The 144179-nt window shown below is 41.4% G+C and overlaps 1 protein-coding gene across 1 annotated transcript; it reads right to left on the bottom strand.

Moving 5' to 3' along the window:
* Positions 1 to 37345: 37345 nt before the first annotated feature.
* On the bottom strand, positions 37346 to 117130 carry NUP210 (nucleoporin 210). The gene is made up of 22 exons (XM_048487337.1): positions 116907 to 117130; positions 110949 to 111085; positions 110055 to 110186; positions 106477 to 106573; positions 101556 to 101706; positions 95189 to 95321; positions 91967 to 92125; positions 90630 to 90698; positions 88790 to 88896; positions 87657 to 87797; positions 84432 to 84569; positions 76904 to 77059; positions 58245 to 58443; positions 54403 to 54548; positions 52356 to 52577; positions 48666 to 48839; positions 47711 to 47903; positions 45216 to 45322; positions 42630 to 42921; positions 41327 to 41422; positions 41137 to 41217; positions 37346 to 39570 (listed from the first exon to the last, which is right to left on the bottom strand). The coding sequence occupies exons 1-22, from the start codon at positions 117065 to 117067 to the stop codon at positions 39464 to 39466; spliced, it is 3198 nt and encodes a 1065-aa protein (XP_048343294.1). The 5' UTR covers positions 117068 to 117130; the 3' UTR covers positions 37346 to 39463.
* Positions 117131 to 144179: the final 27049 nt, after the last annotated feature.

Below are 144179 nucleotides of genomic sequence, written 5' to 3'. Positions count from 1 at the left end.
GAACTAAGCAGGGTCGGCCCTGGTTAGTATTGGGATGGGAGGCCTCCATAGACTACTATGGTCATTATGTGGAGGCAGACAATGGCAAACCACCTCTGAACCTCTCTTGTTTTGAAAGTCCAACCTGGTTTCCATAACTTAGCTGTGCCCTGAGATCAAACAAACAAGCTTGTATATCAATAAAGTAAACATTAATTTTAGAAAATTTTCAAATCAACCTGGAATGAAGGAGGAATAGAAAACAGCACAGAGAGTAATTCTACAACAATGGATGAATGGAAGACGGAAAATCTCATGCCTGGCAGCAGCAAACTCCTTCTTGGGCAACTGTATCACAGATCAAGTCCAAAGAGTGCGATAGAGCCTCTCTAATAGCCCTATTTTCTCCCTTCTGTCTTTCTCCTCCTTTCTAATCATTACTGAGCAGCGAGAATCAATTGCCATCACTTTTGTAGTAATTCATTGGCAGCTGCCAATGTAGATAAACCCTGGGAAGTTATCAGTTTTTGCAAATTCTATTGTTTCCCTTGATGTTTGTATTTTTTAGTGTTCAAATAAAATATATTGTGGAATGCAAAAGATAATGTGTGTAAATGACAGATAATTGGAGCAACAAAAGGAAGTAAGACAATAGTGCCCCAGATGATAAGGAACCAACAAATTGGTCAGGTTTTGTTGCTGTATTCTGCAGTGCCAGCTTCCAAACATGTGCTAATTGTATTAGAGTAGACATTGGTGTAATTATTATACAGAACGATATTTTTCCCACTATATAGTAGTTCCCTTCATCTAAGAAAATATATGGAAGTCAGTTTTAAGAAACAGCTTCCTCTAGCTAATGTTGAAACCGCTGGGGCCTGGCAATTCCCTGAAGAGTTTGCATGTGTAGGTTTTGCAGACAGAAGAGATTCTGTTGTAAGAAATCCTGCAGTTTGTGGTTTCCTGCAAAGTACAGGTGTGGTATAATTTTAACTTAACCTGTACATTGTGAAGGAATAAAGAAAATAAATCAAAGAATAGCTGTGATTCAGTCTTCTTCATTTTTTTAAAGTGTTGACACTGCAAACTGCCAAATTTTGCTGTTTTCTGCTGCTTCCGAGCGACTTTGTAAAGTTAAGCATATGCTTGAGTGCCTTGCTGAATTTTGCTGAGTTTTGCACATCAATTTTAAGTTTCAAAGACCTGTAATCCAGATGTATGTAACCAAGTTGTTTCTGTGATATGTTATGGATACTAACATACCAATTTTGTATGTGTATTTATTACATGTTATTATCGTAATTACAGTGTTTTCTTTGATGAGCTCTTCTTTATAGTTTCTTTTTGTTGAACACAGAAGATTTGTGGGCCAATTAAATGAGATGCTGGGCATAAGCAAAGTCACAAGGGTAACTTCTTTTATTGAGCCATCTGAGTCACATTTAAATCAAGATTTTAACTGCAAACTCTGAGGCCCTTTCTGCACGGGCAAAAACGCCGTCCCCAGGGAGCCGTTCGCACAGGCGGCGCTGCTGAAACGCAGCAGTGCCGACCTGGCTCCCCTCCACCTCCCCCAGAGTGGCATCAGGCCGCCTCCAAAAACCTCTTTCCTGGAGGGAGGTTTTTGGAAAACAGCGTGTTCCCCTCCGGCGCGGTGCGAACGGCACCGCTGGGAACATGCTGTTTTCCCCGTCCCCTCCCCACTCACCTCATCGTCCTGCGTTGCTCTACTGGACTGCTGAGACCCTCCCTCACTGTCCTCCGACCCCTGGAGGTCGGAGGGCAGTGTGGGCGGGTCTTAGGAGTCCAGCAGGGCAACGCAGGACAACGAGGTGAGTGGGGGGACGGGGAAGAGGCGGCTCCGTGCGGAGCTGCCTCTCCCATGCCGGCCTCTGCGGGGGCCGCTCGCATGCTCCCGTGCGAATGGCCCCCCCCTCCACTGGCAGAATTCCTGCCGGTGCAGGGGTGCCCTTTCCGCAGTGCGGAAAGGGCCTGAGAGTCATGCTTTAAACTACATAAAAGGTGACATAAAACTTAAAGATTCCAATCTTAATACTCTAACACATAAATCAATGAAATTGCTTTCTCATTAAACATGTTTAGGATTGAGTCATAAGATAATAATTCTGTTCCTTCTGCTGCATCTGTTCAGTAGATTCCAAAATATGCCCAGTTCCCATGAGAAAAGATGAAAATGTGCAAATATTAGAGCATTTCAGAACTGAAGAGAACCATTTGCTCCTGCTCCCTTGCTCGGTCAAAACATTCTTGCATGTATAATTTTTCTCATTTATGTAACCTTCTGTCAGCATTTAACATCGCTGGTGTCATCAGATTGTTTCTGATGCTAAACAACACTGTGTTTCCAAAAGAGTTTTAAAGGGGAAAATGTAATATATTTCCTGTCATTTATCATGACATATATATTTCATTCCTATGAAGAAAAAATTTCCTCAATTTATATGAAAGTGGCATTTTTGATATATGATTAAATAATGGCTTTCTTCAATAATTTTTTTTCTTTTTTCACTGTATTATAGATTAAACTGTCTATTTTAGTGAAGTATTTCAAAATGTGGAAACAGGGTATAAGGATATTTTTGTGTGTATTTTGATGCCATTCATTATGTTCACAAAAATTTAGTATGTGTGTATCCTGCATGTCAAGTGATACTCTAAAAAGAAGACAAAACTAACACATTTGAATAAGTTATCTGACATTCCTCAATACATGGCCAAGGACAAAGTTTACCATACCTAAAAAAGATAGCATGCCAGATTTTCATCAAATGCCGTATTTTCTATAACCAGGTAAAGCTTTGAGTAAGAAAATATCAGTAGTGTCTTAAAGGTCTACATTACAATAACATTACTACATTACATTACAATAAAAATGTAAAGTTTGTTTGTCATGATACAAATAAAGAAAAATTAAGATATGTTCTTAATTAGTAAAACAACTGAAAAGCGCCACCTCTCAGCAGCTCCACCTATCAGCAGCCTCAGCAGCCCCACCTATCAGCAGCCTCAGCAGTTCCACCTATTAGCAGCCCCAGGACAAAGAGAAAAAAGAGAAAACCCCTGTTAACCACTATTAAAAATACACTGTTTAAAAGATGTGGCTTTGAGAAAAGCCCTTTAAAACGAAAAAGAAAACCAGAGCTCACTCAGTCCTTTCTGACCCAGTCCTCTTCTCCACTGCTACTTTTCTCTGCTGGTTCCAGAGACTAATGAGGAGAATGTTCACACTGACCAGATGCAATTCCTTGCCCTCTCATGTATTGGAGGGTAGGTATAAGAAAATTCCATATGATATGAGGCTATATTCCTGCTCCCTGAAGGAAGTTGACTTGGGCAGATTCAACATGGGTCAAAAACAGAAGTGTGAAAACAGTGTGAAAATGTTGTAAATCCTTTTACACCATTTTAAATCATTTTACACCATTTTCACACCTCTGTTTTTGGCCCATGAGGAATCCGCTTAAGTTGAGCATATGTTTTTTAAATGTGCTATCTTTAAGAAGATATATAATGAAACTATCGATTCTGTGCTGGCCAGCTTGTATGGAAGAATGACAAAAGCAAACTAGAATATTTGTTATTGGGCAGGGACCACCAATTACCAGCACTGTAGCTTGTACTCTACTAGGCAACTCAGGAAAAACTGGGAGACAGCTGGACCTTAAGAGGTTGGGGCATTTTGGAAGAGTATAGTACAGAACTAAAAGCGGGCAAGGTTCTCATATTTTTATTCTGAAATTGTGATTTACAAAAGTGGTTGTTTTATTTTTGTTTGTACATTGCTCTGGTCGTCGACCGTAAATAAATAATTATAATAATTATAGTTTATTTTTGAAAATATTGGTTCTTTTCTTGGACCTCAAACCAGGGATGTGATCATGTGCAAGAGAACCATGAGAGCAGCTGAAGCTTTGGCATTGCAGAAGAAGCAAGCTCCTTTTAATCTGAACAATGGTTTGTTTCTTCAGCAGTGAGTAGTGCTGTGGTACAGTGGAAGCATCAGGCAGTATGTTTTTTTCCACCAAGTTTTTAGAATTTCAGATCCTAGACTAAATCCATCTAATGTTAATTGTGACTAGGAATGCAACCCTAGATTATTTTATTGCCCCACAATTGCCCCACAATTCACTATACCTTGCTTCCAAATGAAGTCAGTAGCCTTTACAACGAAAATGTAAGCTGTACAGAAACAAACCAATGGAACATTTATTTATTTTCTTGCTGACTTAAAGTAAATTGCACAATATAAAACAATGCAATGAAATAGCACAAGACACCCAATAAATAATGTAACAGAACAGACATTCCAATCCTTTTTGATCCTGTGTGCACCTCTGGAATTTTGAGAGGGGTCGGTGAGCATTTTTGCAAAATAGCTACCTCGTGAGGCAGAGGCAAACATACTATTTCCTGCCTCCCTTTGCAAAAGAATAGCATAGCAAACATTCTGAACACATGAAAGTGCTTTATTTAGAGTCCAGTTCAATATTATCTGTACTTTGGAAGCATGGTGAGCTACTGGGAGGAGAGTAAGCTTGGAGAAGGAGAGAGTGGCCTTCTACTTCTGAAGGCTTATCTCCCTTCATGCAACCAACCAGTTCCCTGGACTGGAACATTTTTTCTGCTTTGCAAAAGAAGCTCATGGAAAGTCAGTCAGGTCACAAATTCCATTTCATCATTCTATCTCTCTCTACCTCATTTTATTCCAGAATGAATGCATGAAGGTGCCTTGCACTGAAAAAGACTATTGATTGGTCTATCAAGGTCTTAATTTTCTCTACTCTGAATGGCAAACATTCTTGAGCAGAATCAATATATTTACTTACACATTTTATATGCAGCCTTTCTGCCCTCATCAGGGCCACCAAAGCAGTTAGATTAAAAACATGCATAATAAAACAACTTTAAAATCATTAAAACCAAACAAAAACACACCATTAAAACCATGCTAAAATTAACAAATAAAAACATAAAAACAATTAAAAACAGGTAAGGAAGCAGAGATCACTGAGTGTATTCCCCACAAAACAAAGGAATCTTGACATAGAATATGATAACAGAAAGGAACAGGTGAAACTTTCTAGGGAGAGAATTCCAGAGGTTTGGTGTCTTGACCAAGAAAGGCCTCACCCAGGTAGCCATCTGCCTAATCTCAGAAGGTGGGATCACCTTGGAAAATGGCCATAGAGGTTGGAAAGTTTGTAAGAGTTACAGTGAATACACATACAATCTGCCTGTTCATATGCACATCTGTTTGTAACAAAAACCTATCAGGTGTTCGATATGCAAATGAAATTGGGGACCACTTCCTGGTTAAATAGGAGGCTTGTGTGACACACTGAGCTTTAAACATGTGTTCATTATAATATGAATTATTCAGCTCTCACTTAAAGAAAAAACAAGTATCCACTGTGCATGGATTGTACATGCATTCACTGTGATTTGTGAACTACTACTTTGGAAGTACCCTCAAAATTTGCCATCAAACAGGGCCCAAGAGACTTACATAAGAACATCCTATATTTTATACTTTATTGAAATTGATTAAATAATTTTTGATATGGAAATTAATTGCATTTTCCCAGGAGCAGAGTTTATGAACTAAATACAAAGAAAATATGATATTCCTTCAATGGACGTGGTACCTTGAGGAAAGGTGTCTAGCTTCACATATCAGATAAGTAACAACTATGCATTGTGGTCCTTCAGGTATGCTGGTCCGAACCTTTAAAGATCAATTCATTACCTTGATATGGCCCTGGAAGAAAATTGGGAGCTAGTGTAGATGGGTCAAGACTGCAGTGCTATGATCCCTGAAAACCACTTCAATCAACATTCTGGATCCAGCATTTCACACCAGTTGAAGTTTCTAATACTTTTCAAGGGCAGCTCCATGCAGATAATTGATTGCAATAATCTAATCTAACTGTAACCAGGGCATACACCACAGTGGCCAGATGTTTTTATCCTAAAAGGCTATTGCTGTCTAAGCAGTTGAAGCTGGTAAAAGGTATTCCATAGTTGCAAACTGCTTATCTAGTGGTAAGCTTGGGTCTAAGAACATCCCTAAACTATGAACCCATGGGGAGTACAGGGGGAGGACAATCCTTTCCACTAGTGGTGAAACCTTAGGTCTCAGGTCAGGCCTTCTGCTCACCAGTAGCACTTCCATTTTTTTTAATTACCTCACATCCCCTCCAAAGCATTTTTTCTAAGGAAACCGATCTCTGCAGTCTGGATATGAGCTGTAATTCTGGGGGATCCCAAGGTCTCTCTGGGAGGCTGGCATCCCTATAAATGAATAATAAATATATCTGAATATGAGAGACATATAAAAGGTTGGTTGATGAATGGCTGAGAATGAAAATGAGAGAATGAGACAGGGAAAGGGGAGAGGATATAGGGAGTTGCCAGGAAGAGAGAAACTGCAACTAACGGGGGGGGGGAGGGGTGCATGAGAAAGTAATGTGCTTCTCACCATTCCTTGAGGGTATCCTACCTGGTGCAGTGGCTGGCACATACATTTAGGCCATTGTTTTCCTAGGTTGTATGGCTGGCACCATACATTTAGGCCATTGTTTTCCTAGATTCTGCCATTGGGGACAGAAGTAAGGGACCAGTTAGCTATGTGGGAGGGAGAGACAGAAGCAGGAAAAGGAGACCAAGGAGATTTTCAGAGAAGGGGAAGAGGAAATAGTGGAAGAGGGAGAAAAGAGATGTCCTCCACAAGTGGATTCCAGTCTGTCCATCTTAATTGAAACTCATTTTGAAGAGCCTGAAAACTGTTCTTTAACGACTTCTCTTGGGCCGTTTCCGCACGGCCTCCTTGCGCCCCCATGCCGCCAAGAGTGCGGGCGGCGTGGGGGCGCAGCGAACGGGAGAAGCGGAGGCCGGCAGACGGCAGGCGGCTCCACACGGAGCCACCTCTGCGCCCTCCCCCGCCCCACTCACGGTGTCCTCCTCATCGCCTGCGGGGCGTCGCAGCCCCGCCCACGCTGCCCTCCGACCCCTGGAGGTTGGAGGACAGTGTGGCCGAGGCCTGGCCTTCCCTTGGCTGGCTGGCAATGAAGCAGACAGCGTCTTCCCAGCGTGATTCGCGCACCCAGCGCCCGAGGAGGCTGCTCCTGCTGCTTAACCCTTTAAAGAGATTTGTTGTTGTTTAGAAGCTGACAGCGCCCGCCCTGGGGAGGAGGAAGAAGAGTCAGATGCGCCACTGCTGCGTTGCAACAGCGGCGCCTGTCTTGGCTGGCGGCCTGGGGAAGCTAATTTGCCCCCAGGCGTCATAAATGGGCCGTCTTGAAAGGCTTGGCCTTAGCAACAGTTTTATGCTTCACCAACTAAAGTACATTGTAACCCTTCAAAACCTTCCTGCTACCCTCTTACAGAACCTCTCTATATAAGCAAAACAAATATAACAACCTATATCTTGAAAGTGTTACAAACAGTATTTGTTCTTGTTAGAGAACTTGTTTCTTCTCAGAGCTCTCCTCTATGAATCTGTCTAACCCTTTGTGGTCATCACTGCCTCCCTTGGGAATGAATCACACAGTTTAATTACTTGAGTAAAGAAATGTTTCTCTTATCTGTTCTAAACTTATTTTCCAGCAATTTCATTAGATGTCTCCAATTTCTAGCGTTATGGGAAAGGGAGAAAAAGCTCCCTCTAACCAGTTTCTCTACCCCATGCATATTTAAATTTCTCTCAGGTTCCCCTATATTAGTAAGCCTTTTAATGGCAGGGTCCTTTTTTTTTTAATTCCCATAAAAATTGTAAAAGCTTGTTTCTTAAGGAACAGAAAGGGAATAAAAGAACTGATGGAATGCTGGGGGGTGAGGGAAAGGGAGAAAAAGAAAAAAGAAATGAAGGAAAGTATGAGGATCCAGAAGGGGAAGAGGGGAGAATGAAAAACTGGAGGAGGAGAGAAGGCAAAATGGAAACACAGTGGGCCTTTCTAAACAAGCCAAATAAAAATTTTGAGGTTGGAAATAAAATGTAAATAAAACCTCCATAGAGTTCCACATGGCTTTTAGCTCAAAATATTTATTTTCTGCCTCAAAATGTTTTATTTGGATGCTGTTCCCAAGCGATCTTTTTCTGAAAACAGTTTTCTTGAAGTGTTTCTTTTGTGGAACCATTTTCACTGGCTGTGTGGATCTCTTTAAAACATTTCCTACGCTGCTCTGCATTTCCTGGACTTCTTCGTTAACACCATTTTGTGAACTTGCACCTGCGGTCTTGCCCTGTATCTCCATCATTTAAAAAATATTGCAGGGGGTTGTGTCTATGTAGCTATACTGACACTACCCATGGCCATGATGAATAAAGCATACTTTTTTGCTAAAGACCAGCGTTCTTGTGAACACATGAAGCTGCCTTATGTAAGACAATCGGTCCAATCTAGTTCAGTATAACCTACTGTATATGACAGCACCTTGAGGTTTTCAGGTAAAAAGAGGTCTTTCCTGGCACATCCTGCCAGAGATACGAAGTCCTTTTTGTTGAGATGCTGGGGATTAACCCTGAGACCTCCTGCTTCCAAAGTATGTGCCCCAGACCCAGATGGCAATTAAGCGAAACTGAACTGACAGTATTTTTTAAAGACAACAGCAAAGACGGAGTGCAGTTTTATATCATGAATATTTTTTGCTGCAAAGAGATAATGGTGCCTCACAAGGAACACTTTTTATAGTTTAATCAACAGCAACAATCCTTGCTATGAAATATTTTCTTACTGTTAATGACAAAACGGAAAATGAGAAAAAGGAAGCAATTATGCTCAGTAGTGGGTGGGCTCACAATAACTCTAATAACTCTAAACCTCTAAAAGGGACAGAGATTGAACTTTTGTGGAATTGGCAGATATGTTAAAGAACCAGTTTAACCCAATTTCTGGTGAAATGGCTGAACAATTTAGATTTAGCTCATGGTGGTCAAGTAATGAGGTTTTGTGACAGCACATAAAAGGCTTTTTTTCAGAATTGAAATTAAGATGAAGTGTTGAGGGGCAGGTAGCTGAACTTAGCTATAGCATCAGTGAATAAAATACACAGAATTTACTCCTAGAAACTGGGCAAAAACGAGTCTAATTTACTGTAGGAAATGTATTTGATGAATTGATAAGTAGACAGTTGCACTTCTGAAAAGTTGTTACTATGATGGAGTAAAGCATGCTGCAAAAAGTTGCACATCTAAAAGTCCAAAGATGCCATAGTTACAAGACAAAAGATTAGAAATGCATGCTGAATGAAAATAATTAAAATGTGGAGGGAAAGCAATTTAATGCTTGCATGTTCTTTGCATCATTGGAGGAATTTCTGAAGGTTTAGGTAATGTGGTAGTCTATGCTCTTTATAGAGTAAATAACACCAGCACCCTTAAAGTAGTTTCTGTTCATACTGTATTATGAATGTGGTTGATGAAACATTGGACCAAGTGTGGAAGAGCAATATGTTCCCCAGAGAGCCTTACTCTCAGCTGATAAGAATTTACTGGTGATCCTTGGTCTGAACACTGTCCAGTTGTCTTCAACCACAACCAGGGTCTTCTGGTGAAATGCTCTGTCAAGTGAGACCCAGACCCAGTGAGGTTTAACACAGTTTAGCAGGGACTGTAAAATGGAGCAGTTTCTCCAGGCCTTCAATTAAGGCTGAAGTGGTTTCTGTATCGTACCCTATGCCCTCAAGTGCCCTGGGGATATTTTCTGTGTCCAAAATTTTAACCACTTGTTCCTTCAGGCTCTGAGCAGCCTTTTAACTATGTTCTTTTAGAAAACATAGCATGTGAGTGATTTTATTGTATATTAATACAGTTTTCCCACCCTTTCACCAAAATGCAAATATATAAGAAATGGGCTTCTTGCTCAGAATTCCAGGCATCACCCAGAAAGCAGGAGAGTGTCCCTTGCTTAAGCTACCTTTCCTGGTCACTCAGATAAATAAATTAGGCACAAGAGGCTTTTTAACTGATAAAAAGATGAACTAGTATAAATTTGTTTAATAGTAGTAAAGAGGTTTGGTGAAGTAAAAATAACTCAAAACAGGTAAGTTGGCCATATAAGAAAGATGTTGGTAATTTCGCACTGCTTCAAGTTAGTTCAGTTGTGCAGTCTTTTTAGAAAGAGTTCAAGTTCTTATTAACTTCAGTTAATTCCAGCAGATGTTTTACTTTTTTTAATACTTTAAAGTGTCAGTCAGGTTTTACAGACTTTCAGATATCGTTTCACAGAACACGTTTCTCTGATGAGAGTTCTCTTTTTACCCTCTGGTAAAAGATATTTTTAGCAGATGTTGTTCACACTGACGACAGGACAAACTGACCTCAGATATGTCCCTTCACACTTTGAGATCTGAGTAGGATTTCTTGTTCTGTTTCCTTACAGAATAAATCTACTTCCCCTTCTGGGAATACCACTGACCAATAAGGCTCCTTGCTTATTTTTCTTCAGTGTATTTCCCCAGAGATAAAACAGTAACCAGTGTGTTTTTAGTGTAACACTATTATATTTGGAGACTCAGAAGAGACCACCCTGTCTGCCTGATCTGTCCCCTCATAAAGAGAAAGCTTTTACACATAGAGAAAAGTGCAGTACATGCCACAACTGCCTCTCAGTTTTCTCTGCCTTTCAGCCTTCATAGCATTAACGGAAATTCTTTGCTCCAGTTAACATTCAGCAAAGTCCTAAAACCCGGCACAGTATCCATCTAGTAAACCTCCCCCTTCTCCCTTTTCTTTACCATTCTTTTATTCTCATAATTTCTGGATGTGACTGAATGAGGTTTTGGGGGGTACAATTTAACTAATAACACTATTGGATTTAAGTGCTGAGTCTAGGATAGACATGTTTTATTGACTGTTGCTATTATTCAATATTGAAAGCTGTCCTGAGCTAGAAAGGAGAAGAGCAGCCTATATATTGCACTAACTAACTGAATAATATAAAGTCTATGAAGTACCAACAGTAGCAGTGAAGAAGTTGCACTTCTCTACACCTATGGCATCTGGTGAATTGCTCAATCAGCTCAGTTATTTAGTGAAATTCAACATTTAATGACTCCTAAGTCAGGATCCCAAAAGACTACAGTGTGATACCTTTGCACATCTTTTTCTTGTCCCTTAGATCTACTACAAAGTAGATACAATGTGCAGAATACACTATGCAGAGGAGATGTGGAAGGGTTCTTTTTTAAATTGGCAATGTGTTTAACAGGTTCTTTGAATTCCACTTTCATTTTAAAAAAGAGTAAGTCTTTAGCTTTTTCAGTTTAGCAGCTCTAAGTAGAAAGATATATATCTATTCCACAGAACTGGTTAATGAGATACTTCAAAAATGATAGTTGAGAATACAGAAAACTTGTTGCACAAATTGTTATAGTCGTATATTAAATATGTCATCTGACTGCTGATTTTTAAAACTGAAAACTCCCCAGTGGCTTAGGGGAAGGGAATAGCTACTGCCATGGGATTAGGGGAGAGAAACTGCAATGAAAAGTTTCATATGAAAAGCCCTTTGCACTATATTCGCAGCCAGACCAACAATAGGGAAATCAAACAAACCTGGCCCATGTGAAAACCACATTCATTGCAAAAGCGAAAAATTAAATTGTGCACACATGTAGAAGAGGCTCCTAGGATATTTGGAATCACACAATAACTGATAGAAATTATGGAGATATCTGCCAATGGTAATTATGGCTATAAAGAGTTGGTTAGCTGAATCCTTTATAGAGTGGATGAAAGAAGTGCATTAATCACTCAGGAAATTTTCAAGGAGATGCTATGAAAAATACGATTGAAAAGTTCTTGTTGAATCCAACAATATGCCTTGAGATTTCAAACAAAACATTGAGATGGATTTAAAAAGGAGGCAAAAAGAAGGAATGATTGAACCTGTAAAGTTCGCAGAACAGCCAGCCCCAGTTATACCTGCATTAAAGCCAGATGGCTCTTTGTGCACATATGGTTATTATAATTTCACTGTAAACAGGGTATCACAGCTGGAGCAATAGCCTATTAAAAACGTAGAATCTTTTTTCAGCGTCAGCAAATTTTAAACATGAGTCATGCTGAGAGAAGGTCAGATTAGATATAAAACAAGGATTGCACAAGGACTGGATATGTTTAGATTGCTGTATGTTGCATCAACGGAGCATTTTGATATGATTGCGTAAATTTTAAAGGTTCTTTTGCTCCTGCTGGCTTTTAAAAAGTTTTTTAGGAAGTAGAACCATGGAGGGATTGGTTTTTGGTGACATATTAATCCCAATGGCAGTAAGCTGTAAGTACTAAATTTAGCTAAGGTTTTATTCATAACTGAACAAGGATAGACTACAATTAAATAACCAGGAGGGCTGTTCTTTGACACCATAAATTACAAACTTGGTATACAAAATAGATGTCAGCGGGAGGCGCTTTATAAATAACAAAATAAAAGCATTCAGAATAGAAGTTGAAAGAGTACAGTAAAATCGTGCCTAACTTAAGGACCCTTCTTTGGCCTCTGCATAACTTGCTTAAATTAAGATTGGAGACTTTGGCCCTTTCTGCATGGGTGGATAATGGCGCCCTGGGGACGGCAAAAATGCCGTCCCCAGGGAGCCATTAGCACAGGGGGCACAGCTGCTTCGCAGCCGCGCCGCCCTCGCGCCGCCCAACCGGCGCAAAGCCGCCGTTTTCCGGCCTTGTTCAGGGAGCTAGGTTTTCGAAAAATGGCGGCTTGGAGCTGCTGCCGTGTGAACGGCAGCGGCTCCAAGGCGCCCTTCCCCCTTCCACCCTTCACTTACCTTGTCTCTGGCCGTCCGGCGCGTTGCTGAGGTCTGGGGACACGCCCCCCTGCCCTGCGATGCTGGAGCAGTCGCGCAGGGCCGGGGGGCGTGTCTCCAGGCCTCGGCAACGCGCCGGACAGCCAGAGACACGCCGGGGCGGCTGGTCAACGGCACTCTGCGGCGCCATCTTCCCAGCTGTTTCTGGGACCGTTCGTGCGAACGGTCCCAGGGGGGTTGGGTCGGCGTGGAATGTGCCAACCCAACACCCATTGATGCTGTGCGGAAACAGCCTTAGTAAAAAATAAAATATAATAATAATAAAGGACTCTAAAGAAATTGTTACAGGCAATAAGTACCCTAAAACATTTGAAATAAATAAAATAAAATAAGTTTGATAAAGAATTAGCTTTGACTCGGGGACCTGTTCCATACAGTGGGAATACAGTTAGTTTTGTTACACAAAAATTTAAAGCTAAGTCACAACTGGACTAGGAAGAATTATCTATTATATCTTGGGAGCAGGTATTTCAAAACTACAAATACAGGCAAAGTTTTGCAACAGGCACTAATTCAATTTTTAAAGCAGTGCCACAGATGAAATCACCAAAAATCCCAATGCAAGGCCTTGAGAGCCTATGAATATATTGTATGTACAGCTGGAAAGAAAATACATATTTCCCAGGTCTTGAGTATACTGAAATTGTCAGACTAAACTTCTATGACAATTCAAATTAATATAAGTGTTTCTGAATAGATTGAGTTCATTCTCCACATTGGAATCATTATTAGTCAAAGTTAGATAATTTGTACTGAGGGAAGGACCTCAGTTCTTCATATACAATGAACATGCTGCATATTATCAGTACAGAGACATATGTGTATATGCAGAGGTGGGATCCAACCAGTTCTCACCACTTCTCTAGAAGTGGTTACTAATTTTTTCTGAGTGCCGGGAAAGGGGTTACTAAAGCAACCTCCCTGCCCAATAGGGACTGGAGGTGCGTGTGTGTGGCGGCGCCACTGTTTGAATCCCACCACCATCGAAACCTGTTATTAAAATTTTTGGATCCCACCACTGCTTATGTGGTAGATGTGCATCATAGGTGTTATGTCTTTAGGGAAGGAAGTGATTAATGCTGGAAGCAGTTGTGGTCATAACTCTGTTTATCACAACACAACAGCCAACTAACTTAACAGGTCACAATCAGGTTTTATTAAGTCTAACTCTTTCTCCAATTTCTCGCAAGACCTGAGCCTCCTTTTTCTAGCCAGACTCTAGAAGTTGTCCTTAAGGCAACAGGATGAATTTACCCTAATAGAAAAATGGTATTTCTAAAACAAAGAACAGAAATTAGATTAAATTAAAATAATAGATAATAAGTGTCCTGTTTAAGGTTGTTTACAATTAAAATTATCAATTGTCAATATAAAAATAAACAAGTGATTAAAACAAGCCATTAAAGTACATCAATGGACATAAAATAATCATAAAGCTATCCATAAAACATACACCAATAGAGAACATTCACCAAAAGGGTAAAACCCCTAACAAAAACCCAGGGTAAAAAGTATGGTTGCCAGGCCTGGCATCACATCCTGGAAAATCTGGACATGACATCATAATTCTCCAAAAATTCCTAGAGAAGACTGATGTCACTTCCTGATTTTCCCCAGAATTGATACCATTCTTCTCTAGGGACTATAAAAAACTCTGTGGTTTCACCCAAGAGTTTTTGATGATTCCTAGAGAGATGTGTCACCATCACTGATGGTGATTTTTTAAATATTTGCCTTTGTCATACAGGCTGTTAGAATGCTAGCAGGCACATGGCAACACTAATCTAATGCCCTTCCTGAGCCCACTGCTGAGGAAAATGAAACTAGAGAATGAGAGACACCAGAATAAGTGTATATTAGAAAATTTCTGGCCACTGCTGAAATGCTAGGAAGCACTTGGAGCATTTTATGCATTTGCAAACAGCTTTGTCTTACGTTGCATCTTAGTTAATCAAGTTCCAGCTCCACATCCCTACTCAATGTATATGAACACTTGCGAATAGGATTACTCAGAGTCAATATAAGAAGACATCCCTTCCCCTAACTAAAAATATTCGAATTATGAATGATGCATATACCTGCTGAAATATATTAACACATTAACTAACAGTGCCTATACATAAGCGTGCGAGCGGCCCCCGCAAAGGCCAGCACAGAAGAGGTGGCTCCGCATGGAGCCACCTCTTCTGTGTCCCCCCACTCACCTCGTCCTCCAGCGTCGGTCTGGAGGGCTACAGGGACCCGCCCATGTTGTCATGGTGTCTAATTATTGTGCTGATTTGTTCTTGCTTTCCTGTCTAAAAGATTTCATGTCAAATAGGTGAAAAACAACTCACACATATACATATTCATAACTGGAATATTTAAATGAGTTTTATTTTGGGGATCAAGTTTTATTTTGGGGGTCAAGTTGCAGCCAACGTATTGGTGACCCTTCATAGGGTTTTCAAGACCAGAGACTAATAGAGGTGGTATAATTTTAATTCTCCAGGAGGTTTAGGAGTGCAGTACTGAGACTTGTCTTTATATTCTAAGGGTATCATAGTAGTATGCAGTAACAGCACATTTCACAAATGAAGAACAGTGTATGCATGATTATTTTCAAATCATTTTCTCTTAGTATAAGACAACAGAAAATTGCTCGGCTACTAAAATATATAATCTCAAGTAGTCATTCATTATTTTTGAGGATTAACTTTTGGAACAAGTACAGAAGACCTCAGAATACTTTACAAGCTTGGATCAATACAATCTAGTGATCTATGTGTCTCAAGTTAAGCCAATGTTGATAGCAGCAATAGGGCATAGTTTATAATGCTTGTTGGTAAAGTGGCAGGATCCTACTTAACTGGAAACACTTCTGTTTTACTGCACCAATAATTTTCCACTGTGACATTATACAATGTTCTAGAGCCAGAAAGGTATACCGAAAGGTGGAACTATTGTTCCTGTACACCATGTAGTCTCATTTGAAAGGGAATAGAGAATCAAGCAATATGAGCATAGCAAAAGCAGTAATGCTGATATAGTGGTGTGAAGAGTTTCTGACTGTTGGGCATCTATGGGTAATAATCAATCAGTGATTGACAAGGATTGATCAGGAGGCTGGTATAATTTCTAATATCTGCTTGGACTTGTCACATGTGAAATATGATCTGCTTCAGTAATAGACACAGATACCATGACTTATTGCATTTGCAAAGCACAGTTAAATGCCAGGCAGGGGCCCTTTCCGCAAGGGCGGTATATGGCGCCCTGGGGACGGCAAAAACGCGTCCCCAGGGAGCCATTTGCACAGGGGGCGCAGCTGCTTCGCAGCTGAGCCACCCTCGCGCTGCCCGACTGGCGCGAAGCCGCCGTTTTCTGACCTCGCTCGGGAAATGAGGTTTTTAAAAAACGGGGGCTGGGAGCCACTGCCGTGCAAACAGCAGCGGCTCCAAGGTGCCCTCCCCCTCCCCCCTTCACTTACCTTGTCTCCGGCCGTCCGGCGCGTCGCCGAGGCCTGGGGACACGCACCCCTGCCCTGCGATGCTGGAGCAGTTGCGCAGGGCCGGGAGGCGTGTCTCCAGGCCTCAGCGAAGTGCTGGATGGCCAGAGACACACCGGGTCTGCTGGGCGATGGCACTCCGTGGCGCCATCTTCCCGGCTGTTTCTGGGACCGTTCATGCGAACGGTCCCAGGGGGGTTGGGTCAGCATGGAATGCGCTGACCCAACCCCCATCGACGCCGTGTGGAAACGGCCAGGGACAGGCTATGAAGTTTACTAAATACTAAAGTTTTCTATAGATACTAAAGTGATACTAAATACTAAAGTGATACTAAAGTGATACTAAATACTAAAGTGATACTAGATACTAAAGTGATACTAAAGTTTGCTGTAGATTCTTTCTCTTTCTGTTTTAAACAACAGTAATTTTCCTTTAGGTAGTCTACTAATTTTTTTAACAATGAGAATTTTGCTACTTCTCAATATACTGGCATCTTATGAGACCAGTTATATATAAAACTTGAAAATAACAGGTTATAGATGCAACAGAAAATTCACATTCTGTGACCCTCAAATGCAAGTTCCCAATTGTGTGTTTGGTAGGCTGCCATCTCTGGATTGATATGCTCCTGGAGATTTGAGGCAGAGGACATGAGAACATTAAGGCAGTCCCACTGGATCGGGCAAGTGGTCCATCCAGTCCAGCCATTTTCTCCAGGAGAACTGATCTCTGTGGTCTTTCTGGGAGATGTTCAGGCCAAGGCATAGGGAGGAGAAATGGCACCCCGGGCAACACCTGCCCAAGCTCCCCCCACCCCATGCCCCTACTCCCCACATCTGTGTCCTACTTACCTCAGCTGGCTCAGTTGTTGCTGGCCTCATCGTCCAGCCCAGCAGCGGGAAGAGTGGCGCCCCTCCATCTCACCTCCTGCCCTCCGCCAGCAGGGTCCAGCCGCGGGAGGCGGTTGGTGCAGTGGTGGCGCTTTAGGAGCGGCAATGCCTTGGCACAGCAGGAATGTGGCAGAGCCTGGCTGGTGGGCAGGCAGAGCCATGTGAAATGAGGGAAGGTAGCACTCTGGCTGTCTCCTGCACCTCCCTCATGGGCAGGCTAGAGGAGGCTGACTCCGGCCACCTGACTCGGCTCCCTCTGCTGCCTCCACACCCTCAGCCCACGTGCCTGAGCTCTTGTGGAAGTTGGTTCGGCTGGGTGACAGGAGTCGGCCTCCTCTGGCCTATCCATGAGGAAGATGTGGGAGACAGTCAGAGGCCCTTCCTCCTCGTGCATGCCTCCGCTCACTGGCCTCTTCTGCACTCCTGCTGCGCCTGGCCCAACTTGCCTCAATTTTCTGCCCCCATGACTGATGCCCGGGACACAGCCTCTATGTTCAGGCTCTACCTGGAGGATGGCAAGCCTTGTTTTTTGCAGAAGCTTCCAGAAGTACAACCTATTTTTAATTGTACTTTTAATTAAACTTTTTCCCCTTTAAATATTTTGAAAAGGAAGAAATTATGCACCCCAACAACTAAAAGTTTCCCTTTTTTGGATTAGTGACTCACCTCACAACACTTGCAAGCACTAACTCTTGATATGGCTGTCTCAATTTCTTCCTCTTGCCATTCCTAGTGTTTTATAGTCTGTCCCTGCCTGGCCTTTAACTGTGCTTTGCAAATGCAATAAAAAGGTCTTCTCACATGGATTAATTATTGTGACTGGGAGGGAACAAAATACAATTGTGACCAACATTAGCTCAGCCAAGGGACTGCTTTCTCAGATTTGGCTAGATGCATGTTGCCAACTATACATCATGGCAGCAACGTGCTGGAACAAGTTCAAAGGAGGTGTGCGACAAAGATGGCTGATACCTGAAAAAACAAGTAGTATCAGGAAAGCCTGAAGGAACTGGAAACATTTAGTCTGAAGAAAAAAAATTCAGACATAATCACACATTTCAAATGCTTGTAGGACTGTCATATGGAAAAGGGTGAAGATTTGTTCTTTATCACTCCAGAAGGCAAACTAGATTTAATGGGCATATGTGACAGAAGGGTATATTTCAGTTGAACCGGAAAAACTTCCTAATAAGAAGGATAGAGAGCTCTCTCTTAACTGGCAGTTTTCAAACAGAGGCTAGACACAGCCAAGTATTTATCTTACTGTCAGGGCTATTTCCATACACATCCTGTAGGTGGACTCTATGGCAAAATCTTCAGGCATTTCCCATCCCGGAGCTGGTAACCCTATCCCACACACATGCTAAGGACATGCAACCAATGGGGAAGCTGAGGTTATTGGAAGTTCTGCCCTTTGTACTTGCTCAGAGATAGCCTTACCAGGGTACCCCAAGGCATTGGTTAATGAGAGGCTGTGTTTTACATCTTGGGGTGATGGCATGGAGGGGAAACATGCTTTTACATGCATGCAAATATGCAACATGCATGTGAATACACAAACCCAGAATGGGAATGTGACACATCACCATGGTATGCGACTGTCAGTAAGAAGAAACAGACTCTGAAGTATTACTGATACATATTAAATGGTTTGGCGGAAGGCACTACTGCACAACTGAAAACTGCATCAGATGCATGATACAGGAATACATATGAAAAAGGCAGTGATACAAACCATCAGAAAGATGTAGATGGCTACAGAAAATAATGTACACAGATAAACAGGCAGTGCTGAAGCATGAGAAAGTAAAATGAAATTCCAAATCAGCCAAGAACACACTAGGTAGTGGAGAGATAAACCATAAACCACCAAACCTTGTAAATAAACTTGAAGAAAGTTGCAAACATGAGAACAGGCAGCTTCATCCAAACTTGGACAAATAAGCTAAACAAACAATAGCTCTTAGAAAAGTTATATTACACTGTAATCCTGGCTGCTTTGTTATAGACTAGACTTAAATGCTCTCATGGTGTTTTATAAGCTATGTTACTTTGCTACATAGAAACAAGAAAAATAATGTTTAAATCAATGGAAGATTCCATGTGCGATTTTGTTCATTCAAACTGATATAATACCGTGTGTCACATAATCCATGGAAATTGCTCTCCATTGGACCTGTGAAGAAAGTTCCTGATAGATCATCCTCAAGGTGTTTACTGAATGATAAAGGGATGTCAAAGAAAACATCAGTGGAATTTGGAGAAACAAATCTTGCAGGTAAGGCAAAACCACAAAGCTTGGATTTAAAAATTATTACCTATATTGGATTTTTGCCAGAAAGAAGTAATGCTTCTGAGTTTTCTAAGTTGAAAGTCAGACGCTCTGAATAATTAAACTAGCTGACATTGTCAGCTATCTGAAAGAGAAAAAGTATTGTTGTCAGCAACCATATTGAAAGCAGTGAATAGAGCAATATAAACACTGATGTAAATAAAATAATGACTGTACCATGTTTGCCAGTACTAACAAAGATTAGCTTACTTGGATTCACTTTTGGAGTGTGGTACTCCAGATATTTATAAAAATAAAGTGTGACCCACATTGCCCAGCTCCCTTTGCCTTGATCTTTATTTCTGACTTTAAATTTTCTGTCCCATTTGTTGTTTTGAAAAAAAAAACCCTAAATAGATTTCTTTTGATTAAATAATTATAGAGAAGGCCAAAATCCTCTGGTTTCATTTTGGAGAAGTTTCACTGGTTTCAGACTTTTTATTAGGAGTTCATTGAGCCTTTAGTTCACAGCTTCAGATTTCGGAGGCCCTTTTTCTGTGTTTGCAGAATTCATTTGGCTTCCAGGTTCACAGTCCATACAAAAAGACCGCCTGAACTCACATGGTGCAATGCCATCAATGTGCCATTTTATTGCAGGAGGCCTTTGTGTCAGCACAATGAGCTGACATCTTGGCAATTTAATCCAGAAAATCTCAGTTGTGGTGCAGCAAGACTTAAAACAATCTGTTAGAAACATGAAAGATGCATTCTGGATTCTCTTAAGAATTTGGCAACCTGCTACAGTGATCTACAGGAAAGTAGTAGTGGGCAAACATCCTAATGCTTAACTAGAAGTCATGTGTGTTTTAGTGAGCATCCCTGTTGAACACTTGAAAAATCTTAATATGCAGTTGAATGTGTTTAAAAGGAAGCTACTAAGAGCACTGTGGGCACATACATATGCATGTGTATGCCCAAGTGCTCAGACACAAGCACACAGAAAATGTCTTACTCTTGCCAGTTCCTTCCTCATCATCTTTCTGAAGTGCTTGTATTTATTTTTACTGAGCTGTGTTCTGTGTTATACAATTTGAACGCCAAAAAGATTCAAACTGGGTTGCAGAGGACAAGAACATTGAAATATAGAAGCATTCAAATAGAAGAACAAAGTAAAAAGAGAGCGTCATACATGCACTTCTTTATTTAAATGTATATCCCTAGGTCTACCTCATGCTGCTTCATACCTCATTAATCTTAAGCAGGATACTAAAATATACAAAACTAGACCACATCTGATTGATTGTCAAAATCAAGAAAATTTTGCAACTGAAAGAGTGTTATGTCTGCTATTATCTTATAGTTAAAAAGATGTCTCTGCTTGATTTATATTTTGGAGCAAAGAAAAAAATTAACAGATTTTTTGCCTCAGTAAAATAGTTGCATTCAAAAGTCACGTGATGCAGAATACCTACACTACCTGCACTGCAGTCACATACTCTATCAGAGTCAGGTTCTAGATGGTAAAACATTTAGGCCTGCTAACATAAAAGCACACCTATACTGATATATTTTAAATGTATATATAAATGGATATATTTTAAATGTATATCCTATTCTTCCACATTCAAAGGGTTTATGTAAAAATCATTCCAAATACAATCAGAAGTCCCACAAAATACCAACTGTGATAATCAGAGACCTAAGAATTTGTACGTTTCCCATTAAAAATAATGATCCCTAATTCTGAAACATGGATTGACACTGTCTAGAAATACACAATCACAGTAAAACTTTACTTTGAAACCACATTGACTGAAATGAAGATGAGAATCAGAGGAACTAATTGGTTGTTTCCCCATTAATCCCTTCTTAGTAGTGAGACTCTTGATTCTAATAAGCTAACAGTACAATTCTAAGCAAGTCTGATTTTCCTTACTCCCAGAAAAGTGTTTTTGGAATTTCAACAGTCCAATCCAGAATGGGTTGATGGGCAGGGACAGCATTGCTCTGGAGCCACCCTGCCACCTCCAAAGGGCTTTCCCACAGTGCAGAAAGCTTGAAAAAAGTTTCAAAAACCCTCCCCCTGGAAGCCTCCCATAAGAGAGAACCATGAAAATTGTGGCATTTCTCTGCCAGTGCCTCTGATGGCACACAGGGCCCTGCTGGGCAGCGGTAGCCGATTAAGGTTGGCCTCACCCCCAGCCCATCTTCAGCTATGCTGGCACAGTGTTTTGTGAAACCAGGCCTGGGCAACTGTGGCAGCTTCCAGGTCAGGTACCACGGAGCCACGTGGAACCCGGCTGCCAGAGAACGTTCCCCTTCCACTGGCGCATTTGCCCTTTGTGCCAATGGGATGAGCATCCACCCTGGTACAGAGGTGCATCAGCTTCAGAGGGGGACCCCCCCTGGATTGGGCTGTCTGTCTTCTAGGCAGAGTTCCACACTTCTAAGAAAATTGAAGTAAAATGAATTTCAAAGGGTTTAACTCTGCTTCATTCCCTATGTTTATGCCATTAAAACCTGGGCTCCATTTTCCAAGGTGTCCTCCTTGGCCTTTGCACTGTTCTCTACTCCCAGGTCCCTTCACCCATGCTTCTTCTCAGGCCTCAGTCACCAGGGCTGCCCATGCCTTCCTTGCCTTCTTTGGTATTGTCTTCAGTGAACACCGTCGTCTTTCTTTGCCCTTCCCAAAAGACTTTTTACAACTGTAGCTGGCACAGTGGACAGCTCAGAGCTGCTTCATTTATTCTTCATTTATTCTTTTCTTCCTCAACCAGGCTCTTGAGCATCTCTTGCAATTGTCTATATCCTCCCCCTGGTTTGTTCCTTGTCTCCTTTGCAGTTTGGCTATGTAGGTTCTGCCCCCTCCCCCCCCCCACCCAGTGGCATTTCCTCACCAATGTCAGCCTAGCTGGTTTGTCTTCCAATCAGGCTTTTTGATACTGCTCTGGACATGAGGGCCTGCTAAGACTGCCACACAGTTCTTTTTAGAATATTCTTGTTCTTTCAACATACTGACTCTCTGTTGAAATGAAAATATGGATTGATGTAATAAGTAGTTTTCGTTGTATTTATTATTGTTGTTGTTGTTGCTGTTGGAGTTGCCTACAATGAAGTTCATATTAGCTTCAGCTCAAGCACCTTCCCAAAGGCTCACAAACCAAAAAGATTAAGGAGACATAACGCATATAGGAAAAGAGAAATGAAAGAGAAAAGGATTCTGAAGCATAAATTCTCCTAAGTGGTTCTCCTATTGAGATTATAAAGAGCTCCTTCTGCAGTTTCAGCAGCTAATGAAAAACATTCAGTGTTTTTTTTAAAAAAATTGAAACCATCTCCAGCCTTTATTCTGTGAGGAACAGAGAAGATGAATGTTCAATACAGGTCCTGCAAAGCACCACCATAAACTCCAGCGCTTGATTATGATAGTATGTGGTTGTTCTAGAGAGCAGTCTTTGGATTCATACAATATACAGTAATGTGATACTGAATATTTATCTGCCTGCCACATATCCAGATGGATTCTTTCCATTACAACATACGTGGGCACATATATCATAACTTTCATTGAAATAGGGCAGGTCAACTAAACAGTCTCACATATAATTACAACAGATGATCTGCAGATTGTTGCAGGAGGTTTAATAAACTGAAATCCTCTCAGAGTTTTTGTGCTACTGAATCTGACTAGGAGTCTAGTAAAAAAGTGACATTTTGCTGAGTTGGAGAGTTTAGTTAACTTCTTAAATCTCTTCTGCCTTAAGGTATACTACATTCATTGACTAGTGGAGTAGGGCACACTGCAAATATGTTACCAATGATTTTTTTTTAAAAAAATTGAAAATAACTCCAGTTTAATATCAGAAAATACAAGAACTTTGTGAACTGCAAATCCCAACAACACCATTATTACTGGAATTAAACCAATCCCCCTTTTTAATCATAAAACCCTTTTCAGATTCAAAATGCTCCTTTTACATTTACTATCGTTAAAATAATAAAACCACAAAAGCATAATATTAATTTAAGAATAGATCGATCCATAGCCGAGCTTCAAATATTTGACAACATATTTGTTTTTGTTGAGACTTCTGAAATGTTTTCTTTCTCTCCCTGTTTTTGCAATCATGTGGAATGCAAATGTCTGCAAAACAAACCCTGGTTTAATTGCAGATAACAACCTTAAGGGTGACCCAAAGATGACCCCCCCCCCAATCAATTTGCAAGGAACAGAGGTTTTAAGAGGGTGTGCCCCTAGTCTTTCATCTTCCGATTCATTTCAATGGAAATCAAGTATATCCCTGTAATGTTTGGGTATATTCCATTTAAAAAGAGAAGAAAAACTGGAGAGGACCGGAGTGGGCCACAACTGACCCCCTTATTTTTGAGAAATAAACAAACTTTGAAGTGGTACAGGATTATTTGGGGAGGGGGTCATGGATCAGTGGTAGAGTATCTGCTTGGCACACAGAAAGTCCCAGGTTCAATCCATGACCAGTTAAAAGATCAGAAGAGAGCTGATGTGAAAGACCTCAGTCTGGGAATCTGGTGATCTGTTGCCCATCTGAGTAAATAATACTGACTTGATGGACAAATGGGTCACATTCAGTAAAAAGTGGTTTCATGTGTTCAAGTGTTTTGAAAAGTTTCTTTTTTGTAACTTCCAGAGTAACATACAATCATATTTTTGTCTACTAAACATTTTTCTAAAGCATCATGAAGGGGTCAGTAGGCACACTTCAGGGAACAGTATTTGGTATGGGAGCAGTCAGTTCCTGACTTCTGCATAAAGCACTGCAAATCCTGTTTATTAGGAATGAAACCAGATGGCTTCAGGTAAAATTGACTTTCATGTCAATTGGAATGAGGAACAGCTATATAAACATCTCCAAGTTTGGCTCAGATTGTCTTTGGTTACAGAATTACAATGGTAGCCTGTGAAGCAAGGTTTCTCAGTGCCAATGGACTGGTTTCATCATTTCAGTTTCCTGGGAGACTAAAATAAAATAAAATAAACAGAAACCTAGCTGGAGCCACACATTCCCCAAGGTTACAAGCGAAGACACTCTCTTCCATAAACAATCCTTTTGAATTAAATAAATGCTTGGAAGGAGGAGTTTATCACAGCATTGCTAAAACCTTACTGGCAATGCTCAGCAATCGTCATCAGTGCTGACTCTATAAATATCACAAAGCTGCAAGAATTTTAAAAAGAAACCGCATCCAAAATGACGGTGTCATCAATAAAGCAAGGAAGGGCAACAGATTTGGCTATATTCCTCAAGGATGCCAAAGCACTTTTACATGAATGTTCTCTAGAGAAAAGAATGGGAGCTTCAAATAATTATGTTAGGGCATGATGTGGTCAACATTTCACTCTATCTGTCCTGATTTGATACACATGCTTTAGTGAGCTCATGATGTCCATCCTCCACTGGCATCCTTCCAATGAGTTCAGACTTAGTTGTGAGTGGTAAATTGCACTGGTAAGGGGATTAATTGCATTGTGACCAGGGCTGGTCCAAGGTTTTTTAGTGCCCTACACAAACTATGACTCTCAATGGAGAGAAATGTGTGCAATCTTACATGAATGTTTTACTTGCTGGGCATTCAAAATGAGCAATGTGAAAATGAAAGGCCTCCATGTTTTGTCACGTGGAAAACTTTCTGGGATGAGCTAAACATGTACAAAAAGGTCCCTTGAACCACAAGGGAACCGTGCTGCTGGTGCTTAATATCAAAAAGGTCACAGGACAGCTTTTAAACTAAGCTCTGGGTGAAAGGCAACAGGTGCTGGGGAACCTCCAGTTCACTCAACCCAAAGGGATGATATTGTAAATGCTCACAGTGATATTGGTAGGAACCCAACAGAACTTGGGAGTGAAGGTAAAATGGTGATGAAGGGTCATGTGCAGAGACAAGGGAGCTGGGGAAGGCAAAGACTACTGAAGAGAGAAACATGTCATTGCAAGGAGCCACCAAGCCAAAATGGGGGTGCTAGCATGCTGAGTGCTAAATTATACTTTACATATAGTGGGAGTCTCAGAAATATGGTGGAATGGGGAATAGTACTGGTTTACCTATCTCCTCGAGAGTCAGGACTTATCCTCCAGATTTCCACTTGATAGGATCTAGCATACAAGGACTGTAGCCATGGGACCCAGCGTGTAAATTACCACTGGGACGACCTCGGCTGGTTTGTGCCATAAATACTGAAGCTCGATTTTCAAATCGTGGTATCTAGTGACCTTCTCATGTCCTTTTTCAGTGATCCTGCTGTCAGTGGGGACTGCTATGTCAGTGATGGTCACTTTCTTGTCCTTGATCACAGTGATGTCTGGTGTATTGTGTTTCAACACTTTGTCCGTTTGGATTCGAAAGTCCCACAGGATCTTGACCTTCTCATTTTCCATTACTTTCTCCGGACAATGTTCCCACAAGTTCATAGCTGATCTTATGTTGTAATTCTTGCATACATTCCAGTGGATCATCTTGGCCACTGAGTTGTGCCTCTGTTTGTACTCAGTCTGGGCAATCTTTTTGCAGCAGCTGAGGACATGATCTACAGTTTCATCAGCTACTTTGTACAATCTGCATTTTGCATCATCTGAGAATTTTTCGATTATGGCCTTGATCGAATTTGTTCTAATGGCTTGCTCTTGAGTGGCTAAAATCAGGGATTCAGTTTCCTTTTTCAGACTTCCAGTTACTGTTGTTGTTATTTATTTATTTAATTTGGTATACTGCTCTACCCCAATGGTTCCATCACTGGTACAATTACATAAACTTGATAAATCCATAACACCTTTCCGTTTTAAGGTAGAAATGTCTATTTATTCTATCCCAGAATCTTTTCCTGGTCAGTTTTTTAGTTCTAGATATGACAAAGCAGGAAAATAAACTAAATGTTAAAAGTATAAGGGAAATATCAATAGCTAGTTCCTATTCTTAATGCACATTTTGTCTAATGCTTGTTACCTTGAGTACATTAACATCCTTTAGTTTAGGCTATATATTCTCTGCAACCATTTGTCAAATAGGAAGAATGAAATCCTGTGTTCTGATTTTGCCATGGTATGTACATGAAAAGTACAGAAAATCTGAATATAGTTTTAATTAGGGGGAAAGGATTTAAAAAGCTAATTGATCCCATGTGTATTTGAACTGGGAGGAGGTGGAGACAGATCTTTATTATGTTGATTTATCTAAGGAAATTCTTATGTTATCACTAGTGTTCTTTCTTTGAGATGATTAATTCTAGTCTATCCTCATTCTTGACTGTGTGCCAGCTCTAACTCAGTAAGCAATCTTTATTAGCATGACATTCCCATCCCTTTGAGGAAGGAGTTCATCTGGTAGCAGATGCCACAATTTGACTAGGATTTTATAGGACTCATTTTAAGACGATGGATGCCCATGTCTTTTGTAATCCTTACTAATGCTAAGTACTGAGCAAACACAATGAACACAGAAGGGCTGTTCATACACATGCTGCAACTATCATACTTGAATGTTTTTTTTAAAGCAGCACACAGGGATAGCATTGAAATGCATTAGCACTGTAGGAAAGGGGATTTGTTAAATTAGAATTTACTGCAATCTCTCTGGAGTAAATACACTTTACAGCTGAAGTTCTATAAAGTGGGCATCAGGAAACCTCCTGTAGTAGTCTGAAAGCTCTTAATGCAATACAATTCAAGTGGATACATACTGAAAATATATTGGGTACCATGGATACTTCAGGAAGAACGATTAAAGTCAGCAATGAGTTCTTCAACGGAGAGTCACTAGCAGTATTCTCCTAGAGTCACACTCTTCCAAGTCCATTAGATTCTATGGACTTAAAATGGTGTAATTCTACTTAGAATTGCATTGCAACCACAAGAGAAAAGCATGCAACAACAATCAGAAAGACTATGTCCAAACAGAGAAAGTGGATAGCAAAGTTGTTAATAGATGGATTTCTTCTTTCCCTGAGCCTAACTAGGGAAATTATTTTGGACCAAATAGTCTGCCATATATCCAGGCCTCGATCTGATATAGCACACCAATTAAGAACAAATAAGATGGAAAGAGAGAATCTCACATGAAAATCTTTATTTCTCTAACAAGTTACAAAGCTGTGGGATGCAAGGGAAAACAGAAACACAAAACAACATTGCCCGGCCTACAGTAACACCCTTGGTTATTGCCTAACTGGAGCGAATTCAGGGTGGGAAAAAATACATTGCCTTATTCTGAAGAATCCAAAGTGCTGAGTCTGATCAGAAGGAAGAAAAGTTGGTCCAAACCAAAACCAAGTATGAAACTGAGAATCCAAGTGAGAGGTTCAGTAATTCAGCAAAGAGAGCAAAGTTCTGGGAAATCAACTGACAGCAGGCACAGAGGGTTCACACCTATATGGCCAGCAAGATTATTTAAGCAGGGCAATTGAGTTGCCAGCATGGTGGACCAGCTGGTCTGACAATGGCTGAGGAGATCTTGATGCCATTTCATTGGATCTGGGATTGAATTACAGTACAGTGAATATTAGGGTGGGGTTAATAGTGATGGAAAATACTGTCAAGTCACAGCTGACTTGTGGCAGCCCTATAGATGACCTATGGACTTCCTTGGTGGTCTTCCATCCAAATATTAACCAGGGCTGACCCTCCTTAACTTTCAAGATCTGATGTGATCAGGCTAACCTGGGCCATCTAGGTTAGGACAGGAGAGTTTTAACTTCAGGTTATTGTTCAGGAAACTTCCGTCAGTTACTCCTGGGTCTGAGTCATCTTCTGGAGGCTGAGGATATGCTCAATGTGTCATTTAGAGCATTCCAGCAGGTAGGATACTCCCACATGAGAGCATCCAGGGGATACTCCCACATGAGAGCATCCAGGGGAAATTTTTGCAAGTTCAGGGGGCCCCATTATGACAACATGGATTATTTTATCTAGATCAGTAAGTCAGAAGGACCTTTGAGTGTACAAATATAGGGTTCACTGAGGGAGAGGCTGTTATGCCCCCAGAGAAGCTCTTATTATTTACTCATTAAGTCTTAGTTTCCCTACAGCTAGCATGGGTTTAGTTCCTTGTACAGTGTTCTAAGGGAGGGAATTTTAGACAGACTCTGCCCCTTTAAGAAATTTCTCTAGAGGCAATCTTCCTTTAATTACCCAGCAATGCCCCTGTTTAGCTCAGTCAGTCTAAGGTGCCTAGGGAGCTGGAAGGCTGCAATATCTGTTACATCTATGGTGCATAGACTAAAGTGTATGTAGTCTAGAGAACACAAAGTTAAGGTGTCAATAGAAAATAAAATCCAAATAAAAGATTAAAGGAACCAGGAGGAAGCATAGACAAGAGGATTTTCTTGAAAGGAGTCAAGGAAGAATAAAAGTCTACAGCTTCAAGTTTGTTCACCAGTCAAACAAGTACCTTATCATAGTCAGACCCTGGGAGGAGTTAGGGTCTCAAATCTTCTAAGCAATAAACCTTGGTTTTGAACTGTTACACCTTGCTTATGTGTCTCCCACTTTTTTCCAGGGCACCTTCAGATTGTTTTACTTGGGGAACAGAACAGAGGCAGTCTAATTTGCAGTAAGGAGTGTAATGATGGGCACTCTCCACTACATATGAAGAGTTGAAGAATTTTTAAAATAATGTCCTGATTCTATGCTGAGTCTTTGCTTGAGAGGTAGTGAGTCTTGCCCACAGTTCTCCAACTGCTTGAGAAATAGCATAGGAAGCATGTCCAAGGACAAACATTTGCTTTTAGCAGTTGAAATCCAGATTAATATCTTAGAATATGCACATATTATTGTTAATGCTTCCTAAAATATCCTAACTGAAGACAGGGAAAAATGGATCACAATTGCCAATTCAATTTTTGATGTCATGTATTTTCAAATTTGTTCACTGTGGAAAAATATCCATATAGGAAATGATCTGCTAAAAGAGATTTAACATATCACTATCAATTTCCATCACAAAGACAACATTTACAAATGTGGACTAAAAAGGGCAAGGTTTTAGTCAGAAATGTTACATTACCTGAAATAGATTCTATTTCACATGTTCTATTTCATACTGTTCTATTTTACGCAAGTGAAATAAGCGCAATAGAACAGTGAAATAGAACATTATGCAGTTTGACTCTTAGTCACACACTGATGGTACACACTTTGTAAATATGTTTCTACTGAACATGAATTCTATTTACTACACTGTGATCTCAGGAAAACTGCAGGCAAGAATCTATCAAAGGGAGTGGATTTAATATTTACATGAAACGGGCGTAGAACCAGGAGGCTTGTCCACTTAGACTACTTGGACAGTGTATGTTTGGATGCTCAATATGGTCTATAGGTTTTGAAGGAATGTTTCCTCCCCCATGAACTGTGGGTTCATATTGCATGAGTTCATGTTGCATTTACACATGTGTATTAAATGTGCACTGCAGCTTTGCATTGTCATCTAAGACTATTAGGAGCATTATTGTAGCCTATGGTATTGTTTATAATTCTTTTGGGGGTCTGATTTGACAGCATTCAGACTATTGTTTGCCATCACAGTTGCCAACAAGAAATCATTGTCTTTGGTTGTAGGAATAAATAAACTCCTTTTAATAGACCTTTGTAGGATTCTGAATAGATGAGTTTAGGATGAAATGGTTACTTAAGGTGCTGTATCCCTATTTTCAGGCATCCAATCAGGCCACACAGATTCATTCTTTAGTAAGCTTGTTTCTGCATTACCATAATTTATTAAAAGGCTGCCGTTGAAGAGGATCTAGAAACTTCAGCTGGTACAAAATATGAGCTAATTATCAATATTATATTATTGGTATTCTGAGTTCCCATCACTAGTTGGCTATTTGTTTCTGGATCTAACTGAAGGTGCGTGTCACAGGCTGACTGTCAAGGATGGACAGAAGACAGGGTGCAGCTGATAGATATTTACTGCAGGTTAAACACAGGTCGGAAATGTCTCTTAAGGCACCTGACAAGGCACTGGTTAGAGTTCAGTCTGAGAATCAGTAAGCAAGCTCACCAGTCTACCAGGTCGTCACAATCCAAAACACAAATCCAAAAGCAGGTCCAGGGGGCAAAGTCCAAGGGTCGTTACCAGAAAGCAGACTTTGCTGAGCAATTCACGGAACTGAAGCAGAGTAGCAGTCAAGGTGAGGAATTGCCTTCTGCAAAAACGCACTGGCTGTGAGCTGTCTCTTATCAGTGTGAGGGTGGAAATGATGTAGGAATGTTTCTGCAGGGAGCTGATCCTGCTAGTAACTTTCAAATGCCGAGCAGCCAGTCAAGCTGATCATCTCCGCTCAGCTAATTCAAGGCGTAACAGTTGGTGACGCTGCTCTAAAGGGGTGGGTGAACCGGAAGGACTGTTGATTGGGGTGCTGAGGGTGGACTCTGAGAAAGTCCTAACTTCAAGGGCCCCACAGAGGACTCTGGATCAACAGCTGGTTCATCCTCTTCTGATGAACAGCTGCTCTCATGCCTCCACTCCTGAAACATTCCTTCGCTGTCAGTGGGGGGATTAACAGGGGTGTGTGGCAAGCTGCTTTCATCTTTGCTGTCCGATGCAGAGGGAGAACCGATCATGACAGTGCATGTACTCAGGTTTCAAACCCTTCATGACTTGGGGCCTACATCTCTGCATATCCCAGGCAACAGCTTAGCAGGGTCTGTTTTAGTGGTTGCCTCAGACGTGTAGAATGGCCTCATAGAAAAGGTTGAGGGCTTCTGCCCTCCTGGCTTTTCAGGGAGGCGACAAAACAGAGTTATTCATTAGAACTTTTGAGGCAACTTGAATTTGGACAGAAAACAAAATGGTTTTCTTTCTGTGAATAGATTCCCTCTATTTTGGCTACTTTAATATAGCTCTAGAGCAGTGGTGGCGAACCTTTGGCACTCCAGATGTTATGGACTACAATTCCCATCAGCCCCTGCCAGCATGCCCAATTGGCCATACTGGGAGGGGCTGATGGGAATTGTAGTCCATAACATCTGGAGTGCCAAAGGTTCGCCACCATGGCTCTGGAGTATGACATTTATTGTATTTTGTTACATAATTGAGCCTATCAAAATTTGAAATCACGTGAATAAATGCTCAGTGCTGAAAGAAGCAATGAGTCTATTTTGTATATGGGACATCTTTGGCAGCTAGTTGCATTGGTTCATATCTGCCACACTTTTTGTTGGAAGACTAACACACATTTTGTTGGAAGACTAACACACATTTTTATTTCACTGTGTACCTGAAGCTGCTTCAAAAGTGTTCTTTGTAGAACAGCAGTTCTTCCTCCATTTCTCCTTCCCATGCGTGTCTCCAAATATGCAAGAACAATTTGATACCCTTCTTGACTTATTTAATTGTATGGCAAAATTCCTTAGTTTATATGAACTACTATTAGGCCCTTTCCGCACGGGGCCAAAAACAGCGGCCCAGGGATGGAAAAACACCAGTCCCTGGGCAGCCGTTCGCACAGGCAGTGCTGCCGCAACGCAGCAGCGCCATCCTGTGCGGCCCCGGGTGGAGTGAAGGCGCTGCTTTCCACCTCCCTTCCCAATGGAGGTTTTTGGAAAGTGGCGCCTTCCCATCGGCGCAGTGCGAACCGCACCGCGCCAAAGACGCCGCTTTCCCGTCCCTCCCCACTCACCTCATCCTCCAGCGTCGGTCTGGAGGGGTGCAGGGACCCTCCCATGCTGCCCTCCGACCCGTGCGGAGCTGCCTCTTCTGTGCTGGCCTCTGCGGGGGCCGCTCGCACGCTCCCATGCGAACGGCCCCCTCCCCTCCACCGGCATAATTCCTGCCGGTGGAGGAGCGCCCTTTCCGCTGTGCGGAAAGGACCTTAGTTTCAGATAATCAGAAATGTTATCAATTCTCTGTTTAATGTGGACTCTAACAAAGGTACATTTTGAAAGCACTACTTTATCAAGCATTTCAGTGTGCTGGCAATAGTTTTTCTCCAATTTGCACTGTATTTTATTTCTCTTTGCAAATTGATGTGACACACAAAATGAGATTTAGTATATTTTCTGAGAATATAATGAAAAACAGTTCCCTTGCTGTTTGAAGACTGGTTATGTAATCAACATTTTTTACTGTTTTTTATCAGTTTCTCAAAATCTTAGATAATTTCAAACTTGAATTTGCCATATTTTAGCACATCAGATGTTGACTCAAGTCAGGCACCATGTAAAACCAAGGTTTTATTAAACTATCCATAATTAGTGGGACAGTCTGAATGTAAGCCAATTCACTAATTATGGTTAGTTAGGGCCCGTAAGGCAAGGATGGTTTATTAACCAAAGTTAGCAATGGATTCACATAATATCGAAGTGTAGTCATCCTAGCTTTTTTTTTTTTTTGGAGACACTTTTCCAGGCTAGTGAGAGAAGAAATTGAAACTAGCATTTGTTGAGACAAACCAGTGATTTTCTGTCAGGTGAATCTTGTTGCACAAAGTAGGGTTTTGTATTATATCTGAACTGAGCTGGTGTGGTACTGACAGGCTATTTAAAAAAAACTGAGTAAATCATATTTAATATAAAGTTGATCAGACTAGTGAACACTACTTGCTATTTCTCCTCATTGTTTCCTGGAGTTTCTTCCTTTATCAGGACTTGTTAGGCAAGATGGCATGTCATCACTACAAAAATGTTCCCTCATTATTTAAAGAAAGTTTTTTTAAAATTAAGTTTCCCTTGCTTACTGAAATTTCCTGAACACATTTGCAACCTCTTTCCTGTTACCTTCTTTCCCTACCTCTTGTATACTTTAATATATTTGTATTGTCGAAGGCTTTCACGGCCGGATTCAACTGGTTCTGGTGGGTTTTCCGGGCTGTGTGGCTGTGACCACCAGACCACGGCCACAAAGCCCGGAAAACCCACCAGAACCAGTTTAATATATTTGTTTGTCTCCTATGTTCATTTATTTCCACCCTCTTTCTCAATCACCTTCTGTTTCTGTCCATTGTCTTTGCATTCTTTGTACCTACTCTCACTTGTTTTCAACCTCTACTTCCTTTGTCACATTGCTCACGTCTATGTCTTTTTCCACCTGTCACTTCTTGTTTCCTTTCATTGTCTCTGTCACCTTCCTTTGCTTTCTATTTCTCCCCCCTCCTTTACTTCTCACTCCTGCAACATATATAGAATGTTATATAAGGATGTTTGAAAAAGCAAGGCAGGGTGCAACCACCCCTTATTAGCTCTCAAAAACTAGAAAGTTGTTTTTATGTAGTCTCACACATTGCCCATGCTAGTACTTTATGCATGTTTGCTCAATGTTAAGACCCACTGGATTCAGTGAGATTTACTTCTAAGTTAACTTCTAAGTTAAGATCTCAGATAATTTACTTCTAAGTTAACTTCTAAGTTAAGATCAAACATGTTCAGTGATCCACAGATTGTCACTGATACTTTTTCTTAGCAGCCATTGGTGAAATCTGATTGTACACTTATGCCGTTTTTTAAATAAATATTGGAATATTTAGAGAAGTGGCCTGGTAGAAGTTGAAATCAGGTAACAGGGACAGTTGTGAAAATGGAAAGGTGCTCAGCATTAAACAACAATTTCAACACATTAACATTTCAGAGTTTGGGAATATCATTTATTCTCTGGCTTGATTGGGTTACAGCAGTGGCGTAGGAGTTTAAGAGCTTGTGTATCTAATCTGGAGGAACCGGGTTTGATTCTCCACTCTGCTGCCTGAGCTGTGGAAGCTTATCTGGGGAATTCAGATTAGCCTGCACACTCCCACACACGCCACCTGGGTGACCTTGGGCTAGTCACAGCTTCTCGGAGCTCTCTCAGCCCCACCTACCTCACAGGGTGTTTGTTGTGAGGGGGGAAGGGCAAGGAGATTGTAAGCCCCTTTGAGTCTCCTACAGGAAAGAAAGGGGGGATATAAATCCAAACTCTACCTCAGCCCAAAGAGAGCTTCAATCATCTACTGAGCCATGCTGGCTTCTTTCATCCTTGACCATAAAAATGCTAGTGCAGACTATTGGGGCATTTGCCTTGGCTCAGATGTGGACAGTGACCATTGATAAAGAGCTTTGACTCTTGAAATGTAGTACAGCCAAATGAGGCAGCTTAGCAAGGAAACCATGACAATGTGAGTTGCAGCAGGGCACATAAATTACAATGAACCACAACTAACAAATGCTCATAGTGAAAGCCATCGGTAGTACATATATCCAACAAACATCAAAGTTTCAGGACCTGTGCATGACCACTACTCTTCCTCCAGAAACTCCACCCTGACCATGCTAAAGCCTACTAGCTGTCACTTGCAATACTTGAAGTGATCCCATTAATGGGTGGCTTTTACGATCAAGAGAGAAAGCATGCAGTCACTTGATCTTGGTTGCATATCCATGTGTGGCAAGATACTTATAGATATGGTTACCAGACTTCTAACATTCAATTTCAGGCATTTTCAAAGCATCCAGAATAGCAATGAGACCATTTGGTAGGCTATTCTTAGGCACTTTCTGCTGTACTATGTGTGCTTGATACACAAATCCAGTAGAATAAACTTTAAAAAGAGCCAAAAAGAGCTCCAGCCTCACCTTTCTCTCTTTAATTAAAAAAACTCTCTTGGAAATAGCAAAGAATACCACTTACAGATGTAAACCAACCAAAATTTTACAGGTCCCTTAAAAGACTGAGAGGCAGACCTTTATAAAAGACAATTAGAGCTGCAGAAGTTGTAATGTTGCCATGCATCAGACTCAAGTCATTTAATTTCTTCCCAGGATTCTTAGTATTTCAACCAGAAATTCTAGGAAAGTAAAAACTTTCAATTGACCCCTAGAGAATCTGCAGCTATCTTCTCTCCGATTGTTGTCTAGGTGACAGAATGTGGCTTCAACAAAGCTCTGAGGTAGCTGCATTACTGTCTGCCAAAATAGATTTTTACCTTCTTTACAGTGGAAGCAAGCTAGTAATGTAATGTTGGCCAGCCTTAGAAAGCACAGTGAGTACAGGTCAGGGGACCTGAGAAATAATTGGTGTAATTCTCACCAGAAGAAAAACCTCACCTTTTCTTTGCCTTCCACCATCCCAAATTACTAACATCTAAAACTGGAGGAGAAAGCAGAAAACATTTTAAATAAAAGGAACAAAGCAGAGCACCCTGAACTCCCTTTAGACCTTGCTTTCTGTTCAAATGATAATGCTTCTCCTAGGACAGCAGGGTGTCTCCTGCCATGAAGTCAGTAGGTAATTGTGCCTTCCATCTAAAATACAGGTCTATCAAAACTAGGACGAAGAGGCTTAGAGTCAGCTTCTACTATAGAGCTGTGGCTATGCTAAACTCCGTGGCTTCATGTTGATGTGTTTGGGGCTGTGTAGGGATGGGTGGAGGAAGGGGGAAGTGAGGATGGGGTATGAGTCTGAAATTGTGTGCATCGAGGAATGCTGCTGTAAATTTCGTTGTGCGTGCACAATGACAATAAAATGCTTATGCTTAAAATGCATTTTTATCACCAAGCATGAAGACTAACAGTGCAATCCAGAGCTGTCAGGAGGGTGGAGATGGTGCTGCTTTTGCACCACTCTGCCATTCCAATTGGATTTCCTGTAATCAAGTAAGCTCGAAAAAGTTTTTTAAAAAGACTCACTTAAAACTCTCCCATAGGTTTATATGAAGAATATGCAGGAAAAATGGAAACTGTGGTTTCAATTTATAACACAGCAGAATGACATAGTAGTTACATCAGTAGAATACTAATTAAAATTACTAATATTTCCCTTTCTCTCTATAGAAAATAACATGATTAGATTAATACATTAGAATTTAATAATAACAATGACATTGATATTATATAAGCACTTAAAGATAGTTATAATTGTTTTTTTTTCTTTTACAAATACGGAGAAAGTTACTAATTGTGGAAAGAAATAAGAAGACCAATAACTAATTTAGAGATTAAAGTAACAGGTTATACTAATAAAGTAGTAACAGATATGTAGAATAAATAGTTCGAGATCGGGAATATGTAGAATAAATAGTTCGGGATAGGGTATATGTAGAATAAATAGTTCGGGGGGGTGGTCAGTACAGGGCGTTGTAGTGAGAGGGAGGAGGAAGGTGGGAAGATTATTGCTCCCTGTAAATGTATTGGATGTTTTTAACTATAGCAAACATAAGGATCTCCAATTGTACATTTTAGGGAGGGAAGGGAGTGACAGAGGAGGCAGAAATACCTGGATATTATATATTACTTGTTAAACTATAAGATAATTATACTATTTTTTTCTTCTTTTCTTCCTTTCTTTCCTACTGACCCTTTCCCTCATTTAGATGGAGAAACTATGTATTGCTTCTTTTTTCAACTTATAAACAACTATCTGTATTTTAATAAATTTAAATTGAATTAAAAATATTTTTTTAAAAAAATTCTCCCATAGGGGGAATATACACCATGAAAATCAACAGGGGTCTGGAGACCAAATTGGTCCTGTCCCCTGGAATGCCTCCACCATGCCAACACATCTGGGGGCATCATAGGAGCACTGACGCAATGTTGGGCCCTGCAGCCAGCTGTCACAGGGCACCACAGGAGCTAAGCACCAGCAAATTTGCCCATTCACTAGGGTAAGTGCCCCAGAGAGGGCATTTCTGCCAGCATAAACCCACGTTGCTTCTAAACTGGATTGGGCTGCTTGACAGAAAAACAAAGGCACTTGGAAAGCATTCAAGTAAATGTAAAAGCACTGTCATGCCATAAAGCAAACTATTACTTTCCCTTTTGTGCCTTTTCCCATCTCCTCAAACTTGTAGTTTTATTATGGAAATGCTTTAAACCAAGTTTTTAAAAATTAAATGTTCACATAGACATTCATTCAATTAGTTCCATGCAACTCTGTCAAGTTAAGGCACATCTTTATTTCTAAAAGCTGCACAGATTATCCACATCCAAACACAAACTGCAGTTTTTCAATAATACTTTATGAATACAACTTTATGTCACAGGACTCTGTGCATCATTTAGTCTTCTATTAAATATTATTCTCTTTAAAACATTTTTAAAGAATTCACAGTTTAGCACATTATTCACAGACACAATTCTCACAGTACTTGAACAGAAGACTTCCTGATCTCCCAGACCTGAAACGTTTAGCCTGAAGCCTCAAGAAAATTTGCTTTACTAAAATTCCCATGATAAAGAGCATCTTATAATACAAACGAGACAGCATGTTTATTCCAAAACAAGACTTAAGGATATTCCCTTAGTAAACATCACATTATTTTTCTTTCAGCCTCTTAACCCTCCCCCCCTTTTGTATATGCATTATTATTAACAACCTTGTTTGGTGACCAGTAAGCAAGGTTGCATTTTAATAGTGACCTATTGCTGGGTGCAATAAAAGGTCTTCTGAGATACCTGACGGCTAGGCTTTCATGAAGATGTGAACTAGTGAATCAGAACTTATAAACAATTACTTTAACTGAATCTGAGTTCTGTACTATATCTTCTGAGAATGTTAACAGTTGCTGTCGCCGCTGGGAATAAAAATAATGGAGTAATGGAGGAAAAAATCTGCAAAACAAAATGTGGACAACTCGCATGAAACTGTATCACTTCTAAAAGTAAATTCAGCCCTAAACTTGATCCTACATAAAATATTGGAAAGCATAGTATGGTTTGGTCTGTATATACAAGTAACAGAGCAATAGTCAGAAGTTACACCTTTCAAGGCCATTAAATACCATGGTTTTAGAAGGGTGCAACTCTGCTCAGGATTCCACTGTAAATACCCTTTTAACTACACTAGTAATGCATAATGTCCCTTTACCATTTATATCATGGAAATATATGGGAGCAATGCGATTTCACCTGAGGACAACTTTGTGTTGTCTTGAATACTGCCATGATTTCACACCAGGGGAAGCTGAAGCAATGGCAAGCATTTCAATTCATGCCTATATCCTGGTAAGGTATTAACAGACGAACAGAGTCATACTACAGTAAATACTGAAGAAAGCAGCACTAAGCAATGTACTGCATGATCCAGATTTTGATGGCTGAATGACTCTTCATGAATTTCAAAGCATTGCTTCAAAAATCAGGCTTCCAAATCAATTTATTGTAAAAGGTCAGCAGATGTGCGGGTGGGGGGGGGGGTTTCCACTTCTTTTAAGGTTCAAACTATGCCAATGAAGTTTTCTTCTCCTCCACTTTTGTATTTAAAAAATGTTAAAATAAATTGTTTTCAATTTTTTAAATGGACTTCATAGTTATAAAGTAGGTTTAGGAAAAAAAGTCCTGTGTGCAAAGAAATATTGAATGTTCGTTACATTTGCAGCAGCAACTAGAAGAATTGACTATTTGTGGGGAAAGTCTTACACAGAAGAAACTGCAGTTATTACAGCATAACTGACCAATTAAAAGGATTTGTAAGGCTAAATAGGGAAAAATATATCAATGCAGCACACTTATTCCTGAGTCTCAAATAAAAAAAAAACAACAAAACAAACTAAAATCTTAGTTCTCTAGAAATGTATAATCCTTCACTCCCTGGGCTCATGTTTTAGTTACGTCATTATTCTAATAGCATGAAGTCTCACTGCAAAACAATAAAAATGGTATACTTGAGAAATAAGTGCATAAATGCTCTGCATCTGTAGAGACAATTAAGAAGTAGAACTGAAATTGAATGAAGCATGCAGAAGCCGTGTGTGTGTCTGTGCGCGCACATGCGTGTGTGTGTTGGGAGGGAAAGCAAGGTAGCTAAGCACAGATACTGGTCATCCTCCCAATATCACTGACCATAATGACAGACTGTATAGGAACAGAATCTATAAAACTCAGAGCAACACAAGCATGTTTTATCAGCATGGCGCATTAAAAACCTACAGTGATTATTGTTGTCTTAACAAAAAAATGTGCTAAGGTAAACAAAAATCTGACACAGTTTCATATGGTATTGAAGGCACTGTCTTAAAACCCAAACAAAAATCCTTGTGCAGAAAATATCTTTCTCTATTGTGAAGCATAAGGGGGACTCCATAGCCTCTTAGGTGTGTTGTTTTCTCTGCTGGATGGTATAGGGCTGAAAGGCGTTGAAGATGGAACAGGAAATTCAACACCTATCAACGAATAAAAAAAATGATTATTTCTTCTTCTTCTACTAGCTATTTTCAATAATTACTTACAGGTAATATTGAGTTCTCAATTAAGTGGTGAAGATGTATGGACTTCACTATTTCAGGTTATCAATGGGGAGTCACATAATAAGTCACATAATTTAATCATCTATAATCAATTACTCCTTCATACTGAAAACTAACACATCAGGAAGAAGACCCTTCACTCTAACATCTATAATTCTAAGTAGAAGGATTTTTATATGGAGGAATATTCAATTCATAGGCATACCACCTGCTTACTTCAGGTGGGCTTACTCCCAGCAGTTTGCCCCTACCACCTTTCTTTGCATCCAAGATGGAGGGAGAAATGATGTTGGGTGGCACACTGATATCTCATCCAAATGAAAACTCAAATGTGATTTCAATGTGTCAAACAATATTGGGGAATTTCCATGGACCTCTACAGTCTTACCACAGAGTTCTGGGGGAATTCTAGAGCGTTGCCTATTGCACTGGCTTTACATCCAGGGTTTCACCTGGAAGTGTCATTGTTACGTCAGACATCATTTCTGCCCCTTGCCCCACCTCCAAAGCTACTGAGGGTGCCAGGTGATGGCCTGCAACCCTGGAGTTCCTCCTACTTTAGTACAGCCTAAACACAGATTCACTTCTTCAAGGAGAATTAAGACAAGGATGAGTAACACAGGGTCAAAAAGATGTGACACACGGACACATGTCAGTGGTTGGTTTAATTTTAATGAAAAGCTGCTCTGTAGGCTGTAAGTGGGTGTGAGCAGCAAAGTAAAATAGAGGGGGACCCTGTTCTCACCACCATTCATCTACTCACAACTCCACCCTTAACAGCTGAACTGTGATTTTTTAATGTAAGAAAGGCACAATTGATTGTGTGTCATATTTAATGTAAGAAAGACACAATTGATTGTGTTTCATCGGGTTTATTTTTATTAGAGCCTGTATTAATTGACACTTCCGGATTTTAATCTGATATTGTGCTCTATTTATATCCTGTTCACCGCCCTGAGCCCTCCTGGGGAGGGCGGTCTATAAACCCAATTATTATTATTATTATTATTATTATTATTATTGTATTTATGTTATTATTGTGTGTGTATTATTGTGTGTGTGTGGCTTAATAATAATAATAATAATAATAATAATAATAATATCATCTTGTTTAGCCTGAGATAAAAATGAATACTTGAGCTTCTCCATTTTCTGGATTCAGATTTCTTTTAATAAGAACCAATACTATATTCTATAAGAGAACACAACCTTGTTCTGCAGGAAACTCCTTTTAAAAAAACTGGAATAACTAAATCAAGTACAAAGAGGTGCATGCTTACATGCTTGACAGAAAGGAGTAATAACCTTCCAAGCCCCTAAGTTATCAGCTAGTCAAGCCCAGAGAACTACTGTTTACATTAAAATGAATTAGATAAATAAGGCTACCATTTCATAGTGTGAGAGAAACCCCCTGTCAAGGTACAATATCTGTTCAGCTGCAGTGTTCAAGATTTCATTTTTAACTGATTTATGTCTACTTACCCTTTGGTCTGTGCTGGGGGCTTCCGGGGGTAAAAGCTGGATGTGTTTTCTGTTCTTTTGGTGAAAAAATGGCATAATGAACTGAAAGACAGTGTAAAGTGAAAGACAGCATTGAAACCCATAATTTAAAACCACAGTGAAAAATGCTAAAAAAAGATAAACATATTTTAACAGAATATGACTCTCTTACCTATGATCATAACAGCTGTACCTGCCAGAAGTGCAAAAAGCGTGAAGAACATAATCTGGTAGGAGTCAAGGAAGTGACTGAATAAGCCAGCTCCATCTGTATAATCAATTCAAAAAAAGATATTCTAATACTAATGTTTTAAATATTAATTTATCTCCTTAATTTGTGGCTACTAAAATTGGGTTTGCCCAACATTATTAGTAGTAAATATTTATTTGTGCAAGCTACATATCTGAACAGCATGGCTGTATTTGAGTACAGTAATAATTTTCAATACAAAATATGATTTTTCAATATGATATAAGATTGCATGGTCAAAAATATACTGAATCAACAACATATATTGTTTCCAAACCTTCCCTCCACCAACCAACTGCTCTTGAAAACGTTTAACCATATTCCTTAAATGTAGCTCTAAAGCAACAGTACTATGTTCCCTATTAGAACTGTGATTTTCTTCTGCCTGAAATTCCCCTATATGTACCCAAGCACATGTGTCCATGTTTTCATGCTTAAACAATGGTCTTTTTCAGATGCAGGATAATGTTCTGTATTTGATGTTACTTTGAGGGTCCTCTAACTTTGGAAACCACACTGGGTTGTAGTAGAAGTGGAGGACTTATGATGACCACAGACAAAACCTTTCAATCTCACATTAAATCAAGACCAACACTGATTCTTTGAACTTAAAACAAAAGAAAATGGCAATCTTTGTGCAAACCTATGGTGACAATTAGGGCTGTGCATTTGGATAAAGTTGCCTAGCTATCTGGGCAGAGCCTAACAAAGCTAAAAAGCATTTTGACTTTTGGCTACATTTTCCTGCTGCCAGCTGTGCAGCCAGCACAGCTGCATGCAGGGATCGAGTGAACCAATAGGATGACCTGATTTCTGCTTGCCACTCTCTACCACTGCCTCTCAAGCCCACATGGCTTCAGAAGCAGCGGGGCAGTTAGCAGAGCTGTGTGTGGGGATCGGTTGAGCCAATTCCTGCATTCAGATCTGAAGCTGGGAAATTTTCAGGTTTGGCTTTAAATTCCCCTCCAAATTTTAAAAAGGATGAAAAAGCTGGCATGAGGTTCTGGCTTTTTAGAAAATTTCCAGGACTTTTAAAACCAAAACCTTCTCCCTGAAATGGTGCACCCGCCTAGTAACAATGCTGTGCCAGCATTCCTAAATACTACACATAGTCTTATATAAGAAACTTGTGCCATTCTAGTTCTAAATATATCTACAACAATACTTTGTGTTAAAAGTAGACTTATTACAATATAAATTGTATATACAAAAAAGATAAACTTACATTTCACTGACATAGTTCTGTCAGATGCATAAATCATTTTCACTGGGATAGTGAAAGACTGGTGAGTCACTCTGCTTGTTATAGTGAGCATGGTAGATAAAGAACCTTTGCTTGACAGTCTTGGATCTGATAATCTGACAGTATAAGTTATATAGCTAGGCAAGCCATAAGATCTGTCTTTCTCGGAGATCATTACCATAGGAGAGCCCGATTTCACCTGCAAGGTAAAATGTATTTCCAACAGCAAACTCTCAGTAGTTTTTTTCCAGAACAGGTTCTCAGTAAGCATTGACTACAATATTTATTTGAAAGGAAGAAGAGAATGTAAGAGAACGCCCTAAAAATGTTACACACACACAAAACAAATGGGATACAAGTACACAAATATATGATGATCCTCCCCCTGTTTTTGATAACAGACCTGTGAAAAAACCTGGTCCTGCACTGGAGTACTGCATCTAGTCCACATGTAGTCTGGCTTTTAGTCTCTTGGCAAAGCCAGACCAGATAGTCAAATAATGTCCTCTTTATACATGTAAAGGTAATTTTATCTACCCTCCTGTTATGATAGCACATAGTTTTCATAGCGTGGTGGCCAAGTTTGCAGATGATACCAAATTATGTAGGGTAGTGAGAACCACAAAGGATTGCGAAGAGCTCCAAGCGGACCTTGATAAATTAGGTGAGTGGGCTCAGAAATGGCAAATGCAGTTCAATGTAGCAAAATGTAAAGTGATGCACATAGGGGCAAAAAATCCAAACTTCACATACACGCTACAGGGGTCAGTGCTATCAGTCACAGACCAGGAAAGGGATTTAGGCGTCTTGCCGTTGATAGTTCCATGGGAATGTCCAAACTCAGTGCATGGCCGCTTCAACTGTAAAAAAGCCAAACTCTATGCTGGGGATAATTAGGAAAGGAATTGAGTAATAAAACTGCAAAGATTGTCATGCCCTTATATATAAAGCAGGTGATGCGACCGCACTTGCCAGGTTACTGTGTCCAGTTCTGAATTTACGCCACATCTCAAAAAGGATATTGAGGACATAGAAAAAAGTGCAGAGAAGGGCAACCTTGAGGATGATTGAGGGACTGGAGTACCTTCCCTATGAGGGAGAGGCTGCAGCGTTTGGGACTCTCTTTGAAAAGTTTGGAGGAGGAGGCTGACTGAGGGGGGATATGGTTGGAAGTCTACAAAATTATGCATGCGGGTAGAAAATGTTGACAGAGAGAAATTTTTCTCTCTTTCTCACAATACTAGAACCAGGGGGCATTCATTGAAAATACTGGGGGGAAGAATTAGGACTAATAAAAGGAAACACTTCTTCACACAACGTGTGATTGGTGTTTGGAATATGCTGCCACAGGAGGTGGTGATGGCCACTAACCTGGATAGCTTTAAAGGGGCTTGGACAGATTTATGGAGGAGAAGTCGATTTATGGCTACCAATCTTGATCCTCTTTGATCTGAGATTGCAAATGCCTTAACAGACCAGGTGATCGGGAGCAACAGCCGCAGAAGGCCATTGCGTTCATATCCTACATGTGAGCTCCGAAAGGCACCTGGTGGGCCACTGCGAGTAGCAGAGAGCTGGACTAGATGGACTTTGGTCTGATCCAGCTGGCTTGTTCTTATGTTCTTATGTTCTTATGTTAGTACTAGACAGAATGGCCAATTTATCTGTAAAGGTGAAGAAATTCAGTGAAGGATGCATCTTATTGCTCAGAGATGCAACACAACACTATACCAGGAAGCAATTTCTATACTTTAACTTAGTCGTACAGAAACATAACTCCTTGACGGGCAAAGAACGAATTTGTGTCCTCCCTAAACCAAAAAAAAGGACATTTCAACTAAATTGTGGAGCATTTGTCTTTATCTTGTATTCTGTATGCTTTTAACCCTCCTTTTCCTTTATTTAAAACAGTTCATCTTTTAAATAATTGTGGTAACTTAACCAATGAGAATCAGCTTAAGAAACGCAGGAGATATTGTAATTTGGAATGGATTTTGTTGGGAATGAGGGCTGCTGTTATAAAAATGAGGTAAAAGTCCCAGTGGGCTATCACAGCTCCTTGGATTATGGCCAAAATTGCATTTGGAACTGTACAAGTTGAATTACTTATATTCCTCCACAATATATAACAAATATATAATAAATATAATCCTGTCCAGGGCCAGCTGCAGCAACAATGAAATTTCATATGAAAGACATGTCCATTTTTCTAATACATGAAAGCACAAAACTTCTTTTGCGCCAATTCAGTGTTCAGAGACTTTAAGAGAACCCATATTATTAATTTAGAGGGACCAAGGGCACTTGGGGAGCCCTTTGGGGATCGGGCGGTATAAAAAATAGAATGAATGAATGAATGAATGAATGAATGAATGAATGAATGAATGAATGAATAAATAAATAAATGTATTTGAGTGGTTCTGTATTCAGGAAAGGTCCATAAACGTCTATATTATGATGATTTATTTTTAAAAGCTACTGAAATGTACAGATACATTCTAAGAAAATAACTACAGTAAATATACCTCATTAGGACAATCTAGGGAAAACCAAAGGAAATTGCATTACCAGATTATTTACTTTAGCAGCACTGAGATGAGAATGCTGATATCCATTTGCTGTAGCTGATAGAGTTGTTGTTCCAGATGCACCATGAACTAAAACAGTTTGCAAACCTAAAACAAAACAAAAACTGAAAGAATAGTATGTAATATTTGATAAGTTACCGGCATGAAAATCTCATAAGAGGATGGAACAAGACTGACTTTTAAAGTCAAATCATGCACACTTTTTTTTTCATTTGTAATACTTCTAAGCAGACTTTCTGTGTACTTAAAAGTAGATTTAATTGACTATTACCCCAGCTCCTATAGGTTCTGGACATGGCACAAATGTCATCAAGTATGATCACCTCTAGGCTGGATTACTGTAACTCACTTTACGCAGGGCTACTCTTGGACCTGCTCCAGAAATTCCAATTGGTCCAGAATGCAACAGCAAGAGTCCTAACTGAAGCCTCATGGCAAGAACATATCCAACTTGAGCTCTGCCAACTGTTCTGGCTCCAGGTGGTTCTGAACTATTTATTACAGTCTACTGACCCCAACTAGTAAAAAATAGCTACGTACAAATTGGAAGATGCAATACCAGTTGAGCAGCCAAACAGCAAGTAAAATATTGACCTTACACAGCAGACAAACTATTTAAACAAAACTATTTACACAGTCTCATCATCCGAGGTTCTCTGGCTTTTCAATACCTCTGCCAAAAATGTTGCTCCAATGAAATCCTGCCACTGTTGCCTTCTAACAGAAAGTGAACACAGGAGTGAGCTGAGCTTCCTATCAGGTCTGACAATAGGGGAAAAATCCTTAATTGGTGCTCACGATGGTACAACTTACAGTCCAGGTGGAGTGCTGGGTCAAGCTCAAGGTGTTAGCACTAATGTACAAAGCCTTAAATGGCTTTGGATCAGTGTACCTGTGGGACTGTGTCTCCCATTATGTTCCCTGAAGGATCCTTCAGTCAAGTGAGAATCTACTTGTGGTTCCTGGCCCAAGTGAAGTCCAGCTAGTCCTGATCAGGGCAGGGGCCTTTGCAGCATAGGCCCTAGCCTGGTGGAACACTCTGGTCGTTTCCCCACTTCAGAAGTGAAAGTGGAGGCAGACCGGGCTCGTAAGAACCCGGCGTTGTTGTGTGTGGGTTAATGTTCCCCACTGCAGTTTCTCCATTAGGGGAACTCACCTTTCTGCTGCAGTTTTTTAGACGCAGCACTCCCCACGGCCCCACTTTCTACAGCAATTGGCAGGGCAGGTCTCTGTTACGATTGGTTGGAGTCCCGTTTTGAAGGCTGAACCTTTTAAAATTTTTATTTATTTTTCCTTCCTGGGATCAACGTTGAAACATCCCCACATGCACACGTCATCACAAAGCTGCCCAATGCGATTTCCCTGCTTTTGGTGCTGGTTTTTGATTGGCCAGCACATTGCGGCGGGAAAATTTGCTGAACTACCTGGTTTTTTGCTTGTGGCTTCATGATCACGCTGGGGACAGAAACTGTGGGGGTTCACTGTGGTGTGTTTTGAGTAAACCTAAATCAGCGGGACTGGTGTATCAGAATCACACTGCTTTCAACCCAAACAGAAAAAACTTGTCAGGTCAAAAATCAGCCCCAATTCCTTCATAGACGATTTTTTTCTTAAAAAAAAAAATTAGTCATCCCTAGTGGGATTAGAACAGGTGAGCTTGCACATTGCAGCAGAAGCAGACAGAAGGCTACAAAACCTAGTTAAGCCACAGAGACTCTAATAGCAGATAGGGATAAATACTAGGCTTTCAGTGAGTGCTTCCTTGCATTGCTATATAAATGACCCTACGTTGCAATGTAGGGTCAAATACACGTAGGGTCAAATACATGTTTGTGCACAGCCTACTGCTTCCTTATTGGGCAAAAGGCTCCACATCACTATCAGGGGTGGGAAACTCAAACCCGGAGTCACACCCCCCGGATTTCCCCACTGCCCCATGCTCTGTGCGGGGTTTTCCAAAAGGCGCTGTTCCAAACAGGAACAGAAATGACGGATGCTGAGGGGTCGCGAGAGAGGTAGAATCGGGGCGGCTGCACTGTCGCCACTCCTGTAGTGGGGAGTGCCGCTGGACCCCGCGTTACTTGGAGCGAGTAGCACGCAACAAAAGGTGAGTGGGGAAACGGCCCTTGTCTAATGAGACCAGGGCCCTGAGGGATCTGATGCAGTTCTGCAGGGCCTTTAAAAGAGAGCTATTCCACCAGACGGCAAGGATCACCATCTTGCCCCCAACCCCCCTTTCTTACTCTTCAGCAGATTCTGGTTAAATTTGGGCATTTTATTGTCTTCAAGTATTTGAATGTATATTGTATGGTTCTAATTTGCTGATTTTATTGTGTGTATTGTACATGGAATAATATTGTTATATGACCTGTTGGAAACCAGCCCGAAAGGGGAGGGGCAGTATAGAAAACTAATAAAATAAACCAGTTAAACCAATCTCAAATAAACTGAATCTGTAATTCAATGGAAACTTACCATGCATTTTCTTCTGACCATTTCCATCATCTTTCAAAGACAGCTCCATTGGCATGTTGGATTCTATGCTAGCTAATGAATGTTTTCTTGATTCCCAGATGATATTAAGGGAACTAAAATTATCAAATTTACGTCCCTGATGATCATAAACGTCCAAATCCAATACGGGATTGCGATAATTTGAGACAGGAACCTGAAAGATAAACAGTTTAATTTATAAGCAAAAGAAGAACAGATTCTTGGGAAAATATTTATGCATGAAGTCACCAAAAGTAAGTCTTTTTTGGTGCATTTTAATTCAACTGCCCTTATTTTCCATCAGAGAATTATGTTTGTAAAAAGTAAACAGGAGTTGTTCTTTGTGGGCAAACTACTGAACAGAAAAGACCCAAGAAATTAGATTATTCCCACCTAGCACTGGGCTCTGAGTCAGTACAGAATCACAGAGTGAAGCCATACCCCAGGGCTTACATATCTGTAAGACTTCTTCTCCCAATAAGCTCTGCAGTGACAGCTTTATTCATATAAGCAAAGTCTGCAGAAGGTGCCACCCATCAAATGGGTAAGATCAGCAGATGCCTGAACCTGTGTACCGTCTGAATGGTATCCACTTGGAAGAATGATCTGCCATATAATGCTCCTTTATGTTTACTGTTGCATAGAATGTATAAAATTGCATTGTTCAATGTGTCATATTGGTTTTAAAAAAGTAAATAATCTACTTTGAGTGTGAGACATGTGGACTATAAATGAAATCAATCAATAAGTAATAAATACAGGTGCTTCCTCACGTTAGACACAATTTGGGGCCCCAGACTAGCCCAATTAAATCTTCATGGTTCAACAAAATGTATTTAAAATTAGCAAATTACTCAAATACCTCACAGCTGCTGCAATATAGAAAGGTTTTCATGCCATGGACCAAGGAGGGTATTTTTTCATTCTTGATACTTACCCCTTGTTTGTTCTGATGCAACAAAGGACAAGAGAGACCTAGCTGAGGATTTGCATATACAGGTACCAAACTTAATCGAGAGGGAGTGGCGCAAATCAATTTCATAACAGCAGGTTCAACAACTGGGAAGGGATTAGTAATAGTGGGCTTGTTTCCGACTGTTAATGAAATTACCTGCATTGAAATACGAGACAAAAGTGAAAAAATGAGTACTACCAGTATATTTGGGAGGACTTAATGTATAGTTATATACAATCTAGTGCAATCTTTTTACTACATGGTTTTTAAAGAAGAAACATTCAGCCAACATGACTTTATGCTCCAGTAATAACCTGCACTGCTGATGGATACAGATGTATCACTTTGACAATTATTTTCAGAAGCAGTTCCAGTCCATTACCAAAGCACAAATTTTCACACTTTATTGCAAAACAAAAATTAAGCTTTCAAGATTTTGAAAACAGATGACAGTTATCTTTCTTTTCTCAAGAAAAATGAACCAGTGAGGCAACTGGTAGGCAGACACACTCGTGACTGTTTCAGGAGTCATTAATTCATGTTTAATGCTCAAAACCTTTTCATTTTCTATCAGAAGCAATGTAAGTGATATTCTCATAAAATATTAGCCCACAGCACATTGCAAATGATTGTAGGGTCTATGTACACTATGAAGGTAGCTATCTTTAAAAATACATATTTTTTCAAGTACTGTGATTGTATAGCTTTTGTTAACTTCATAGGATATCAATGTATAACTCACTGGAATGATTTTGTTATCAACAATGTTTGATATCCTACTTGTTATTGCTTAACATACCTCTTACAAAATATTAAGGAAAAGAGGAATTGTGTGCTCCAGTTTGGAACAAGGCTATGTAAATCCTGTATCTATCAGTTACAGAATGTCAATTAAGCAATGCTTTATGAGAGTAAAATCAATCCTAAAAAGATCAGAATTTATTACAAAAACCTATGTTCAAATCTTATGATCTTTGGAAGCCCAGGAATTCTTTTCCGGTGAATATTAAGTATCAACCATTTTATTAATACCAGAAGACAGAAGAAAGCAGAAGGCAGTTATGAGAATCAGAGGCGAAGCTACAAGGGGACCAGGGGGTGCGTGTTGCACCGGCTGTGCACTTGGGGGGCACAAAAATTCATGTTTGTGTTTTTGTATTTTTAGTGTTTCTTCAGTTTTTGGTCTGCAGGGGGTGCAGTTTTTTGGGCTAGCAGCACCAAAATTTTAGGGTATTTTTAGGAGACTCTCCTGATAATAACATCCAGGTGTGGTGAGGTTTGGTTCAGGGGGTCCAAAGTTATGGACTCCCAAAGGGGGGGCCCTCATCCCCCATTGTTTCTAATGGGAGCTAATAGGAGATGAGGGCTACACTTTTGAGGGTCCATAACTTTGGACCCCCTAAACCAAACTTTACCAAACATGGGTAGTATCATCAGGAGAGTCTCCTGAAGATACCCTGAAATTTTGGTGCTGCCAGCCTAAAAAACTGCACTCCCTGCAGGCCAAAAACTGAAAAAACACAAAAAATACAAAAAACACAAGCATGGGGGGGGGGGGCACGTGTGCAAAACTCAGATTTTGCACCAGGCTCCATTTTCCCTAGCTACACCTCTGATGAGACTGCAGTCCTATTATTCTCCTGCACTCCTCAATAGTTTCTCATACCATCAACTGTGATATCTTTCTGTACCAACTGTCTATAGTGGAAGTTGTGTGTATGGAAACTGCAGCTTCCTCTCTGGCAATTGTGAATGAGCAGTTCCAAAAGATGGAGCTAGGGTATGGTTGGCTTCCTCCATGGGATTTATAGCTCAAGAGTCTATCTTTGGAAGTGCTTAGTTAAAAGTCTATATATCATATTGTTTAACAAGTATATATGGTGTTATGAAGAAAATAGTATCATTATGACACCCAGTGCTCTTTTTCCATTATACAAAGTCCACACTGGGTCCACTGACTGTGGACATTCTGAACCAGTATCTGGTGTCAATAATGGGATAGATGAGGGCAAACAGAGCTTTTAAACTGTTGTTGAGATGTTTTATTGCTGCTTGTTAGTCTTTCTAATGAAGCTATATACTACTTTGTGCATTTAAAATTGGAAATGCAGTACACACATTTTAACAAAGAATTTTTAAATTCTCTGAGTTTGGGTACTAGATTACCTTCATATAAATGGATGTGCAAGTGACTACTATTTTAGAGGACAAATTTTGTTAATAGAAAGTTAAGAAATTAGATTTCCCTCTTGAGTTTCTTGAGCAAATGGAATGTACCCCTTTATGTAAACTGATTAAATCTGTGCTGCATTTTGTAAAATGGAGAATGTGCTGCAGAACCTGGAGAGTTTGCTCCTTGTTTTATTTGACTTTTTCAATTATAAGGTCCTAACAGCCGCTAAATATCATTTTTCCCCCCTAAAGCAAGATTAAATGTGCTGCTGATAGGAGAACTATTAGGCAGGTTTGCAAGGGCACTTTTATCTGAGAAGATTTGCAATGATAAAAGTGGAAAACAATACACAATTTTGCATTTCTTTATTGACTGCAACAAATATGCTACCTGCACAAGATAAGTGGATCACAATGTACATTAAAAATGGACCTCAATTCCAGAGGTGGATTGTAGCTACATTGTTAGCTGATGTTGATCCTCATATGACTCTTGCAGTGGCAAAATGTCTCTATGGCATTCAATAATAATAATGTCTCATAATTTACCTGCATCATTTATAATTTATGTACCATGTTTTTTTCCTATATTTGCACATGGCCACTTGGTCTGCGAGCGTAAGTAAGGAAGTGAGTGAGTTTTAAAGGGAACAGAAAAATCTTTACTGTTTCTTAACAATTCTGCATATTCAAACCAAGAACTAAAATACAGAGGAAACTGGGAGCACATGAGCCAGCGGAATACGATCTGGGCTGCACATCTCCCCTCCCATTTTAAAGGTGTTTGAAGCCTGAGTTTGTAAAAAGTACCAACTAAACAATAAGAGCGATGATTCTTGTGCCATAATGGTGGAATCAGCACTAGCTTAGAATAACCTTGAAGTATCTTCAAGAATGTACTAAGGGCCTTTTAAGCTGCAAAACATTTAATTAACGGTGGATTTCTGTTGCACATTTGATTATGGAAGCCAGTTTGAGTCACCAATACAGGAAAAAAGCAGGGTAAAGTAAAAACACACTGGCAAATATTGTCAAACCTTCCAACTTCAATAATCTCAGAAAACTATCAATACATTTGTACTTAGGAAATGAACAAGGAGGACCTTGTGAAGTATTAACAATTTAATCATGCTTGCATCTCAAGAGTTTCAACTGAACATGGAAAGAGCAGGAACTAATTTACTGGCATAGTGGTTAAGAGCAGGCAGACTCTAATCTGGAAAACCGGATTTGATTTCCCACTCATCCACATAAAGTCTGCTGGGTGACCTTTGCCCACAGTCACAGTCCTCTTATAACTGTCTCAGTCCCACCTACCTCACAAAGTGCCTGTTGTGGGGAAGGGGCAGGGAGAGAAGGTGATTGTAAGCTGCTTACAGTAAAATGGTATGAAAAACAAACTATTCTTATTCTTCTAAATTTCATACTATTTATGACACAATGCTTGAGAGGTTTAGTTATAAGCCAAGATGATTTATTGCATTCATCTGTTGTACTCACTTGTTCTCCCAAAGTTTTGCAAGATGCTCTAATCCAGTGCTGGAAGGGAGTCCTAGGTGTTGTTCGTCCTAGTAAGAACACATCTATGCCATTTGAATCTGCAGCACTAACATTCCTGAAGAATTTAGATGGTTCTTGAACCCATGCTCTTGGCCCTCCTTCAAATATTATATCTTTGGAGGAACCCAAAGTTACCAATGCAACAGAAGCAGGATCAATCATCTACAGGAAAAAGATACAGATTAAATACTAGAAGTATAGGACCTTAGTGCAAGGACCTTATGAGAACCATGTAAGAATTGCTGATCCACAGCAAGCGGGGGCAGAAATTGCTCCCTTCTTCCTGTTTTGTTGGTGGGGAGTGATTTTGGCCTCCTTTCCATTGCAGCTTCCCGTCTGAGTGACTATTACTCTACGCAGGTCCCATAGTGAGAATTAAGTTTTCTGTGGTCAAAAAAGTCTAGTGAACACCAGGAAGGCTGGTGATGCTTTCTTCTGATAGATCTGTTGTCTAATGCCAGGCATGATACTGAAATCAATCTCATAAAATATTAACAAACAAAAAACTATTATCCATTCATAACTGTTATGCTTAAACTTATGATGTATACCCATCTCCTTTCAGGAACTGTAAACCAAATGCATTTTAATACCATTTTAAATACATACAATAGTAAAATTGCAGAGCTCAAATCATCATAATTAATTAGCAGTCATTGTGATAGTTGTATCTGTCCCAGCATAAAAAAATTTTTGGCTTACAAGTTTATCTCTTCTCCCATATGTCATATTGAATGAAGTGGAATGAGATTAGAAAGCCCCAGTGGAACACTGGAACAAATTTTACACTGATTAACTTCCTATGTTGCCAGTGAGATATTTTGAAGTCTAAATCAACAAGACAACTGATCCAACATTTTGGTACACATTCTATCAGTCTCCTTCAAGAATATTTAAATTTTAATTTTGTAAATCAGGCATCTAATACATTGTCCTGTTGGTAATCAAGATTTTGTGACTATACTAAAGTTACCTATCCAGGGGGTGGGGGGGGGGGGGCAATATCTATTGGGATCTGGGGCCACCACAGCTTTAAATCTGTTTTGTCCCATGTCAGAAAATCTGGTAGTTTAAATTTTCATTATTTTGTGATCCTAAGATTCTGGATTGCATTTCACTAAAATGAACAAGAGCCATACTAGGTAAATGTATTTAGCACTGTTATGTCAAGCTTATTTTTAGCTGCTTTTGACATGTGGTATTCTGTTTTTTTTTCCAAAGATGGAATCTGGATCACTGTGGAAAATTTAATAATCTGGGCACAGCTTTCTTTGCATGCACAATGGCAATGCAGGTAGCAAATGCTATTAACAGCTCACTCCAGAAGAGGGGAATACTTCTGAGAGCAGTGGAAGGCCATACAAGCATTTTCCCCCCTCCACCCATGTAAGGGGCACCCCTGCTGGTAAAGGGCAAAGACACTGACAACCAGGCACCCACAGCTCTGAAGCAGCAAACCCTGGAAGTGGGCATTGCTGCAGAGATACACTGGCATCCAAGTGGATGCTAGCACAGAGGGTGGGTGGGCTGGGGCACTCCTGAGGGTGGAGATGAATCTAGTCTGCTTCACTCCCCCCGCCCCCCCCCACAAGTTTTGGAGCTGGGAATGTGCACCTGCTTCCCCACTCCGGAACTCAATGAGCTGCAGATCAGAGAAGACATGTTTTAAAACCTCCAAAAGTACAACTTTTTCTTTGTTCGCCCCGCCAACTTCTCCTGCCCACCCAACAGCAGTTCCTACCACTCTTTAGGTAAACAGAGCAGGCCAAAGGGTTTCTTTAAAAAAAATGAATGTCAAAAACAAACAAACAAAAAAGGTGGCAGGAAACACAGGAAGCGTTAGGAAGTGGCTGGATTGGCTGGGATGCCTCATAGTGGGAAAATCCTCAATTCAAACAGACAACCGCAGAAAAAAACCCACTGTGAGAAAAAGAGCTGTGGGGTAAGCACTGCATGCATAAAAGGCCAAAAAGGCCAAAAAACTTACTTTGAGTGGTAGATGTGCAGCTATGGTGATACTAGCATGGAGGTGAATAAGACCATGTGTATAGCTAACAACAAGTGCTGTGTATCCTTGGGATTCAGCCTTTACTCTGACTCCACTGCAGTAGTCCGGAGTTGGATTGAGTTTTCCTAGAAATTTTAAAACAAACCAAACGTAATAGAGTTATCAATATTCCTTTAAGTTTTAAATATGGATTTCCTTGACAGTAAACTTTATTGAAAACACTTGTCTGTCTACCATTTTCCCAGCAACTGGGGCCAAAGCTGGGTAACAGAACAAAAACAATCAGCATAAATAAAAATAAATAATAAGCAGAATAAAATCATATGGGACTGCGCATGCACAGGCCTGCCACAGAGAAGAGTATCAAGCTTTTCTTCAGGCATTCCTGTAGTAACAGTGTACTTCCTCCCCTCCCCTTCCCTCTGTGCTGTAGGTGGGAAGACTCACCATACAAACAAGTTCCCTTGAGAGGTAAGTGTCAGAGGAACCCATAGAGGTAAGCGTCAGAGCGGTGAAGAAACAGTCCACAGAGGGAGAAAGGGTTGTGTGCCTGCACAGAAAACCAGTTGATGAACAACAGTTACAAGTAAATGGAATGTAGTTTTTCATCTTTGTGGTCTTATGTGCAGTCCCACATGGGAGAGTAGCAAGCTAACCAACTTGGAGGTGGGATGAGACTGTGAAAGAAGCCACTCTAAACAGAGAACCCGTTCTGGCATAACAGACAACACTCTTTTTATTACTGTAGTTGCTTAAATAGGCTCTGTACTACTGCTCTCCTATTTAAACAGACCATGTAAGACCTAAAGAAAATATTATAAAATGAAACTCTCCTCATTGAAAATGTACCATGTAGTGTGTCAAGAAACCACAATAGTTTATTATCCTGTTTACTTGAACAGGCTTTGTAATATTGCTCTTCCAGCAGCTGCATTACTTATGGGGTCAGAATTTATGGCGTAATGCCAAATAAATATTGATGGAGTGGACAGCGTCACTGCCCTGAAATGCCTCTGATATCAACGTGTGAAGTGAATGCAGCTGAGGATGCTTGTGCCCGCATGGAACATGCACACATAATGACAGGGCAGTCAATTTGAGGCACGGCATATGCCTTGCAGATTGCCCTGAATACTCAATGTCTGAGTAGAGACTGCATGGCCCTTATATGGGCCAGAAAAACAAACTTTGGTTTATACGAAAATCTTTTGTTTTTCCCCAAATAAAATAGAAGGGCTCTTCACACATCTAAACAGTGCAAAGTGAACTCTACATTTGAGGAAGGATGGGGAAAGAACACAGGAAGGACAATGTCCTGGATTAAATGAAAGCCAGACACCATCTTGGGCAGGTGTTCCAAGCTTGGCCAAAGTACTACCCTATCCAAATGGGTAGTGGTAAAGGGCAGATAGCACATCAATGCCCTCAAGTCTCCCACCCATCTGGCTGATGTGATGGCTATTAGACATGCCACCTTGAACAAAAGGTCAGTCATGTCACAGGGCAACATTGGCTCAAGTGGCTTACTATTCAAGTAGAAAAATATCAGGGACAATCTCCATTGAGCCACTGTGTATTTTTGAGTGGGATATAGGTTAGCCAGGCCCTTGAGAAACCTCTAGCAATAAGGGTAGGAGTCGAAACTCAGGTGGTATGCAGAAATGGATGCTAAATTAATCTTCATGGAAGCATTAGCAAGCCCAGCCATGTAACCAAATAGTCAAAGATCAATGGCAATTTACATGAACAAGGGCAACACCCCATTCCATGGCTATTAGGCATGCCACCTTGAACAAAAGGTCAGCCATGTCACAGGGCAACATTGGCTCAAGTGGCTTACTATTCAAGAAGAAAAATATCAGGGACAATCTCCATTGAGCCACTGTGTATTTCTGAGAGGGATACAGGTTAGCCAGGCCCTTGAGAAACCTCTAGCAATAAGGGTAGGAGTCGAAACTCAGGTGGTATGCAGAAATGGATGCTAAATTAATCTTCATGGAAGCATTAGCAAGCCCAGCCATGTAACCAAATGGTCAACGATCAATGGCAATTTACATGAACAAGGGCAACACCCCATTCCATGGCCCAAGTCGAGAACTGTTTCCATTTTATCCCATACAACATTCCGGTGGAGACTTTACATGAATTTAACAAAATTATTTAAACCTTGTCTGACCTCTTCGCTAGTGGAGCATCAGCCATGCAGCCAGGTGGAGTGATTGAATCTCCTGTCGGCACAGCAGAGGCGGAGCAACCGGGGGGAGGGGAGGGAGCACTCTGTTGCTACAGAAATTTCTTCAGAAATGCCTGAAGAAAACAGGGGTCCACTGAAAGAGCCCATGAACAGGCAGCAACTGATCTCACCTTAATGTGTGTAGGGGGCAAAGAGGTACTGCTGTGCTGAATGTTGTATTGCTGTGCTGAATAGTGTTGCTACATACATTCATACTGAGAAAGATAATCCTTCAAGTATGTTTCTTTAAAAGGAAGCACCAGCTTATTGATTTAGACTTAAAAGAAACTGTAAAATGAGAGTGATAAGCTCCCTACAACTAGCTCCAAATTAATACGCAGACTAACACATTCTCTACCAACTGCAATTTTGAGTAGTGTTCAAAAGAAGCCTCACACAATGTGTGCTACAACAATCAAGTCTCAAGGTTACGATAGTACAGTCAGAGCATGACAAAATGAAAATCCCTAAAAAAATCCCTAAACTGTGTCAGTTTAAGAATGTGATATGTTAAGTTAAAGAGGCCCTACTGCAAAGAAGTTAATTTGGTAATTTGAGGGGGTGTGATCTGAGACTTGAAACTGAAGCTTAACATGTGGCTAGCTCTGAACATATTTCAAAAAAAGTTGGGGCTGATCTAATGTGGGTAGCATAACCGTCTTCAAGAACAGATGTCTTACAACAGCGTCCACTCCATTTTGTCATGATTCAGTTTTAACTTACTCTCTCAGTAACTTAACCATGGTAATCAGGCAATGAACCAAAACAGAGATGGTGGAATTGAGAAGCTTATTTAATGTGATATATAAAGAGAGAACAAGTATCTGCATAGTAGCGACATCCAAATCCAAAGCTTTGGATGCTCTCATTAATATTAATCAGCATGACATTTTTGTGAAGTGGGTGGCAACATGACCAGTGCTACCTTTTTGTCAGCATCTCCTATGTAACACTGATTTCACAGGCAACAGAAGTCCCCAGTGCTCAATAGGGCTTTCTGAACTACCATGAGATGTTTGCTATGCTGTGTTTAAAAGTATCCAGAAAGTGAGGAAGAAAGGAGCATTACCTGGTCCAGTTCCAAGGTGATATGGTGTGATGGAGAGCAAATGAAGAAAAGTGTGGCAGTCTGGGACAGCACCATTGAAGATGGTTGTGCTAAAGCAATACATATTTTTTCTGTACTATTGGATGGGCAAACCTAGCTCTTAAAGTATCTCTGTATAAACTTTATTACTTCTAGCTCTGTCAAAAATAAATGGGGCCTGCATAAATGCAGAGATTTGAAACTGTGATGGTAAAAATACAACAGGATTAAATCAGATAAAAAGCTGTCTCAGATAAAAAGCTGTCCAAAAACAGTGGTAAAGCTCAAATACAGTCTCAAAAGGCTAGTAGAGAAGAAGTGATGCTTTTATGTACTGCAACTCACCTGAAGGGCCTTTTCTATTCAGGCCAGGTGAGCATCCAAAAGGGAAACTGGGACATTAATCTTGTTAACGATCCTGCTAATCATTTACAAACATTTGCTGTTCATTAACAACATTAAAACTATAGTAAGAGAATAATGGATAGAATTTTTTGTTACCTTGAATGGGACTGAACACACCATGGTTTTCAACCTCAACAACTAAATCAAAATGTGAACAGTCACTCAGGGTGACTATTTGACTTGTTTCCACATTCATTAGTCCATTAATCTTCAGAGGCAGCTCCAGAATCTGACCCACACGTGCCTCAACTTGACACGGTATGAACTCCATGTCTCTGGGTTCTGTCACATATACCTAAGAAACAATAATGAAATAAGACACAGTTGCCAGAAAAGATGATAATTAAGAGATAATGATTAAAACCGGAACTGGAAAATGTAAACATTCCACACAAAGTTCTCTGACCAGGTGCTCAGGAGCAGCAGCAGCAGTAGGCCATTGCTTTCACATCCTGCATGTGAACTCCCAAAGGCACCTGGTGGGCCACTGCGAGTAGCAGAATGCTGGACTAGATGGACTCTGGTCTGATCCAGCAGGCTAGTTCTTATGTTCTTATGACTTTTCAAGCATTACACAGATGAACATCAGGTCACTTTCCTGGTTATTCAACCACAAACATAGTAGAAGAAATGAAGCCTTGGAAGTAATCCAAAGATAGATATTGGTAAGAGCCACCTGTGTCATTTGATTTATGTGCTGGAGAACCATGAAAGGTGACTGACTTTAGGCCAGTGAGGAGATTATAGAAGAGCAAGCAGTTGCTGGGGAAGCTTTTTTAAAAATTGTCATGCACATATTAAAGCTCACTGTTCTGATTTAAACAGAATGGATAATGGACCTACCTCCTCTCCCCATTATCCTTCAATCAGACCCACTATATATATTTCTTCCCCCCCCCCCAATCCATTTGCAATGCAAACCTCACTTTTCTCAACCAAAAGAAATCTCAAAGCAGCTTACAAACTGCTTACCTTCTTCTCCCCACAACAGACACAGTGGAGGAGCTGAGAGTGTTCGTAGAGAACTGTGATGAGCACAAGGTCGCCCAGCAGGCTTCATATGTAGAAGTGGGGAAACAAATCCAGTACACCAGATAAGAGCCCACTGCTCATGTGGAAAAGTGGAGAATCAAACCCAACTCTCCAAATTAGAATCCACAGCTTTTAACCACTACACTACACTAAGGAAAAAAAATCCTATTTATTTAAATTTCTTTATACATTGTTAGATCATTGCTTAGAACTGGAATAACATAAGACAATGCTTGTGTTCCAGTACAAGTTCTGGAGATTATCGTTTGAAAACAGAAGTTAAGGCTAACTAAAGGAGCCTTGCTTTGTTAAAGGACGGGTCCTCACTTAGTTGAGAGGAGATTTAGGAACACACACACACACCTCCATGCACTACACTCAGACACCCAAGAATGATGAACGAGCAACAAAGTTTAATTTATATTAGATAACTGTTCCTGAAATGTTCTGAACATGAAGCTTGCTTTTAAATTTGCACTACCTTTTGTTGCTCCGCTTTTCCCTACCCAGCATCATTAATTCATTTCATAGGTGTGTGCAGTTTATTGCATGTAATCAATCACATGATGCTTGATACTGCACACAAGCAACTGTAGGCTGGGGTAATAATTCCACAGCAGCATTAAAAGAGGAATAGAGAAAGGCTTCTGCTGTGACAATATGCACAGGGCTTGTGTATCTGACAACTCACCACAGATGATCAAGCAGAGTGATCTTCTATAACATACTTCCACTAACATACAAAGTATAGACATGCTATCTCAGACATGAGAATAATTAGATTCTTGATTTGCATGTTTATATTTTATTTATTTCTAGCATTAAACCATTGCAGATGTTGTAGCAACATTGTATAACTGCTGGATCAAAGTTTTTCATTTTTTTGTTTTTAAGCCATCTGCCTACTCCTTCAGGTTAAACTGTTGGACCATATGGTACAGTGTTAAAATTGTAATTCTCGTGGAACTTATAGACTACTTGTGTAACCTGATAACCAGGGTCAGCAGACAGATGCTTGCTTCAAACACAGGATGGAAAGCTTCAGCAGACACAGTTAATGTCTCTAAAATAAAGCTCCTCATTTCATTTAATCCTTGCTGCTGCAAGTTCTATTGCTATGTGCCCTGAATAATGAATCTGAAAATAAAGTTTTAATTAAAAACATAATTTCTGAGTCTCCTGCAGGCAACTGTCTTCTGCTAAAAATATGCTGTTTTGGAACGCAGATATTGTGAGGTCTATGCACCACTATGAGTCTGCAAGTTAATTTTTTTTCTTTTCATACTAGTTTAAAAAACCATAGAATACTAGATGTTAATTTGTTTAAGCTATATTTGTAAAATAATTATAGACTTAAAACAAGCTGATGAAGTTTCAAAAGACAATGCAGATGGGTCATAAAAAGCAAGGTTTTCTCTGAATTACACATTAGTTTTAAATACAAAAGCTAATTTTTCTTGCTAGGACACCATGTTTGTGAGAGCTACAAACAAGCAAAACAAAACTAAATCACAATACAACTTTGCAGTTTCTAATAGTTTTATAATTAGAATTCCAAGTAGCAGCTACAAAACAACCCCATAACAGCTCAAAAAAGGTTATACAAAGAATGCTAGTCCAAATGCAGAATTCCCCCTCCCCAAAGAGCTTATGTACACAAAATGCTTTCAAAGAGTCAGCCCATATGGAATATTGAAGCAGAGGAGCAGCCCATATGGAATATTGAAGCAGAGGAGCACTGTTTGGAATATGCTCTTTCCCATGATCCCTGGAGGCAGGAAGAAGAGCTCTCTTTTTACTTGGGAGGGAGTACCTGCTACCTTCACTTTGAGACTTCTGTAGCTCAGCAATTACCTGTTGAATGCGGCTCTCAGACACCAGAATCACCGGCCTTTAACCAAGAAAAACACCCATTCGACTAAAAAAAGGAAAACCACAGTACAGTAAGCTGTTGTGGAAGAAATACTGAAAATTAAAAGGAATTGCCCATCCCCATGGACAATTTATAAATACCTCATCAAAAGAATGGTTCCCTCACAGCAGGGAAGTTCCATGGTATCTATTTCAGATGAAAAGTACCTTCATGGTAAGTCTAATATTCTGTTTTTACTTGAAAAGAGGAGGACACTCTTGAGACATTAGAGATCTTACTAAGTTGTGCATCCAAAACAGGAGGAAGAAATTCCAGTCAATCTTGCCCTTTAGGTGGTTGTGGTAGGTTTTCCGGGCTGTATAGCCGTGGTCTGGTGGATCCTGTTCCTAACATTTCGCCTGCATCTGTGGCTGGCATCTCACAGAGGGAAGTCTGTTACACACTGTGTCCAGTGAGAAAGAAATGTTTTAGTGGGGTATAAATTGTCATGTCCCTGGGTGGGGAACCAATCAGTAAGTATTTGGGTGGAACTTGATATATAAAGGTGTGGTTGATAGTATAGTATTGCAGGTGGAGTTTTTCAGTTCAGGGAGGGAGTGATTCACATTTGCATTCCCCGCAGTAGCAGCAGTATTGGTGAATGCAAATCCTGTCTCTGGGTAGAGTCCATTGTCCATGAACTTAGCATGCCCTTAGCCTTTCATTCTGGTGTTTTTAAGTACTGGTAGCCAAGCTTTATTAATTCTCAGAGTCTCTTCTTTCTTGTTGAAGTTGTCTTGGTGTTTGTGAACTACAAATTAGATGCACCTGAATAACCAGGGGCAGCCATTGCTGCCGTGGTGAGCAACGCAGCAAAATAAGGGGCATGCATGGCCTGGCGGCATGCTGCAGAACCGGGTGCAATGATTGGCTCCCAGCATAAAAGGCGGGAGGAGCCTGGGTATATTAAGACGCCTTCCCCGGTCCGCGCCCTTCCCGGCGGCGAGAACCAGCAAGGCGTGGTGTGGTTGGTGTCTCGTGTAAGGCCTGGAAGAAGAAGGGTCACGGCTTTCTTCGCTGTTTTTTCCTTCTTTTCTCTGGCTCTCTTTGCTTTCTTTCGCTTCAACCTTTGCTTCTTTTCACCGTCTGTTGGGTCGTGACCGGTCTCACAGCCGCCATGGGGCCAAAACGGGCCAAGAGCAGGGAGCCTGCTACAGGGGCGGCGCAGTTAATGGGGCAGAGCTCGCTTCTGCTGAACAGGGTCAGGGCTCAGGATCGGCCCTGCTAACGCCGGACGACGGCCCCGCTTGTTAGGCGGATCGGAGCAGCGGCGCAGGGCGTCCGCTGGGCTCGGCTTCTTGTCCCCCGTCGGCAGGGGCAGGCCGGGTGGGCCTGGCGGGATAATAGTTCTTTAGGGGGGCCCTCCTCAGCGGTCCCGGGGGGTGCCGGCTCGGGCATCTTCCCGGCCTGCACCTGGTGGCGCGGTCGGGTCTCTGATCCCGCCTTTTGGTCCGCAACCTGGCGTGGACACCTTTTGATGCACCTTTCCCAAGTCCTTGGTGGAGCGGCTGGCGCAGTCCGGGTCCCACATCAAAGGTCAGTCTCTGAGCCCACTGCGTGGGCGGCGTCAAAAGCGGCGCTGGAGGGCGCTGAAGCCGAAAGCAGCGGAGGAGCTGCACCTTTCGCTAATCGGCCAGCCAGCCCACGCCGGGTGGATAACCGGCCGGTCCCTCGGAGTGCGAGGGCAGGAGGAGGAAGCGCCATTGGGGCGTTCCTGTTCCTTCCAGGCGCATTCTCCCAGCTCTTCATCGCTTCGGGTGAGTCCACTGGAGGATGATGACGCGCAGGCTACCGGGGAATTTTTGGGTGCGGGGGGAGAGGGTGCCTGTTCTCCCCCTGTGGCTGGCATAAAATGCAGGCGTTAGGGGGGTGGGGAAGCTTAATCCCCTGCCCTTCTGCCTAAGACGACCGCTGCAACCCGCCTCGGTCTCATCTCCCCAGGAAGCTCCGGGAGCGGGCAATTGGATGGGTGCATTAATGCGGACATTTTTAAGTTCCTGCGGCGCGGAGGGGGAGTTGGGCTGGTCGGGCGGGAAGCACGACAAGAAGCCGGAAGCGACCCGCAGCAGCCGAGCCGGAATTTCAATAACTGGCTGCAGGGCTTCACTGAATTCCTGGCCTTCATTGGGGCTTCGGGCGATCCCCTGCGTGGCTTGGCACTCCATGGCTGCCCACATGGCGCATGTGCTGCGTGGCCTCGGGCACTGGCCGGGGATTCTGCGGCCTATCGCTTACGACGAAGCCATCCTGCGAAGAACGCTTCGCACAAGCGCTTTTTCCGCTGGGGATCTCATTCAATTTTACCAAACTTGGATGGTGGTGGTCCAGCCCGCCATGGGAGGGGCGGCGGAACCATCTGTCCCAGTAAACTCCGGCAGAGTCTACCCGGGGCGGGCGGGGGCAAAGGGGCTGTGCTGGGGAATTTAACAGAGGCGCTTTGCCAGCTGCCCAAATGCAAATTTGAGCACGCCTGTTCCAACTGTTCCGGCAGCCACAGCAGGGTCAATCGCTCCTTAAGCCGCCTCGCCGCTCTTTTTTCGGTAACCCGGTCGCCCAGCGCCGGGCCCTCCCAAAAAAAGAAGTTGCGGCCAGGGCAGCGCCCCCGCTAGCAAAACACTGAGTTTAGCTGCAGTCTTTGGCTCCCTACACCCGCTCAGCTAGGGGTGCTGTTGGAGTGGTTGCAGCGCCATAAGCATAAGCATAAGCATAAGCATAAGCATTTTATTGTCAATATTGTGCACGCGCTAAATCCTAAATTTACAGCAGCATTCCCTCTATGCACACAAATTCAGACGCCTACAATTTCAGACTCATGCCATTGCAGACTCATCCACCATCCTCCTCCACCCATCCCTACATAAGCCCCAAATACATCAATATGAAGCAAGCAGCCGGAGTTTCTTAGCATAGCCACAGCTCTAGAGTGAGAAGCTGTCTCTAAGCCTCTTTGTCCTAGTTCTGGAGTGGGCCTCTGTATCAGTTTTGCCAGATGGTAGCAGTTTAAAAAGAGAGTGTGCTGGATGAGATCGGGTCCCTTTAGAATATTTTGGGCTTTATTTAGACTTCTGGCATTATAGATTTCTTTTCCAAGGGAGGGAGAGGGCAGCCGATGTAATCCTTTTGTGCAGTATTGATCACCCTTTGGAGCTGCCTTTCCTATTCTGCCACTGTGCAACTGGAGAACCATACACAGATGCAGTAGGTTAGGACGCCTTCTCTATAGCAATACGGTAAAAGGACACCAGAAGTTTTCCATCTAGTTGTTGCTTCCTGTAAAAGTCTCTCAGAAAGTACAGTCTTTGCTGGGCTTTCTTAACCACCGGCGGTAGTTCGTACTCCCCAGGTCAAATCCTTCTTTAATCATAACGCCCAGGAATTTAAAACTAGCCAAATTCGCTCCACTTGATCTCCATTTATAGTCAAGGGCTGAATTTCTGAGCTATTCCTTCTATAGTCCACTATGAGCTCCTTTGTCTTGTTAGTGTTAAGAACCAGGTTATTTTCCCTGCACCATGAGAGCAGTCGGTCCACTTCTATCTCCGATAGGCAGACTCATCCCCTCCAGAGATGAGCCCCACCACCGTTGTGTCATCAGCAAATTTGATAATGGTGTTACTATGATAGACAGGAGTACAATCATATGTATAAAGGGTGAACAGTAGTGGCTCAACACACAGCCCAGTGGCGTTCCCATATTTAGAGTACGAACTGAGGAAACCCTTTGGATTTCTCCTGTGTCTTAACCTTCTGGGAACGCCATCCCTCGATAGGAGGTGGCTTTCGCAGACGCATGCTGGGGGATGGTTTCTCTTCCGGCTTCCGCATCCCATACCAAGGCCCAAGGAGGGCTTACCAGGCGGGCACCTTAAAATCTGTCCGTGAACTCCCTGGCGTGGTGGCTGACAAGCTTAACAAGGAAATCAGGGCTGGCCGCATTGCTGGCCCTTATAGCCACCCGCCCCTCCCTAACCTCAGGGTCTCCCCCATTGGCGTCGTGCCTAAGAAGGCCCCGGGGGAGTTTCACTTGATACAACACCTCTCCCACCCCCGGGGCGATTCCGTGAACCATTTCATGGACCCCGAGGTTTGTTCGGTGCGATATGCCACCCTGGACGAGGCAATCCTCTCGCATCAGGCAGGCGGGTCCAGGGGCCTTCCTAGCAAAGTGTGACATTATTCAGTCCGCCTTCCGGCTCCTGCCCATTCCCCCCCTCGCATTTCGAGGCTGCTGGGCATCCACTTCCAAGGAAATTGGCACGTGGACAAGGCCATGCCCATGGGCCGCTCCTTTGCCTGGTGCCGCTTTTGAGACTTTCTGGAAGTATTTTTCCTAGAATGGGCCTTCAGGCAGAGGGTGCCACCTCCGGGTTGGTGACCCATTATCTTGACCATTTCTTGTTTTATTGGGTAGGTAGGGCACCAGGGAGTGTGACCTTTTGTTTCCAGCAGTATTTGCGGCCCCTGTCACGAGCTGGGGGTCCCCTTGGCTCCCAACAAGACCGAGGGGCCTTCCACTGCCCTCAGCTACCTGGGCATCCACCTGGATACGGTCCCAGGCACGTCTTCACTCACCTGCTGACAAACTCACAGCTCTTTCCCGCCTTGCTCCAGTCCGTGCGGTTCTCCTTTGAAAATGCAGGGTACGCCTCTGGCGCAGTCCTTAACTCGGCCACCCCAATTTCGCCTGCAGGGTGGTGGCCCCAGGTAGGGCTTTCTCGCTCCCGGCTGGCGGTGTCCTTGTCGGGCTGCAAGTCCCCTGACCATCACATCAGGGTCTCCCGGGGCATGAAAGAAGACCTGCAGGTCTCATTGTCCTTCATCCGAAGCTACATCTGCTACCTCGCTATGGCAGTCAGCCTTTGGAACTCCGGCTCCGGAGTTGCAGGTGCACCTCCTGATGCCTCTGGGGCTTTTGGTTTTGGTGTGTACTTCCGGGGTCAGTGGGCATTACAGGGCCCTTTTGGCCGCCAGAGCGGCACGCCGCAGGGCATCACCAGGGATCTTACCTTTTTGGAGCTGTTTCCCATCCTGGTGGCGGTGCACGCTAATGTAATCTCCGGCTTAACAAAGTGGGTGCTTTTCAGGTGCGACAACCAGGCAGTGGGTAACGCGTGGTGAACAGACAGCCCAGCAAATCGGCGCGCCATCATGCGCTATTCGCAATTTGGTTCTTACCTTCCGCCTCACCATAATATCTCTTTCAAAGCCGCTTTCGCTCCAGGTTTACAGAATGAGATTGCTGACGCCTTATCTCGCCAGCAGGTGGATCGCTTCCGGCGCCTGGCACTTCGGGCGGAGTTGTTCCTCGTGACAGTGCCGGGCGCCCCTCTGGAACCTTGGCAACGAGACGGCCATCACAGGTGCTTTGAAGTCGCTGGCGCCGGCCACGTGCAGGCAGTGATGACCTGGAGTCATGGTGGCGACTTCCTGAGCTTCGGCTAGCGATTTCCGGGCGCTCGGTTCGCGGTGGGGTGGACACTGGCCTTCGGCTCGAGTATTCGGTCCGGCTCCATGGGCAGGGGATGCACCAAGACACCATGGGGGTGCACCTGGCGGGCATCGCCTTTTACTGCAGGGTTTCGGGTTTCCCTGACGTGACCATGGCGTTTGTAGTCCACCGCCTAGTGGCTGGGTGAATATGGGTGGGCACCAGGCAGAGGGACCTCAGGCTCAGCGTCACCAAGGAAGTGTTGAGGGCGGTTACCGTGGAGTAAAAGAAGTAGGTGTGCGCTTCTCGCTATGAGCGGCTGGCGATGCTTTGCTCTTCCACCTGGCAATACCCTCACAGGGCCTTCAGGCCTCGTGAATTGGTCGCCCCTTCCAGGGATCGACCTTCCAGCACCGCGCTGCAAATGGAACATCTCGCTCCTGTCGGGGGACATGGTCTCACGCATGGCTGGCCCATTCAAAAACCGACCAAGAGGGCCGCTGGGCCTGGGTTACCATGCCAGTCCTGTCGGGTGACGCTTTACCTGCCCCCTCGCTGAGTGGCTACGGCACAGCTCCTCGGGTGGGTGGCATGCTCCTGGTGCACGCAGGATGGGTCCTCCCTCACCAGGTCTCCAGATGCTGGCGGTGTTCAGGGCATGCTTGCCTCCGGGTCAGGCTACCAGTTACCGGAGTTCGGCTTCGGTAATCTCTTTTTAGAATAGGGGCCTAACACGGCACAAGAGGGCAGGGCCTGTGGAGGACATCCGCGAACCTGGGCAGGTGGCTGTCGGGGGCTTTTCGGGCGCATATTCAATACCTGACCTGTTGATTTCCTTCCCAGTGCCTCCAGGGACGCCAGCAGGACTGCTCCATCGGCAGGTGTGGGTCGTGGGGCACAGCCTCGCCAACAGAGTCGTGGGACCACGCTTTGCACTTCCGAATGGGGCCGGCATCTCAGACTCTCGGCACACGGTGAAGAATTGCCTGGATGGGGTAGGGGCACATGCTTTGGCGCATGAGCTGGAGCCCAAGGTCATAGAGAGTACATTTTTCAACTGGCCACGCTGGACCTCCTGGTCATCCACCTGGGGGAGGAGGATCTTCCTGCCAGGTCGGCCTTTGATCAGGCGTGCTTTTGGCGGTCGCCGCCACGCTCAGAGAGCTTTGCTGCATCGGCCTGGCATGACCTTTGGTCTGGTCCGAGATGTTGCAGCGGGCCCATTGGAGCGGAGCGGTGGATCCCTATGCAGTGGACAGGGCCTGCAGGAAAGTAAACAAGGCGGCTGCCAAGGTGGTGCTTTCCCTCGGGGGAGTGGTGGCAGAACACTCCGAAATCACCCGGGACGCATGACCTTTTCCAGGCCGATGGCACCGCCTGTCCCAATGGGGCATGGACTTCGTGGCTTCAGTCAGTTCAGTTTACTCTCTTTGGTCGTGATGGTTAGGTGGTGGTGAGCATTGCGGCTCAGGCTTGAGGAGCTTACGGTGAGCTGCGCAGGGAGGGCAGCTTCAGGGCGGGTTTTGCAACGGGTGTCGGACATCTGGGGAGAGAACGAGGCTTCCGGCTGGGGCTCCCAGGCCATGCTCCCTGCGGGTAGGGGCTTGCCAGGGGTGGGGCGGGCAGGCTGGCAGGTTGGCAGGCCGGGCCGCTGCCCGACCCCCCAGGGAGTGGCTTGGGTCAAGCTCTATTGCATGCCATGGGCTTAGCCGGGTGCCCGACACCCCAGCAAGCACGGGAGGAAGACGGTCTGGGGGCGTCTTTTGGGGCTCAGCCGGGTACCCTCGTCTTCGCAGCATGGGCGGGAAGTGTGGAAGCAAGCAGGAGCATGGTCTCTGGGGCTTCCCTTCCCGCCAGTTTCCCATTCATTGGGATGTGATGTGCTGCACCCGCTTTTGCCGCTTCAGCTCTTGATGGTAAAATAGTTCTTGTTTATATGTTTGTTGTTTAATAAACGGGCTGCGGCCCATTCCTTTCCAGCCTGTCGTTGTGGTGTAATTATTGAGCGAAGGGGGTCTCACCATCTGCAGCAATGGCCTCCCTGTGCAGTCTGACATAGCAACCTTCTGAATTGCCCAGAATTTCAGTGTTTTCAAATAAAATGTTATGTCCAGTTTTGTTTAGGACATGTTCTGCTACTGCAGATTTTTCAGGATGAGCTGGCTTCAACAGTAAGTCTTCGCGTGCTCCCCTTAATACATGAGTGTAAATGCCGCGTTTTGTGGTTCCTCATGTAGACCTTTTCACAGCCAACAAGCATTTTATAGACTTCCTCACTGTGTAAAGTGAGGAGTTCTCTCTTGTCCTTTACTAAACGTAGCATCTGCATTATTTTTCTGGTAGGTTTGAAGATGGTTTGTAGGTTATGTTTTTTCATCAGTTTCCCTATTTGATTTGTGATTCCCTGTGGTGGGCTGTTTCTCCTCTGTCCTCTGGGTTTCTCTTGGTCTTGAAGCTCTTCTTATTTCTGTTGTGGAGTAGCCATTTAGCCTGAAGAGTCCAGTCTAGATGACTGATTTCATCATGGAGGAGGTGAGGTTCACAAATTCATTTTGCATGATCTGTCAGAGTTTTGATTATACCTCTTTTCTGTTGTGGATGGTGGTTGGAGTTTTTATGTAGATAACAGTCTGTGTGTGTTGGTTTTCTGTATAGTGTGTGGCCCAGCTTAATGGACTATTATTTTCTTCTATTCTCCCTCATTTCCCAAGTATCTGGTATCTGAGGGACAGTGTCACTTGACAGGGAAATCTATCTGATGTATTTTCCTGGTAGGTTTGAAGAAGGTTTGTAGGTTAGCTTCACTGGGTTTATGGATCACAGCATCACTTTCGCTGTCTGGGAAGACCAGGATGATTCTGAACAGGGGTGGACTATTGAGTGCTTTTAGCAGTTCTAGCAGGACCAGATGGGCTAGAACGAACTGCTTGATTCTTTTTGCAGTCTGTTCTTGGGAAGAACCCTAGGGAAATTGGGAGGTGGGAAAAGGCTGTCCACTGAGGTGCTTTTCTTGTCATTTGAAGAGCCTGATGCTCTTTGATCTCTCACTCATGATTGACAAAATGCTCCATCCAAGTCTGTAAACCTGGCAGCACACAGAAGACATCCTATTTCCACAATCCGGTTGTTTTGCTGGAAGTTCCTGTCTGTTTACTGCTCTCCAACATAGAAGAATCTGCTCCATATCATCAAAGCCCTAGCAGACTTCCCTTGCCATTTGCAGGTTTCTGCAGGTTGTGCTTAGGTTTTCGTGCCAACAGTCATGTGGGCACTTCCATCTTCTTCTAGGTCTGAATAGGTGGTTCTTCCTAAAAAGGCAGACACAGAAATGCAATGAGATGTTCATATCAGAGCTGCATTCTTGCTGTTATGCCAGGGATGACTTGCTCTGTCTCTTGGAACAAGAATGCTGCTAAATCTGAGGCTTCTGTCACACTTGAAGAAGCAATCACCAAGAGTAGGGCCAACAAAAAATTTAAGACAGAAACTCTTTTTTGATATCTTGGAGACAGAAGACTGGGGAGAAACACAAGAAAAAAGAAACCAACCCGAGAGTTCGAGAAGAACGTAAATCATGGAGCTCTCCAGTTACCCTGAGTTTGCAAGAAGACTGGGAGAAAAAACTAAGAGTGGTGGGCATTCCCTCCTTACTGGCAGGAAAGGACCATCTACTTCCCACCTCCAGGGACCATGGGAAAGAGGTTATTTGCAAATGTCTCAGACTGTTCTCTGTTTGTGAAAACACATTGACTGGTTGCTCACAGCAGTCACATTTTGCTCATTTTGTTAGATACAGTATAATGATTTTTCTCTCTGCCGGGTCTTGTCCAAACATTTTGAACTTAAAAAGTCACTCCATTAAAAAAACAACTGTTCTTAATCCATATGAAAACACACAGAGCTAAACTTCTACAGGAATTAATGTTTACTAAATTTGGCTATAAAAGCAGAGTACTTAAAGCCCTGCAATAATCCAACACAAGCACTTGAATGTAGTAAAAGTCATTTAACTATGGAAAACACAAAACACCTAGTTGAAGGATGACAGACAGCATAAAACTGCAATAATGGACAGGGCAGCAAGTTCCATATGCCCAGGAACACTTCTGGGCCACCTCCATATTTACAGAGACATCCATACAATAAGTCACTCCCAACATCAATGGGAAGCCAGGAAAGCTTCCAATGTAACAGGGTGATTGGTTGTGGGGGGGAAAAGGCAAAATCATTCCTGGTGGCACAGAAATATATGTTTCCAAGGGCTTCTTTGCCTTCGCCCAGTCTTAGAATACACTGGTCTGGTACTTCACTCATTTGTTTGCTTTGACCTTTCTATCATTTGAGTGGCTGCATTTCCCTCACTTATTTAGTCCCTCAATTAATCCATGCATGCCTGCACATCTGTGATCTCATTGTATGAAAGATCCTTTGTGGTTATGATAAATTACTTTTCACATGCACACATCCTATATATACATTCAGCTCCTGCCTCTCCATATGTGGTAGATTCTTGCTGGATTGGATTTGCACATGCATTCTTTTACAGATTTTGGTACTGTACTTTCTCACAATGCCAACTATCCATTTTGAAAATGAAGGAAGGAATTAAACCCATGACTATAACAGGTGATCTGTAAAGTTAACCATCTGCTTTGCAGGTGACTGCAGAAATCCTCAGGCATAACACTATTGTTCTGTTATCCATCTATATTTGTGTCTCTCTGCTGCAGAGAATTTAGAATCCAGAAGATTCCTCCATGCTTTAAGAATTTCACAATAGGAAGGACAACAGGTAATCCGGAAAGAATAAAACATGCCTCCTGCCTCTATCAAACATTGTCAAACAATTATTATTGTAAGTGGACTTTTTATTCTTGTGCCTGCATTTTTCTAATGTATCATTAGATATGAGCCTCTCGACTTCTGCAGGGTAATGACTAATGCAACATCTGTTCCATGGATAAAAACAGCAGATCTGGCTATACAATGGAACTTGCCTTATATGTAAACAATAGTCCAGTAGCTCATCAGAGACTCATTAAATTTATTCCAGCAAATGCTTTTGTGAGCTGACTTTACCAGAATATTATACACTGGACAGTCCCTGCATAAAAACATCAGATGGACACTCACCTGACATTAAAAAAACAAAACATTCAGAAATCAGTGGGTGAACAATCATTCTTGAGAGACAGAGTCCAAAGTAAAATCATGTCTTCCATATCCCCTTACAAATGTGTTCAGCTATACCATTATAACTTTCCAACTGGATCTGCTTCTCAAGTTTATTCCTAAACTTTTCTAGATCAGATTTTATGTTAATCCTCCTTGCTTTCCTAGAAATCATTAGAAATTACCCTCACCCACTCAGAAAGTGTTGATTACTCCTTGGATTGGATCTGGTTTTAAACTGGCCTCTAACAATCTTTTCCTTCCCCATATTACTGGTGTTTGAAATCTTCAAAATAAATTCACAAGCATGGAGCCCACAAGGACTTGAGGGGTCACTCTTTCCCCCCAGTATCCTCTTGCCCACATTATTTTCTCTCTCCTCCTAGTAGTCCCCTATCATATCCCTTTTTCCTGACTTTTACACTCCTTCCCACTCACCAACCTTTCTTCTATTTCCCTTCCTTCTCTTCAACATTATTTATAATTTACTTTGTTTATATCCCTCACGTCTCCTTCAATGGGAACCGAAAGCAGCTAACATAATTCTTGGCTGCTGGTGAATTAAGTGGCAACCCAGCCACATCAGTCATTACTTCTCAGCAAGTTGCTCAGTGGTTTTTGCTGGCCCTGGCCGTAGCACTGATGAGTCTTCCCTCCAGGTAGCATGGAAGGAAGCAAAAGAGCCCTGGAAAGAGCCCTGCTCCTCCCCTCCTTCTACACCTTTTAGTGACAGGAACCAAGAACATGTGGTGATATTGTTGTTGCAACTCCCATAATGACCAATGAAAATACAGAGGGCATTCATTTCTTACATAGGTACTTTCCCCTAATTAAGGGGAAGGGGCTAACCTCCCCACAAAGCAATTTTTTTTCAGATTTCTCTGCAAACCTGGGGTATTTTTCAGGTTTGTAGAAAGATGTGTCATGTTTGTTCAAGATTCCAGTCTTTGGATTTAAGCTGAGGACACATTAAGAATTAGATATATTGATAGACCTTACGAATATACAATTCACGCAGCTGATAGAGTAAGCTGACTCATGAAACCTCACACTGAAATAAATTTTGTTAATTTTGACAGTGCTATGGGACTCTTGTTTTATTACAGTATTGCTAACACAACAGCCTTATTATTTCCGAACTTTTTTGATTATATTCTGCTTTTTCATCTGTATGTTAGTGTAGTGTTAGCTGATTACTTCTTTTTCTTGTTGATTTTGCATGTTAACTGAGAGTTCACACACTCTCCAATTGTCAATGAACTATTTGCATAAAGATATTTTAATCTTTGACAGGAAATTAAAACACTTACAGAAAAGTTAGATTAATTGCTTTTCAATAGATGTTAAAAGTTAAAATTGGCCTCCTTATCTTATGTTATCAGATAACTTGTATGCATCTGCTCATTGGCTCATATGCACTTGTGTTGGTTATCTCATATTTAGTTAAGAACCAGTCGCTTATCTAGATAGTATCACATTATTATAAGATATTTATAAAAAGATAAGGTTGACTTTTTATATAAATGTGCATTATTGTGATAAGTGAATCAGATTTCTCTGGATGGAAGTCTCAAAAGAAGATTAGTTGAGATTTCTGGATGTGTGTCACTTGACTTTGTTGATCACCTCTCAAAAGCAATGAGACAAAAATCTGAAACCTGGTTTGCTTTTTAAAAATATTATTCACTCTAATATGATTCAGCAATGTTAAAAACTTTGATAATTTTAGTATTTTAAGGTTAATTTTCACATGTCTGTATTTTTTACTATTCTGTATGATAAAGAGAAAAACAATATTGCACTTACCTGTAACTGTTGTTCATTAAATGTCTTCTGTGTAGGCATGCATGGGGACTGTGCAGGTACAGGCTGGCCATACAGACATGACCACAAGGCTTCTAGAGCTTTCAAACATATGGAGTGCTCTCGTCCCTCCCCTCCAGAGATGACAGCGAGTTGGTTTCCCACCCAAACAGTCACGTGATAGGAGGCAGGGAGCATGCTCCTTCCTCTGTTCTCCCTTTCCCACCATGAAAGAGTATCAGTCCAGTAATAAGGTAGCCCACAGTGGGGAAAGGTGTGAGAGATGCATGCTGTAACATATACAGACACTTAAGCACTTTTAGTCAATAGAATGTTTAGAGCCCAAAGGGTTAATCTGGAACTTTACGTGATTGGCTACACAGCATTCTATAGCCAGAGGACAGGAAGTTCTGAGGGGAGAACTGAATTGAGAGCCAGAGTAAATGGTTGTTCTTTGGTATTTCCATCTCTGGTAACTGAGGGCTGGTTCAAAGTGAGTTGTGCTACTCTGATTAAGTGCCAGGAACGCAGATTTAAGCTAGGGAATCTGTGCCAAGGTCCTGAGTTAACCATAACACAGTAACACTGATTAATAACACAGGTGGCTTTATAGTTTTCTCTAAGAAGAACCCCACTCTGAAATGGAGCAGGAAAGCTCCTGGGGGGGGGGGGAGTTATATAGACAGAGGGCTGGAGCCTCCTGAAGGAGTGCAGCCATGCTTCTATGAGAAGCATTGTGTGAGAGAGTCACTCTAGTGGAGAGTCTTAGAGTTACAGAGTTAAAGTTTAAGGAACTGTGTGAGTTATACTGACCTGACTGTAGAAACAAAAGTTTTTAAACAAATGGTTAGAAAGCCAAACAAAACAGTTTAACACCTATATGGGAGTACCTAAATGTTTTTGTTTAGTGCTGAAGCAACTGTAACAGCAGGAAGGCCCTAAGACCTGTATGAAACTTGTATCAACTGCAAAAAGTTACTGGAACTTGTAAATATTAACCTCTTAGAACCCAGCTTCTTGCATATATATTTATCTATTCATTCCTTTGCCCGTTTCACTTTCCTGTAATGGTTCCTGTAAATAAAGTCTATTAATTTCATGGTTCAACCCTACAAGCCTCTGGTGCCAGTTTATTTTTTCTTGTCAGAAAGAAAACAGGTTATTTTGGAGTTCCTTCAGAAAGACTCCTATGCCTACCTTAAAAGTGTCCTTGATGAGCAGCTAAAGAATATTTTGACAGTTTAATAAAATGATAAATGTGGGACAGCTTAAAGAGAAATACAAACTCCTCCACATTAGTAAAAGTCTGTTCTGTCAGAGGGAAAGAGAAAAAAAGAAAGCTGCTCAGTAAGAGCTGTTCTGGAATCCAGAGGCGAATGGACTTGAAACAGCACCCAAGGGCAAGGCCTTGTTTTTGTGTCCCTGTGCCCCACCCCCCGCCCAGAGGGGGGGGGGGGTGGCAGCAGCCAGCACCTGGCCAGGAGCTTGCTGCAGGCCCGCCGGGCACTCTCAGCCTGATGGCAGTGGCTGCTGGGCTGGGCCCCCCTCCTCCATCGCAGTCCCCAATAGAGGTGGGGGTGGCAGCAGCTGGTGCCAAGCCTGGAGCCTGCCGTGGGTCTGCTGGGCTCTCCCAGCCCAGTGCCAGCTGCTACTAGACTGCCCCACCTCCATTGGAGGCAGAAAGCAGGGGGGTCCCTGCTGGAATCCACAGCAATGGAGTAGTGGCAGAGAAATGTAGATGGAGAAGACCAGGTTGTTGCCTTAGACTTGGCTTGAAGGTTGACCCTGGCAAGAAAGGCAGCTAAAGAGCCTTGGGGCATTGGTGGAATAAACCATAATGTGAAGTGGTCAATCCACCCTACCGCTTGGTAAAAGAAGAGTCTATTGAGTGAACAACTCCCTTACTCTTTTGGTTGAGATAGCAGCAACCAGAAAGGCTAACTTACTGGACAGAAATGACACATCATACTTTGTCAGGGACTCAAAAAGTTTATGTATAATTTGGCAAAACCAAAGACAAATTCCAAACAGGGAGAGGGGGTTTAAATACAGACGTTAGACCTCTCAAAAAACACTTGGAATCGGGTAATAAACAAATAGAACAAGGTCCCACAAGAACATAAAATGTGAAAATTGTAGCAAGGTGAACCTTGATAGAAATAGTTGCCATCCCAGTATCTTTTTAAATTCAACAAATATAGAAAAATGTCAGACAAACTATAAGTGTCAGGTCTCAAGGCTTGGGATTGTGTTGAGAGGACAAAATGTGCCCACTTGGAATCATAAGATTTCCATTTGGAGGGTCTTTGCAATTCTTCCTAAAAATCTGGTGTTAGGATGGAATCAGCCATGCTTTTAGATGCAAGGACAGGACATTGTGAATAATAGTAATAGTAATAATAGTAATAATAGTAATAGTAATAATAATAATAATAATAATAAGTAGTAGTAGTAGTAGTAGTTAATAAATAAATAAATAAATAAATAAATAAATAAATTTAGTATACTGCCCCATCCCCGAAGGGCTCTGGGCGGTTTACAACAAAACAACAGAAATAATACAATAAAACCAACACATAAGTCAGATAAATACATTAAAATCTGATAGAGATAAAACCTCAATTTTATATGACTCCCCAGAGCCCTTCTGCCTCTTGTCGGGAGGGCCAACATAGGTAGCACAATTGACTGGATGGCATAAAAGGATGTTGCAGTGGGGGAAGCAGATCCCATCATCTGATTATTGTCTCCTGGGACAACCCTGGGAGAGTACTCCAAGTGCTCAAAAGCTCTAGAAACTGTCTGGTCACATCTCCACAGCCTGTGCCTGCACTGTCCCCAAGTGGGACTGTACTGAAAACATGATGATTTTTTTTCAATAAAAGGTAAAAATCTCTTCTGGTTTTTGGTCTAGTTTGCTGGTTAAAGTTCAAGGAACAAAACTCACACCTTACTGGTTGGTATTGTAAGATTTAAAGGTACATAAACAACATTTAAGAGATATATTCTGGAAAACTCTGCTGCTAAATTGTTTGAACAGGAAAGACCTTTCAAAAAATTGTTTAATCCAGATTTTCTAATTGCATGTGAAAGCAATAATAGCCTGCTACAATGCCATTCGTACAAAACTGCTTCCACAATTTTTTGAGCTAGCTTTAAAGTGCTTAGTTCAGGCAGCTGTCTTTAACAAAATCAATAATTCACCTAGAAGGACTCTCATGGAAGAGGAGAGAAAAATATGTCCAACATTTCCTGTCTGCTCTGATCTTCTCAAGTGGAATGCCCTAAACACAGAAGGGTTCATGGTCTAAGAACTCTTCTGCTTCTTTTGATGAGATTACAGAGGCCTTTTTCTGCAACTTCTGTTAAATTATTCTTGCAAGAAAGACCAAAACAAATACTGTTTACCTTCATTTCCCCATAGTGTAATGGATTTTGAACATCACTGGCACGTATCACACTGACACCAATCTCATTTCCAGTTGTCATTAGTCCCTTAACCGTCACTGTAGCAACATTTTGGTTAGATGTGGACCAAGTGAAATTGCCACTTCCGCCTTGAGCCTAAAACCATGAGGGAAAAAAGAAATCAACCAAAACATATGATTTTATTACAAATATCTTGAGACATGAATATCCTCTAATTAGACATTGCAATTTACATTTATCAAGTGTACATAATACCACAGTCTAGTTTGCAACTGTCAAATCTCAGTCTTCTTGAGCATCTGCCATTTCAGTTAGCATCCTGTTCACCAGTGGCAATCAGTTAGCCAATTTATCAATAGGGTTGTTCAGTTCACAATCTATTCACATCCTTTTGCAACAATAAACTAGTTACAACCCGTGCATGCAAGCCAATAAGCTAGTTTTCACCAATAAGCTAGTCAACTCCCACTTGATGCAGGATGAGCAAGATGTTTGCTTCTGATCTCATGCTGAGAAAACGTATGCTTTGTTATCAGCAATATGTGCGGGGTGGGGAGGGGAATCAGGACTGACTCCTAGCTGATCATGGGAATCAGCTAGAAATTAGGTACTTCTGCCCTTCCAAATTCTAAGTTTTGCTGTATCGAAAATTTGATGTGTGAAGCAAACTGAGGTGGTGATCAGAGGCTGAGGTCAGTCTTCCTCTCTTTTCCTTGTCATGCTGTCATAGTTGGGCTGGGATGAAAGACACACAGACCACATTTCTTTTCGATCCCTCAAGCTGTTGGCTTGGGTCACAAAGAAAAGGTCCCCCTCTTCTGCAGTGGGGAGATTAGAAGCATTAGAAGACAAACAATTTCCTCCTTCATCTGTTTCAATGGGGAGCTCAAAAACATTGCTTTGGTTTTCCCCCCTCCACTTAGAGCAAGGGTAGAGAAAGAATCTCTCTTGCAATGGGAGAACAGAAGCTAATAACTTCTGGTTTCCAACGTCATAGTATAGGAAGTTTTCTGATGTGAAGGGGATCAAAAGCCCATTTCCAGCTGATCCCTCATTAAATGCGAGTTGGCATCTGATTCCACCCCACTCCCATGCCAAGCCTTCTTGTGTCCCAGCATAACAAGGCTAGGGAAGCACTGAAGGATCAGAAACTGACTCCCAACTGTGGGTTTCTGATCAACAGGCATCTGCCATTGTGTTCAGCAGATGTTTGAGTTGCGTGAACATATCCTTGATTGGTTCATGGCATGACTATGAATGTAGCAAATGGTATGTTCGGTGGCAAATTTGTGGCATCCCTAGTCAAGTCAGAAAAAGGAAACAATTCTGTTACACCAGAAATATAAACTATCCATCCTCCATTGCATTTTATTCTCATTCCCTCAAACAGAGACATTGTGCCTGTTACTGTAACTTCCACCCACATCACTCCCACTGCTTGTCTCTCTTCTATAAAAATTTTGCTACTTGGACATATCTCAGTGAGTAATAGTGTCTGTGGTCACATATCATTTCACACGTCAGCACACAAGAGGCCCAGGTTATAGAATTGCTATATTTTTAGGACTCTGATTAATTTCCTGTTACTGAAAGCCAAAGACAGACACTGAATGATTTTAAGTCTCAGAACAGCTAACCTGTGTACTGCTGAAAGTGTGTTCTACCAATGGGAAATACTATGAAGTATAAATGGCAAAAAAGGGCAGAGAAAAGAGTGAAAATTGATTTCTTGCTGTCATCGTGTCTTTATTTTTAGCCTTAAGGGGATGTTAGCAGTGTATATTCGTGGCTTCAGAAAACTTATCAGAAGTCAATGACTGACAGCAATGCCGAGCACTTCCATTTACCTCAAGATTCACAGAGGTCTGTGCACTTTTGCATGTTACATTCTTTTCAGACCTTTTAAAGATTCACTTCAGGGCCAAGTCCTTTCCTGAACTCAAAACTTGACAGGCTACAGGACTGCAGAAGATGTTTAAGAAATCTTCAGAAGTTTACCTTCATTTTTGTGGGCAAAACACAATTTTATACTTCCATAAACACTAATTTATACTTCCATAGCATGCAACTATGATGAATGACCTCATGCATCAAGTTGCAAGGTAACTTGGTATACTCTGGATATCAAAGATGTACATCATCTGTTCCAGTCCTACAGTCACATAAAATCTTGAAATACATACCCCACAGAAACATATTAGTAATGTACATCTAATCTGTGTAATTAATCATAGGAAAGAGAAAAACACTAATGACACAATTCTTTGGAGTGCTCCTGCATGCTCAATTTCCTTCTGGGTATCTTTTCTTTTGTGGACAGTTGCATATATAAAAAAGCATAAATCTGCTACAGAACTATTTTTAAACTTAAGTGTTAAAGAAAACAAAGGAAGGAAGTGGCCTGAAGAGGGAAAAACATTACTTTTACATTTAAATGTTTCTCTCTATTTCCCAGACAAGATCTATCCAAGAATTGAAATATATCCTAACACTATTACTATAGTTGAAAACAAGTCACATGAAGCCGTCTTCCATTGAACAAGACCCTTGGTAAATCAAGGTAAGTATTATCTTCTCACAATTAGCAATGAGTGGATCTCCACGATCTTATGCACAGGTCTTTCGTATCACCTATTGCCAGATTTTTTAAACTGGAGATGGCATGGATTGAACCTGGGTTGTTTTGCAGGTTGAGCAGATGCTCAACTATTGAATCATGGTCCCTCCCATACCCTGCCATACATGCCAGAAGATTTACAGAAATCTATTTGCTTGACTTAGGATCAGCTAATTTCAGTAACATAAAGATCCAAAAGTTATAAAGCATGACCTTCAGTTTGCAAGTCCTGAGCAAGGCTGTTAATCACAGGACATTTTGGAGGCCATTAAATCACAGGGTTGCTATGTCAGAAGCAGGGGCGTACCTAGGCAAACTGGCGCCCGGGGGCAAAACCTGAGTTTGGCGCCCCCCCCCCTGCCCGGCATATGGGCGGCCACCCTCCCCCACCATGACCAAACAATGGTTTTTTGTACCAGCTCACAAATCACCTCCTACTCCCATCAAAACATACATGCCCCTCTCCCCACCAACTCTTTTCCTAATTTCCTAATCACAACAACCCTATGAGGTAGGTTGTTAGCCTGAGAAACAACTCCAAGCCAGTGCAAGTCGGTATTAAGCATGTAAATCTCTCACAAATCACCCCCCCTGTGCCAAAACAATTTTACTGGAAAACAAATGTCAGCATCATCTCTCACGAAAAAACACCTCCCAGTGGAATCCAGCTTCAAAGGTGTTTTAAACTAGGGAGCTCAGATCTCTTCTTTTAAATCTACTACCTTTAAAGGGGAGGAATCTGGGGTCCCTCGTTCTAAAACAAAATGGAAAGTCGTGAGTGATGCTGTTTTCAGGGGTGGATTCTCCCCCACCCCTGAAACAGCATCACTTTTTTGAGGGTTGGAGATTCAGATGAAACAAATAGCAGATTTGGCTGGAATCTGGGCAAATTTGGGCACAAGTCAGACAAAATTGTCCGATTATGTCCCCGCCAAAAATGAACAAAATGCGAACTAAAGGTGTATTTTAGGTTTTTTGGGGTATTTTTTGGTAGTTTTTTTTTGGCCTGTACGGGAGTGCATATTTTAAAGTGCTAGCAGCACCTGATGATTTTCAGGGCATCATCCAGAGACTGCCCTGAGTGAGTACCCACCTCGAGTTTAGCATGATGTTTGGTTCAGGGCAGCAAAGTTATGGAGGCCTTCAATGGAATGCTCCCATCCTCACTGTTTTCAATGGGAGCTAACCTGAGGATGGGGGCTACCCATCTTTGAGGGACCATAATCCTTTGAGTCCCCCTGAACATAATTATCACTGGAAACTTGGGTGAGCATCATAAGAATAGTTAACAAATGATACTCCTGAAATTTTAGGTCACTAGCTTGTAAAATACATCCCTTCCAGGCACTTCAAGTTAGGCTTGCCCAAGAGATTCTTTGTTTTGCGAGCAGTGACTTTTGTTCCATTGCTTAGCTAATGAGGAATTTTCTTTCTGAGGCAGGCTGCACATATTTTTTGAAGATAGAGGCGCCAGAGCTTTTCCAAGGTGGCTCCAGAGAGGCTAACTTGAGCAACAGCATCCAATCTTGGTGAGGCTTTTGGCTTCTATGAGGGTGGGAGCTGAGAGAGTTCTGAGAAGGAACTTCCAGCCCACAGGCTTTCATGTGCAGGAGCGGGGAAACAAAATAAGCCTTTTGGGGGTCCATAAAAATATAGCAGAACTCCCCAGGAAGCAAAGGCCTCCAAACCTGGATGCTACTGTACCAGGGAGGGCTCCCTCCTGGAGCCACCCCTGAAAGTCTGGTGCCTCTTGTCTTCAAAAAAATGTGCAGCCTGCCTACACACTCAGAAATTCCCCATTGGCTACAATGGAGGGCAAAGTCACTGCAAAACAAAGAGATCTTTGGACAAATTTCTTGGGGTGCCTGGAAGGGGTGTATGGTATTTTTTTTAAAGCTAAGAGTGACACAAATTTTCAGGTATCATCTGTTAACTATTCATATGATGCCACCCAAGTTTGGTGAAGTTATGTTCAGGGGGACCAAAGTTATGGTCCCTCAAATGGGTAGCCCCCATCTCCTGTTAGCTCCCATTGAAAACAATGGGGATGGGGGCACCCCATTTGGGGGTCCATAACTTTGCTTCCCCTGAACCAAACATCACCAAATTTGGGTGGCACCATCAGGACAGTCTCTGGATGGTACCCTGAAATTTTGGTGCTGTTAGCTCTAAAAAAATGCGTCCCCTGCAGGCCGGAACGTGAAAAAACACTTAAAAAATTTAAAAACACACAAACGACCCTGAAATGTTGGCGCCCCCCACGTGACCAAATGGGGGGCGCCCGGGGACATAGGGTACCCCCTGTCCCTAGGCAGAAACGCCACTGGTCAGAAGTGACTCAATGGCACATAGCACACGCACAAAAGACCTGCAGATAGCTTGTGAATCAACTATTACAGAGGAATAGAACAATACATTAAAAAAACATATATACATCAAGATACAGCTGAAGGTTAAGAAGCATGACAGATAGCTTTCACAATTATAAATAGTACAGAAATAAACAAGCAAGATACTTCATTGTCTCTTGGACACTTTAATACAGGGCAGCATTAATGGCCCAATTTTTCAGTGATTCAGATTTATCATACACAATGTTGGAGACATTTTAAAGACACTTCAGTTTCATGGTTCAGTGAATTAGCAGATCTGCCCACATACATATCTCAGTCCATGAACAGGGATATTAATTCTCTGGATGAAGGGAATTGATTTTCTTTGTGTTATCACCATGGCATCATTCTTGATCCAGTAACAGCCACTTGGTAACTATACAAGTGGGAGTGGGAGGCTTTCTGAAGGGAAGAAAATCCTGTTTTGTTCTTCAGAACATTTGTTATAACAAAGTATGAGTAAAGGACAGCTCAAGAAATCATAACTTAGAATGCAACTTTAATTCAAGCAACAGTGTTTAAATTCAGGAGATGAGTTGAATATAGTTCCAGAGCAAGTAAACATAAATATTTAGTTATTGATTTAAAATGTGTCTATGCTGTCTTTCCACCCCAATAGGGTCACAAAGTGACAAATATCAAAACATACCAACCCTGAAACAGCATGAAAATATAAGTATACATAAAATATTCAAAAACTCACTAATATATACAAGCATACATCATAACACATTAACAGAGGTAGACAATAAGAATTGGTGGAAGAATACCAAACCAAACAAGACATTTTTCACCTGCTGGTGGATGATGATCATGGAGGGAGGTACATGAATCTCACTGGAGAAGGAATTTAGTATCAAACCCAAAAAGGCCAATGCTTGGGTTGCTACCCATATAAACTCAGATGGCAGGGCCACCTGAAACAAGGCCTCCAAAGATGACCAGAGTGGGCAGGGAGGTTTATATGGAAGTAGGTGATCCTTAAGGGAAGACTGTTTGTGCAAACTTTTGCAGAAAGTGAGAAATGCACAATGAACTATCTGCATTAGTTAAAGGAATAAGTACAGAATGTAGCACAATTCTATGGATGTTTTACTCAGAATCAAGTTCAAGATGGTAGGGGCTTGCTCTTGGGTATGTGCATACTGTTGCCTTATTTTGCCAGCTATTTCACCGAAGCATGGGAAATGATGTTGATGTGGTAGTCTTAAAGAATATGAAAAAGGCATATTATGAACCATAGTAGGCAAAGAATGGTTATGTAAACTTTGTAAATTCAAAAACTACACAGGACCTTTATGAACATATGGATCTGCTTTATCACAAGCCAGACTATTAGTCCATAGAGTTCAGTGTTGCTATCTAGTGGCAGGATTCATCAGGATATCATGAAGACAAACACAACCTAATACCTTTGACTGGAAATGGTGGCGACTGAACCCAGAATGTTCTGCAGGAAAAGCATCTGCTACTCCCAACCCACATCTTTCCTTGTACATCAATACAGCTATTTTTGAACATGGTCCTAAAATTCAAATACTGCAGGTATATACAGATAAGAATGGAATTTTCTACAAATCTGGGGAAACCACTTAAATTATATTTTCAATTTTGGAGTTTCCAGTATGAGTTGGAAAATGTCATTTTCCCATTTTTCTCTCAATGTCATTGAAGTATGCAAGCTCCTTCCCCATGACAAAGGGGGTGTCCATGAGGGTATTATTATTAAATTAGCTTAATTTTCTTAGAATTTATCTATATAGATAGACAAGAAAAGATTGCAGATTGAAGTATTTTTTTTTCTGATTTTATAGGTATGCTGGCTACACACTTCTTTTTGTGATTTTTTAAAAAAACAACTGAACACTATCAAAGGTTTCAACCATTTCATGTTACCTGTCAAAAAAAAATAGCAAACCAACAAAACCTTTGTAGCAGTTTGTTTTTCCACAAGAAAGTTCCATCAAGCGATAGTGCTGGATAACCTTATTACTTAGAAATGAAGGAAGCATGAAAAGTCCAGAAGAAAAGTCATGGTTGGAAGATCTACCATAAATAATACTAAGGCCTTTGCCTTCCAGTAACAATGTTATTGCTCTACTGAATGAAACAGAAGAAGTGAGGTATGTCATTGACATTGCTCTAGGGGAATGCTCATTCTTTCCCAAACATCTTCAGTCAATGCAACTGCTAACTTATGGAACTTGGATGCAGTAAACCAAAAGGATTTTTCTTTGTTTTTTTTTTCTTTGTCAATTTCTGCTAGCACAGGTCATATTCTGCAATCATATTTCATTGAAAGGAAGGTTCCTTTATCATAAGTTTGTGCCATAAAATAAAATGCAGCTTTTAAAAGAGCAGGCATCAAACTGCAAAAGAACTGGAAGAAAATACCAATTTCTAATAGAAATATAATGGCATCTTTAAGAATTAATAAGAATCATGAAGCATCTGATAACCTAAATGCGTTCTGCATTAGATGGCTTCTAACACTCACCTTTATTGTGTATTGATAGGCTCCTGCTCTTGGCTGCCATGGAAACGTCAAAATGTTTGGTGTAAGGGAAATGGGGACATAAATGTCTATTTCTTGCTGGTTTAGTACAGGAACAGGTAATGTGTAAACACCTCCATCCTAACAAAAATAACACAATAATTACACATTAGTTTTCAGAATTTTAAAAGATACAGTCTAGGATACTGGAAAGTCACAAGGGAATTAAGGAGGATAAAAGGAGACATTTTTGGATATATACAATTGTCACGGCAGGCTTGATTCCAAAAGTTTTTACTTGTACTAAGAGGAATGAGGATAGAAAGCAGGAGGAGAGGTCTGAGGAGCTACACATTTAAAAAAACCCTTAAATGTAAAAAAAATGTTGTTTCTTGAAGGACGAAACTTTTTGTTTTTTCCACTTTCCATGGTAGAATTTGAAAAGACCTTCCCTTTTCAGAAGTAGGCTGAAAGAATGCAATCTTGTGCACGCTTAATCAGAAGTTAATTTCACTGTGAATGGAGTTTATTCTCATGTAATACACATAATATTTGCAAATGAAATATGCTAATTAAGGTATAGCAGGACCCTGATCAACCCAGCACTTTCCTCACCAGGATAAAACTGGAAAGCTTGTAAAAGCACACAATCTTGTCAATACAAAATATAATCTTAAACAGAATTCAGAAGAAAAATCTGCAAAGTACAGTAGAACTTACTTTAAACTCCAAACGCATATGCTGAGGGTGATAATTATGCACACAAGAAATGTCTATCCTGTATTATAATTATTAATTGTAAAGGGACGCCCAGCATCTTGGGCCTTCCAGGACTGCCACAACCTTCATCTCACAACGCTGGTGAGTCATTTAGGATCAGCAGGGGAGGATAAGATGCCAAAGTACTACTGGCAGACAGGAGAGACAGGCTACTAGTCAGCTGGATCCCACAAGTTGGATCAACACTGCAGGGGCCTAGGGAGTGACAGTTTGGATGTAGCAAGGTTCACCCAGGCACTTCATATGGAGCTGGTAACTGGGAAGCCAGAGAACCCAGAGGTCATCAGAGGGGATCCAGAAGGGGGTGCAGGAGTCAAGATGTCTGAGTACAGATCAGGGGAGTAGACAAAAAGCATTCCCAGCAAGAGGAAATACCCCCAGGGTTGATTGAGGCATGGCAGAATGCATGTGGTCAAAGGCAGGGGAGATGAGGGTAATCTCACCTGCCCATGGCTAATGGAGGGAACTGCAGCCAGGAGGGGAAGGAAGAGAGAAGGCACAGCACAGTGGGATACACTATTGTGTCTCAGGACAAAAAGGTGGGGGAGCAAATTCTGTTTAAATAGGAGGGCTTCCAGAAGGTTGGAAAGAAACTGGAGGGTTCTATGTTTTCGGAACTGGTCGGCTAGGGTGAGGTGTACTGGGGTGCAATCTAACCACTTCATACCCTCTCTGAGGCTGTGGAAGCCACTCAAGAAAGAGCTATTACCATGGCTGAGGGCAAGCACATTAACACAAATCAGAGGCCATAAAAGTCTATCTGTTCAGAGTTACAATAAATAGGGATGAAAAAAATCCCAAGCTTTTGCTGCACTCTTTTTATTTACTTAACTTTCCACACTGTGATTGGGTCATAGAAAAAAACTGTGCCCAGAGATGACATTTTTAGCAATCCCATACGTTATGCAAAACCATGTTTTTCTGAACCAAGAAATTCCTTCCTATGTTAAGAGTATCTTCCTTCCTAAGAAGCAGTATTCTAGACCATGTTTCATGTAAATCAGCTGGAAAATATCTAGAATTCATTAGACCTGTCTTGCAGGATTTTCAGCAATGAAGGGTGCTTTATTTCATGTGTCAAATTGTTAGCAAGATGTTTGAGAACTGATGAGTTGGATCTAGAGTAAACTGACAGTTTTCCCGAATTCCCCCTTCTGCTGCAAACGTTCTTCAATTTGCCCTTCAAGGTTTTCCCATCACACAGTATTTCGCAGAAATCTGCAGGACATGGGAGACAGGTAATTCTGCTCCACTGATGGAAAACATATTCTGGATCAAGCCTACATACTCAGGCTATGGGAGCACATTGGCATTCAGGATTGTCCTAAAGTTTTATCACTTCTTTACAATAATATTTAAGAAAAAGTAAAAAAATTTGTCATCCGATAACTCCTTGATTCCAATGTTTGCTTCTTATGGAGACCTTTTGGGGGCAATAAAAAAGAGAATGCACTAAAGTTTCTATTTGGCCTCCTTCACATGAGCAAGTTCTCTCATCCATTGGTTTCTTTTGATACCTTCCTTGCAACATAGCCAATGGAATTACATTAAATCTAGCCATAGCTAGTGCATGTCTCAGATTTGGATCTTTTAATACTTGGATATATGATGACATACAACCTCTCTCACCTACAATGGATACATTTATTGGTGAGCATGTTTTGTTTGCTGCAATTATTAATTTTTCATAATCCCATGTAATTAATGTGCTATTTAAGAGATTATATGATTCCAAATATGTTAGCGTAAAAAGTCTATCTAGTGAAAGACCTATTTCATCTATTTTCCTAATGATTTTTTATGCCAGCTGTTAATTTAGGTAGCAGCAAATTGATGAAACTACTCGTTTCAGTAATGAATGTGCAGCCAGAATGTTCTTAACCAAGCCAGGGAAATCAGTGTATTTTGACCCAATTCTATACATAGTGCCACATACGGTGTACAGTTCAGTGTATATACAGTGTATATATTTCTATTATTGTTTCATGTCAGCCTAGCTTTCTCATAGATGTTATTTTTCGGTATGAACAGTGGAATTTTTATTTTATCGGTGATGGAACTTTCTGATATGCAATCTCTAGTACAGCCTGAAGCAATACAGTTCTAGAAAAGCTTTACTACTTGATACTGAATACACCACTTAGAAATATGTCATGATGATCTGAGGAATACCTTTACAAATCAGTCATAAGTTTGTTACCTTGAAAATGTCCCATTAGTTCCAAAGTAATTTACAAATGGATCACAGATTTGTAAAGACAATTACCTGGAAGTAATTCTCATTGAAATAAATGTGTTTATGACTGAACACTAGGGTACTAATCAGTTTTGTTGAAGTCAGCAAACTTTTTGTTATCAATGTTGAGTTGTAAGCTATTGTGTTTTCCATTGTTTAATTCAGATAAAATTTGTCATGACTGAAATGGGTTTCTCTTGAAGCAAACATACCTGATCCACAATAGCTGTTAATGAAGCAGTAACAATAGTTTGGCCTTCTCTTGTTGCTTTCACATTGTGATATGATCCATTCAGAGAGGACTGTAGAACTATGAAATATTCTTTTGCAAAGTATGTATCAATTCTGAGATTCTAAAATTAAACAGGCAAGTGTGATTAGTGAATATATAGACATGTACTTGGCATTTCGGATGATGTGATATCTCTCTTAGATCATGTATTACCCTTATTTTGGTACAAAGAATCATGAGAGATTTGGCCACAACATTGCTGAAGAATATGTCCAACAACAACGGAGCACCAAATGAAAACTGTGTCTGGAATGTGTCCCTTTTGAAGCTTCACCAACCAATTTGTTTTTTTCCCCTTTGAACTTTTATATCATAACATATGTTCTGAATGTTTGGGAAAATAAAAAATCTGCACTTAACTGGCAAAACAATAAACATAAACAAAACAGCCAAACTGAATTTATTTGCTTCTTCCTAAGCTCTTTCATGTATCCATACTATGATGCCAATTAAAAGATCTAGCTTAAAGGACTATAAGAAATGTTAAATCATTGCAAACACAAAAACTGGAACATCAAAAATCCATCCTAGATTCTCATCAGGGTAATTAAAGTCTATGAGTATAGCTCCCTTGCTCAAAGATTAATCATATTGTCTGGCTAGTTCATCAATACTTCTAAAAGTACATGATTGTGACCAGTATAGATTTATTCTCCAAAATATAAATTTCAGTTTTAACTTAGGATATGTCTTTGTAATTAAAATGTAAACAAAAATACGTTAATAGGTTAATTTTGGCTGCTGGCATTTCAAGGAATCAAATCCATTTTAATCTTAACCATTGAGATTAATTTTTTCATACTTTACTTTAGAGTCAGAAATAAATCAGAATTTTGATTCAACCAGAGTAGCAGGTTTCCCTGTTCTTGTTCCTTTAAACAACAGTCTAACACACAAGGGAATACCTATCTACTTAGTTTACAAGGTGAGTTAAAAAAACGAATGTGGCAAGTCTAATGTAAACCAGTTTAAATTTTTCAATGAATGACATTTTTATAAATCACACATGCCTTAAAGCATTTATAAGAAACTATATACCAATATTTTACTTACATCAGACAAATACACCTTATTACCAAATTTATCATATACTTCAACTGTTATTTCATACAGCCTTCCTGTTTCCAGGACCCATCTGTCCCCTGGGTGAATGGAAAATCCTACATAACACAAATGCATTGAGAAGCACATATCTTATTAATAGGCATTGGAATACTATGAAAAGATCGAAGGTTTTCACAACCAGAATCACTAGGGTTTTCTGGGTTGTGTTCCAGCAGCATTTTCTCCTGATATTTCACCTGCAGGCAAAACGTCAGTAGAAAAAACGACTGGAACATGGCCTACAACCCAGAAAACCCACAACACCCTAACTACAGTACTGTTTAAAAGATGCTTCTAATATTCATATACTGGTTAGATTTTGATGTAGTAAGAAAATCATGCAGATTATCGCATTATGTGATTTAAATTAATTATTCAAATCATACATATTTATTTTTTATCCCTATAGTTGCAGAAGGGAGAAAGGATTTTCAGAGTATGGCGAAGTAAATAAACATTTAAAAATGAAATTCTTAGGTTACTAGTGTTAGCCTGCCCTTCATCCCCTGCCTTATGGAATATGATTTTTCATACAAAACTGTGCTGGCAAATGCCAATTTTCATATTTGGATGTGTGTGTGTGTGTGTGTAGCAGAGTGTCCACCTAAAAACAGGTCAAAGGCAAGATTAAATCAGTGAATGAGTTACTCCAGTCAATAGAAGCTGGAAGCCTCATGAACCATGGACATGCATCTTGATTACCACACCCCGCCAAAGCTGCTGTAACACCATGGATCCTGGAGAACTCCCTGATACCAGACTTTACATTTCCTCTGCCTTTTAGAAACCATTTCCTCAACAACTGCATTTTCTCTACCTTTAGATATCATCTCCCTAACAAACGATCCCTTCCTGATTCACTCAAAGCCTCAGTCAAATTTGAATACCTGGGCAGAGTCTTTCAAGATACTCTGCTTAAAGCCATTCAGAGCTTCCTTGATATAATCAAGAAACAATTGACTCTATTATCCCAACACTTAGAAACCGTAGATGAGCTTTTGATTAGCTCAAGTCAGCGATCCCAGCATGGGAAATCCCAAAGGATCCAGGAAAGCAAAACTGAAACTTACAGGTTCCTGCCCCTACCTGCACAAAGGGATATAAAAGTACTGTGCACCCTTGCCTCAGTGCTCTACTGGCTAAACCTCTCTTGGTCTGGTTGGTCTGAGACCCGATATTGTCTTTCGCCTGGATTTCTATGCTGGCATAGGAATCCTTGCCTTCTTCAAGAACTTCTCTGCAGAATTTAGGTAGCGTATAAATCCCCTGCCCTCCCACCCACCCCCCTCTATCATCCAAACCTATCTTTTCCTACCTGGTTATATCCATTAGGAACTGTGTGTATGCTTTTCAACGTCTCACTGTATCAATGTTTGCAACCAAAAACTTATATAAAAACATTTAAACTACAATTTGGTCTCTTTTGTATTCTCTGTAGAACGTTTCACAAGTCAATTCTGGTATAGCTGTCTAAAAGATCCCACCGAGCCTGCCTCTTGCACTGCCAAGCTGAGTTATATTCCCCATTGCTACTTTTAAAAGGTTCTCATACTGTTAAGCTAGGTAACACTAGGTATATCAGTGTCTGAAGTATGAGAATGCAATTTTGGTCATATGGATTTCAAGATCACCACCATATATTTTTAACTATGTGGCTTATATATCCGTTTATTATTGTATAAATGTACATATGAAGTGAGTGAAATAAAATATTATTGCTAGAATTACACGTGAAATTTAAATATTTTTCCAAAGTAAACAAGAAAAACTGACAGTAAACAATACCAACCTAAGTATCCTGGATCCACAACATAAATGCTACCATTTGGTAATTTAGAAGCACCCTGCATACTAATACTTGGCAATCAGTCAAGGAACAAATATTCCAATACAGATAGTTTTTCCACCGATTCACATAATTATCCCCACTTGGCTCTCCCCGAGATTCAACGTTCTGACTGGTGGAACCACGAGAGAAAATTGACCTCCTTGGATTTGTCATGGGACTCTTTATTTATGTTAACTCCCAATGAAATAATGCAAACAATAAAAGCCCTCCAACTTCTGGTCCAAAGAACTGGGACCGCATGCTCACCTGCCCATTTACGTAATACCCCTACCAAAGTCCAAATGGCCTGTTACCTAAAGGTACTATTTGACCCAAAACTAAGAGGGGCTTTTACCAGAGTCAGGTGCAACACCTTCCCATCAGCCTTTCTTCAAGGGCGCTTTTTGAGGATTCTGATACAAGACAGGGTGTGTTCTTGCTGTATCAATAACCCCAAAAACGATGTTTCATATTTTATTTGATTGTCCTAAATATCTTGATTTTAGACCTGATTTCCAATGTATCTTTCCCTCCTTTATTAAGGAATTCTATGCCTAACATGTGGGCTTGTTTTTTGTTAAATAACAGTTCAATTGAGATCTTGGAGCTGGTTGCTGAATTCCTGGGAAGGGTTTTGGATTGTTGATCCTTTGTAGATTTCAGATGTTTTATATTGCTCTTGGATTTCATATATTGTATTTATTGATGCCTATTAAAGGTTTATGAAATGAAAATGAAATGATTCCATAAGGACTAGATGAAATAACATGTATTTGACCAATTTCTTCAGGTATAATACAAATAGGGATGACACCAAAAGGCACCCTGTCTCCCTTCCCTATCCCTGGACAACAGGAAAAGGCACCAAGAGACTTCAGAGGCAGTGGGACAGCCAGCAAACCTGTAAGCAAGGGGTTGGCTGAGCTTATCCCTGCATTCAGCTTTGTGGCTGGGAATTTTTTGGGTTTGGTTTTAAAAGACACCCCTCCCCCAAAATTACAAAAAAGCTGAACATTTTGGCCTAGGGTTCCAGCCTTCTTCAGCTTTTTTGAAAATTTCCAAATCTGAAGCCAAACCTGAAATCTGAAGCCAAACCTGAATATGGTGCATACCCCTAGTGCTTACTATAGATGCTTGTCTTCATTACTTTTTGCAGTTGTTGCAATAATTACCTGGAGGTCTCTGAAAACACAGTGACTAGTTCAGACTATTGCATGTATCAGAACACTGACTTTACCCAGCTACTAGGCTGAAGTGAGAAATCTGTTGTTTCTGAGTAACACCACAAAGAAGGATATTTCTGTGGTCAAGTACGATGTTAATCTGTCCCCGCTGCAATGCAGTAACTGTGGATGTTGTCTGATCCAGCTTGGCAACGGGCCAGGTTGTATCTCCCTCAGGGCTGAAAGTGTTGTTATGAAGCTGCAGTTGGTACTGATCAGAAGGCATCATTAATTCTGTCCATAAAGCAAGAAGGCATGAGAGCCATTAACAACTAGAAGGTATCACTATTTAGATCCTGATGACACAAACAACAATAACAGCACAACGACAAATAAATTAGTGTGCCTAGAACATGTCTATCAATATTTTAACAATATACAAAAATAATTAGTCAACTGCTTCCCCTAGCTTAGGTACTTTTTACTTAAACCTAAGTACTATGGTAAAATAAAAAATGCTTATAAGACACAAGTAGTAGAATGATTTTGAATTGGGGTCATTCAATTTTTTTGTAAGGACCATCAAAATTCTCACAGCTGAATCCAAGACCTTGGATTTATTTAATTTGTTTATGCCACCTTTACACACAAATCAGGTCACCAAGGCAGTGAACATCACAATATTAAAACAGCATTTCAAACAAGGTGTATGTATATACACCCACACAAGCATATAAATTTAAATAGTTCAGTAAGACACACAAATACAACACAGTCAGGAATGAGGGTCAGTAGAAGTTACTGAGGGTATACCAAATGAAACAAAAAAGTATTCAGCTGTTGGCATAAGACAATGATAGAGGGAAATGGATAAATCTCCCTGGAGAGGGTGTTCAAGAGGTTTGGTGCCACAATTGAGAAGCCCCTTTCTTGAGTAGCCATCCATCTAGCCTCAGATAGCAATGCACTTGAAGCAGGGCCTCCAAAGAAAATCAAGTGGAAAAGTAGGCTCATCTGGGAGAAGTCCTTTGGGTATGCTGGCCCCAAGCTATACAGAACTCTAAATGTCAATGCCAGGACCTTGAACTGAGCCCTGAAACAAATAGGGAGCCAATATAGATGGAACAAGACTGGAATGATATGATTCCTACAACCCACTCCGGTCAACAAACTGATCACAGCTTTCTGTACCAAGTGTAGCTTCCAGTCAGCATTCAAGGGCAGCCCAATTTAGGGTGGACTGCAGTGATCTAAACTAGATGCTAGCAGGGCATGCACCACGATGGCAAGATCTTTCCCACCTGGGAAGGGCTGAAGAGAAGGCTATCTCCTTATCTTCATTTTCTGTTCTTCAGTTCTGTTTCTTTAATATTCTCATCATTACTATAGGCATTTATTTCAGTTTTGTTTGTGATTCACAGTATTTTTCCCAGTCTCATAAATTAGGTCAGTGATGGCGAACCTATGGCATGGGTGCAAGAGGTGGCACTCAGAGCCCTCTCTGTGGGCACGCACAAACAGAGCCACCACCCCACATCCAGGCTGGCCTGGGCCGCTGGGCTCGATTATTAGCATTAAACCAAAGACCTAGTTTTGGGGAAGCAGTGTAGGTAACCCTTCTAAGAGCTGTTAAGCCTCACTGATTTTCATGCGAAGAACTAAAGCACGATCCTTTACCTGGGAGTAAGCTCGGTTGCTGGCAATGGGGTTTGCTTCTGAGTAAACCCTCTTAGGGTCGTGATTCACCCGTTGGAAGAGTTACATGGTTGCTTCAAAGCAAAGCAAAACCACCGACTACCACCAAGCTTACTCCCGAGTAACTCACACCTCGGAGTCAACCGTTTTTTCTAAACTAAAACCTCAGTATTCAGGTTAAATTGCCGTGTTGACACTTGCGATAAATAAGTGGGTTTTGGGTTGCAATTTGGACACTCGATCTCGAAAAGGTTCGCCATCACTGAATTAGGTCATGGCTATTTGTTGAACCCTTTTCTTATTTAAAGATTAAAGAATCCCATGTGAAAGCACTTGGCCATTACTGACCTATGAGGTGATATCACATTATAAAGTTTAATATGCAGACTTTTTTAATGGGGTGGTTTGCCACTGCCTTCCCCATTCATCTACACTTTACCCCCAACAAGCTGGGTACTCATTTTACTGACCTCAAAAAGATGGAAGACTGAGAATCTTGAGCTAGCTACATGAAACTGACTTCTGTTGGGACCAAGTTCAGGTTGTGAACCAGGGACGTAGGTATAGATTTTTTAGGGGGGGGGTTCAGGGGGTGGGGCCAGGCCCCCATCCACTCCTGTGGGCGTGGCCACACCTCCCCAAGCCCCGCCCCTGAGCTCTCCGAGGCCAGGGACGGCAGACTCCCCTGCCCTGCCCTCCCCAGCCCCCACACCAGCTGGGCTTCTAGCCGGCAGCCAGCAGCCCCTTCTGCCCTCCCCTCTAGGCAGAGGCATAGCTAGGGAAAATGGAGCCCAGTGCAAAATCTGATCCATGCCGATGGGGGTGAATTTAAAAGGAGAATCTGGGGAAATTTGGGGGGTGCCTGCTGTCAGGGGTGCAATTGTTAAGCTACCAGCACCAAACTTTCAGGGTATCTTTAGGAGACTCTCCTAATGATACCACCCAGGTTTGGTGAACTTTGGTTCAGGGGGTCAAAAATTATGGACTCTCAAATGTGAAGCCCCCATCTCCTATTAGCTCCCATTGGAAACAATGGGAGATGAGGCACCCACTTTGGGAGGCCATAACTTTGAACCCCCTGAACCAAACCTCCCCAAACCTGGGTGATAGCATCATGAGAGTCTCCCAACAAATCCCTGAAATTTTGGTGTTACTAGCCTAAAAAATGCACCCCCTGCAGGCCAAAAACAAAAACCACACTAAAGTACAAAAACACACGAACGGGTGGCAGAGCTTTGGACATGCAATGGGGGGGGGGGGTTTGAACCCAAGAACCTCCCCTTACCTAAGTCCTTGTTGTGAACAGAGCTTTAGCTGTAGTACTGCAGCTTAACATTCAGTGGCACAGAGCGTTTACATTTACAGAAGTATAATTCAGTTCCCACAATTACATTCCAAATAATGGGATCACTCTCACAAATCTTTCCACTGGAACAAAACTGACTTTAATCTTGCTGACTTTAAACATTACAGACTTGCAGTGCAATCCTAAAAAGAGATACACACTTGAAAAAGTGCAAATCTGCTTAGGATGTACTGGTATTGACATAAATCGGACAACACTAATATAGGAAGCTTGTGAATACATGGGTTAAACTTGTGTTTCAGTCTCTAGGTTTTTTTACATAAAATGGAAAACATCAGATTTGGAAAGACACAAACCTGTAATCTTCCCTTGCCTTATTTTCTGAACTTTATATTGTACTGACATTCCTACCAGCAGGTAGATATCATAAGCTGGTTTTAGAAGAATGTTTTCCAAAATAAACAATCTGACTTCTGCAGCAGGTACATTCTGTTGGTAAAATGAAAAATAAATATAAGTAAATCTCAGTATGAACATATGTATTTGAAATAAATAATAGCTTTATAATTTTCACAAACATAGGTACATGCCTTCAGTCATCATCCTTAACACACCAAACAATCCATTCTGTACAGGCAAGCTCTATGCTGCAGCCACATCCATTTCAATCCCTTAGACAGAAATTCCCACCTGCAGGAGCTAAAGCAGACATTTTTGGAATTACAATAATTACCTGATACAGCAAGGAAACTGATCAGCAAAGCTAGAATGACACCAAGGGACAACCTGCTACAAGGTAGGTGAAACAAAACAACAATGAAACACCACTGGTGGTCACATACTGCTCTCAGCTCAAAGGGTATCCTTAATAAATTACAACCTATGCTAACAAGTGATACTCCTCTCACCGGCATTGTGAAGCACACTGTTTCTTGCCCATAGGCAGCCTCTTCAACTTAAATGGCCACACCACGGGTACCCCCTGGAACAATAAATCTTAAGAGACAAAAATGTCGTTTGTTGTGAAAAAAATTAGCTATGAGACTATTAATCACAGAAATTTTGCCTTGGTTTTGGATGAATTTGCAGGTGGAATTGAACTTTCATGACTTAATATAAGAGCAAATAAAACTAAACTTGTGATTTGACATGTCCATTTTCCTATAAATGTTGTCAAGCTTTATTTTCTTATAACAGTGATATAAAAGTTCAAGACTTTCCAAAAGACAGAACACAATGCATTCATGGGCAAATCCAAATGCTACTTGCATATATGTAACACCATTGTGAAGTATAACTATCATGACCCTCTAATATCTTAGCCAGGGTCCAGCCATATTTCTTTAAGGGCCAATTCTACAGAGCAGCCTTGAGAATTGTTTGTGTTTCATCCAGCCAGTATCAGTCAGTCTCTTATCTAGCTTTGTAACAGTTTTGCAGCTGGGAGGGGGTAAGGTTTGGGTGTCTGTTCCTTCCAGGTTCTCATTGACTGAGGAATGTGTGTGAGTGTGCTTTATATTTATTTATTTATTTTTTATTTACCATCCAAAGGGGTAGTAGGAGGCAGGATGTGAGAATGATAGGGGATATAATGCTTTGCCTGCTTTAACATATTCAGTTCCAACAATATAAGTCAACAGCTTTTCTATGCTTGCAATCAATAAATAAGAATTCTACTCTCACAATACCAATTCGTTTATAGGACAGGATTGTGACAATAACTATATCTGTACACATAAGGAAGCCTAAAGTTTAGTCATCATTGCTCTTGAAGTAATAAAAGTCCACAATTGTTGATGAGATCTATTCAAGGAAAAGTTGTTTTGGTTTTAAATTCTACAATTGAAGCTTTTCAGTTTTCATGTTTCATTCACTGGCTCATTATACATGGAACACTTATCTGGGTTTTTTTTCCTCTGCACAGTGGACTCTAGTGGGCTCTGCTCGTGTTTCTCTGTTTACACGCAAGGAAGCACTCACTCCTACCTCGGGGGTTTTCTGCAGAGAACTCTCCCAGACCTGGTTCCCTTAACTCCACCCATCAAGTAATGCTTAAAAGCACAGATCTCTTCACACCTGGTAGTCAAGATTGCTGGCTTTTAAACTGCACTTACACCAATATTACTATTCTAAATGAAAGAGGCAAAGCAATTCCCTGGACTACAGGAATGCTAAAGAAAGGGGCCATCCTAGAGCTGATATTCTCTCCCCCTCTCCTTTCCTCTCCTCTACACACACTTCCTGATGCTGATGCTGCCTCCAGAGAGGCTTGTTATTTATGAGTACTCTCTGTTGTTATTATTATATCAATATTTTGAAATATCAATATGAGAATGCAGAGGTCGGTATGTTTTGGCTAAGCCTATGTGACTGAACTTCTTTTCTGTGACTTGTAGCAGCTGACAACATGAAAGGGGAGGTAAGGGGAAGGTTTGAATGGCAGTGGGAAGTGAGAGGGAGTGGGAAGGATGGCTGTGGGCAGAAGAAAGATGTTCGTAGCAAAACTGTGCTCACTGGCACATCTGTCCTGCTCTGGCGGTGAAGCAAATTAAAATCATCCTAGAAGTGGTCTCGATTGCCTTGGAATGGAAAGTGAAAACTTCAGGAAGTACATCCATACAAGAAATTTTGCAGCAACGGACATTTGTCCTCATTGTGCAGTGAACACCTTGTGCATAATTGGCCTACAGCAAGATTAGCAGGCAAAAAACATTATTGCAGTCAGATGTTTTTAGAATGAATGTATTTAATTTAATTTTAGTGTGTTTAATTTTTATTATTATTATTGTATTGTATTTTATGCACTGTAAGCCACTCTGAGCCCAGTCTGGATGGGAGAGGGGGAGGTATAAATAAAATTTATTTATTTTTGTTGCTATGGTTAAATTCTGTGGGTCTAGGTACACTTCCTTGAGGGCAAGAGGTTTGATCTTTTGTGAGGAGAAACTGTCAACCTGTCAATGATAACTTAAGAAGGCAAATTAAGCAATACTAATTTATATTGTCATATGGCTGACTGAAGTTTAGTTTTCAATTTTCTGTGAGCTCACTCAAAGATTATGAGAAACATATTGAGAAGAGATTCCTGAAAATCTCTAAAGAAGATCTAATGCACTCTGTATAGCCAAAAAAAGATTAACAAAAAAATCAGTTGAAATGTAGAATTAGTAAGTCAAAGAAATTAAAATCAGACCAATTTAAAATGGAAACAGTTCACAATAAGATAAAATACTAAAGAAAATTAATAAATATCAATTTATTTTAAAATGAAATAACAGGAAAAAAGTAATTATAGGCTGATAAATCCTCCAGTCATGAGGTAAATTTTAAAGGAGGAAAAGGAGACAAATGCTGCCCTTTTAAAAGCTAGAATTAAGAACTAATACTGCAGTATCTCCTTAAAGTGCAGAAATCTGGGTAAATAAACTTCAATTGTTCAAGTAGCACCTATGTTTCACAGATCACCAACACAAGATTGAAAACTGTTCAAAGAGGAAAGATTGGACACTTAGGCCTGGCTAGGTGAGCTGTAAACTAATCACTTGTCCCCAGAGCTGATTAACGTTGTATTACTGTTTTGAGTGCAGGGAAGAGAATTGTATTTGAGAAATTTCTTCATAGTTGATTCCTATCCTCAATTTCCTACTGAAACCTGTGATTTCTTGACTTTTACATATTAAAAATATAGACGTGGTAGAAACATATTAATGTTCAGATACAGTTAATTCCATTTATTTACAACTATTTGGATTTGTTTTCTGATATAGCTGTTTTATTATTCCTTTTAAGAGTTATATGTACCTCCTATATAGGTATATAGCTTTTTAACCAAAACGGTTAAAAAAGGGTGACTATAACAATCAGTTTGGCAGCTGCCAATTGGAACTGTTTGGTAACATGTACCAATCTGGTTACATGGGGGGATGCCAGGCACTGTCCTGGCCCCCGTGTCCGGTCTCTCCCATGGTGCGGTGACCCGACCGGTGCCCAGCAGCTCCCCCCCTTATGCAGGAGAGCTGCTCGCCAGCTGAGCTGTGGCCACAGCAAGCCATCCTCCCGCCCCTCCTGGGGTGGATTGTGGCAGGCCTCAGGCCTAGCCGTGCGTCTGGGAGGCCTCTACCCCACCTCACTGGGGGATCTCACTGGCACCGTCAGGCCATGCTGGCAGTGGTCAGCACCTGAGGCGAGGCTGAATCTTCCCTGCTGGAGGATCATGCCGGCATTGTCTGGCTGCGCAGGTGACGCCCTGCACCTGAGGCCAGGATCACGCCAGCTGCACTGCAGCACCTGGCATCGAGAGCCCCCTTGCCTGCAAAGGGGGCGCTCTGGGCTCCTGACCTCCCTGCTGGTGGGGAGGGCAGGAGATGGCCTGCCCCCACAGCGCCCACCTGAGCTGCCCACCTGAGCCACTGTCATAAGTGGGTGTTGCCCACTTGACTAGGTGTTGCCCCGGCACCATTTCCCCCCAATATGCATTTGGTAATAGTGCACAGATCAATCCCCACACCACAGACTGTGATTCTATTCTAAAGCCATGCTGGATCAGACAAAGGCCATCAAGTTCAGTAGTCTGTTCACACAGTGGTCAACCAGATGCCTCTAGGAAGTCCACAATCAAGATGACTGTGTTCCACCTGCACCTAAAATAATAGGAATGCTCATATATGTTCAGACTGATCACAATGTCTGAATCTCCTGTTTTAACTGCATGTACAAACTGCAAAGCTGTTGACTGCATGGATCATGATAAGCTGTGGTTGTTTTTTAAGGAAATGGGTGTGCCACAACATCCGATTGTTTTCATGCATAATCTGTACTCTGGAGAAGAGGCTTTTGTCTGTTTTGTGTGGTACAAAATCGTATATAAAACCACAAACGGAACACAGCAACATATCCCAGGATTTGTTTGGATATTGCCCTTTCAAATTCAGCTGTTGATTACAATAAAAATGCTACCAAACAGTTATGCAGTTAATACTGAATAAAGATCCCAAAGGAAAATTAATTTCAAATTGTGAAATAGCTACCAAAGCATCTCATGTTCACTGGTAGAAAAGTCTGCAACACTACTAGTGTTACAGATTTTCACTAAAGGAGAACTGAGTATATTTTCTTTTCATTACTTTTAAGTTTTCATTGAGAGTCCTAGTTAATTTGCTGCTGATTTAAAGTTACAAATCTCCCAAATATATTCAGTACTGCTGATAACATTCAACCAGAATAGAATCCTGCTGACTTTGCTGCAGTGGTGTTGGCTCTGCAAAATCTACACTTATTATGGATACATATTTTTATCTGTCAGGCATCTGAATACCCAGAGGAACTGTAATGTGCAGAAAACAGTGCATTATTCTGCAATTTTTAATCCCTGTGAACTCAAGAGCAGGGAGTCCATTATCCTCTTATTTAACGTTATATTACATTCATAAGACCCTTTCCTGGGTAAAAATCAATGAACATCAATAACAGACTCACAAAACTAGACAGAAATAACTACAACGATACGGACAGCATGAATTCCAGCTTTTGGAACTCCCCAAAAGTCTAATAGACTAAATCAATGGAAAGATTAATGCAAAAAAGCATCTCAAACAACACAAACATCTAGATAATGGACATAGCCATTTGGTAAAAGAAAGACAAAAAACAGGAAAGAGTGGAAGAATAGCAGCTAAGTATCTTGTACAGTCAGAATTTGATGGAAGTTGATATTTCCATGCAACTATTGATAATCCCTGTCAAATTTTTGAATGCCCAATATAAATTATATGAACAAAGTAAAGTTAGTGATAAAATATTTAAAATATAAAGAATACAGCTATCTAAAAATCTCACATTCTAATCTCACTTATATTATTATTTTGATTGATTTATTCAATTTCCAGGCTGCCCGGGCCCCTGTGGGCTCAAGGAGGCTTCCAATATTAAAATTCCAATGAAATCCATAAACATTCTCCTCAGAGCATATAATACAAGGTGCCATTAATTCCAATAGGCTAATAATATCTAAGCTATATTCCATAAAATCATAATTATCACTCATCCCAAACAAAAGGGAAGGGAACTAAAAAGGTGGTGGGGGAAACCCTCTAGAAGGATACCCTTGCTGCCTCAACATGGCAGAACAGGTCCATCTTACAGGCTCTGTACAAAATTCTACAGGACCTGGGTCTCACTTGCCAAAGCGTTCCACCAAGCTGGGGCGAGAGCCAAGAAGGCCCTGGTCCTGGTTAAGGACAGCTGGGCAGCATTCAGGCCAGGAATTACCAGGAATTACCAGTAAGCTGTCATTAGCTGAGTGTAAGCCTCTTTGGGGAACAAATTGGAAGAAGTGGTCTTGCATACTGGCTACTAAAATTCATGACAATGTTCCACTTTTTAAGGTACTATAGGCCTGTTAAATTGTACTTTGTATACAGTGCTAAAATTATACCAGAGTCACTATTTATTTATTTATTTATTAGTTTTTTATACCGCCCCATCCCCTAGGGGCTCTGGGCGGTTTACAACATAAAATCCAGCACACTATTTAACGAGGAGCAAATAATAAGAACAATTTACATGGTTCCAACAATTTAGATTACTAAAATAAGTAATAAAATCCCATTTAAAACAACTATCATACAATAAAAGGCGCCCAATAAACTAAGGCCACTGGACAATAGCTGGAAGAAAGCAAATGTATCTTGTTAGGCCAATATAATACTGAATAAGATATCTTACCTTATAAACAGATTCCTGTATTCTTGCTTTTAATTTTGAACTTCCTGTTTTCATGCCAGACACTAAAACAATGTCTCCTTGTTTGGCAAATTTTTCCATCTTCAGTATATAGGAAGGTGGTATATATGTTGATTCTGAAAACTTCAGGATACTATAAATATTAAATATGAGAATATATGAATATTTTAAGTATTAGTAAAATAGAACCATATATACCATGCCAAATATGTGAAAAATCCGTAAGATGTGAAGCATCCCCTGGTGATCCTCAAATCTCTTCCTGATATAAGCATAGCAGTTACTGGAGCAGTCATATCTAATCAAATACAGTATTCACCCTATTCCAGATAAGAATGCACTCTTAGCTTAAGGATCAGGTATATACCTACTGTGTTTCCCCAAAAACAAGACAGTGTCTTGTATTAATTTTTGCTCCCAAAGATGAGCTATGTCTTATTTTCAGGGAATGTCTTATTTTTCTGTGTTCTGTTCGTCGGGCATGCTTCCAAACAAAAACTTTGCTACATCTTACTTTCGGGGGATGCCTTATATTTCGCATCTGAGCAAAACCTCTACTATGTCTTATTTTCAGGGGGATGTCTTATATTCGGGGAAACAGGGTAAGTGTTTTGACCTATAAAATTTGAATGGCCGAATCAAGGTGCTCCAGTGAAGAACCACATGGTCCCATATGTCAAGATTTGGCAATTTATAATGACCATGTTGGTGTGGCATAGTAGTACAGAATGAAGCAGTGGTTAGAGAACTGGACTGGGACAACCAAGTTCCAAACTCTCGCTCAACCATGAAAGTTTGTCAGGTGAGCTTGGGCCCGTCAGTCACTCAGCCTAAACTACTTCACAGTGTTGTTGTAAGCAGACAACAGGGAACTATGCTATAATGGGCTATAAAATTATCTCCTGCTTTACTGAACTACTTCAAAGAGCACTGTTTATTTCTGTGGTTAATTTTTTAGTGATTTTACATTGCTAACATCATCCTGATGTCTGAATTTTGGTGGAAAGGCATAATATTTGAATGGCTCAACTAAGATTGAACACATTTAAATCTCAATGGAATTTACAAGAAAGTTAAACATATGATTAATCCTTCTGTTGTAAACAAATATGTTCACCTTCATTTGCAGCAAGCTAATTGTCATGGGCAGTTACCCGGACTCAGAGGACTCAGATAGAGAACCTGGGCACTCAGAAGTGGTTCCTCATGAGGAAGCAGAAGCTGACAACACTGTTCAGCCAGAGCAGGCTGCTCATGAGGATGTTCAGGATGCAGAGTCAGCTACCAGCCTTTCCTCACCTGATACCACGCAGCTGAGATAATCTGTACAGTCCTCCATCGAGCCCTGTGATGAGCCAGCTGTGCAAAGGAGGCGAAGACAGCAGCAGCAGCTACAGAGTCAAAGGAAGAGTGCTCATTTCTCTGCCAGGTATGGCACAATAGCAGAGCCTGCATCTGAGGAACACTAACTCCTTGCAGGATCTCTGCTGCAGCAATCAAGCCTCTCCATATAAGCCCTGGTTCTGTCTGGGTGCAATGAGTGCACTTCATGCTGGATCTTCCTGTGCTCACTATAGCTTCCAGTCTGCCTGCTTGTTTGGATTCCTGTGCTCTGGAGCTGGGGTTGTCTGTCCACACCACCCTGACCCATTGGCACTGGCGTAATGCCCATTGGGCAAGGTGGGCAGCTGCCCAGGGCATCACCTTGTGGGGGGCATCAAAATGCTGGGTTCGTTTTTGTGTATTTTAGTGGTTTTCCATTTTTGTCCTGCAGGGGGTGCAGTTTTTAGGCTAGCGGCACCAAAATTTCAGCGTATCATCAGGAGATTGTCCTTATGTTGCCCCCCAAGTTTGGTGAGGTTTGGTTCAGGGAGTCCAAAGTTATGGACTCCCAAAGGGGGTGCCCCTATCCCCCATTGTTTCCAATGGGAGCTAATAGGAAATGGGGGCTACAGTTTTGAGCGTCCATAACTTTGGCCCCCCCCCTGAGACCAAACTACACTGCCAAACTTGGGGGGTAACATTGCATTAGGGGCAGTCTCCTGGATGAGGACCCCTGAAAGCTTTTAAAGGAGACTGTGCCTCTCAGGATATGTGCCCCCCCACAGCCTGCAACCCCCATCGACAGCAATGCAGAAAACTCAATGCAGAACAAAGATTCTTGGGCTGGAAGTACTTCTAGGATGTTTCCCTTACTTGCAGGGGGTGCATTTTTGGATGTATCGGCACCAAAATTTCAGGGTATCATCTGGAGATGATGGCACCCCACCCAAGTTTGGTGCAGTTTGGTTCAGGGGGGTCAAAGTTATGGACCCTCAAAACTGTAGCCCCCATCTCCTATTAGCTCCCATTGGAAACAATGGGGGATGGGACACCCCCTTTGGGAGTCCATAACTTTGGACTCCTTGAACCAAACCTCACCAAACTTGGGGGGTACCATAAGGACAGTCTCCTGATGATATGCTGAAATTATGGTGCTGATATGTCTAAAAATGCACCCTCTGCAGGCACCAATGTCCTGGTGCAAAAAAGTTTTTGGTCATGGTGGAGTGGCCGCCCATGGGGGGGGGGCATCCAATTCAGGTTTTGCCCAGGGCTACAATTTGCCCAGGGCTGCCTCGTTACGCCCCTGCCCATTGGACTGACTTCCGACTATGCTTTTGAATACTGCCTGTCCTAACCCATTGGACTGTTCCCTAAGTACACTTTTGCCTGCCGCATGCCCTGACTACAATGTTGCCTGCCAACTATTTGACTCTGTGAGGCATGACCTGACCATGCCCTGCCTGCCAGAAGCACACTAATTTGTTAATAAATGGCAATACTAAAATGAAATATAAATTTACTGTTTGTTTGCTTCCTGATTAAGAGCATCAATTTAATATTCTTGTTGGCTCTAATGTGTGGAAACAGGAGAAAAAATGATTTAATACTTTGAGTACTGCTTGAATACAGTCAGATATACCAAAATATAACAAAATAGTATTTTGATTACTCCACAGAAATTGATGCAAGCTGAAATCAAAAGAGAATAAAGAGGAGATTTTACTTCATTCTCTCTCTCAATCTTTTTTACAAGACTCTACTGATCATCAGAAAGTCAGGCTGCTGGGGAAAGGGAGGGTAAGAAGTACTCCATTACTGACCAATTTCCATGAACTCCTCAAGTGGATCCAATTCTGTATTTTTAAGTATTTACTCTATGGGCAAATTAAGATGATAAACTAATGGGACAGTTGCCCAATGCATTAATGCATTCACTCACGCCCCTTAATTTTTCACAATGACTTAGAAAACCATCTAAAGAGCTACCTACTCCCTTATGAACCTGTCTGACCACCATGGTCATCTTTGGAGGACCTGATTCAGAGATTCTTCAGCAATCAGGCAGGTGGCAACCCATGTGAAGGCCTTCTTTGTCATAGACCAAAGCTTAGGAATTGTCTTCTGAGGGAGATTTGTCTGTTCCCTTTTATTGCTGTCTTTTGTCAATCGATGAAGGCTTTTTACTTTCATTTTACATTCCCTCAGTAATCCTTCTTAACCAATTTTATAATTTTTTGTGTCTTATATGTATTTTAACTCTGTTTTTACTTGTTCCAATAATTTGTGTTGGAGGTGATTTCAATGGTTTAAAAAGATTTAAAATGTGATTTTATCATGTATGTTTTAAATCATACCCAACTGCCTTGTGCCAACCATGGCTCGTTCAACAAACCGTATTTTGTTGTAATATCTGAATGAAGTACCTGGTTGTCACTCAAACTTCTGAACCATCACAGCACAATGAAAATGAATAAATTGCCAGGTTTACTAAGAAGAAATGAATGGTCTTTGAGGCAATCCCAAAAGTACTGAAGCTTCATTTTTAAAATACTTATACAACCTCTCGTTCCCAAATAAGGAGGGAAAACCAGAAACTATGGCAAGGGAACCTAACAATTGAGACTTCTGCGCAGTTGTACATCAGCAACTATGTATAGTCCAGAATTTGATAATGGCGAAAGCACATGCTACAGGAAATATTGCTGAAGGTAAATCTGGTCAATACTTAGCTTGGAGATCTCCAGGATACCCCATGCATATTGTTCTGATGAAACGACAATGGAATGTAAACTTAATAAACTCAGTTATATTTGTTCCATGCTGGTATTTTTTTAAGTTAGTCTATCAACATTTGTTCCTTCATTTCTGGTGTGGTTTGACAAAGGCAAAACATAACACTTAATGGGACAGCAAACAGATCATGATGGCATATGGGGTAATAGGAAAAGCAGGACATGGAGAAGCAGGACACTTTCCCCACGGTTTTGCACATGATCTGTGCATATTCTAATAAGGTGGTGTGTCAAAATGTCCATGAAGAGAAGGCACTGAATGAAGCAGTGGGAGCCGATATAATGTGACAAAGCAATAAACAGAAGTAATGCACAAAGGTAAGTGGATTGCCTAAGAAAGGAGGTAAAGAGTATTTAATGTTTTATTAATTAAAAATGCTTAGATGCCATCTTTCTCCTTTGACTCAAGGTAGCTTATGCAAGAGTAAGCAACAACCAAGAAAAGAATTGTGGGAAGAGCAGTTTGGAGCGGGTTAGGAAAGAGAAAGATGTAGGTATTAAGGGACTTAAGTGTGACCAAGACTTACTCATGCCCCCGATTGCAGTTCAGGAAAGTAGGGTGGGCTGCCGCATGGTGCCCTCAGCAGGACAGAGAGCACAGGCTGGAGTTCCCTCAGCCTGCCACATTAAGCTCAAGCCAAGCAGGCAAGGGGTAAGGCCCTTTCCTTAATGATGTTGGGTAGTGTGTATGCAAGGACTTTCATTTAGCCCACCTGTATGTGTAAAGACAGATACGCAAAAATAACTTGAGAAGGTCTATAAAACCAAATACAAATCAAACTTACCGCAGTGCATTATGGGAGTCTGATACTCCATTAGCTTCTGGATTTTTCATGATCATCCATTCAAAAGCAAGCCCTGCCAAAGTGCTAAAAGTGTTCCCTTAAAACAGATCAAAAAATTAAGCATCAAAAACCAGAATAATAAATCACAAACCCTGGAAATGATGTGCACAAGCACAATAAGGAGCAAATCAGATGGTAAATGAAATGGAACCTTAAAGAACTAGTACAGGGGTAGGGAACCTTTAACACTCAAAGAGCCATTTGGACCTGTTTTCCACGGGAAAAGAAAACACTTGGAGCCGCAAATAATTTTTGACATTTAAAATAAAGATAACACTGTATATATTGGGTTTTTTTTACCTTTTACTCCGCTCATTCTGAGAAGCGCATGGATGTGCCCGCCCTGCTGCCTGCAGGGTGGGCAAGGATGAAGCCAGCGGCTCAGCCTTGCCGGCTTCCGGGAAAGCACCCACCCCGCTCTAACGGGGCGGGCGAGAGGGGAAGCCCGCGGCGCAGCCCAGCCGGCCGTGGGCAGTTGGTGCGCCTGCCCTGCTGCCTGCAGGGCGGGCAAGGATGGGGCTGGCGGCTCGGCTTGTGGAGCCACAGTGCAAGGGCAGAAGAGCCGCATGCGGCTCTCGAGCCACAGGTTCCCTACCCCTGAACTAGTACCACAATTTTATTTTAACGATGGAATAATTACATCCATGGCAGAATTAACTTAAAATTCTATTCCTTAAATTTAAGGAACTGTGGAGAAAGTGATTTTGTTCACAGCACTCTTCACTTGACTAACAGAAGCCATTATACAAAACATTTCTGTGATATACAACTGAGGTTATGTACAACATAATCTAAACCTAAAATGGAAATAACTGATAAGGCAAGCTGTGGGAAATTAGAAATGGTGCAAAGGCAATCTGAATAAAGGCTCAGTTTCACTAATGTGTAATTATCCTTAGGAGATTACATTTATATTATTTAATCTTTCAAACATACATTTTATTTTCATTTAATACTGCATAATAAGAGCTATAACCTTACTGCAAGGCATTCCACAGTCTACAGAACTATGGAACTGATGCACACAGGCTTCACACCATATATCTGGCTTTTAAAAATCCAGTCCTGATTTCTAGTACTAAGTGGGCCGTGTGTCAGTAAGTAACTGCTTCAAGCTGTTCCATTTCCCTAGCTTATGCATATGAATCATGACTGGTGAAACAAATCAAACACTGCAAGCTAAAATGATATCTTTGCCAACTGTTAAATTGCTCATGGCATTAGACCACTTGCATGGGTAGCTGTTTGTCCAAATGAGTCAATGGAAGTAACTCAGGAACTGGTTCATAGACCTCGCTGCACAAAATAACTGTGTTGCCACAGTAACCCTTAAGAAATTGCAAATTTCTCTAAAATCTTAAGAACTACTATTGCATACAATTCATTAAAAACCATTACATCCATCCCTGCCTGTTTGGGGATAAGGTGATTTATAATCATTATGCAAGGCCAGTTTCATTCATGGCACTGACACCTCGTCATCCAGCAATGCAAGTAAGGGGTTGTTTTTTTTTAGAAACCATGAATGTTTATTCCTCCCTCTCCATGAAGTCATTTATACTTGAGTTTATCATGTAATAATTTTCAGCCAGAATCAAATATAGAGTGGCTGTGTAGCTGTTCTTCTAAAAATTCTAATCATGTGACCAAAACTAGTGAGAATGCAAAAAGCAGAAAGGACATCCAGACATTAATCTAAAACTAAGAAAACATTCTGGGTGACATAACCACACTGTATTACAATCCAATCCTCGGAAGACTTCAACAGATATATCAAAGTGTAACTTTGAATAGGACTGTGTTGCTAGCCACTGCTCATAAACCATTTCTCTTACAGTCTTTTTACATCAACAATTACTACACAACTCAAATACTTTTTTCTTACCAACTTCCAAGGCAGAAATAAGTATTACCGTATATACTCGCGTATAAGCCGAGCTTTTCAGCCCTGTTTTAAGGATGAAAAATGCCCCCTCGGCTTATACACGAGTCACTGCTTACCAGCCGGCTCTTCAGGCCTCTGCCGAGGCTGGGGGCGTGGCCGGGACGACCTCCCTGCGGCTGCACAAGCCACTTGTTGCTGCCCTCCTGGGAGGGTGAAGGGGAACCCTGGCTGGCTGGGCTTCCTCAAACCCCGGGAGGCAGAGGGAGCTCCTTATTTGGGCAGTGACTCCCCCTGATGTCATTGCCCAAATAAGGAGCTCCCTCCACCTCCCAGCTGGCTGGGCTTCCTCAAACCCAGCCTGGAGGTGGAGGAAGCTCCTTATTTGGGCAGTGACTCTCCCTGATGTCATTGCCCAAATAAGGAGCAGTACAGTACAGTAAACCTTTATTAGGCATAAATAATTCTGCATACAGTATGTTTGTATGAAAATAAGGAGCTCCCTCCACCTCCTGGTTGCCTGGGCTTCCTCAAACCCAGCTGGGAGGTGGAGGGAGCTCCTTATTTGGGCAATGACATCAGGGGGAGTCACTGCCCAAATAAGGAGCTCCCTCTGCCTCCTGGCTTCCCACCTTCAGCTTATATGCGAGTCAATACGTTTTCCCAGGTTTTGGTAGTAAAATTAGGTGCCTCGGCTTATACACGAGTTGGCTTATACACAAGTATATACGGTACAACCAATCTGTAACACAAATTCACCAGTCTGACAAATCTGGGTTTTGAGCCATCAGTTTGGTCTATTTCCAGTCTTTTTTAAAATTATTCTGCCTATTTGTTCATTGTTAAAGCACACTAAATATTGTACTTTCACTGTCAAATTCCTATAATTAAAATCTCATATAACTATTTAAACCACTTATTTACATTCTTATAAAGCATTCTACAATGTACTTTACTTTGTATTGAGTCACCACAAAAGAATGTGGAATATTATATGCTGCCTTTCTATCTTAAACATTTATTTTTAAAAATTTTCAAAGTCAAAATGCTTGAAGTGAGTATATATATAGTACACAAATACATACTTTAACAGTATAACACTGACAAATCCTTTGTCACTACTGCTGAAATATAACACAAAAACAAATGAAATAGGGGTTTTTAGATGAAAAAATATGGAACAGTGCTGAAGCTGCACATTTGCCACAGGCATTCAGCAGACTGAAATTCCTGCTCTAACACTGGCCAGAGAACTGTGACAGCATATATATAATTAGAACAATTCACCCAACAAGCAGTTTGATGCCCCTGAAAACGAAAAATTCTTTTGTATACCAGCATTTGAGGATTAGCCCAATTTATGAAAAGCATCACTTCTATCTAAAGTAGGTTAATGTTGATGTTACTGATAAGAATCATGGCTTCCTTTATTTTATTTTTCCTTTAATCTTTAAAACACAGCTCCAAAGCTCAGAAAGTTATATTTGAAAATTAGATATTTTGAAACCCCATTCATACAATCCTTCATAATTTCATAGCAAAAAGAAAAAATCAGCAGCCCTAAATTTGTAAACAGTGAAAGTGAAGTCTTCACAACCATGGGTTGAACAAAAGAGCTAAGGTGAAAAACGTTTACCTTCAGAATCTAATGCTTGGATTTTCAGTTGCAGCGGTGAATCTTCAAGATACAGTTCTTTGGTTGTGGACACAATATGAATCTCGTGAATTATGTCCACTATAGCATCACAGCGAAGCACATGACCAGTCACTTGAAAAAATATGAAAAAGCCCAGTGTTACTCAATCTCATATATTTTCATCATTTATACCCCCATATTATCCCTAATATGATTCAAACTTCTTTCACTCATAACATATAATGTTATGGTTAGTTGGACAGTTAGTCTCCCTCTCTCCCCCGTTTCCATTTCTTTTGAAGCAAGGAAAATGAAATTTAGAAAGCATTTTCACTTATTCTTATCCCATACATTCCAGGGCTTTAAGATATGTCACAAATTATTACTTTCAAAAGTTTGCAACACATACTTGTATAAAAGCAATATGTATAAAAGCACCCTTATATTCCAACAAACAGATTTATATTTTATCAATAGCTATGAACTACCTGTTGCAGTTATTCGTATAGGTTTAAATCATTATTGGTACAAATGCCGTTGAAAAACCCCTTTAACATATTTAATGAAGAGGTATAAATATCAGTATGAGGATGGACGTAAACTTTTTACAGTTATGAACATTAAAAAGAAATGATTGTTTCCCACTGGATAATTAAACAGGATGTTGCCTACCTAATCTTACCAAAGAAACGTTGAAATGAGGTGAAAGGTCCCTTTAATTCTTTCATTACCATCAGTTCTGATGTTAGCAAAATGAAAAAAGAGATAGACATTTAAGGAAAATGTACTCATTAAGGGTCTCATGGAGAAGAGAGTTCTGTGTACCAACCCTATAGATACACAGAATTAATTCATAATAAAAGGTTCTAAAAAGCCTAACATCATTTTACTTACTAACATCTTCAGCCAAAATAATACTTGTAAGACGTATCGATTGTGATGACCGTGCCTGGACAATAGCCTTCTGTGAACACTGGCGAGTGTCTTGTTCTACAGCTTCTATGCTGGCTACTTCTGGTCTGGTAGAAGACCTGTTTTTAAACAAAATCTCTGTAAAATTACTGGAATACAACCCAACTATAATGGCAAACACAACTGAAAGACGGCTTCTGTTTAAATAAAGTCATATTATGTTTCACTTTCTAGTATCAGCACATCCTATCAACTTCAAATATATTAGCACAGAAAATCTCTCATGTCTAAACCTCACCTGGACGTGGGAGTTTCAAAGTGGCTTTCAAACTTCTTCCCTTCCTCTCCTCACAACAGACCCCTTGTGAGATAGCTGGGGCTGAGAGAGTTCTGAGAGAACTGTGACTATAATCTTTTTCAGGATAAAGATGACACAATTTTGAGAATTCATACACCATTCCCTAGACCATATTTTTCCTAGAATGCTCTATTTGATCCTGGTGGCTACCTAGTTCTGTCCCCAAGGCACTACGATCCAAGCGGAGCAATCTAGAACAAAGACGGTCTAGGAACTGGCAGATGAATCCTCAAATATGGTGTCACCTTTATGCTGAAAAGGGTATAGCCCAAGATTATCTTGCAGGTCTCATGTGTAGGAATGGAAAAGCAAACATGGTTCTCCAGATTAGAGTCCACTGCTCTCAACCACTATACCATGCTAGTTCATGTTTCTCCTCTGTAATGATGATCACTGGCACATTTGGATGTTCACACTTAGGGACCGCCTATGACCATATTGCTTCACAAAGATCACTTTGTTCCTTGGATGGGAACTTACTTGTAGTCCCCAGCCCTAGGGATATAGGCTGGCTTCAACCAGAGCCACAGTTTTCATGGCTCTGGCTCCAGCCTGTAAAACAGCCTGTAAAACTCTGCCCCCTCCCCTCAATCCCCAGCAGTCTGTCTGTGCCCATGGATGACAGGATCCATGGACAGAGACAGCTCTTCCAATCCCCCCCACAATCCCAGCAATCTGATTCTGCCCATGGATGACAGGATCCATGGACAGAGACAGCTCTGCCTCCTCCCCCGCCCCCCAGCAGTCTGTCTGTGCCCATGGATGATAGGATCCATTGACAGAGACAGCTCTTCCAGTCCCCCCCCCCATCCCAGCAATCTGATTCTGCCCATGGATGACAGGATCCATGGACAGAGACAGCTCTGCCTCCCCCCACATCCCTAGCAGTCTGTCTGTGCCCATGGATGACAGGATCCATGGACAGATCAAGCTCTCCTAGCCCCCTCCCAGCCCCTTTTAGAATGATCGGGTGCAAAAAATCATTGTTTGGTGGAGGGGGCAGTTGCCGGAGGGGGGGAGCAAAACTCAGATTTTACCCCAGGCTCCATTTTCCCTAGCTACGCCCCTGCCAAACACAGATTTTTTTTCCAGCCCTTTGCCAAACTATAGTTCACCAATTACAAAGAGTGAGGGCATGCCAGTTAAAATTGGAAAGAAAACTACCAGTAATTTTAAGTTTGTTGTATAGATATTCCCAGCATTTCTCACTGTTTAACTACCCAGACTCTACTATTCCTCCACTCATGTACCAGTACAATTTGCTTCTGAGCAAAAGATGAGATAAAAACACAGATTAGAAAGCCCAAAACTAAAACTGCTGCAACTTCCTCCAAATACTCATCTGTCACACACAAAAAGACTCACACATCCTGCCTGTGTTTCAGAAAGCAACTCTAATGCTGAAAACCAAACTGCAAAGTGATACCGTTTGCTTAACTTGAGAACAGAAAGGTGCAGAGCCAGTGGGCATAAAACAAATTGCAGATATTTTGAGAATCACCAATAACGTTCATTGATATAAATGAGCTCTTACTAGCTAAGCAAAGTAGCAAAATAAATAAGAAGCCAACCACTAAATAGGCCCCTCGGGTATGTTTATGAATGTTTTTTAAAATCCTTCTAAACTCTTTTTGGACACATTCACTCTTAACACTGCATATGTTTTATTCTTATGGTCAGCAGGCATCTCCAGGTTGATGAAAGAACACTATATCTTTTACTGAAATGCACAAATAACACAAATATTAAATAATTTTACTCTGTGTGTGTGTGTGTGTGTGTGAAGTACTGTCAAGTGACAGCTGATTTGTAGCAACCCCGTAGGGTTTTCAAAGCAAGACACATTCAGAGGTGGCCTGCTGTTGCCTCTGCCTGGCCTAAGAGAGTTCTGAAAAAACTGTGATTGGTCCAGGGTCACGCAGGAGGGTGGGGAAGAGCAGGGAATCAAACCCAGTTCGCTCTCTATGTTTACTAAACTAGTTCAAAATCTCCATGAACGAACTGTTAAATTCTGAATATACATTTAATGCAAATTTGATGCTAATTGGCAGCAACAGCAGAAACAATGGTTCAAATGAAGAGTATCTCTTCAATTGTGATGCCTGATAAATTACCAAACCAATGCTAACTTTTCTAGTGTGTAACCAAAAGAACAGTGCATTTTGTTTGATTCCAAGCGGTTGAATTAAATCTCCGTTGCAATTGGGTCATTGATAGGGGTAGAATAACTACATAAGAAGAAGAAGAATAGATTTATACCCCACTTTCTTTCCTGTAAGAGACTCAAAGGGGTTTACAATCTCCTTTCCCTTCCACACACACACACACACCCCACAACAAACACCCTGTGAGGTGGGTAGGGCTAAGAGAGCTCCTTAGAGCTGTGGCTAGTCCAAGGTCACTCAGCTGGCGTATGTTGGAGTGCACAGGCTAATTTAGTTCCCCAGAGAAGCCTTCGCAGCTCAAGTGGAAGAACGGAGAATCAAACCTGGTTTTCCAGATTACAGTGCACCTGCTCTTAACCACTCGCCTCTGCTGCTAACAAAGAAGTAGGCTCACATTGCTGCCCATTCTCATACATCAGGTATCACCTTTGATCAGTGTGCTTAATGTAATATTTAACTAAGGTCTACATGAGTGAAGTTCAACATTACAGGCCAAATTCACACTCTCATCAGAAACAGAGAGGCTGCATGCCAGGTTCAAACTGAAAATGCACACCAGGAAGGGAAAATGTTATGTATTCTACATACATTAAGGTAAGTATGAATAGTATATCAGTTTATCTCTCACATATATATATATAAAAACCTTAAGCCTCCCGGGGAGAAAAAATATGTTTTGCAATTTAGGGTTTGTAGTTGGATTGTTTTAAATGTTTAATGATTTCTTTTTTATTGATTGTAATTTTTAGGTTTTTAATGAATTTTATGTATGATTTTAGGCTTTATGCCATTGTAAACCACCCTAAGCCCTGTAGGGCAGGGTATGTATGTATGTATGTATGTATGTATGTATGTATGTATGTATGTATGTATGTATAAATAAATAAATAAATAAATAAATAAATATATATGCAGTGGATGCAGTCCCACTGGAGATGCGTCTGCAAATTCTTTTATTAGCTCAACCAAGTCAGTTGCTAGACACTCAGTTTCAATAAAATTATAACTGAAAAATATTAATGAAGTAAACATTTGCTGGCTTAATTATTCTTGATGAAACTGTAACCAACAATATTTCAGCATTTAACTGAAAAAGCTACTTCCTGTTTCTTTCCTGCATATACTACAAGAATAAACACATTTGAAGCAATACTGCTTCCTGGTTTTTTCTATGCAGTTTTTATAAGCCTTTTAGGAAATCGTCTCACTCATAAGCACAATACCAACTCAAGAAGCAACAAACATCACGACAAAACTAGGACACTGAAGCATGAGTGATAGCTTCAGTTTGCTGACACATTCAATGTAAAGGTAAAGGTAGTTCCCTGTGCAAGCACTGGGTCATTACTGACCCATGAGGTAACATTATATAATGAGCGGCCTTCCCCAGTCATTAGCACTTTACCCCAGAAAGTTGGGTACTCATTTTACCAACCTCAGAAGGATGGAAGGCTGAATCAACCTTGAGCCGACTACCTGAAACCAACTTCCATTGGGATCGAACTCAAGTCGTGAGCTTTGACTGCAATTTACCACTCTGCACTACCATGCTCCTACATTACATTACATATGCCTCAGATGTACTTGCATAATTTTCACTATTTTATTAGGATACAACTTAACTATACTTCAACTACGACACACAGAAAGAAATGTAGTGAAGGACTGTAGTTATAGATATCCAGTTCTCGTGCACACTAATGAATATGACATAATGCCCTCAAACGATGTCTGCATTTTTTACAAGTGGTATCAGTAAACTACTGATTTTCTAAATAGGCTATATTTTCAATTGATAATCAAAGTGGAAATTACAACCAAAGTGCAGTCAACATGCTCAAAACTTCCCAACCAGACCAATTACTGTAATCCTAAACACACACATGTCCTTCAAGCTAGCAAATGCCAGATTCAATCACCAGTATCTTATGCTGAATGGCCTCAGGTAGCAGATACTAGGAAAAACTCCTATCTGCCTGGTACTCTGGAGAACCACTGCCAGACCTCACCACACTGAGCTAGATGAAGTTTGGATCAAAGCATGGTCTGGATTTGGAATATTTAATATACAGAGAATAAGACCCTGTGAACTGAATGTAACTTTTGAATACATATGCTTAGACCTGTGCTATTCAGCTTTATTCTGAGCACAGTTGTGCCAAGCAGTGTTCACTGAAATCTAGGAAATGTTCATAAAGAAGACAGTTAAACAAAGTTAATAGAATCTGTATAAAAGCCAAAAACACTAAATCAAACATTTAGGAAATGGACTGATATGTTCTATTACTGGTGTGCTCCAGAGATGAGGATGAATGTGAAGAGGTGATAAGAGAGATTTTAAAAAATCTTTGAACTGATTGAACTGTCTGGCTTGGTTACAGCAAAAGAGCAATAGCTACTTGGAAATAAAATGGTTTCCATTTATTTGGTATGAGCAGATTCATTTAAATAATTTATTTATTTATTTATTTATTATTTAGATTTTTATACCGCCCAATCTGCCCAATCCGCCCAATAATCAAAAATGTTCTCCAATAATTCTTTAATTACTAAAAGCTTACCTTATGTATAAAGTGACAGTATAAGTTTGTAGTTTTTTACTGTCATTTCAAGCTTTTAAACACCTCTCTTTTACATAAAACTTTAATATTCACACGGAAGAATCAACCATGTTGCAGCTTAATTTCTATTACAGTTTCCTCATTAAGGTTTGCCTTGTACCTATAAATTCAACAGCACAGCCATAAAAAGGGGAGACAACACAAAAGGATTGCCAGGTAACAGATGCCAACTATTTTGCAACTGCCAAGTCCCTTTTTTGCTCACAGGTTATGAAAAATGTAGTTTCCTGATACTTCAGGAACTTTGCCCAAAGTGGGATTTCATTTAAAAACACACACAGATGTCCACCATCACTCTGATATCAGTAGGATGCTTGCCACCAACACCAGGCTGCTTGGTATGGTGCGATTATTGCTTTTGGCTAACAGTGAGCACAACAGTACAAAATGTAACAGTTCATTCATGACTCCTGGGTGGAGAGGATGACTTTTCAGGTCTACATACAAAAAAAAAAAAGGAAAAGAAATACTGATCCTAGGAACTGCATTTGTAACTCTGCACATATGGGGGCTGCATGGCATGTTTCTTCAGGATGCTGTTTTAGTTTTCAAAATGGCCTGGGACTGTGGCACAAGCACCATGTGGAAAAGGGAATTGGGGGTGGAGGGGCCCCCCCAAAGAGGAACTTACTGGGTATGTGACCAACCCAACTACCCAAGTCAAGAAAGAGGCGAAGACATCTTTGTCAAGGCTTCCTGACCCACGTGTTGCAGAACCAACGCAAATGGCCACACCACACCTGCACCATGTGCCTTGGACACGCCAGGCGCCACTTTCCAAATGGTCCTCACTCACCAGCGGTAGCAGCCCTCGCTTGCTTCCAGGGTGAAGTTGATTCTGGTGTTCGGAGTAAACGGCAACAGTACTTTGGGGATGTTCAGCTTGGAGGGCACCACAGAAAGCGGCAGGAGAAGTAGCAAAAACAACCCCCGACGCGCAGGGACTGATGCCGCCATCCCTGCAGTTAAGGCAGCTTGGCAGTGTCCAGGGGAAAAGGTCTGGGCGGGATTGAGGTGCCCTGCCGCTGACCGGATCCTGAGCACCGCGCGAGCCAAAGGAAAGGAAAACTAAGCGCAGCTGAGCTTAGCACTGCCTGCACCAACCCCTTCACAAGAATCACCCGCCTCGAGCTGCTATTCGAGGGACGTCACAGCGCGTGCAAACGAAGACCGCGACCCCGCGGAGTGCTGGACTGAGGGCGGGGAAGAAGCTCTCCGCAGGGGACGGAAGCAGGCCGTTTGCCCCAGGCTTGAAGAGAAGCAGCAGCAGGTGTTCTGCTGGTGTCACGTGGCGGCGGCTGGGGACACTGGAGGCCTCCTGAGCCCTCTCCTTCCTCCCTGGGGAAGCATATTTGCGTGTGTTTGTTTAACACCGCTAATTGTAGCGACTTCGCGCTTAGCTCACTTCAGGAGTAGGAGAGGTCGCGTGAAGGGGCCACAACCGGTTTCCTTGTTCTCTTCACTTGCAACTTTTCCTGGCCATTTTTTTTTTGGGGGGGGGGGATCGTTGCCCCTTCTTCGCAACGATCAATTGCAAAACAAAGCTTAACTCATAAATCGTGAGATGGATACAGTTATCGTAGACACAGTGGCAGCCACGCCTTGCAGATTGTAGTTGAAGGGAAGGGCTCTGTGCCAGAAATTAAAAACGGACGTTTTCTTCAATTCCTGTCCAAACAGAATTACTTGGGTAGCATGGCACTTTTCACTTCACAGATTTTCTAATTATTTTACACACATTTTACCATAATTGGTTCACAATTGGGTAATTCATAAATACGAGGAAGATCCTGTTTCTTGTAAACAGTGACAACAGTTATCAGTACCATTTTTAGACATCTTACAAATCCACTCTAAGGTACAATGCCACCCACAGAACAGCTTCAACCTCTTGAACATTAACAGAGGTACTTATATAGATCTATCTATCTCCCCCAGATTTGATTTGTAATCTGTTGCATTAGATCTAACTGCTACTTTACACTGTACCCTGGTTCTTTATATTCTAGTTCTGTTAGCATTGCCTATGTTTTAGTTAACAGACCTTTAAGTGTCTTAAAATAAGCCTTTTTGGGCTCAAAAGTGTTCAAGTGCCTAAAAATGGGATTGTTTAATTTGAATATTATTCTTAATCCGTAGAAAATTATCTCCCACCAAATATTTTTATTTTATTGCCTGATCTATGCACAGGGTATCACCTTTTTAAAAAAGCTATTATAAAATCAGCAGACACAGCTTTAAGCTGGACAGCCTCCAGGTTTGGCAGCCAGCATTCCCCACCCAACCCATGTTGATCCAGCCATAGAACCTCCATCTTGGATTCAGCTTCAGTTGACTCACACACATCCATGAACTCCAAACAACTGCCCAAAAATTCTGGAGTGGCTTCTGGCGTGGCTTTCCATCATCAGATATAACCAGGTGTTATGCATACTGATGACATCCCAGTCCAAACCTCTGTTGATGGGTTGCATAAAGATGTTAAATAATATTGGTGAGAGAATCACCCCTTATGAGACTCCATACACCAACAGGGGCAAGTGGAAGTTCTCTCGCTAATTGCTATCCTCTCTCCCTGACCCTACCACCAGGAATCAGACTAACATGTACATTTCATATCACAATATCTGCCACCTGATCCTTTTAGCTTAAAATGCCAGGGATTGAATCTGGGACTTTCTGCATATGATGCATATGAACAATATTACTGATACAGCCCTTTTTCTTTCTTTCTTTCTTTCTTTCTTTCTTTCTTTCTTTCTTTCTTTCTTTCTTTCTTTCTTTCTTTCTTTCTTTCTTTCTTTCTTTCTTTCTTTCTTTCTTTCCACTTCTGTGCTGCTCTTCCCCTCATGGTGGCTTTTAACATGTTTCAATACAATCTAAAATTGATTAAAAGCAAAATAAAATCAGTCATTGGAAGGTGTCTAACCCTCATTTTACTGCAATACCTCTGACACTTTGGTGTATTCTGCACTGCATATAAATAACGGGTTGCAGTTGTTATAAAGGAACCTGTTTTCCTTTTTCTCATTCACATGGGACCTGTCTGAAGGCCCTCCCCCCCCCCCGGTTTATATAATTTCCTACACCCATTATATTTGGCCTTTGTGGAATCCATCTGTCTGATACATTACCTCTGACACGTTACAGAATCATGTAAAATCAGAAAAACTACATTGCAGACTGAAGCTATCATAATGAAAAATAATGGATCTGAATAAAAATCGAACAAACGTTGTAAGCCTGAGCACAAATACTAGCCACCTTGCTCTAACATTTATATAAATATCTGTTTAAGGGGAAAACTTTCCATTTTCTTTGACAAAAGAAATTCTTAATGACTTCATTCTGTTGATTCTAGAGTAGACTTATTCAATGGATCTTTACCAGGATTGGTTGGTTGAAAACAGTTGCTTTAAACTCAAGATTCCGTTCTGTCACTGATGATAAAATACACCATAAGAAAGTAATGTAGAATTTGTGCAATTCAGTTTTTTATTGCTGCCATCAATCTGTCATTTAGCACTGCTGGAAAATTCTTGTAAACTTGGTAGGTTGCATGTATAATCTATTCAATAGCCAAATTATAGTGATGAAGTCTATTATAATGGATAGAAAAGGATAGTTACATCAGCTGTGGAAATGATGAAGTGGAAATTGAAAAGAAACTAGTTTGCTTTATATACTTTTAAGAAAACAAGCTACTATCTATTAATATCACTGTGAATTTAATAAGATCTGGCACACATATTTTATTTATTTATTTACAATCGATTTTGTATACCGCCCCTCCCCCGAAGGGCTCATATCATGAACACATAACTGTCACAGCTGGTATGTGTCAATTTTCCTTGAGTGGGATCCTTTGCGAAATCAATTGTGCATATCCATCTCTGTAAACTCCATCTCAGTGATACTACTAAACTACTATCTATGCATATTATTTTTTTCTCCTTTTATACTCTTCTTTTCTTTCCCAGCAGAAACTCAAAGTAGCTACCATCTCAAGAACAAAATCATAATAAAAGGTCATTAGACAACATAATATTCTGCTCAAGTTTATTCACATGAAGTCAAAGCAAACAAGATCCCTGGTTAAGTAAGATTATATTTACTTGCATTCTGAAATAATTGTTTTAGGCACTGGCAGCCTCCCTAGGGAAAGAACTGCACAAATGGACTTTCATAATAAAGAATATGTGACGCTACACCAAGTCACATGATTGGTCCATGTAGCTCAGCAATATATTTTATTTTGACTGGCAGAAGCAACAATTCTCTATGGTCTCAGGCAGAGAAAAATCTTTCCTACTATTTGCTGCCTGAATTCCTTTGATAAGTAAAAGTGCTGGGATAAAAAGTCATCCTTGGTGCATTTTGGGGGGTGGAATCCATAGAAAAGAGGCTTGAAAACTTTGTCTCTGGAGAAGAAACAGCAGATGGCAGTGCAATTCTTACCCGGAAGGTAGCTGGGTATGGGGTTGCTGCTGTGGTGGTGCAGAAAGGCAGAAGACTAAAAAAAACCCCTCCCTGGATGCCTGAAAGCTCTCCACAGAGGTAAAAAGAGTTACACCACCCAAAAGGGAAGTCTGTCTTCCCTACAGCCAGGGTTCCCAGGGCAAAAGTCTGGTGCAAGCTGACACTGGGAAAGCAGATGCGTCAGTACTAGCCTGTACCACCTTCTATGGCCATGCCACCCCTTCCATCTAAATCGGGCTGTAAATACAACATCTACAAACAAGTTGTATAACAGAGGCAACTCAAATAATTGAAGTCCTGGAATTGAAACTCAGAAGCAGCAATTTATGTTGCAGGCTAAGGGGTGGACCCGCCCGCTCAGCCTACCTTTGAACATACCCCCTAAAATAACACATGACAACTTTTGTGGGTAAAAATTTTGGCCATACCCAGAGGTTTTATTGACAAAGAGAAGAAGGCGCAGCATGGCTGGGATGATCCAAGGCCTCTGGGCAGCCCAAATGGTGTCCCCCAGAGTCACCCAACTTCCTTGAGCCTGCCTGCTGGAGGAATTGACCACAGCGGCAAGGTTGGAGAGAGGGATTCCAGGTAGGCAGTGGGCCCCTATCTAGGGCCCCTCTCCATTTGCCACTAGGGGCGCAAGCCACTGTAGCTCCTGCTGGGTATTCTGACCATCGGCTTGCTCCACCCTGCCCTCTTAAGGAGGTGTCATAAAAGGTGTCATCCACGCAGATTAACCCCCATGTGAAATCCGCCTCTGGCCATGACAATCATGCAAAGAACAACCAAATGAAAGCAAGGAGACCGGGTGGGTGGATTGCGATCTGGCTACCGTGGCAGAAGTGGGCCCATGACACGAGGCCTGCCCTTATAAAGGGCCGGGCCTAGCGCCCACTGATGACACGCTAGCCCCAGGTTCGCAAGGACATTTGACCAATCGGGACCCAGCTATTGCGCATGCATACACCGGGGCCCGAGGCTCCCGCTTTGCCCTTAACAGGGCAACTAGCAGGGCCCTTGCTAGGTCCACCCTGCCCACAATGGCAGTCCACGCTTGAGCCATGGCTGCTCTTTTTCACAGAATTCCAGAAAAAACTGAAGATTTGAAACTTCGAAAAGATTTTAAGAATTCATACAAGTTTTTAAAAGATGTAAAATGACTTCCTAGAAATTAATCAAATTTTTAGCATCAATTCAAAATACACAACCCAGAATAAGTCACCATGTGATATACAAGTCAGCTTTACCCATTAAAAATGGTTACAATCTTAATGAAACATAGGAAAAACAACCACTCACAATAGAGGGTCAAGAAATGCAAGTATTCCAAGAGCAAGAAATGCAGGTATTCCAAGAGCAGCAGTGGCATAGTGGTTAAGAGCAGGTGCATTCTAATCTGGAGGAACCGGATTTGATTCCCTGCTCTGCCACTTGAACTGTGGAGGCTTATCTGGGGAATTCATATTAGCCTATGCACTCCCACACACACCAGCTGGGTGACCTTGGACTAGTCACAGCTTTTCGGGGCTCTCTCAGCCCCACCCACCCCACAGGGTGTTTGTTGAGAGGGGGAAGGGCAAGGAGATTGTAAGCCCCTCTGAGTCACCTACAGGAGAGAAAGGGGGGATATAAATCCAAACTTCTTCTTCTACCTCCTAGCATAATAAAATAGGGGAAAGATTTTAAAAACCTTATCAAGTGCTTCAAGAGAAACAAATAAGGTATCATTGGAAAATTCCCTTTCTATAGAAATACTTCTTCAAAAGGCAGAAAAATAAGAACAACGGAACAAGTTAAACTACTTTTACAAGAATTGTTAGCAGAAATCAGGGCCAGATGTAGGGGGACAGGTGTTCCAGGTGACAAGCAGAAAGGAGATGAAAGAGGCTCATTTGTCTGGGATAATAGCATATTCTGTAGTATATGTGCCCCATTCCCTCAATCAGGCTGCTGTTAGGAGGTGGGAGAGGCTCAACTGCAGGGAAGACATGGCTTGTTCTGCATCATGTGTGCCTGGTCCCCATGGTTAGGCTCTTGCTAGGAGGTGGGAGGAAGGGAGAGTGAGACCCCAGACTTCAGAGGGAACTCACAATGGACCTTTCCCCACACACCGTTTGTTGCACAGTAACCCAGTCAAATGACCCGGGTTTTCAAGTGCTTCCCACCACGCCAGTGGCAACAGCGCAATCGCCCCGAATTTGCCGCTCTCCCTGCTGCTCAGCGCGTGTCAATTTTGCTGCTGTTTTAAACACCAACTTTTGGGGAACTGCGCGCTGGGCGCGGGGTTGTGGGGAACTTCGGCATCTAGCGCGATATTGAATTTTGCGCTGCTCACCGTGACATGTGTGCTCCTGACCAATCAGGCAACAGCAGGGCGTGTCTACATGGTGACGAATCCACATCAATTTCAGGAAGGGGGGGGAAATCCTCAAAAGCTGCACAACATCCAATCACAACCGAGACATGCCCCTCCCCCTGCGCCACCAAATGCGCAGTCTTGGGGAATGCTTCATTTCTGAGCCGCGCAGTATTTAGGTAAGGGTTACAATGCAAACAGTGTTGTAGGGAGCATTTTTCCTCACTGGAAAGCAGCGGAGTGTAAAGGGCGCAGATTACATGAGCTACCATTTGTGAAGTGGGGAAAGGCCCAATGCTTAGCCAAGCAGAAGCTGTGGCCATTAGTCAGGCCAGACTGTAACAATCTGAGGAGGGGGAGCTGAAGGTTTCTGAGGAGATGTTCAACGATGTCAAGTTCTATGCAGTGGGAGAAATAGACCCCTCTGCCCCCAGGTCACCTTCCTTGGCCTCACTAGTCTCCCTCCTTCCCCTGCCCAAGGCATCCTTTTTTATCTATCTGCAGGGCTTTTCAGTTCCTTGTCTTCCTGTCACTCTTTCAAGGGCTGTACATTGACTGTGGCTGTGGTAGGCTTTGGGCACATGAGACTTCTGGGGAGAAAGCTTAGGGCATGTTCTAAACCCTAATGGGGGAAGAGAGTTTGGGGGGCTGGTAACAGTTTAGGATAATTGATATGCCCTCTTTATCACTCCCCTGCCTTGTGCTCTGCTGAGGTGCTGCAAGCCCTGAAGCAACCTGGAGTAAAATAGAACAGGAGGGATTAGGACAGGCTCTTCCCTTGTACCCTGTCACTTTGAAATTGGAGGCGGTGTTATGCTTGACTTTGCCATAGGTGGTCCCTCTTCACTGCCTGTGAGCCTTACTTATCTTATTTAAAATCAATCAATGTAATTATATATAAAAGAAATAATACACTACCTTTCGGTATATCACTTTTTAAATACTTCAAATGGTCATATTTGAATCCCACCACCATTGGAACCTGTTGTTAAAATTTTTGAATCCCACCACTAGATAAATTCTAATTCAATAATAGTTGCTGTTGAAGAAGGGTGGCTTTCAGGTCAGCCAAAGAAGAAATAAGTTTGCAGTGCTGGAAAAGAAAAAGGAGAGGAAATGGGAAAGTTTGAAATTACTGAGGGATTTAAATTTGCATCTTGAGAATTCAGGCGATGTGAATTGCTTATGTTTGTAAAAAACTGAGACTTCATTATATCAGCATTGAAAAGTGTCAGCAGAATGAAGAACAAACTATTGACTTTTTAAAGAACATGATTGCAGGCAAGGGACTCCTGCTACTTTGCTGTAAAACATCGAGGGAACAACAGAGATACTTTTTGCTGTACAGGGAAGAAACCAAATGGAAATAGATGTAACTCACCTATTATTTTTAAAAGTGGGACCGTGTACATCAGGGTTGTCTACCACAATTTGAAATGAGCTAGAAAGTCAAATATTCCACTTAACAGGGCCTTAATTTTTCACATTGCAGTAAAAATTGCATAACCACAGCCCATACTTCCTAATTAGAGTTGATGCCCTCCCCACAAAAACATTTGTTGAGATGTATGTGATGGAAGTTGGATTCTCTGTTTCAGTAAATACAAAAGTGGAAATGGCTCAAATTAAATAAAGTGTGATAGAATCATGATGAGAGTCCCATTTTTATTACATAAAAGTCTTTTAAAGATGGTAGACTAAACATATGAATAAGGGCTGGTTTACTTCAACGCTTTTTTTAAATCACTGCACATAGTCCTGGTCATCCTTGGTTAAACATATATGTGAATAAATATTGTAAGTTAATAAATGTTGTGCCCAAGAAGTATATTGACAAGCTGGGATGGGTCCAGAGGAGGGATGACCAAACTGGTAAAACGTCTAGAATCCATTCCCTGTGAGGCTATTCAACATGGGTGTAGAACAGTAAAAAAAATCATTTTGGGGGGGCTTTGTATAGATCCCTCCCCTTCCCTCCCCTCCCTTGCATGCCACCCCTCACTCACTACCCTCTCTTGCATACCACCCCTCCCTCCCTCCCCTCCTCCCTCCGCTAGGGTGGGCGGGCCATGTCCAGATGCCAGGCCCCCTCCCCTCCCCTTTCCTCCCCTCCCTTGCATGCCACCCCTCACTCTCTCCCCCCTCCTCCTGCCGCTAGGGTGGGTGGGCCATGTCCAGATGCCAGGCCCCCTCCCCTTCCCTCCCCTCCCTTGCATGCCACCCCTCACTCACTCCCCTCCCTTGCATATCACCCCTCCCTCCCTCCCCTCCTCCTCCCTCCGCTAGGGTGGGTGGGCCATGTCCAGATCCTGGGCCCCCTCCCCTTCCCTCCCCACCCTTGCATGCCACCCCTCCCTCCCTTCTCCTCCCTCCGTTAGGGTGGGTAGGCCATGTCCAGATCCTGGGTCCCCTCCCCTCCCTTGCATACCACCACTCACTCACTCCCCTCCCTTGCATGCCACCCCTCCCTCCCCCTCCCTCTGCTTGGGTGGGTGGACCATGTCCAGATGCCAGGGCCCCTCCCCTTCCTTGCCTGTTAAGCAGTTAAGAGCAGACGACTCTTCCCCATGTTATATTCCCCAAACCAGATTTTTTGAGAATCGAACTATTAGCGATTCTTTTAAAAAATCCCATGTTGCAGCCGCTCGCAAGCAAACAGCTGGGCAGGAGGTGCTTTATTTGCCTCCGTTTTCCTTTTTTAATTTTTCTCTGCTTACTTCTGCGTAGCTACACAGGTGCAGATGGTTGTATAGTGAGACATCAGCAAGGCTGTAGGGACTCATTTGTGCATGCTTGTATAGCTATGAACCGATGGGAAGTAAATAAAAAATAGATGAGTCTCTGTGCGAAGGCACAGCAGTAATGTGGATTGTTTCCGTGTGCTCCAATCGCTGTCAATCGCTGCCTGCACAAATGGAAGCGTATGCAAAAACAGGCAAATGGGTTACTTTATCTCGACTGCAACCCATTATGCATTTGCTGTGTGGAAGGGGCCTTAGGGAGCCTGGTATGTTTAGTCTGGAGAAGAGAAAGTTAAGGGGTGATATGATAACCATGTTTAAATATTTGAAGGGATGTCATGTTGAAGACAGAACAAGCTTGTTTGCTGTTGTTCCAGAGACTAGGACAAAGAGTAATAGGTTCAAGGTACAGGAAAATGAGATTTCACCTAAACATTAGGAAGAATTTACTGACAATAAGGGCTGTTTGACAGTGGAATACGCTGCCTTGGAGGGTGGTTGAGTCTCCTTTGGAGATTTTTAAATGGAGGCTAGATAGCCATCTGTCAGGAGTGCTTTGATGGCCTATTCCCAGAGGTGTTCCTCCCATTGCGCAAAGTGGGCAGTTGCCCAGGACACCCCCTTGTGGGAGGGGCCAAAAATGCAGGTTCGTTTCTGGGTTTCTTTGTATTTTCAGTGTTTTTCCGTTTTTGGCCTGCAGGAGGTGCAGTTTTTAGGCTAGCAGCACCAACATTTCAGGGATTTTTCGGGAGAGTCTTCTGATAATATCACCCAGGTTTGGTGAGGTTTTGGTTCAGGGTTCAGGGGGTCCAAAGTTATGGACTCCCAAAGGGAGTGCCCCCAGTCCCCATTGTTTCTAATGGGAGCTAATAGGAGATGGGTGCTACACCTTTGAGGGTCCATAACTTTGGACCCCCTGAACCAAACGTCACCAAACCTGGGTGGTATCATCAGTACGGTCTCACGAAGATACTCTGAAATTTTGGTGCTGCTATCTTAATAATTGCACCCCTGACAGCAGGCATTCCCTAAATTTCCCCAGATTTTCCTTTTAAATCCACCCTCTTCCTGTCAATGCTTGTTTTCTTTCTTTTATTCTCTCAGTGCCTAATAAAGGTTATCATTATTATTATTATTATTAAATCCACCCCCTTCAGCATGGATTTAAAGGGAGAACCTGAGGTCCTCAGTTTAAACATTGAAAGTGATGCTGTTTCAGGGTGGGGGATAATCTACCCCCAAACAGCATCTCTTTCAATGTTTAAACTGGGGACCCCATATTCTCCCTTTAAGGTCGATTTAAAAGGAGAATCTGGGCTCCCTAGTTTAAACACCATTGAAAATAATGCTGTTTGGGGGTGGATTCCAGCATCACTGGTTTAAACTAGGGAGCCCAGATTCTCCTTTTAAATCCACCTTAAAGGGAGAATCTGGGGTCCCCAGTTTAAATATCATTGAAAGTGATGCTGTTTCCCCCAATTGGGGGGACTGGATACAACACCATAAAATGTTTTCATAGCAGTAATAAAACATTTTGAAAGCAGCCCGGAAACCACACAGCACCCATTTTGAAAGCATTTTGAAAATGTTTTCAAAAAATATTTCTGATGTGTGGCATGACCCATTGCTGTGTTCAGATTTGTGAGTTGGGGCATGTTCTATAATGTGATGGTGACTTTGAAACGACCTGGTGGAAAAAATCATTGTTTGATCACGGTGGGAGAGGGTGGTCGCCCATGGGGGGCATCAAACTCAGGTTTTGTCCAGGGCTCCAGTTTGCCTAGGTACACCACTGCCTATTCCTGCATGGCGGGGCGGGGGGGGGGGGATGGACTTGATGGCCCTTGTGGTCTCTTCCAACTCTATGATTCTATTTTATGAGTACCATTCACAAAAGCAATTGCTGTGATAAGGACTGCTTTGGTCAATAAAGTTACCACTTAACTGTGAAAATGTATATCTGAGGAAAGTTGGGGCTGCTGTTGTAAACACACACACTCACCTTTGGCCATTCCAGCAGATGTGTATCTGGAAGATTTATTGTGTGAATCCCTTTGCTGAATTGGATGACTTGGCACTGGTACAAATGGAATACACCTTTTAAACTGAAATATTAGTACTTGCCTCTAAATAAACAGCTCTTACATCAATATTTATAAGTGACAGTCATTCAATTGTTTTTCATGTCCTCCAAGTACACATTTCATTTCAGTATATTTATGTGTACCTGACTTTCTGCCATCTCTAATAGAGAACAGTCCATGACAGGATCAAAGCCTGTAATGTTACCATCCTAGACTTTCATATTCTAACAGCTTTTACTACTCTGAGTCCTAATGCTTTATTTACACAATTCCTCTTATGTTAAATGGCTTTAGTCTGTTATCTGTTGTAATGACACTTCAGGGGGAAATTGTCCTGGTCTGTAACCTTCCCATTTTACATGTTCCATTTAAATTGAAGCTATAACTTTTTTATTATTATTTATACCTGATTCCATTTATTGATATGTTCCCAAAGGCATTTCTGCTGAGCTATCAAAAATGTTCAGTTCTCTGAAAGATATCATCATTCCATAAATATTCTTTTATTATTGCTTCCACGGGACCATCACTGTGCATCTTCTAAGTTTATTTTCATTCTTGTCTTTTGTAACTAGCTGGGTTCTTAATGAATGTATTTTTTATATTCCACCAAAGGGCTTTCATGGGAATAATTGATAAGGAATTCACTGTTCATTGAAATGGAAGTCAAATCTTGCCTGGAATTTCTCATATATGTTATCTTCAAGCAATTCTTTCTTTGAACAGGAATATAAACCAGTGAATCAACTTTAAATATGTCTGTTTAAGCCATTTATTTAATTCTTCAGACAATCATTGGTCTGAGGAGAAGTATTCAGAATTTATCTATAGGGGTAACAACATATTTACGGAGGTAATCACTGCCTTCTGCTGTGAACTATCAAGTAAAGGAATCAAGCACTGATATGTCAGGATCACAGGTTTGTCAGGATTAGATTTGTTTTGTACCGATAAGCTTGTGCATGTAACAAAATTGGTTCTGGGACTCTTCGTGGTGAATGAATGTGTGAAACGACAAGCCTACCACCAACGGAGTAAATTATTTGTACTTTGATGAAATTTTTCTTGCATATTTGAAATCAAAAGGTATGTTTATTTACCAAGTTGTTTAATACTGTGGTCTGCAGTATGCTTACTTAGTGTTCACTATATACTCATCTTTGTGTGTGTGTGTGTGTGTGTGTGTTTGCTATCAAGTCACAGCTGATTTATGGCAACCTCTGGTGTGGTTTTCAAGGCAAGGGATATTCAAAGGTGGCTTGCCATTGCCTGCTTCTGTGAAACATTCCTGGTATTCCTTGGAGGTCCCCCATTCAAATACTTGCCAGAGTTGAAGCTGAGCTGTGTGACTGGTCCAAGATCTATGGCAGGATGGGGATTCAAACCTGGATTCTCCAGATACTAGTCCAACACCTTAACCAGTATTTTTTGTGTATTGCTTTGTTTGGAAAACCTATTCCCACCCCTGATGAGGTAATCATGTACAAGTGATGCCATCCTAAGCAGAGACACATCCTTCTATTCCTACTGACTTCAATTTACTTAGGATAGAATTATAAGTCCGGTAGCGTAGCACCAAGGGGATGGGGGGGTGCGCAATACACCGGGTGGGCGCCCCGTGGGGGCATGGCAAGGACATTCTGGGATTAGGGGGCCATCCAAGGGTATTCTGGGGTGGGGTGGGGAGAACGCATGCCCGAAGCGCAGTTCTCCCATGCTCCGCCCCTGGACAGATGCTACCTCAAATAGCTGCCATCACATGAAGGAATTTTTGAAGGAATTTATGAAGGAATTTTTTAATGAAGGCATTTTCTCTGCCTCGTAGAACTTGACTGTTCTGTGGGGTGGGTTGACAGATGTGGGGAAATGTTCAGCTTTGCTAGATGGAACTCCATCTTCTGCTTTTCCCCATATAAAAGGAAAGGCTTTTTTACCTTTCTGTTGTGAATACAAGAACCAAGAACTTTTTTAGTGGAAGAAAGCTTCTATCCTGTTTAGGACATGCTAGGTTTGTAGCTAAGCTTCCCCCAGCCCACCAAAATGGCACCTGTCTATAAAAAAAATCAAACAAGCTGGAAGTAAGGTCTCTATTTTCACTTGATACTATATAAAACCTAAAAGAAAACCTAATTTTTCTTTATTCAGTTTATCACAACAATTTTAATCACATGCTAAAATGAGCAATATAATTTATTTTAAATTATTCTGATTAAAAGATAATTGCACAGTTGCTCTATATAAATGATTATTTGAAATGCTAATTTATGGAAAGGGGGAAATGAGGTTTCAAAGTTACTTGGTAGCATGTAGCTTCTCTTTGTGATTTTTTTAACTGTGTGTCCTTTATGAATTCATTTCACAAAATCAATTATAAAATGGTAGCGTTAGCTGTGCAGTTGTAAAAAGAATTCACTTGCAGACTCCCAATGGAGAAAATTTTACGTTTCATTGACAAACATAGTAACTTCGTTCATAATTCACTGTTCTCATAGCTTGCAGACTTCAATTACTGAAAACAACATTTGGGGGGAAATGCATTTGTTTGAATACTGCTGCTGCTGGGCTCAAACTAATTTATATAAAAGACTGAAAGAACCATAATCATGAACTAGTCAGTTACATCAGGTTTAATTATGTTAAAGTAGTATTTATGAATAAGGAAGTTTTTGTTTTCAAACCAAAGTCAAATGATATTTTAAAATAATGTAACTTTTTAGTACTTACAGCCCCATCCAATGCAGGGGGAAGAGGGCTCTAGGGAGCAGAGCAGCCTCGTGCCTGTGCATTTGCCCTCCCTGGGGCACTTACCCCGGTGGAGGGGGCAGATGCATCAACAGCCACCTGTTCCTCAGCCCCACTACCACAAAACCCAGAAACCCAGGCTATGGCAGGGCTGCACTGGCATCCCGATACGATGCCGGCTCAGTAAGGTGGACTAGGGCATTCCTGGGGGCAGAAACAATGGTAGTCAGCTCTTTCCTGAGGTTTAAGGCTGGGACCGCTGTGCCCCGGGCCTCAGACTTATACCACCCTTTTGGTGGTGTTAGTCCTGTCAGCCCTGTGGGGCTTTTCAGTAGGGGAGGGTGTTCGGGGCTTTCCCAAGCTACCCATACTGCTAGAACATCCTCCTGCAGGTGATGGGGCAGCACCAGACTAGCACCTAATTTCACCACCTCTGGGTTTGGATGGGGTTGCATATATAAAACCTCCAGTTGCAAAGATTAAATATCCACATTTTAGTAGGAAAATATATTTAAATTGTTTTGAAGTAGTCTGATTCCTTTTGTGTTGTTTTGTAGTCTGAATTGATAAAATATGAAAAATTACACTGAGAAAAAATTACACTTCATAAATCTGTGAAGTCCCACAAATGTTCCCAGAATATTCAAAAAAATCTTGAGTTTACTCCTCCCCTAATGACTAGGACATTTTGTAGGACATTTCCTGTGAATAGGGTAATGAACTTTATTTTTCTCAGTTAATCGAAAAAATATACCTTATTAGGAAGCATTTTTCTTGCTTTGTATGATAGTAAAACTTACCCTAAGTTTCTCAGCACTACAGCACCCATGGAGCTTGCAAGATCACCTGCCCATCAGAGTTTATACACTGACCTTTCTACTTTCCCAAGCTTGGAAACTGATATACAATTGATTGATAGTATTTTTTGTATTTGTAATAAGGTTTATTGTTGATTTATGAGTTGCATAAGCCTTGTGCATATGCTACTTTGAACACATAGAAGGGACCAGCAGACTCACATGTGCTGGCCTTTCTCCTGACTTGTCTACATACAGCATGTGCACATAAAAGTGTACACACATAAATTGTGTGTACTGATCATACTGATCTTTGCATAGTTGTATTTCCAGTTGTATCATGCATGGAGAGCATAAATGTCTGAGAGCCAGTGTGGTGTAGTGGTTAAGAGCAGGAGGACTCTAATCTGGAGAACATGATTTGAATCCCCACTCCTCCACTGAGTCTTATCTGGCGAACCATATTTGTTTCTCCACTTCTACACATTCCTGCTGGGTGACCTTGGGCTCATCATGGTTCTTCGGAATTCTCTCAGCCCCACCTACCTCACAAGGTGTCTTTTATGGGAAGAAGGGAAAGGAGTTTGTAAATCCAAACTCCTCCTCCTCTTCTTTTAAATATTCACATTAATATGAAGAATAAAAAAAAGAGACAGCACATGGAGTCCAGTTTCCTTGTCTCCTTGATCAGAACAATGTGTATACACATCAACAGTGGTATGGTTTTTAATTCACTTATATATTGCTTTGAGCATTAACACATTAATAAAATGTAGACATAAATAGAAGTGAGATGTGGATCAGTATTTAAAATTATTTAAATTCGATCTTATCAGAGTTCTTTTTAAAGGAGTAAGGAAGTACTAGAAAGTGAAGGCAATAAATAATTTTTCAAAGAAAATAAGACTATGCTTACCAAGGAAAGGATGTGCTTTGAAAGTAGTTTTCACAGAGACTGTTGAAGGTTGAAATTAGAAAGGCTCAATAAGTTGCAATATGAAACTCTGCTTTCAAGTCCGTTTGGAGCCTAAATTTGCAGAAATTTTTGTACGTATCATCAATTGCATTTGGCAGTCCATTCTGGCTTTTTAAAACTCCATTCCTTTGCCAATGACACACTTAACAGTCAGTAGCAGAGATATCAAAGACATTGTTTTTGTTTTCATTTTCAGCTTTTTAAAAACAAATTGAGCCATATTTTTCAGTAAAAATATTAGCTTTAGTTAATACATTTTTACATATCCATTAGCTTCAATGGAAAATACATTTCTTCCTGTTAATTTTATTTTGTCTTTTTTGCTTTATGCCTAATTGGGATCGAATTCTCAGAGGCTATCGTCTTTTCTAAGGGATCATTCCTGTCAATTGTCAGTCACATGAATGAATAAATTAATTATGTTGAAGTCATAGGCCATAACATTACAAATTGTCAGTCACATAGAAAGCAAAAGTCCCAGTATGGTAAGCAATCACAATTCTAGTTTTCAAAGCAAGCACAGGTATGCATGACATTGGCCTGGTTATTCCTCCTTTCCTGACACACTCAAGTAGGTGCAAGAATAGAGGGGACTATTTTTACTTTATTGTAATGATACTGCTCACTTAACGTACAGACCATGACCAATATCATACTAGATTTTTTAAAAAGGAATTTAAATAACCAACCCCTGTAAAGTTTAATAAAATTATAATATTTTAATGCTGAACTTCGAAAAGCTTCTAACATGAATAACTCTGAGATCAAACAAAGGAGAGGAAAAGGGAGGGGGGAATTCACCTCAGTTCCCTAAGCTGATTCAGTTATCCAATTACTTTAATGAAATATGCAGTGGGACAACTGAATAAAACTCCCCAGAATGTTATGTGCAGTAAAGGTGACTAATAAGAAGATCAAAAAAGCAAATTTTAGAAGAATTAGGAAATATTCTTGCCTATGAGTATAGGGGAGGTGGGGAATATCTCAGCGTGATACATGGTAGCATCGTTATATATGTCTTCTTGAGATCAGTGGGTTAGCAGGGTGTAACTATTTAAGATTGCACTCTTTGTTTTATAAATAGGGAAAGGAAGTCAGTCTGTTATATTTTTATTGGGAGCTTTGTTAGTTTTTCTTCATATATTTTTAAAGAGCCCATAAGTAATTCTGGAGATAGGAGTGGAAGCAAGGAACAACAGCACTCCCATGTAAGTTTTGCCTCATTAAACATTTTCCATTTTCCTTCTGTTGCTAATTTGCCACATGCCACTAAAAACATGTGCAAATCCCATCTGATCTGAATGCACTTAATGAAAATTTACTTACTTCACCTCTATTTACATATTGCCCTGTTTTCTATTGCTTAGGTATTTAAACTTGAGACAAGCAGTCTTGTTATACACTTTACGAAATTATCAGAATCTTATGATTTTCTTAATCCAATAGTTCTTCATCCATGAATAGAAAGCTTTACATTATGGCTATAAAATTGTCAGTCAAGTCAAGTGTGAGAAGAATAATCTAGTTTTGCTGAAACATACAGAATGTCTTATTTTTCAATTCTTAAGTGTCAAGGAATTTAAAAACAGGGTGAATACTTCTTAAAATGTTGAACTCTACCTGTTTCCAGGCACAGTTCAGAATGCTGGTTGTTAACTTCAAGGCCCTAAATGGCTTGGGACTAGGGTACTTGATAGTACCCATACTGTCCTGTCCACCATCTGAGATCCTCCTCACAAGCTCTGCTCTGCATGCCCTTGCCTTCAAAAGTGAGGTGACTGTCAACGGCCCCTCCCGCACATGCAGAATAATGCAATTTCAATCCACTTCCAATGCACTTTGCAGCTGTGCAGAATAGCAAAATTCACTTTCAAACAATTGTGAAAGTGGACTGAAAGCACATTCTGCATATGCAGAAGGGGCCTAAGAAATACAGGGCTTTTTCAGTGGTGGAATGCAATCTGTGGAGTGCCCTCCTCTTGAGGCTCACCTGGCTCCTACACTTTATTTTAAACATCAGATCCAAATGTGTCCGTTTACACGGACTTCTAATTAAGAGGTTTATTTATTTATTTATTAAAAAACAAATATTGTTTATAGTTTGTTTTTAGCGCAAGACCTTAGAAAAGCATGTTATGCTCTGGATGGATTGTAATGATTTTGATGATGATTTGTGTTTTTATCATGTTTTACTGTGGCTCCCTGACGAAGTGTTATAAAGTCATTCTAAGCATAACAACAGCAACAACAACTTGAATAAAATAACAGGGACATAATCCTGAGCTGCATATGGGAAAAAAATCAGATGATGAGAAGTGTACTATATCTTTCAGAGGCAACTAAGCCTTATATTACCAGCAGTTGGGATCATCAATGAAATATGAAAACTCAAGCAACTTCCATACTATAAAAAGAACAGTGGTTTTTCTTGCATGGCTAGACGACAGAAATCAATAGTTGTACATTCTCTCCATAAGTTGTACTTATGGAAGTTGTACTTATGGAAATAGGTTTCTAATCTCAGTTACACCACCCTTATGACAGGCAAAGGCATTTGAGATCAACAAAGATTTAAGCAGAACACATAATCAAAATGTTTTTCACTAACAGCATTATTAAAAAGAGATCTAAATAATGAAGACTTGGAAAAGATTTTTTTAATTTTGTGATACCCTCTTTCTGTATGTCTGTGAAATACTGTACTGCCCTTTTCCTATCTTCAATGCTGACTGGCATACTTGAAGACATTTGGTCTGAAACATTTCTAATTGATTATGTAATGAAAAGTTGTTTCATATTTCTCAGAAGCAAGGCTCAGCATTGTACAGAATGAATCTATAATAGGATCTGGCTTCTGTATGAGATCAGGCTGTTTAGTTTGGGCCCCAACCAACTCAAAGTGTACAGAACTCCATTATCAATTTAGTAACATTGCTTTTCAGATAATGAACTGATTATATGGATATCAAAACCTCTGAAATTACTGTGTTTCTGTCATTATACGGTTAAAAAAGCATACAGTATTCACAGAGTATTTGTGACTGCAAGGATTGTGCTATGCACCCTTGAAAAAAACCCTCATTTTCTGAAAGGAAAAATGTGTAGTTATCATGCCACATACACTTCCCAAACATGTACTTCTTGCTTGAAATAATACAGGCCTGTGGATTTCTGTATGGGTCCTTACAATTGTTAGAGTTTCTGAACCATCTGCAATGGTAGGTCTATGCCAGGGGTAGGGAACCTGCGGCTCTCCAGATGTTCAGGAACTACAATTCCCATCAGCCTCTATCAGCATGGCCAATTGACCATGCTGGTAGGGGCTGATGGGAATTGTAGTTCCTGAACATCTGGAGAGCCGCAGGTTCCCTACCCCTGGTCTATGCAGTAAAGTGTCATCAATTCATCTGAGACATTCTATTATCAACAGCCTTGCTCAGGTCCTGCAAACCAAGAGCCATATCCTATATAGTGGGATAATCTAATTTTAATTTTATTAAGGCAGGCGTGGCTGTGACAGATCAGCCTATGCAGGAACACTTATGCCTGGCAGACTAGCCCCAGTTGGTGCTCTGGGCAACCTCTGGTAACTGTTTCAATAATTATAATGTTCAATTCAAAAGCATCCCAGACTGCAAACCTAATCCTCCAAAAGGAACATAAACCTGTCTGGAACACTTACTCACCTTAATTTTCTGTACACAACACTCTAGTCATGTCTGGATTAAGTTTAAATTTATGAAAACTTTACTGTAGTAAACCCTGGGTATACAATTTCACTGGCAGAACAAAGAATCATACAGTTGGAAGAGACCACAAGGGGCATTGAGTCCAACCACCTGTGCAGAATACACAATCAAACCACTCCTAACAGATGGCCATCCAGCCTAAGAACCTCCAAAGAACAAAAGTCTACCGTGCTCCAAAGAAGCATATTCCATTGTCAAAGAGCCCTTACTGTCAGGAAGTTCTTCCTAATATTTACGTGAAATCTCATTTCCTGTACCATTACTCTTTGCCCTAGTATCGGGAGCAGCAGCCAACAAGCTTGCTCCCTCTTCCCCTCATGACATCCCTTCAAATATTTAAATGTGGTTTTCATGCCACCCCTTAACATTCTCTTCTCCAGACTTAACATATCCAGCTCTTTAAATTACACCTACCAGGGCTGAAATTGTTGTGGGATGTGGGATGGCTAAGAGCTGTGGCCAGATTTCTTGCATATGTTTCAAAATGATTTTAGCATTTAAGTTTTACTGTATTTCTCTGTTCTTATTTCATTTTTAATCCTGCAAACCTATGGTTGAAGGGACTGTAAATAAAAATGTTAAAATCCACTGGTGAATACCCTGCCTGCCATAGACTCTTCTTGGATGCTAGTAGTATTAACAGCATGACTGTATTAACTGTATTAATAGTATTAACATAATTAACAGACTGTATTAACAGTATTAATAGAATGACTGTAAATGTATAAATATCCTTCGGGGTGGGGGGGAAGTGGGCTTTTTGTTTCGATTATGGTGAGTCCCAGGTTCTTTGATAGAGTGATTGATGGGACATAATATACATAAGGTTGAGAATATTGTCCGGTAGGATTTCCTGTTGGGCCATACAAGCATTTTCAGGAATATACCACCCTAAAACTGTCTACCTTAACCAAATGACCAAAAGTAGCTTTTAAACCTGCCCAACAACTGTAGTGCTGTATGCACTGTGGAGTTCCCTAAGTGAAACAACGTGCACATTATGTTCTCCAGTGTCTACAGGCTTTACTGCCCTCTGCTGTTCACAGATCTGCAATGTTTCATTTCTTGCCTAGCTCAAAGTACTAGTGGGAGGTCTCCCTTGGGTTAACAATTCTCTTTCTCAATAATGAAAGAGTTAAAGCACACATCGTTTCCATGAAAACAATCAAAAAGTGAATACGCACTAAATTAGAAAATATTGCTCAGTGTGAAATATCAACAAACATTTCATAGAAACTATTAAAATAATTATAAAAGAAGATCTAAATCTCTTCTTATACTTCTTGCAGCCATTACCCTTCTCAAGGCTGCAGCTAGCTTTGCCTTCCTTTGGAAGTATGTGAATAATGTCAGTTAAGAGCTTGATAACTGCAACATTAGCTCTTGCCTCTGCATGAAGATACAGAGCATCTATCATTCTGAAGCAATTCACAACCTATCCACTCTGTACAGAAATTTGTAACCTTTCAGCAAAATGGGATATGGTAGCTGTAAAAAGATTTCAATAGCTTTACAGAGCAATTTTAGTACAGAAGAGAAGAATGCTGCTTCGGCAACTTAGGTAAAAATATATAGATATTGGCTAGAACCTTTTAATATTGTACAATAAGGATCTCTATATGTTATCTCACCATATTGAGGCATGTTGCCTCCTAAACCATGGAAAAAATAGTGATTCAGTAAATAAAATAAAATAAAAACCTTTCCCTTAGATATCAGTATTGTTTCAAATTCAAACTGTACTATGAATATACTTGTATATACTCATACTCAGTACAAAACCTTTTTACAATCTCTAAACAGTAACTACTGTGACAGATATCATTTCTATCTTTTAAAAAAATCCAGAAATAGATCCAGAAATAGAACAACAGACTCTAGAAAACCTGGCCTCACCAGCTCCCTTCTTATCCTCATCCTCTTTCAGAATGCCTGTATCAGCATGCAAGGTTTAATGTTGGTCACTGTGGGGGGCAACCCCTCCTGCCTTTCCTCCCCCTCAGCCCAGTGCCACCAGTTCCCTCTTCCTTCTCCTGTTCCTGGATGCCTGCTTTCCTTCCTGGATTCTATATTGACATGGAACAGTTAACGGTGCAGTTGCAGCCACCAGCAGTCATGACCTTCCCATGGAGAGCAGCTGATGCTTGTGCCTGCTCCTTCTCAGGCAGCTGCAAATGGTACAGTGACTGTAAATATCCAGCAGAGAGGGAAAAGGATGAGCACGCAAGAGTGTGAATAGCCACCACATTCTGCTGTTTTGTTTATGTTGTTTTTTACCAGTTCTGTATAAGCCTCACCCCTAAACAGTGTGTGCATGGTGACTGGCTGGAAGTGAGTTGTTGCCACCATGACTAACCTTTTATATAATAGGACATGTTCCATTCAACTGACAGCCACATGAAAAAAGATCAGGGGTGGGGTGAGGAAAGATACAAATGCCATTTTAAACATGTTTTAAAACATATATAGTAAGCGTAAATCCATTTATAAGCATTTCGTATCTTTGACCAGTGCTGACTGCAGAAGATGCATATGAGATCAAACATTTTATATCAACCTGAATCTTCAAAACAAGTTTTTTTTCCTTTATTGTGTGACATCTAATTTTTATTGAGACTTTACTATGAAGCTCTCAGGCTGGCATCCACAGTTCTCCTCTTCTTAATTTTATTTATCTGTTTGGGAGAGTTTTAATGCAACCTCTCCTGATTCCTGCTTGAGGCAATTTATAAATGAAATCATTATAAATTATTGATATAGAAAATAGAAACAATACAAGCCACATAAAAACAAGCTAGGGACACTTTAAAAATTCATAAAAGAATGCATACCTTGGCTCAAGCCATATGATTAGGTTTCAAGGTTGGAAAATAGCATGGGGTATAAGAGTAAGATTCTCAATTCATATTAAATGTACACCAGAGTTATTTTTATTAAACATAGTACAAACAGGAAAACAGAAGCTTGACAGGGGTGTTGTGGGATTTCCAGACTGTATGGCCGTGTTCCAGTAGCATTTTCTCCTGACGTTTCAGCTGCATCTGTGGTTGGCATCTTTAGAGGATCTGATGGTAGTAAAGCAATTGGAGTATATATACCTGTGGAATGTCCCGGGTAGGAGAAAGAACCATTTGCATTGGTTAACAAGTGTAAAGTGTAAATTTTCAAGTGTGATTTGCATGTGTTGAGACCTTAAATTGTTAATATGTACTTTTACCCAAGGTGGAGACACAGTCTCTCAATAATGTGGGGAAATTAGCTTTAGAGCAGGCTGCTTTAAAATGTTGCAAGAGGCTTGGGCAAGGAATCTTTTGTATCAGTGTATACTGAGTTTAGCTCTCAGGAAAAAATCCACAGAGAGGAATATAATACAAATTTGACAATCTTTATTGTAGGGAGAACGTGGCCACAAGCATCTGATTCAATTCAGCAAACACACGCACACAGAATTCCTAAGACATAGATAGGTTGGAAAAATAGATTTTGGAATAGAAATAGGGTGTGGGATCTATGGGTGAAACAACCTGATAGTAAAATGGAGAAGATCCAGGTCTCAGAACCAAACAGCCAGTGTCTGGTTCAAGGGGGACAGGGGTGTTACACGTGTGGGGACAGCAACAAAGACGGAAAGATATCAATGGCGCTGGTTAAAGGCATCGGGGGGGGGGGGGTTATGATCTTTATAGTAAATATCCACATATAGTAAATATCCACTTTTATAGTAAATATCCACAATATAGTAAATATCCACTATAGTAAATATCCAGGGGATGGCTGGACAGCCTCTGGGAGGTGCCCGGGTGGGTGTTTTTGAGAAATGATGGAGCACTGTAAGATGGTCAAAAGATGTTAGTTACAGGAGGGAGTTTTTGGATTAAGATTATCAGGGAAGGCTATGACATCAGCAGTTGTCTTGTGGCTGAAATGAGTACTGTATTCAGCAAAGCTACTGTTTCATATAAGGAACACATTCTTCTTTGAAGCTGTGAAACTGAAAATATGCTGACATGACAGGCAGGCTGTGAACATGAGAACAGGAAAGCAATTATTTTAGGTGATTCTGGCTCTTGCCAGAGAAGGCCTCTCTGCAATGCCAACATCACCTTTCTAGGCTGGCACATGAGCAGGGGTACCTGTGCATAAACCCCCCCCCCCCCCCCCCGCAATATGCCAGAGTGTTATGGTAACAGTACTGGTGAACATGTAATTATGGGTACACCTACCAGGTTCATTGTTTTATGAAACATACTCTGCAGGTGGCTTACCTTTCAGACGTGACTTTTTTGACTTTAATTCCAGGAAGATTGTCAGCTTGCTCCTTGACTTTTGGCTGTTTTGGTATTGAAACAGGGTTGGTGGCAGCTACTAAGACTGAGGTGTGAGGGCTCATATCCCAAGGTTTTGCAATTTTGCATTTACTGGGCCATCTTGCAAATCCCTTGGACTGGGGTTCCTGACAATGGATGTATTTTATTTCCTTATCTGTACAATCAAAATGCAGAACACATCAATAAAAAAAACTGGATTCGATTTCGTTAGTGGACTGAAAATGGTGGAAGCAGCATTAACAATTGGAAATATGCCGATGCCACTACATTACTGGCAGAAAATCATGGACTTGAAATGACTACTGATGAATGTTAAAGCAGAATGTGCTAGAGCAAGATTACAGCTGAATATAAATAAGATAAAAATAATGACTACTGAGGAATTACACAACTTTAAGGTTGACGATAAAGAAACTGAAATTGTTAAAAAAAATGTTCCTTGGCTTCATCATCAACAAAAGACAGACTGCAGATGAAGAGGGGTGTTGTTTTGCCTGTTTCCCCCTATTCTGTTTCTTGGTGTGCCGTTCATCAGGAGGAGGAAATGAGCAATCCATTCTCTGCAGATGGGAATCTTTTCTGGCAGTGTACATTTCTAGGTTTGCCTCTGATGAAGGCAGCTTCAAGTCTCAAAAGTTTATATCCTTAAAATCTTGTAGATCTCTAAGGTGCTACTGAACTCAAATCTAGCAGTTCTACTGCAGATTAACAGCCCTATGCAAGAGGCCAGGTGGCCAGTCATGGTGTCGCAGCCACCCCACTCTACTGCTCCCAAAGAGGCTTCTTGGCAGTGTGGGGAGGCTGGCAAAGTAAAAAAAGCCTTCCCACTGCTGAGAAGCCTCTGTGGGGCTCAATAGACTTACACCACACAAACAGGGGTCATAAGTCTCAAGTCCTGGCTGCCAGTGTAATGCCAGCATGGTTAAGATCAGGTGGATTCTAATCTGGTGAACCAGATGTGTTTCCGCACTCCTACATTCCTGCTGGGTGACCTTGGGCTAGCCACGGTTCTTTGGAACTCTCTCAGCCACACCTACATCACAAGGTGTCTGTTGTGGGGAGAGGAAGGGAAAGGAGCTTGTAGGCCACCTTGAGTCCTCTTACAGAAGAGAAAGGTGGGGTATAAATCCAAACTCTTCTTCTTCTTTGGCCACACCCCTCAGCTTGCCCCTACTATGCCAGTGGCAGCAAGAGCATGGCATGCTGGTGCTGTGTTTGGTGCTGGGTTCCAGCACTGGGGAGGGCCATGGTAGCTACACATCAGCAATTTTGCCCCTCCACTGAACTAATGCCCCGAAAAGAACAAATCTATCAGTGCAGCTGCGTGCCAGTTCCATGGGCTCATCCCCCACCCTCTTTGGAGAAGCCCACAAACCTCTGAAACAAACAGATGTAGTTACTTCTTGTGGAAGCATTACCATGCAGGCTGATGCTAGTATTAGAAGTAACTAGGCGAGTTGGCCTGGTTTTCTCTTTACATGTTACTGCATTGTGTAGGAATCAAACGTGTCACAATGGCTTTATAGCATTGAGCTGAACAGCATGCAGAGGTATTCCATAAATTATCTATTCAAAATGTCTTCTCAAAAGCTTTAGGATAGGGCTTGGAAAATTAACAGTCTGTTTCAGGATATTGTAGAACTACAGATAAAGAAACATTCCTGGAACATAAACTCACCAATGTAATGACTGACAAGTAAGCTTGAGGATCATCTTCATCTTTCCAGTTTGTAATTTTTAATTCTGATCAGACAGTAGGGTGGGAACTGACATAGAATCCAAGGTTGAGATAGTGCAGCTATCATGCTCACACTGTACATATGGAGCACCTGTTGATTTTGCCGTTAGTTTACTAAGTCCATAAGAGGCAGCAGTGAATCATGGGAAAGGAATAGCTAACTCTATATCACAACTTCAGAAGCCATCTTGCTCCTGTCTAGAAGTGCCAAAATATCTTGCTGATTGCTGCAGTTTCTTATCTTTAACAGAGGATAAGAACAAAGATGAGTTTCTGATAAATCTTTCTAATTTTCTTTCTCAACCTCTGAAGGCATTTTTACACATCGTTCCATTTAATGTTTGCTATGTTTTACTTAATTTGCATACTTAACTAGTTGTATCATGATTAATTTAATTAGCAAGTGTTAATAAAACATAATCACATGCACAGTAGTAATCCGTTCAAAATTAAACACTTTTATGTCCAATTGATTTCAACAGGAGAGATTTGTCTCTCTCTTTGAAATCAGTGGGTCTTAAACATGATTATGTTTAGCTGGATCAAGCCAAAATGTGTTGTTTTTCTCAAAGCCTGCTTTTATCAATCTCATGGAGAAAAAAATAGAACAGGGCGGGGGATTCTCTTGCGCCGGGGCTGTTGCCCGAGCAGGGAAGAGAAACTGGCTGCATGGTGGCCAGCCCCTCTTCCCTGCCCAGCAGCACCTGTGGCAAACGTGAGGGACAGGGACCGGCAGCACCAGAGAAGCCACGGGTGAGGGGAAGAGAAGCCAGCAGGCTGCTTCTCTGCCACTAGGACAGAAGGGAAGCAGCCACAGCTGCAGCTCTAGCAGCGTCCATGCTGTTTCCCTTGCCCATGTCGTCCTCTTAGATGATGTGAGCGGGCTGAGGGAGGGCGAAGACTCGTGGGGCAGAAAAGGCATCTGGTCACGTGGGGGGCGATTTTGCACCCCAACATGACTGGAATAGTTGCGCCCCGATACATGGGGTACCCCATGTCCCTAGGACAGAGGTGGTGAACCTATGACACACGTGCCAGAGGGGGCACTCAGAGCCCTCTCTGTGGTCACTTGCGCCATCGCCGCATCACAGAGTTCGCTACTAGAAAGCCAGAGGAACATGGGACCAGGCTGCTCCCCTCCAGTGTGCACAGGTGTGGTGTGGGACCTGACAACTCGCAAAGCATGATGAGAACAGTCAGGGAAGGCCACAGCCAAGGGACCCTCTCACAGAGTGTCTGTCCCTCAGAACCAAGAGCCAGAGTCTGAAGCCTGCAGCGTGGGGAGCGAAGGAGGCAATTAGTAAGCAGGCCGACGGGGGTGGGGCTGGCTTGGTTGCCCCCCGCCCCGGGGCTGCTCTGGCTCTGGGAGGCTTGAAGAGAGGCCAAGTGGGAGGGCAGTCAAGGAGCTTCAGTGGTGCCATTGCCCCATGAAGCAGGCGCGTTTCTCTGTTTGACTCGGGTGGGAGTGAGGGAAGGTTTTATGGGAAGGTCTGAACTGCTTCATGTATGAGTTGTTTTTTCTAAACTAAAACCTCAGTATTCAGGTTAAATTGTTTTGTTGGCACTTTGCGATAAATAAGTGGGTTTTGGGTTGCAGTTTGGACACTTGATTTCTAAAAGGTTCGCCATCAGTGCCCTAGGAAGATAAGCTTCTGTGTCAGAGTGTGGTGGAGTCTTCTTTTGAAGGGTTTCAAACAGAGGCTGGATGACTGTCTGTCAAAGGTCCTTTGATAGTATATTCTTGTATGATGGGGGTTGGACTAGATGGCCTTTGTAGTCGCTTCCAACTCTATGATTCTAGTGTCATCAAGTGTTCCAGCCTACTTCCAGAAATGGGCTGAGGGGAGTCAGCCTGTTCAATTCTACACTATTGCATTAGGTCTGCAGAGCTGCTTCTGTGTGTACACTTTCTACTCTCCTTCCATGGGCTGGATTTACTGAAAATTTTCCCTTTCTGACGGATGTTCTGATCATGTAACAGTTTTATAAGGCTTTTCTGTAACTATTGAATACTACACGGCAGTATCTAGTGTTACCATAATGATGCCAGAACCTCATTTGCTAAACGCAGGAAGCTGT

This window comes from Sphaerodactylus townsendi, linkage group LG03, assembly GCF_021028975.2.
Source record: "Sphaerodactylus townsendi isolate TG3544 linkage group LG03, MPM_Stown_v2.3, whole genome shotgun sequence".
NCBI classification, from domain to species: Eukaryota; Metazoa; Chordata; class Lepidosauria; order Squamata; family Sphaerodactylidae; genus Sphaerodactylus; species Sphaerodactylus townsendi.
Note: the sequence above shows the minus strand (reverse complement) of the source record. Positions and strands in the feature narration are given on the sequence as shown.

Bases quoted from the DNA above. Each gene is read 5' to 3' on its own strand.
- NUP210 (XM_048487337.1), bottom strand. From the start codon at position 117,067: ATGGCGGCATCAGTCCCTGCGCGTCGGGGGTTGTTTTTGCTACTTCTC. The intron at 111,086-116,906 runs GTGAGTGAGGAC...GTTTAAAAACAG, and splicing joins AGCGAGGGCTGCTACCGCTG to GTCTTCTACCAGACCAGAAG. The intron at 77,060-84,431 runs GTGAGTGTTAGA...TCATGGTTTTAG, and splicing joins CCTATCAATACACAATAAAG to GCTCAAGGCGGAAGTGGCAA.